A 144,179-nucleotide genomic window follows, 5' to 3' on the forward strand; every position below is an offset into this window, starting at 1 on the left:
ACTTTTCTCTTTCTTTTTTTTTGTTTTTTTAATTTTTTAATGTTTATTTTATTTTATTTTATTTTTTTTTTATTTTTTAATATATGAAATTTACTGTCAAATTGGTTTCCATACAACACCCAGTGCTCATCCCAAAAGGTGCCCTCCTCAATACCCATCACCCACCCTGCCCTCCCTCCCACCCCCCATCAACCCTCAGTTTGTTCTCAGTTTTAAACAGTCTCTTATGCTTTGGCTCTCTCCCACTCTAACCTCTTTTTTTTTTTTTTTTTTTTTCCTTCCCCTCCCCCATGGGTTTCTGTTATGTTTCTCAGGATCCACATAAGAGTGAAACCATATGGTATCTGTCTTTCTCTGTATGGCTTATTTCACTTAGCATCACACTCTCCAGTACCATCCATGTTGCTACAAAAGGCCATATTTCATTTTTTCTCATTGCCACGTAGTATTCCATTGTGTATATAAACCACAATTTCTTTATCCATTCATCAGTTGATGGACATTTAGGCTCTTTCCATAATTTGGCTATTGTTGAGAGTGCCGCTATAAACATTGGGGTACAGGTGCCCCTATGCATCAGTACTCCTGTATCCCTTGGATAAATTCCTAGCAGTGCTATTGCTGGGTCATAGGGTAGGTCTATTTTTAATTTTCTGAGGAACCTCCACACTGCTTTCCAGAGCGGCTGCACCAATTTGCATTCCCACCAACAGTGCAAGAGGGTTCCTGTTTCTCCACATCCTCTCCAGCATCTATAGTCTCCTGATTTCTTCATTTTGGCCACTCTGACTGGCGTGAGGTGGTATCTGAGTGTGGTTTTGATTTGTATTTCCCTGATAAGGAGCGACGTTGAACATCTTTTCATGTGCCTGTTGGCCATCCGGATGTCTTCTTTAGAGAAGTGTCTATTCATGTTTTCTGCCCATTTCTTCACTGGGTTATTTGTTTTTCGGGTGTGGAGTTTGGTGAGCTCTTTATAGATTTTGGATACTAGCCCTTTGTCCGATGTGTCATTTGCAAATATCTTTTCCCATTCCGTTGGTTGCCTTTTAGTTTTGTTGGTTGTTTCCTTTGCTGTGCAGAAGCTTTTTATCTTCATAAGGTCCCAGTAATTCACTTTTGCTTTTAATTCCCTTGCCTTTGGGGATGTGCCGAGTAAGAGATTGCTACGGCTGAGGTCAGAGAGGTCTTTTCCTGCTTTCTCCTCTAAGGTTTTGATGGTTTCCTGTCTCACATTCAGGTCCTTTATCCATTTTGAGTTTATTTTTGTGAATGGTGTGAGAAAGTGGTCTAGTTTCAACCTTCTGCATGTTGCTGTCCAGTTCTCCCAGCACCATTTGTTAAAGAGACTGTCTTTTTTCCATTGGATGTTCTTTCCTGCTTTGTCAAAGATGAGTTGGCCATACGTTTGTGGGTCTAGTTCTGGGGTTTCTATTCTATTCCATTGGTCTATGTGTCTGTTTTTATGCCAATACCATGCTGTCTTGATGATGACAGCTTTGTAGTAGAGGCTAAAGTCTGGGATTGTGATGCCTCCTGCTTTGGTCTTCTTCTTCAAAATTACTTTGGCTATTCGGGGCCTTGTGTGGTTCCATATGAATTTTAGGATTGCTTGTTCTAGTTTCGAGAAGAATGCTGGTGCAATTTTGATTGGGATTGCATTGAATGTGTAGATAGCTTTGGGTAGTATTGACATTTTGACAATATTTATTCTTCCAATCCATGAGCAGGGAATGTCTTTCCATTTCTTTATATCTTCTTCAATTACCTGCATAAGCTTTCTATAGTTTTCAGCATACAGATCTTTTACATCTTTGGTTAGATTTATTCCTAGGTATTTTATGCTTCTTGGTGCAATTGTGAATGGGATCAGTTTCTTCATTTGTCTTTCTGTTGCTTCATTGTTAGTGTATAAGAATGCAACTGATTTCTGTACATTGATTTTGTATCCTGCAACTTTGCTGAATTCATGTATCAGTTCTAGCAGACTTCTGGTGGAGTCTATCGGATTTTCCATGTATAATATCATGTCATCTGCAAAAAGCGAAAGCTTGACTTCATCTTTGCCAATTTTGATGCCTTTGATTTCCTTTTGTTGTCTGATTGCTGATGCTAGAACTTCCAGCACTATATTAAACAACAGCGGTGAGAGTGGGCATCCCTGTCGTGTTCCTGATCTCAGGGAAAAAGCTCTCAGTTTTTCCCCGTTGAGGATGATGTTAGCTGTGGGCTTTTCATAAATGGCCTTTATGATCTTTAAGTATGTTCCTTCTATCCCGACTTTCTCAAGGGTTTTTATTAAGAAAGGGTGCTGGATTTTGTCAAAGGCCTTTTCTGCATCGATTGACAGGATCATATGGTTCTTCTCTTTTTTTTTGTTAATGTGATGTATCACGTTGATCGATTTGCGAATGTTGAACCAGCCCTGCATCCCAGGAATGAATCCCACTTGATCATGGTGAATAATTCTTTTTATATGCTGTTGAATTCGATTTGCTAGTATCTTATTGAGAATTTTTGCATCCATATTCATCAGGGATATTGGCCTGTAGTTCTCTTTTTTTGCTGGGTCTCTGTCTGGTTTAGGAATCAAAGTAATACTGGCTTCATAGAATGAGTCTGGAAGTTTTCCTTCCCTTTCTATTTCTTGGAATAGCTTGAGAAGGATAGGTATTATCTCTGCTTTAAATGTCTGGTAGAACTCCCCTGGGAAGCCATCTGGTCCTGGACTCTTATTTGTTGGGAGATTTTTGATAACCGATGCAATTTCTTCGCTGGTTATGGGTCTGTTCAAGCTTTCTATTTCCTCCTGATTGAGTTTTGGAAGAGTGTGGGTGTTTAGAAATTTGTCCATTTCTTCCAGGTTGTCCAATTTGCTGGCATATAATTTTTCATAGTATTCCCTGATAATTGTTTGTATCTCTGAGGGATTGGTTGTAATCATTCCATTTTCATTCATGATTTTATCTATTTGGGTCATCTCCCTTTTCTTTTTGAGAAGCCTGGCTAGAGGTTTGTCAATTTTGTTTATTTTTTCAAAAAACCAACTCTTGGTTTCGTTGATCTGCTCTACAGTTTTTTTAGATTCTATATTGTTTATTTCTGCTCTGATCTTTATGATTTCTCTTCTTCTGCTGGGTTTAGGCTGCCTTTGCTGTTCTGCTTCTATTTCCTTTAGGTGTGCTGTTAGATTTTGTATTTGGGATTTTTCTTGTTTCTTGAGATAGGCCTGGATTGCAATGTATTTTCCTCTCAGGACTGCCTTCGCTGCGTCCCAAAGCGTTTGGATTGTTGTATTTTCATTTTCGTTTGTTTCCATATATTTTTTAATTTCTTCTCTAATTGCCTGGTTGACCCACTCATTCGTTAGTAGGGTGTTCTTTAACCTCCATGCTTTTGGAGGTTTTCCAGACTTTTTCCTGTGGTTGATTTCAAGCTTCATAGCCTTGTGGTCTGAAAGTATGCATGGTATAATTTCAATTCTTGTAAACTTATGAAGGGCTGTTTTGTGACCCAGTATATGATCTATCTTGGAGAATGCACTCGAGAAGAAAGTATATTCTGTTGCTTTGGGATGCAGAGTTCTAAATATATCTGTCAAGTCCATCTGATCCAATGTATCATTCAGGGCCCTTGTTTCTTTATTGACTGTGTGTCTAGATGATCTATCCATTTCTGTAAGTGGGGTGTTAAAGTCCCCTGCGATGACCACATTCTTATCAATAAGGTTGCTTATGTTTATGAGTAATTGTTTTATATATCTGGGGGCTCGGGTATTTGGCGCATAGACATTTATAATAGTTAGCTCTTCCTGGTGGATAGACCCTGTGATTATTATATAATGCCCTTCTTCATCTCTTGTTACAGCCTTTAATTTAAAGTCTAGTTTGTCTGATATAAGTATGGCTACTCCAGCTTTCTTTTGGCTTCCAGGAGCATGATAAATAGTTCTCCATCCCCTCACTCTCAATCTAAAGGTGTCCTCAGATCTAAAATGAGTCTCTTGTAGACAGCAAATAGATGGGTCTTGTTTTTTTATCCATTCTGATACCCTATGTCTTTTAGTTGGCGCATTTAATCCATTTACATTCAGTGTTATTATAGAAAGATATGGGTTTAGAGTCATTGTGATGTCTGTATGTTTTATGCTTGTAGCAATGTCTCTGGTACTTTGTCTCACAGGATCCCCCTTAGGATCTCTTGTAGGGCTGGTTTCGTGGTGACAAATTCCTTCAGTTTTTGTTTGTTTGGGAAGACCTTTATCTCTCCTTCTATTCTAAATGACAGACTTGCTGGATAAAGGATTCTCGGCTGCATATTTTTTCTGTTTAGCACACTGTAGATATCGTGCCAAGCCTTTCTGGCCTGCCAAGTTTCAAAGGAGAGATCAGTCACGAGTCTTATAGGTCTCCCTTTATATGTGAGGGCACGTTTATCCCTTGCTGCTTTCAGAATTTTCTCTTTATCCTTGTATTTTGCCAGTTTCACTATGATATGTCGTGCAGAAGATCGATTCAAGTTACGTCTGAAGGGAGTTCTCTGTGCCTCTTGGATTTCAATGCCTTTTTCCTTCCCCAGTTCAGGGAAGTTCTCAGCTATAATTTGTTCAAGTACCCCTTCAGCACCTTTCCCTCTCTCTTCCTCCTCTGGGATACCAATTATGCATATATTATTTTTTTTTAGTGTATCACTTAGTTCTCTAATTTTCCCCTCATACTCCTGGATTTTTTTATCTCTCTTTCTTTCAGCTTCCTCTTTCTCCATAACTTTATCTTCTAGTTCACCTATTCTCTCCTCTGCCTCTTCAAGCCGAGCCATCGTGGATTCCATTTTGTTTTGCATTTCGTTTAAAGCGTTTTTCAACTCCTCGTGACTGTTCCTTAGTCCCTCGATCTTTGTGGCAAGAGATTCTCTGCTGTCCTGTATACTGTTTTCAAGCCCAGCGATTAATTTTATGACTATTATTCTAAATTCACTTTCTGTTATATTATTTAAATCCTTTTTGATCAGTTCATTAGCTGTTGTTATTTCCTGGAGATTCTTCTGAGGGGAATTCTTCCGTTTGGTCATTTTGGAGAGTCCCTGGCGTGGTGAGGACCTGCAGGGCACTTCCCCTGTGCTGTGGTGTATAACTGGAGTTAGTGGGCAGGGCCGCAGTCCGACCCGATGTCTGCCCCCAGCCCACTGCTGGGGCCACAGTCAGACTGGTGTGTGCCTTCTCTTCCCCTCTCCTAGGGGCGGGATTCACTGTGGGGTGGCGTGTCCCGTCTGGGCTACTTGCACACTGCCAGGCTTGTGTTGCTGGGGATCTGGCGTATTAGCTGGGGTGGGTAGGCAAGGTGCACGGGGGCTGGAGGGGCAGGCTTAGCTCGCTTCTCCTTAGGTGATCCACTTCAGGAGGGGCCCTGTGGCAGCGGGAGGGAGTCAGATCCGCTGCCGGAGGTTTGGCTCCGCAGAAGCACAGAGTTGGGTGTTTGCGCGGAGCGAGCAAGTTCCCTGGCAGGAACTGGTTCCCTTTGGGATTTTGGCTGGGGGATGGGCGGGGGAGGTGGCGCTGGCGCCTTTTTTCCCCGCCAAGCTGAGCTCTGCCGTCCTCCCTTTGCCCTCCCTTTGTCCTCCAGCCTTCCCGCTTTCCGAGCAGAGCTGTTAACTTATGACCTCCCAGACGCTAAGTCGCGCTTGCTGTCGGAACACAGTCCGTCCGGCCCCTCCGCTTTTGCCAGCCAGACTCGGGGGCTCTGCTTGGCCGGCGAGCCGCCCCTCCGCCCCGGCTCCCTCCCGCCAGTCCGTGGAGCGCGCACCGCCTCGCCGCCCTTCCTACCCTCTTCCGTGGGCCTCTAGTCTGCGCTTGACTCCGGAGACTCCCTTCTGCTAATCCTCTGGCGGTTTTCTGGGTTCTTTACGCAGGTGTAGGTGGAATCTAAGTGATCGGCAGGACGCGCTGTGAGCCCCGCGTCCTCCTACGCCGCCATCTTCCGGAACCCTACTTTTCTCTTTCTTAACATCAGGCTATTTTGGGGAGGTTATTTGTTCTTTGTATCAGACCTTTTCTATTTCCTAAAACTCTTCATGTTCCCCTCCCCTGGAAATTTCAAATCCAAGACTGGAGTCATGTACTTAATCAGCTTGACTCTAGCTGTATTTGAAATTATGTGAACACCAGTGGTGTCACGAGCTGTCACATATATTTAGCTATGGTTCAGCTGCCTAGGGAGAAAATATTTTCATTCAGGGGCTTCTGGTACTAAGCAGCCATTCACTTATTTATTGATTTAACACAAGCATACCTTTTAGCATACCTTGAACCAGGTAGTGTTCTAGGTCCTGAAGATGTAACAGTGAATTTAAAAACCAAAGTCTTTCTTCTCATGGAGATTAAATTCTAATGGTAGCTCTGATTAGCTTGAAAATAAACTAGCTATCAAATTCTGCTCAAATGTCATTTTCTCAAGAGAGACTTCTCAGACATTTTTTAGATTCTGTTCCCATATTACTCTGTTAGCTCTACTGTTTTCTTTCTCCCTCATAGCGATGATTTGCTCTTCCCTTTGTCTGTCTATCCTTATTTCTCTTCTCCCTGGTCCCCTCACTAAGCTGTGAACTAGAAGGCAAAGACCAATATCTCACCATCTTTGTATTAAAAGAAAATATATTCAATAGATCTTTATAAGTGAATGAATGAATGCAGTTAATATTTGGTAATCACTGTTTGTGAAAACATTAGGGGCAACCTCACCAAAATGTCTCTCTCGATATGTCATGGCAATTCAGTGTGTATGGATTTCTAACCACATGAACCAAACGTGATATTCCATACACTCCATTCCATGGAGTTTGATGGTACATGTTTAATTAACAATCAGCAGTTTAAAAAAATGTCATATCTTGAACTTCTGGGCTATAAAACATGTGTCTTTTAAAATACCGTTGTAGAGAAATGTAGGGAATGGCTCCAAATGTTTTGGAAGATCAGCTCACTAAGCTGAGAATTTCCAGAACTTGATGTTAGTATGTATTAGCTAACTCTGGTCATGCAACATCATACTTTTCTTTTATTCTACTTTGATACCGTATTCTGCAGAAATGTATACAAGGAAGCTGCTTCCCAGAAATGACATTAAAATTGAGTTGTGGGGTGCCTGGGTGGCTTAGTCTGTTGAGCATCTGACTCTTGATTTTGGCTCAGATCGTGATCCCAGGGTTGTGGGATCAAGCCTCCTGTCAGAAGCGTGGAGACTGCTTAAGATTTTCTCTTTCTCTCTGCCCCTCTTCCCCATTCACATGTGCATGCTCTCTCAAATAAAACAAACCAAAAAAAAGTGAGTTGTAAAGAAAACTGGTAGTTGAACAATCTACTTCACTTTCACCATGTCTAATATACTGGGGGAAAATAACTATTAGAACTTTAGCAACAACCTACAAGACCAGTACTGGCCTCACTTAGAGTCAGCCGTACCCAAGTTCACTGTGTCAAGGCTATAGTCAGTCTAGGGAAAACTGATGTGACTGCTGAAGATACATGAAAAGTGAACACATTTTGTGCTTCCATGTTGTATATATAGGGCTTCCTTAGAAAGTGGAAAGTATTACCAAAGATGTCATTTGGTGACCTATACAATACTGGAGACTTTAGAAAATTCTCTTACATTTTACCTCATTTAATCTCTACGACTCTCTAAAAGGTATTTTATTGACATTTTGCAAGTTGGAAAATGAGGCATCAATAAGTTGTGTGATATACTTAAGTTCACATGCACCTAGTAATTGGCAATACCAGAGTGAAAGTCCAAAGTTCCAAGGTTGCCTCAGTGAGGTCATTTAATATAAAGGGAGGCATTTTAGAGGCCATAGTAAATACCAAATCAGTTCTGACAGTATACTGATAACATGCTGATAAACATGCTGGTTGAGACTGTAACTTTTTTGTGTGGAGGTGATTTTCTTCTATGAAACTACCAGCAAGTGGGTGTGAAGAAAGGTAGACTGCTTTAAGGAAATAGTTAAGGGGAGGGGATTAAAGAGAAAAGAGGAAGCAAGAAAGAATTTCCTATTCTTTGAGCAATGTAAGCTTCTCATTAACTTTATATACACTGTATTAGTGCTGGCATGGTGCAGAAAAATATTTCAGCAACAAATCTTAATACTATTTAATATTCATGGGGATATTGCAATCCACTCCATTTCTCATTACCATTTCAAGGGTTTTAAAATAAACATTTGTTGTAATTAAGATACAATTATTATATTGCTATTGTTCAGTTATAAGTCGAGAATCCAAATCAGGGTGAATTCTAAGATATTTCAAAGAAAATTTTTTTAAAGTAGGCTTCATGCCCTACACTTGAATTCACAACCCTCAGATCAAGACCTGAAATGAGAGCAAGAGTTGGATGCTTAACACACTGAGCCACCCAGGTGCCTCTACTTCAAACAAATTTGTATCCACAATTTACAATAATCATAATTTAATAACTTCTTTCTATTATCTCTAAAAATTATTAGAGCTAGACAAATGCTTACCATCAAAGTGCCTCAAGTTTTCTCATCTATAACATGAAGGAGTGAAAGAAATAATTCTGAAGTCTGGCTGACGATTAAAATAAAATTGGGAGCTTTTGGGGCACCTAGGTGGCTCAGTCGGTTAAGTGTCCGACTTCGGCTCAGGTCATGATCTCATGATCCATGAGTTCGAGCCCCGCGTCGGGCTCTGTGCTGACAGCTCAGAGCCTGGAGCCCGTTTCAGATTCTGTGTCTCCCTTTCTCTCTGCCCCTCCCCTGTTCATGCTCTGTCTCTCTCTGTCTCAAAAGTAAATAAACGTTAAAAAAAATTAATAAAAAAATAATAAAATTGGGAGCTTTTGTTTTCAATAATTAAAAAAAAAAAACCTTTTATATAGTTTTATATTTACAGCAAACTTGACGATACAAGTCGAGAGGCCCCATATCCCCATACCCGTTTCCCCTTATTAACATCATATATTCATATGGTGCATTTGTTATAATTAATGAACCAGTACTAACACATTATTATTAACTACACTCTGTACTTTATTCATGTTTTCTTACTTTATCTTATGTCCTTTTTCTGTTCCAGAGCCCCATCCAGGATACATCATGTTAAGTCATCATGTCTCTCCTTATGCTCCTCTCGGCTGTCATAGATTTTTAGACTTTATCTTTCATGACCTTCATAGTGTTGAGAAATACTGGCCAGGTATTTTGTACAATGTCCCTCTACTGGAGGTTAGCTGATGCTTTTCTTCATAATTAGACTTGAACTTTGAGTTTGGGGGAGGAAGACTGGAGATTTCCTAAAATACACATTTTTGTACTTGTTTCTAATTTGGTGCTTCTGGAGTGGGAATCAAGACTAAAATTTTTCAAAATCTCCTCAGGGTTCAATCATTAATTACATTGTCTCTTCTGGTGGGTGCTATTTGCTATGTCTAAAAACAATCTGACATGAGTTAAGGATTAAGGTTTGAGGATCTAATCTTCAATTCTCAAAAATCTTTAATTATTTATTTCCTTTTGATATTCTAGCCTTTTTTTTTCTTCTGAAACTCTGTATGTATCATTGAGTTAATATATTCTCTAGGTGTCTTAACTTTTGCATGCGCATGTATATGTGTGTTTCTCTCCTTCATCCTGAAGGAATTTCTCAGAACAATCAAGATTTACTAATTCCTCTTCACAAATGTGAAGAATTTATTCCATAGAGTGAAGCTTCCACTTTCTTCATGTTCCAACTTTTCTTGAGATAGGTTTTTGTTTCACTATTTCAAAAAGAATTTTTTTTTATTTTGACTTTTAATAGATTTATTCCTTCATTAAGTGTGTTTTAAAGCCTTTGTCAAATAGCTTCATAAGATTAATTTTATTTACAGGGGCACCTGGGTGGCTCAGTTGGTTAAGCATCTGACTTTGGCCCAGGTCATGATCTCATGGTTCCTGAGTTTGAGCCCCAGGTGGGGCTGTGTGCTGACAGCTCAGAGCCTGGAGCCTGCTTCAGATTCTGTGTCTCCCTCTCTCTCTGTCCCTTCCCTGCTCATGCTCTGTCTCTGTCTTAAAAATAAATAAACATTAAAAAAGATCATTTACAAAGAATTCAGGTTTCGGGCCTATGGTTTTAGTTTGCTTTTCTTAACATTAGAGTTTTTTGTGTGTCTTTGGATTTTAGGATACATTTTATTTTAACTGGAGAGGACTTTTTTCTTGCCTAATTGTTTTCTGTACCTCTAATTGCCTTCACCTGGCACTCCTGAGCCACCAATCCAGAACCAAGTTTAGTAACAGCATTTTAAGGCTCCTGCTGTAGGTAAATATTGGGGATATCAAAAGTCCAGCCACTAAAGTCAGCTAGCAACTTGATTTGATTCCTAGTTTTGAGTTTCCAGACATCCATACAGTGACTGTTTTCTATGTAGCCAGGTTTCCAGCCTTTTTATTCAGACTTTGTTCACATGTGTGGGAGTCCTGGCCCACTCCTGGTTTCAAGGAGTAAATCTGGCTGATTATCCTCTTCCTGTACAGAGCAATGAATTAGTTACCAATTGCTGTATAACACAGTACCCCAAACTTAGTAGGCTAAAACAACACACATTTACCATCTCACCATTTTGTGGATAACGAGCCTGAGTATGGGTTGCCTGGGTCCTGTGACCAGGGGTTTCTCAAGGCTACATTCTAGGTGTTGGCCAGGCTGCCTTCTGACTGGGCAAGTATATACTTTAAAGCTCATTCAGTTGTTGGCAGAATTCAATTTTCAGCAGCTATATGACTGAAGACCACAACTCCTTGAGGGCTTTTGGTTCAAAGCCACTCTCAGGTCCTAGAAGCTGCCCATAGTTCTTTGCCATGAGGACTTCCTCAACATGGCTGCTCATTTCATCATGCCTGTAAGGAGAGTCTCTCTTCGTAGGGAGGGCCCAGCTCCTCTTTTAAGGGCTTTCACCTGATATTCTTAAAGTCACACCTACCCAGGATAATCTCCCTTTTGATTAACTCAACATTCCTGAGATTTGGGGTCCTAACATATGAAAATTCTCTTTACCTTTGTCATATTCTAATGGCTAGAAGCAAGACAAAGTCCTACACACACACAAATGGGAGGATATTATAGGAAGCAGGATGCCAGGAGGTGAGAATGATGGGGTTACCCTGGGGTCTGTCTGTTACAAGCACCTTTAGTCCAAAGACCACTAACTGTGTCCAGTTCCAGAAGTCGCAACCCTTGGCCCCAGCTTGGATCTCTGCTTTGCATTTCTGTCCTATTTCTAGTTCAAGAGGATGTTTACCTTGTTTCTTAATTCCTCTATGTCTAATTGGTACGTTTTTCCCTTCTGTATTATATCAGTCATCAATTTTTGTATGAAATAGAGGTTATGTGAAAGTATAAATTTAGAAAGCTATTTTACTCTATCCATGTTTTGTAAAAATTTCTACTTGATCAGGGTTAGAACAGGTTTCTGAAGCTCTAGATGTGTTTTAATGGTAAGGAAGTATTTGACCAAATGTTTTTGGGAAGAAGGTCTGGTAGACAGGATTATTTATGGTATGAAAGGATAAGTAATTGGTAAATGAAACTAGGCACATCTAGCCATCACATTAAAAAAAATTAAAGTAGTTTGTGTCTGTTTTACAGTAAGAACCTCAACTTCTAATGATACCCTGGAAAGACCCATGCAATATTGATATCCTCACATTATAGAAATATGCTGTCACTGAAGTAGGTTTTTTTCTACCTGGACTGCCCTTTTTATGGGATGTTCCTTCAGACAGTTTATTTTACAACATAGTTCTTTGCTACACAAAAGTAAGGGATACAATGAATGAAAAACAAGGCAAGAGTAGAGATACTCGAAACAGGATTCCAAATATAAAGTAAAATACACACAGGTAACATGGTAAGTCTGAACACTAGGGCCAAAGTCCTTGGTTTTATTGTTTTTCATTGACATAGAAATCTACTTTCTCTGTAGACCTTGGGACGGTCAGGCTTAGCGTTGACACTTATAGACAAACATATGCCTAACAGTTTTATTTGGGAGCCAAAGTCTGAGAAAGTGACTATTGAAGCACTATAATCTCAAGAGAACCACATGAAATGAGTCACGAATAATTGCTTATACCAATCTGCCAAGGCAAGACCCTTATATCTTTTCTGAAAACAATACAGCTAGTTTTTTATGTTAAGAGGCAGAGGATATAATCCTAAAAAAATAATAATGGATTCTGGGGGTATTTAAGCTTCCTAATAAATGCAAGTTGATTCTGCAGGTTAATTCATGTTTACTTTGGGAAGCACACAGACCATGATACCAGGATGATGGAATATAGGTTAGGAAATTTTGATATTTTAGAATTATGTACGATGGATCTGAGAGCTGCTATAGACAAGTGATAATAAAAAGATATGGATGAAGATTAGCATCTATAAAAGTATAAAGTGGATATGGTAAACATGACCACATTCACCCAGTTCTGGAATATTAGAACTGGTTGGTATTGCATGGAGCTTGCAATGTATTTAGGTCAAATAAATTACGTGCTATAATTGCAATATATTATAAAACTCTTTAGTTCCGGGAGGCATTACAGGCTAAATATAGAAAGGCTGTCATAAGTAACACCTGCAAAATGGGTGGGAAAGGAAGCTGTTGTGGACACAGCCTTACCTTTGATGTCATGCAGCACCACCTTCCTCTCCTTTAAAATCTTGGCTGGGGGCGCCTGGGTGGCTTGGTCGGTTAATCGTCCGACTTCAGCTCAGGTCATGATCTCACGGTCCGTGAGTTCGAGCCCCGTGTGGGGCTCTGTGCTGACAGCTCAAAGCCTGGACCCTGTTTCAGATTCTGTGTCTCCCTCTCTCTCTGCTCCTCCCCTGTTCATGCTCTCTCTCTCTCTGTCTCAAAAATAAATAAACGTTAAAAAAAAAAAATCTTGGCTGGATCACTGAAACCCAATATAGGGCTATATAAGAATCCAGTATGGCAAAGTTTCCAGTTCTGAAAGGCCAAAGGCCAAAAAATTTGCTACATCCATAAGTTTTCTACAACTAACTCTGAACAGGGTTCATCATGAAGTTTTGGAAATTATTTTATAAGATTTAACTTACAGGGTACTAGATTAGATAGCAAAGTTTCATTGATGCCATTTTCTAAGCATGCAAATAAATATTGCTTTAGAAGGACATATAGAATAAGCTAATGATGTCTACTATCATGTAATCAAAATTATTAAAAGTATAAGCTTTTTTGGCTTGCCTTTTATATGAGATAGTCTTTTAGACAATTAAAAAAAATATTTTGATGAGAATCTGGAAGTTGTCAGGTGATCTAGACATCTCCGTGATTTCTACAGTTCCAGAAATCCCTCTTTCTTCCTCTGAGCCTTCTTCTGTTACAATTTGAGCCATAGGTTAAGATTTTCTAGCATAGTCTATAATGCATAATAAAATCAAATTATGATGAAAATGAAAAAAATATTTTGCACACATTAAAATTATGGAAAATGGAAGAAATTAATTTGCACATATAAAAACATGGAGTATGGCACATAACTATAGAGCGTTTAATTGAAACTGAAAGCCGGGTGTTTGGAAGGTAATAAGAGATGGACAAAAAGGAAAAAGTGAAGAAGTGATGGTGTGCCTGTTTTTATCTTACGGACTTTGTGCATGATCTTCATTCTCTGTGCTCTCAGGTTTAGTGTTCCTATAAATACAGCAAGTCAGAGTCCACAGGAAACAGGAATTAAAATAACGGCAATAATTTTAAATTGGATATATGGAAAATTACATCCCTCTTATCACAAAGCATCTTTGTACTGTGCTTGCTTATTGAGCAGTTGTTCTGGGGTAAAAGAGGAGACACAGCACAGGGACATAATCCACACACAATCTAGTAATGCATTTTCTTTCCGAAAGTCTGGCAAAAATCTCACCTGATGTTCAGCTTATATGCTTTTATTAAGCAAAGGAATGTGACACAAATTTTAGAAAGTTTTTCATAAATAAAAGTTATAGTTGTTGCTTAATTTCTAAAGAGTTTTTTTCCCAAGAGTTTACATGTGTAAGATCAAAACAAAGGCTTGCAATTGCTTGAACAATAGCTTGAAGCTTGACACTTGAGGGAACAGAGCTTTTAAAGTAATGCTTAAGTTCTCTTATGTCAGATCATTATCTGTTATGTCTAATGTTTATTATTTTTAGGTTTTTAAAATGCAAGTTAAATAAAAAGCAAATATAGAGGACGGTAATCTCCTTAGGCCAGGTACAAAGACTGAGAACATATTTCTAGTGTTTTTCACAAAATTTCAAATTTCTAGTCTGCAAAGAAAACCAGTGCATTTTTTTTTGTTTTTTGGTTTTTTTTTTTTTTGGAAATCGGCATTTGAAAAGTCTACATCAGTGAACATTCTTTAGAATATGGACTTTAAATCCTGGACTTATTAAATATAGGAACATTAATAAAATGAGAACAATTATGTTTATTAGCGTTTTTCCCCATTTATCATTAAGTAATAACATACAAAATAAAACAATTTCCGGTTTCTTATCTAAGTGCAGAGTGTCCCAACCTATTTCTGAAATTCGGTTCGGAGGAAGGAAAGAATGTCCTGACATGGCATTTTTTTAATTTTCAGTGTTTAAACGTGTAACGTTTGTGCGCAGTGGCAGCGTTTTAGCTTCTGGAGTTTATGCCCAACATGATTTTTGCTTTTCTGAAAGCTGTAACATAAACAACTCTGCTCACGTCGTATATGTATTTATTGAGTACAATGCCAATCAGGCTTAGAGAAAAATCGAACAACTCTGTTAGGTTTTCCTGATTCCCAGGAAGCTCACAATCTACCATCAGACTCTTAAAGGTGCTTGGCCTTTCGGGTCTGAGGCGCCGCAGGAAGGCTGCTCCAGTAGGCCTGGGTACGCAAAGTTGCTTCCTGGCCGGAACGCCAACTTGGCAAATATCTGCTCCTGGCAAACACAGATTAGTAAGGATAAAGTCTTCACAGACTCAACCAAGCAAAGCATAAATGGCCCTTTCAGCTCGAGCCTGCAAGGAGGGACGTTACTGAGCCCAGAACCCAAATTACTTTTTCCGGGCTCCCCAAACTCCAGTGTTTGTTTTAACGTTTTCGGATTCACGAGGCAGGTGCCTAACTCTCCTCCCTCGATTTCTTTCGCTTATCTCCTCTACCTCCTTGCCCAAGTTCAACTTTTTAATGGATGCAGGAAAAGCGCAGTGAGCTAGGAGGATGGGAAGGTGAGAGAAGTGGCGCTATCACCACGTAGATTCGTGCTGAGCTAGCGTGATGGGGGGAAGAAAAAGGCGGGCACCGAGAGCAGAGGGGTGGTGGCAGAAAGGGCACAAGGCACGCCTTGCAGGGGGAACAGGAGGCGGGGCCACGTGCCAGTCCCAGGGTTCCCAGCTCGAGCGCGAGCGGAGGGCTCCCGAGCATTCCAGCTTGCCAGCCGACCGCCACTCCGCAGGCGAGCATCCCTATCCCAGGACCTGCCCCTCGCCCAGCCCTCGAGCGCGTGGCAAGAAGGCGCGTCCGCATCCATGCCCCAGCCCGGGGAGCACAAGGCGTTCGCAGACCCAGGCGTGTGACGAGAGGCTGAGCGCGTGGCACCCGCGTCGTGCCCCGCTGAACCAGACGCGGGAGGAGAGGGGCGCGCTCCAGCTCTTCCAGCAGTGCGCTGGGCGGGGCGCGGCTGGGTGGGTTGGGGGGGGCGGCCACCCGCAGGGAGCAGCGGAGGAGCAGGCGCGCTGCGGCCCCGAGGGAGGGCACCGTTAAAGCTTTGCCATCAATTGTGAGCCCAGTGAGTCCGTCCTAAGCTAACACACTAACGCTACAGCCTCCCTCACGCCCCCAAACCACCGAAGGCGGCGACACCTGATCTAGCGCACAAACACGGGTCCCTTCTGTCCCCGGATACAATTACGCGGCAGACACACTCAAACTCACGCGCAGCAGCCAAGAGCCGAGGTAAGTAGAGTGAGCACGCCGTTCCAGCCGGCGGAAGGGGGGCGGGCTAGGAGGAGGAGATGGGCGTCGTTTGCTCCCAGAGGTGAGTGCTGAGCGAATGGCTACGATCCAGGGGCGGGGGGGGGAGGGGAGGGTAGGGATTGGAAAGTGCAGATGGGGTTGGGCTGAACAAGATAGGCAATGGGGGAGTGGGGTTGGGGGGTAGGGAGAAAGGTCAGGGTTGTGGGGCTGTGAAAGAGATTGTTCCCAGCTACACTCGATTGCTCCCCTACTCTTTTCCTCTCCCATATGGCACCGGTTTGAGGGTCTTTTCGAATTCGTGTGTGAACTCGGAGAGAGGAGGAAATAACTCGGCGCGGATCTGGTCGAGGACCTTGCACTTGACCCTGGAGGGATGGGCATCGGGGAGTCCCAAGGCCCGAGCCGCTGAGGGCAGCGATGGGGTCCAGGAGGTTTCGGACCTCTCCCAACAGTCTTCTACTTTGTCCTCTCCCTAAAGGGGAACTGGATGTGTTGGGGGTGGGGAGTGTCTCGGAGCTGCGCGCGCGCGCGCGGACACAAGCTCACACGCTCACTCACACTCTCTTTGGACCTTTGAGCTTCTGCTGGAGCCCGCGCGACCCCCTAGGAATGTACAGTGGTGTCAGGGTCGCGCGCGGTTTCCCGCGCGGTTGGGGAAACCGTGCGGCGTGCCCTCGCAGTAGAGAAGCCTATGCAAGCTGCTAAGGTTAGAGAGGAGTTGAGAGGAGGACGCGCTGCAGGAAGTAGGGCGCCTTCCTCGGGCTGGAGGAGCGGCGAGGGGGCCTGGGAAGCGTGATTTGGGTTTGTACGAGGCAAACCGCATCGGCAGGCGCAAATATGTGCAGTGCGACGGGGCAAAAGGACAGGCAGAGGTGGCGAAGGGCGTACCCAATCTGTATGTGTAAATTTGCTGGTTTAATTTTAGGTGTATAAAGTTGTGTACGGTGAATGTACTACTCTGCAGCACTTCCTTGGGGAAAGAGCCGCGTCTGTACATGTACCGCTGGTTCCCATCACCTTAAAGCATACCAGGGCACGGGGGAGGGAGATGGGGAGGAACTGGATGTCCCGAAGACTGACTCTTCCGAAGTCTAGGTCTTGTTAAGTAGCCTTTCTTAAGGAGAGGGAGAATCAGAAGAGGACGGTGGTGGGCGGCGTTCTCAGCCAGGAGTGACCCCGTGCCACCTCTGTATGAGTCAGTGTTAGTAATAGGGACAGCCTTTTATTTCAGGTGGGTTCCACCTAGAAAAGATCAAACAACAAACAAACAAACAACACTACACCAAAAAGCCTCAGCCCCCTCAGGCTGTCACCTTGTATGATGAATTTTTGCGTGAAGGTGTGGCTGTTTGGCTATATGCCAAACTTTACTTTTTCTGGTAATTTCATGTTCCAAAAAAGGTCTCCACTCAGAATTGCTGTGCTTTATATCTTTGGTGGAGGGGAGGGGGGGGGGGGGGGAAATGACTGCCATTAGTATGAAGGATAGAAAGTCCTTTTAAACTGGTTTTCTAATTATATTAGGATTAATCACACTTTGTTCTCTGGAGATTTTTAAATTAATTGAAGAGTCATGCACCTCAATGTTATATGATAAAGGAATCCAGAACTTTGTTCACTGAGTAAAATCATAAGTCAGCATTTTTTTTTTTCCAGTCCCAAAATGGATTTAGTTTTCTCCTATCTCCTGATGGATAGTTTAAGGTTTTGCTTTAGGAATGGAATTCTGTTCAGCAACTATTCTAGATAATTCCAGTGATAAATAAATACTCTAGTATTGTTTGATTTGCCTGCCACCCGCAAAATAAAATTGACATCTAGCATTGTGTGATTTATTGCTATAGGATTGTTTAAAAACTACAGTGAAGTGTATTGCCTTGACATTTGGTAAAAGCTTAATAGTGTATAAGTACCTGGGCATAACTTAGTAGAAACAATACTTCTGACTTGACCTGGCTAATACTACTGAAGACATTTAAACTCTTCTTAAATCTACACTTCCCAGAGCTTTATGCTTGTTATGTTAATACTTGGTGCATTTATTAGGATAAGTAAACCAGTGGAGTAAAGAAAGATATTTACAACAAAATTTATTTTTTGTAAAATCTATTGTTTGTGTAAAGAGTTTGACAGTTAACGTTTAATTTGAATTACTTAAAACATTTCAAGGTACCTTATCAGCTTAATTACCACTTAAATATTGATAACAAAGGAAGAAAACAACCATATTCCCAATTCTCAAACTCCTTTTCAAAGTTATTTATTTATCGAATAATATTGATTTGATGTTGCTTAATTCACACTAGATTTTCAGAATATACCAGGAGAATAAGAACTTTTTACTGCTTTTGTAATATATAATAATACTTAATTTATTGATATTGTTACCATCTGGGATGTTGCTTATTTAGATAAGCGCATTTTCTCCATAGCTGACCTCTCACGTGATTAATTACTGAAACTTAAAAATTAAACTATTAAAACAAAAAAATAATTTCTAAATCTTACACTCTTAGTTGCTTCCTTGGATTTAAGTTAATTTTTCTGTTGGGTTGTCTTTATGAGCATGAATTCATAAAGAATTGAATAGTGCTATTCGTTGAGGTGTATAGAGCTGTTTTTGTTTATAGTAAATGGTCTTAGTCTGCCCAGTTGAAAAACTAGATTGAAGACAGAAGTACTATTCTTCCTTTTATGGTTTTTCTGGGTCCTCTTTCTGTTATCAGCTATCAACTTTCTTCTGTCAGGCTGTGAGTGAGTCTTGCTGCTATATTATCTGTTGTCTTTTTTTCTGTGAAATGATGTGGGCTATTGCCTGAGTATAAAGCCTGTGGACTTTGGACAGATACTTGCTGTTCTCATGCTTTATTTCTGGGCTCAATCACAAGCTATATGGTGCGGTTCCTAAAAGGATGACCTCTACATAAATGGTTTTCATGTTGTTTTATAGAATATTTTGTGTGTGAGATCTTAAGAAGAAGAGTGACTTAGTTTCAGACAGTTCAGTCTTGTGAAAAATCTTCGCTTTTCTGAGAAATTGAAGCAGCCCTTAAAAAAGTCGGTTGAATATCTGACTCTTGGATTTGGCTCAGGTCATGATATCACGGTTTGTGGGATTGAGCCCCGCCTCAGGTTGTACACTGGCAATGCAGAGCCTACTTGGGATTCTCTCTCTCTGCCCTTCCCTCTTTCTCTGTCAAAATAAATAAATAAACTTTTAAAAAAAAGTTTACTTTACACTAGGCCCAGAGTGTCTTTGTTTGAGAATATGAATACAGTGATATTTTCCATACCACTTCCTGCCACTGAAACCAGCTAGCCATATATAATATCGTTAATATTTTCCTATTCTGGAAGCCACGAATAAGAAGTGTGGTTTGATAATCTTGTTAACCATACTTGAAGGTAGGTCAATCATTTCAATATTATTTTGCATGCCTACCTATGGAGGAACTCATCAAATTAGTTTGAATAAATTAGTTTAATTTAGTCTTGAAAACAGTAGCAATCAATATCTTCCCAATATAAAGCATTTCACAAACATTAATTCTTCTGTTCAACAAATATTTATTAAAACCACACTGTGCTCTTGTGCTCTGGGGATATACAAACACGTAAGAGCCTGGAAGGGCTCTGGGTGTAAGAGGGTTAGTTAGATAGAAAACAAACTAGTTTCAGTATGTGCAAAATAGTGCCATAAGGTCTATGAGTGCTGTGATGAGGATATGGAGAGTGCCCTGAACAGGTATTGGAAGTGATCGAAAGACTAGAGAGGCTTCATAGAGAAGGTGACATAAAAGGCAGGGGCAAGGTCATGAGGGGCTGTTTGCCATCATAAGGAATATGGACCATTTTCTGTTCAAGTCTGTTTCAAACAAAGGAGTGATTTGATAAAAGACAGCTCTCACAGCCATCTAGAAGGGTAGATCTGAGGAATATGAGATAAGAACAGCAGTTTAGAAGGTACTGGAGTGATCTTGTTAAGGACCTTATACCATAGTGGTAGCAGTGAGATGAAGAAAAGTGTTTGGTCACATAGATGTTAAGGTAGGAGAATCTAGGATTAGGTGAGCGATTAGGTGAGCAATTACATGATGGGTGACATAGGAGGATGGAATAGGGACTTTAAAAGGTTGGAGGGGCAAAGATGATAGAGTTCAGTTTTGGACATGAAGAATATGAACTACCTATAGAAAATCTAGTTCTGGGCAGAGAGGTCTTGGCTGGATAGATCAGGTAGATAAATGGATGGATAAGGATGGATGGATAGGTAGGTAGATAAATGCATGGATAGATGGATGGGTGAATGCACTGATTTAACAGTTTTCAGTAAATGGGTGGTTGTACGAAAAAAAAAAAAAAAAAAAAAGGAAGTCTATAGGTCTTCCAGGGCAGGTACAAAGACTAAGACGGAGATAGAGACCTAGGGAGATCTTAAAGTTTAACAGTTGGGTGAGAATCAAGGAGCCAGAAAAAAAGAGGGGTACAGAGTGGAAGGCAGGAGGACAATTAGGAGAGAACAGCTTTTTAGGAGCTGAAGAAAGAAATAAGTTCAAGAAGTAAGATCAGGTACTTAAATGGGGGTATCAGACAGTCCTGGTTCTGCCCCTAACTCTGTGACCTTAAACTTAGAATTTAGTTCTCACCTATAAAAAGAGAACCAAAGTGCCTACACCATATGTCTACTGTGAGGATCAAATGAGATGAAGTCTGGCAAGCTCCGTGCCTAGAAGCTTACTGGTTTGTGTTCAATAAATGGCTAGCTGTTTTTATGAAAAGCTGAACTTGGATTTGGTGATAGTTTATGGGGACTATTGCTTTCAGCAGTACTTGCTCTCAGGGTTTCAGGAGGGTGATTGAAGGTATATTTCAGATGAAAACTTGATCAGATTTACAGCCTTTGGGGAGGAAGCCAGTAGAATAGGGGTAATTGGAAATTTTGAAGGGAGCAGAAAGAGCAGTTTGAAAGCATTGCCTAAGGAGAGGGTGGGAATTGCATCAAGAGCTCTGGGAAAGCCCCTGGGATCCTCTGGACAAGCCATGCCTCTACCAGCCTGAGGGTCTTGTGCCACACAGGTTTGTTTGGTCTTTTTGTTCTTGTTGTTGTTGTTTTAAGTTTATTTATTTTGAGAGACCGAGCAGAGGAGGGGCAGAGAAAGAGAGGGAGGGAGAGAGAGAACCCCAGGCAGGCTCCATGCTGTCAGAGCAGAGCCCGATTTGGGGCTTGAACTCACAAACTGTGAGATCATGACCTAAGCTGAAACCAAGAGTCAGACACTTAACCATCTGAGCCACCCAGGCGCCCCGCACACAGGTTGTTTTTTAAAAGCCTCTAGTAATCAAATCATAGACATTTTAAATGTTTTGTTAAACTATTTTTGGTACCATAAGTGAGTTCTAGTTTCTTAGATAATCTAATAAGGATATGGATTATCCATTTTAAGAGAGTCTGAACAAAAACAACAAAAAAGACAAGTGATATTAAAACTGAACAAAATATTTAATATTTGATGATTCAGAAAGCACTTCTATATCTTATGGACTCTGAAAAGTCAACACTATGGGAAGCAGTTATTAACTTGTATAATGGACTGATTCATTATTTTTTTAAAAAATTAGATCTACTGTAATCATATTTAAAAATAACCTACTTTTTTTCTTTAGGATTTTCTCTATTTGGATGAAGTAATGCTTTGTATTAGTGATAAATATCTAAAATTAGATTTCTACTTTAATATGTGTGTACAGTTTCTACCCTGTAATTAGTGGACATTTTGAGGAAATGTTTGCATGTATAAACTGGTTTGGGAACCAATCAACAATTGAACATAATGCATATTATTTACTAATTGGTTGTAAGGTATATTGGTAATAATTGGTTATAAGTAATACTGGTTTTTCTTTTTTAGTTCAAATTAGTATATATGTTTCAATACTTACTGTTTCTCATTTGTCATTTGTTTATATACCATTTAGAGTACACATAGTTTTTCAAATTTCTAATAAGTGTTTTTGAGTGAAATGAAATTAGATGATCAGCATGTTTTAGTTTTTTATTCTTATCCTTATCCTTATCCTTATCCTTATCCTTATCCTTATCCTTATCCTTATCCTTATCCTTATCCTTATTCTTATTCTTATTCTTACTCTTATTCTTATTCTTATTTTTTTGAGAGGGGAAGAGGGCAGAGGGAGAGAGAGAATCCTAAGCAGGCTCCACACGTGGAGCCCCATGCAGGACTCCATCTCATCACTGTGAGATCATGACCTGAGCCGAAATCAAAAGTCTGACGCTCAATCCACTAAGCTCCCAAGGCGCCCATAAAGTCAATATTTTTAAGGTGACTCATTACGTGTGTAGTTTTCATGTGTTTTATGTGTGCAGTTTTTAATCTCTGATGATGTTCTTTACTTAAAATTCTCTAGTCACACTTGTTTTTTTTTTACCAGGATCTCTGTATTTTGGAGTTGAATTTTGGTGCTTTTTGTTCACTGCACTAACTTCCTCACAGTGTATGATCTTGTTCTTGCAAAGCATAGTAGTCTGTGTAGTCCCATGTTGTGTATTCACCAACTCAGTTTTAGACTATGTACTGCCCTGCTCAACACTGCCTTAAGATATGACAAATGCTAAGTTGAAATTGATTTGGACACACGTGCCATGCTTAGGTCAGCATTTCCGAGTGCAGAGCCAGAGAAAAATGGAACCTTTGGATTTATGAATGGCAGGTATCTAGGACAGCATAGGTCAGTTCGTACTCTTTGGCTAGAAATTTGTATAAGTATTAAAACATTTGGAAAGCATGTGTAATTAGGAACATTTCAGACATACTGTGTATTTTGCTCTTAGCCTTGTGCTATTTATTTGTATTGTTAATAATCAAAATAATCACTATATTTATTATATTTGCCTTGACTTGAGTTAGATAATAGAAATACATCTGTAGGTATTCCAATTTACTGACAAGTTTACATTATAACTGATTTGGTAAATATTTGCTTGATTTTGGAATATCATTCATACAAAATATGTGTAAAATTATTATGCACTTTTCAGTCTGTTTTTAAAAGAATTAATACTTGAAATATTTTCAAGATGCTGAGTCGTAATTTTTTAGCTATTTCATTGGCTATAACTAATTTTAATAAATAATAACTGTAATAACCGTAGGGCTGATTTTCCCCAAAGTGAGATGTTTTAGTTTAATAATATGTCCTCATGAATTTTTAAAAACTTTTTTAATGTCTATTTATTTTTGAGAGAGAGGCAGCGTGCAAGTGGGGGAGGGGCAGAGTGAGAGAGGGAGACACAGAACCTGAAGGCTCCAGGCTCTGAGCTGTCAGCACAGAGCCCTATGAGGGGCTCAATCTCATGAGCTGTGAGATCGTGACCTGAGCTGAAGTGGGACGCTTAACCGATTGAGCCACCCAGGTGCCCCCTCATGAATTTTTTTTAATGTTTTCCTGTTTGTTTGTTTGTTTGTTTTTCTTAAGTTTATTTATTTTGAGAGAGACAGAGAGCGAGTGTGAGTGGGGACAGAGATAGAGGGTAGAGAATCCCAGGCAGGCTCTGGGCTGTCAGCAATGTGGGGGCTCAATCCCATGAACCATGAGATCATGATCTGAGCCAAAACCAACAGTCGGCACTCGACTGATTAAGTCACCCAGGTGCCCTGTCCTTGTGTATTTTTAAATTATTTTTTAAAAAGGAAGTAGAATCCAGTGTATTTTTTGTATGTTCCTGAAAAGTTGTGTAAAAATTCAATTTTTATAAACTGACTCATATTTATAGAATTTAAAATAAAGGTGATGGGTATACAGATGTTTGTTAGTCTTTATACTTTTCTGTATGTTTGAAATATTTTACAGTAAAAAATGTGGACAAACGTGGACACTAAGCATATCAGTGTACCCAGAGACTTTGTTATTTAAAGCAAAATTTTATTTTCCATAAAAAGAATCCTATTTTGATTAATCTGTTTTGCAAATTCAAATTTTCCTAATCTACTTAAGGAAACACACACCACCACCACTCTGCCACTAACTTAGGCATTCTTCTATACCACATTTTTGAATGTAGTCATAGCCACCAGAATTTCTTAAATTTCTAAATTAAGATAAAGGCTTAATGTAATCCTCATCTCATAAAATCCCTTATTCTTTTTTTGTTTCTTTGAAGTTTATTTATTTATTTTGAGAGAGACAGAGACAGCAAAAGTCGGGGAGGGGCAGAGAGAGACCGAGAGTGTGAGAGAACCCCAAGCAGGCTCTGTGCTGCCAGCTCAGAGTCCGACATGGACTTGAACTCAGGAGACCTTGAGACCATGACTTGAGCTGAAACCAACAGTCTGATGCTTAGCTGACTGAGCCACCCAGGTGCCCCATTATATCTCTTATTCTAAAGGGGAGACATCAACAGAAGGATGTTTCCTTTTTTTTACACTAGCAGTGGAATGAATGATTCAGTAGTGTTGCCTTCCTGCTTTGAGAGAGTTGTTCTAAGACTGGGCAGTTAGTGCAGGCCCTGCAGGCCCTTCCCTGTGGGTTCGCATACAGAAAGGCCCTTGTGCTTTACATAGCTTTTGCATTTGTGCTGTTGTGCCTGTTGTTCATTTGTACTCTACCAGCCAATCAGGAGAGCAGGGCTTAGAGGAAAACTAGTCAAACAGGTTTTCCCCGTCTATTTAAATGGGGGGAAAGCAGTGAAATTTGTGGATAAGGTCAAGGGTGAAACTATTTTAAGGAGTATTAATGCTAATCACTGACTCTTATTTTCTCCTGGGTTTTGAAAATACTTTGGGGGCATATGTGAGAATATATCTTAATGGAGCTAGAGTGAGCGTAAGGGAAACAGAAAGAAGTAAATAAGAAATAGGGAATTAGAACAAGGTAGAGAGAGGGAAAGGGAAAACAATAGTGGAGGGGAAAAAAACCCAAGAGGAAGAGGACAAGTGTTTCCACGTCCTATCTAGCCTTTGTGTAAGCTTTGATCTGAGAATGAGTTTAATTAAAACAAGCAAACACCTGCAGTCTTCAATATCCAAAATAGGGAACATTCTACTGGGTCAGGGCTGAGGCTTGGTAGGAATATTCGTGGGAAAATGTTGTAGTTACTATCTCTTAACACTGACTTTATCTTGCAAGTAAGTACGCAGTTCCTTGAACAATAGTAAAATGTTATATTCATACAGCTTTTTTGTAGTTTGCAAATCCCTTACTCATACACTCTATTGTTTTATCTTCATTCCTCTCCTGAGCATCCAGTAGATAGTCATGTTTTACAAACCATGATCTGGGCTTGCAGAACTCTTAAGTAACTGCTGGTGGTCACTAGGAGAGGCTGTGAGGATTTGGTGTTGGAACACAGGCTTCTTTCCTAGAGCTGTGCCCTGGAACCACAGCTGACCGACCACCTGCTGAAACCTGGACCCTATTGAAATGACCTCTAAGTAAGTCTTTCTTTAGACCTCACCAGAGTCTTTTTACCCACCTACTGAGATTTTCTTCCCCTTAACCCTCTGGAATGGTGAGCTAGTCATGCTCATGGATTGGGGTTTTATTACGAATAAATGATTCACAGATTTGCAAGTCTAGTTCGGACTTCTTAGGTACTCTCTCTTTGTAGAGTCTCCAGGTCTGACACCCTCACTTGCCTGTCTTCAGGCATAGATTTTGGTGTTATTTTGGAGTCCAACCTCTCCTTTTCCCCTTATATCTAGCCTGGTCCCTAATTCCATCACTGTCTTCACAAAGATCTTTCACACATTGATACTTTCCATTCACTTTCTGCTGTCCCTGTCGCTTCCTGACCACATCAGTGCCTCCTTCTCACCATACCCTGGACCTTGTTTTCTCCACTCTCCATTCCTCACTGGGTTGCATTTGCCTTCCACGAGTGTTATTTGACTGTGCCATTCGTTTTCACATGAGAAATTCCAGCTTTCAGGGTTCTTACTGTCCAGCTGCATTCTGATCATCCTCCAACAGTTTTCCATTTATCAGGTTCCGTTTATTCCTGGAGGTATAAATGGATATTCCTCCACCTGATTCTTCTGCTTTTGTTTCTCTCTGTACTTAGCAAAGTTTCATTCTTCACTATGTTGACCCTCAAGTTCCATCTCAGATATTGCTTCCCAGTCTCTTGTGCTTTTCTTTGGATTTCTTTTTTACCTGTGCTGATGATCCTTTAACACTTAATTAGATTAATTCTCCAAGGAGAGTATGAGCTCTTAGAAGGTGGGCTCTCATTCATAGTTGCCTCGTAATGCCTTGCACAAACATACTGATGACAGGATATTCAAATATAATTGAATGGTATCTTTAGTGACTCATAAGGCAGCAAAGAAGGTCCATTCTCCAATTTTCTATATGTATATTGCTGCTTTTGCCCTTTTGTTCTTTCCCAACTGCATTATTCAAACTTGAAATGTTCCATTATTTTATTTTTAAATGAAATATTCTATTCTACAGAGACCACTGTATCACTTAGTCACAACAGACAAAATAAAGTCTGATCTGTTATTATCTGCTACCTCTATATTATAGGTCCTTTGAACTCTTTATTATAATATAATATTTATTATAGTTTAGTAGGTTTTTCTTTTTGAGTTTACCTGGGGCTTCTAATGGATGGAAGTACATTCACAGCCAGCTCTAGGTAAGGCTAATAAAAGGAAATAAGGACAGAGATAACTAAGTGTATTTAGTTTTTGTTTTGTGTTTATATTTGAATGTAAACACACCTGATATCATGAAACAGTAGGTGGAGAAAAAAAATGATTACACACATGAGAAAGATCTGACTTCAGAGTCATTTGAATGGCTCCCTTCCTCCCCACCTCCCCAGATAAGACATTAGATACTAATTAATTCAAAGCACCAGTTCAGGCCAAGTTCTTTTTTCCCTCTTCTGTGGTTATTTCCTCCTTTGGCAATCAGCAGAATTCTCTGGTTTGAAACGTCTCCTTCCCTATCTCTTTCTGGGTAGGGCAGTAGGAGTGGGAATAGGAATAAGAACATATTTTAAGGAATCTCTTCAATAAAAGAAAAAGAAAATAAGCAGGTTTGGTAAAACTATTAATAAGAAATGATGCCTGACTCTGTTATTTGCCGGTTTTAATTTTTTTTTTTTTTAATTCTCCAGAGCTATGTTATTTTGATCAATTAGACTTTATCTGAGCATATGCTTTGGAATACTGTTTTTCTTCAAATTTTACAACTATGCAAAAATATACGGATACAGCCTCCTCTGGCTGTCCTGCTCCCTCCTTTTGCTATCTCTCTCTCTTTCTTTCTTCACCAGCCTGCCCTTCTGGAGATAATGTCCCTGTCTTTGATGGGGAATTCAGAAGAGGGATCCTAGTGATTGGGTTACAAATTGGAGGGAGGGATATCGGAGCTGGGGCATAGGGTTCTGCCCATCACTAACATAGGAGGTGGTCATTTTGTTCAAATCACCCTGTATAGGGGTGCCTGGATGGTTCAGTTGGTTAAACATCCCACTTTGGCTCAGGTCATGATCTTGTGGCCCCGTGTCAGGCTCTGTGCTGACAGCTGAGGGCCTGGAGGCTGCTTCAAATTCTGTGTCTCCCTCTCTCTCTGGCTCTCCCCTGCTCTCTCCCCTGCTCGCTCTCTCTCTCTCTCTCTCTCTCTCTGCCTCCCTCAAAAATAAATACACAGTAAAAAATCTTAAATTTTTTTAATTAAAAAAAAATCACCCTGTATAGTAGTTATCTAGCCTCTGTATGGGTCCTAAGTGCTTTTTGCTTTCTCATCATTTTTTTTTACCAGTAAAAATACTTCAGCTTACAAATTTGATACTGCTTAAATGCATTTCTATTCCTCCTCATACACTTCTGCCCAAAGGGTATGACATAGGAGACGTTTTGAATCAGACACGCTGGAGGACTATATGGTGAGTATCTGTAACATACACAAATTCATTCACCCATTCATTCAACAATCAGTCTATTATATGATAGAACTCTTCCACCTTAGAGCCAAAATACATGGTGTTTTTTTTTTTAAATCTAGTATAAAATTTAAAAGTTTTATGTAGAAAGGTTTAAAAAGGTCTTTATTAAGGCTTCTCAGAAACTGCTTTTGATTTGTATATCTCAGAATTTAAGAAAAAGTTGATCGATTATCTGACATATGACAGTGGCAACTTTTGAGAGTCTTTGTATGGTACTGGTAAAGGGTCCTGGATTAGGACTAAAGAAACCTGAGTGCTAGTTCCAACTCAGCCAGTGAGTAACTACAAACTTAGCCAGGGGATGCTAGGCGACCGCCCCCTGGAGACCTTGTCCCTTTCTCTACAGATGAGAGGATTTGAACTTGGTTATCTTTAGTCTTTAAATTGGGACTTTGACATTTTTTAAAGTGAGAATGCATACTTTAAGAATATTTGGTATCATTTCATAACAAATATATAAAGTACCAGTGTTTAAGTATATTTATATTATGTTTGCAAGCCTAATAACAATAGCAATGCTATACAAAAGACTTCTCTGGACTTGATTCATCATGCTGAATATCAGTTACCATTCTGGATGCTAAGAAGGCACAAAATTATGTTTTCGCCTGTTAGTAAGAAAGCATCAGAGAAGTAAGTTTTGTCTTTTTACAGAACCTACCAAAATCTTCCTCTTCTGGGGAATAATGTAATTTTCTGTTTTATCTAATACCCTGCTCTTAGTGATTATGCTGGCATTTTATAGGACATCATTGGGAAAATTTGTTGTTAGTTCATTCTTCTGGACTTCCAAGGAATTGAACAGGGAAATATCCAGAAGTTGTTTTTGTTCTGATTTGGTTTTGGTTATATTTGTACAGGCATTTTTGGTTCTAAAATATGTTTAAGATATCACTTGGAAATTTATTCTGTGACTCTTAATCTTAATGTAGATAATGTTAAAATCTGCTTAAACTATTGATAGTAGCAAAAGGATATTATTAATAAAGAAGAGAAACAATCTTGTGATATTTTGTGATCCTGGTACATTTCTGCAGCCTTAAGAATGTCTGTATAATGATGTGTTGAAAACCTGTTTCCCTGGGGGGGTGCCTGGCTGCCTCAATGGTAGAATACGTGACTCTTGATCTCCGGGCTTTGAGTTTGAGCCCCATGTTGGGTATAGAGATTACTTAAAAAAATAATAAAATATTTTTTAAAAACCTGTTTCCCCACACGTGAATAAACCTTGAGGTGGGAGAGGATGAAAATTTAATCTAGATTTCCTCCACATTCACTGTGGTGTTCTAAGAATTAAAATCCCAATGAAAGAGAGTTATAAAAATTCCTAACAAAACATTTTAAAACATTAATCAGGCATCAGTTTTCTTTTAAGAAACCATATACCTATAAGAATTTAAAGTCTTATGCAGTCTTATTTATGAAACTTTTCTCATTTGCTTAAAGATGAGATCAGAATAAAAACAAAGAATTTCCTTTTTGTTCGCTGAATGTTGATCACATGATGCAGTTGCCTGGAGATAACTGGTACCGAGCTGGTCTTGAGGAGATGAAGAAAAAGAAACCCACACTTATTCCTGTATGATTTATATATATGTATATCATACATACATATTTTTTTAAAACTGGTTACGTGATAAAGATCGAAAGTGTCTTTTTTAAAAAATATTTATTCATTTAGAAAGAGAGAGAGCATGAGCGTGTGAGCTGTGGAGGGACAGAAAGAGAATCCCAAGCAGATTCTACGCTGTCAACATAGAGCTCAGCTCAACGTGGGGCTCAATCTCACAAACTGTGAGATCATGACTTGGGCGGAAATCAAGAGTCAGACACTTAACTGACTGAGCCACCCAGGTGCCCCAAGATCGAAAGTCTCTTAATGCCACTGTTTTCTTTATTAAAAAAGAATTACCTTTGTTAAAATTCCAGACTTTTATCTCTGTCAGTGATCCTTAAAATGGTGCCTAAACCAGCAGCATCAGCATCACCTGGGAATTTGTTGGAAATGCAAATTTGGGGCTCATCCCAGATCTATGGAATCAGAAACTGTGAGGACAGGGCCAATAGTCTTTGTTTTACTAGCTCTCCAGGTGGTTCTGATGCATGCCAAGGTTGGAGAACCACTGATCTCTGATACTAAATATAATCAATTCAGGTTTTCTGATCATTTTAGGGACAAAAGAAAAATTAGGTTTAAATTTCAAAATGCTTTCCTGTTACTAATTCCCTGGTTAGTTTTTATAACCTAAACTTAAGCTATTGTGTTTTATTTACAAATTGCTTATTTACGCATATTCAAGTATTCATAGTGCATTTAAAACACACACACACACACACACACACACACACTCTCTCTCTCTCTCTCTCTCTCTCTCTCCTCTGTTTATTAAAAACAACAAACAAAATGGGTTGGATTAGTTGTTTACTTTTGTGTATTTTGCTATGATTTTGTGTAAGGGCAGTCCAGTGGTTCTCAATATTATAATTACTTGGAGAGCATTAAATAAAAGCAAAAAAATAAATGCTAAGACCTATGAGGTCTTATCTCCAGAAATTCTGATTTAATTGATAAGTTTAGGGGTAGTAGCCTTTCAGGCATCTCTAGCTTTTCCAAACATCCCAGGTGATTATAACGTATGGTCAGGATTGGGAGACACTGGCATGTAGCCATATGTTCAAAGATTGGCTTACCTACCACATAACGGTCCCTTAAAAAATTATATAGGTAAATTAGTTCCTTTCCTTATTATAAGCAGATTGTCTTTTGTTTTCCAGTAGGTTACTGTATTGTTGACTGGTTGACCATGTTATTAATCAGGTTTTATTGCTCTTAATTCTAACTCTTGGCTTTACCCCAAATCCTTTCTTACCAAAGTACAGTCCATGTACCTGCATCACTGGATAGCACCAGAGAGCTTGTCAGAAGTAAATAATTTGGCACACTAGACATACTGAGTCAGAATTTGCATTCTAACAGTATCCCTGTAAAATTTGTCTTCACACTACAGATTCTTTGTAACATAAAGCTTAAGATTCATTTTCTCAATTTTTTTTTTCCTTAGCATCTATTTGGTCTTAACTACTTTTATGAACCAACTCATACCAGTGTCATTACACCTATTTTTAAAATTGTTTTTAAGTTTATTTATTTATTTTGAGAGAGACAGAGACAGCACGAGTTGAGGAAGGGCAGTGAGAGAGGGAGAGAGAGAGAATCTCAAGCAGGTTCCACACTGCTAGCACAGAGCCTGATTTGGGACTCAAACCCAGAAAGCCAAGAGTCAGACACTTAACCAACTGAACCACCCACGACCTTTTAAACCTATTTTTACATCTATTTTTTAGTAAGGTCTTTTAATTGTAAGAGATCTCCAGGACCGTCTAATTTCATAGTCTTAATTGGCAGATGAAGAAAATTAGGCACCAAGAAATTAAATGACTTGGCCCAAATTACAAAGGTTACTGATTTGGGGATCTATAGACACATGCCATACCTATTTTTATTTTTTCTTGCATCATAGAGACTTCACTGTAGGGTCACCTAAAATGATGTTATTTTCATAGTGTAAGCAACTGGAAATATGAGCTTCCCAAAAAGATAGTCTTAGGTTACACACAGCCAAAACCCAACATTTTAAATACACGTTGACATTTGTTTATATTATCTATCTAGTGTGACATTGATTAATACTTTACTAATACTTTAATATTTCAAGTTATCTTATTATAATTTGTGGGATTAAATGATCATGGGAAAGTTGAATATGTGGTATTAAACTGAATGAAAATGAAAAGCTACTGCCATGTTCTTATAAATTTCCAAAACTGTATTTGTGTGCCTGAGATATTATAGGTACTTTATAACAGTACATTAAAAACATACACTTTGGGGTTGCTTGTTTGTTTATTCTGAGTTCCTCAAGATCCTGGGCTGGGGATTGTGACTTTTCTGAATACCCAGAACAAGTGAAATTTAACTCGGGTCTTTATATTTCAGATCCACATGCCCTTTGAATCACTTATGTATCTCTTAATGCACATAAGGATTGAGTAGTAGATCCTTGTCTCTCAATCCGGTGGTTGAACTGCATCAAAATCTCCAAATGCTTATTAGAAATGCAGATTTTGGGGGTTCTTTCTCCCCAGACTTCCTAACAGCCTGTGTGATGAAGAAATCATGGAATCTGTATTTTTAATAAGCACCACAGGTGATTGTTTAGGACAGGAACGTTGGAGAACCATTTCATGAGATTAAATATGTGTGTTTAAAATAATTAAATTTAATCACTGTTATCAAGCATTAATTTGACCCATATTATATCCAAGGTACTAAGTTGCAATGTCTGTTGGTATCCATATTATCCTATTTTTCTTTCCCTTTTTTTTTCTTGTTTTTATCTTACTTCCCCCCACCTGATGATCAGAGAAGGGCCCCAGGAGGGCCTGGGCCAGCTATCACTGATAAGGGAAGAGCATTGGGTTTCTCCTGACAGCTTCACCATCTGTACTAGATGTCTGAATAGATACTGGTAGTGTAGGCAAGTGTTAAGTGCGGCTAACTCGGAGTGTGGGACGACAACAAAGGACAACAAAAACATTCTTCATGACCTCTCCTGCGCGAGGAGGTTTTCGTGTGCTCCTTGGCACTGGTCTAAGTCCCAGGTGCAGGATTAAAAATTTTGAGTGGTCTTACTACTGGCTTATTCCTTTCAGTAATTTGTGTGTATGAAGAAAGATCTGCCTGTGTGTTTCTTTTACAAATTCATATTCATCTTGTTTTCTTTAAGGTGACATGAGAGTGTTAGGAATGTGGTGTGAATAATAGACTATTTTCTGTTGTGCCTTTTGATATTATTAGACACAAATAGTATCCAAAAAAGCAAAAATGTGTTAGAAATTTTGACTAAAAGCTTTTGACAAGTAGCTTTGATTTGTTTTTTGTTTGTTTGTTTTGTATTTTTGAGAGAGAGAGAGAGTGCACAACAAGCAGGAGAGGAGCAGAGGGAGAGGGAGAGGGAGAGAGAGAGAGAGAGGGAGAATCCTAAGCAGGCTCCATGCTGTCAGCTCAGAGCCCTATGTGGAATTCAATCCCACAAAGTGAGATGATGACCTGAGCGGAAATCAAGAGTCAGGCGCTTAACAGACTGAGCCACCTAGGTGCCCCTGGATTTATTTGTTTTTTTTTAATTTGTGAAATGGAGCCCACTTTCTTTCTTTGCATTTAGCATATTCCAGTTGAATTTTTGTAGTTAAATCGTGCACTTCCATACATATATGTAAGTATCTGTGATTTTTCTCAATGAGTAAAAACCATTAATTTGGGAAAGTGGTAGTTTTGAAAATCTAAGTTATCTATCTTTATTAACGACTGACAGACAACCTTAGTGGTTCTGTTGCCAGTGTAGGGTTTTGGTTGTTGTTGTTGTTTTCTTTTCCTTTCCTTTCCTTTCCTTTCCTTTCCTTTCCTTTCCTTTTCTCTTTTCTTTTCTTCTCTTTTCTTCTCTTTTCCTTTCTTTTCTTATTTTCCTCTCTATTTTCTTTTCTTTTCTTTTTTCTTTCTTTCTTTTCTTTTTGTTTTTTAACCCAGATTGCACCCTTACTTAATTAAAAATGCCTATTGCCAGATCAACAGTTTTTGTGAGGTGGGAAGGAATATTAACCAACAATGGGTGGCCTTAATTTTCTAAATTATCTCTCCTCACCCTCCCACACCCAGTCAAGGTGTTCCCATTTCATAGTGTGATTTTAGGGGACTCCTTCCTTTTAGTAGTTTACTTGCAAGAAGACAGTCCTAATTAATTTCAGAACTCAAGATATTGCCTGCATATGAAAGATGAATGCTTAAACTTGGGCTGTTGAATAACTCTGTAGCAATAAAATGGAGCCATCCCCGAGTTAGCCCACAGTTACAGTTTTCTTCAGCTTTATTTTCTTCCTCCCTTCCTATGGTGGGATAAAAGTAGGTTAAAAATGGATATGAACCTCTGAAGTATGCTACATGTAGATCCTGCTCAAGTTCTTGTCCTACTCAATCTGACTATCCTTGTCCGTAAAATGGGAACAACACTTTTTCTTTGGTATGGTCTCTCAGTGTAAAATGAGATCATGCTCATAAAGCCTGTAATGCAGGGAAGGTACATAGTACAATGGAGCTCTTTATAAGATATGCTGTTTATTGATAGTTTTACGTTAGGATATAAGTCACAAACCATAGAGGGACCAGCTCGTTCCATTTTGTCCAGATAGAACACTGAAAGTTCCACATCCTGGAAATCCCCTCAGTTCTGGGCAAAGCAGGATGGTTAGTCATCCTAGTGTGGGAAACAGAGACTCAAAATAAAGTGCCTTTAAGACAGTAGTTTAGTTGTGTCACAGAGAATGGCCATAATGAGCACAAGCAAGGAAAAGAGCTGGTATTCTGCTTCCACAGTGTGGATTCAAGTATCTTTGTTGTTGCACTATTCCTGGTTTATACTTCTGCCTACGTGGTCAGTCCGGGATGTTAATCATTACCCTGTGCTCATTCCTGCTAGCAGGAAGGTGAAAATTGAAACCTCTCAAGGCATAAATCAGAAACTGCACATATCACTTTTGCTTCTGTCCCATGCACATGTACCAGAACTTAACTTATATGGCCAAAACTAGCTCCTAGAGAGGCTAGGAAATGTCTTAGGTCTTTCTGGCTGTGAGCCAAGTAGAAGTAGAGGATTCCATTACTAGAAAAGAAAACTATATGCCACAGCAGTCTCTTGTATGCCTATTATGGCATCCAACAAATTCCAGCTTCTTGTCACATTCTTTTGTTACTTAATATAATGGTCACTTGCAAATTGAATGTGTAAGAAGTTAACAAATAAGATGAAAAAAGACCCCTAGACTTAAGTAAAAACTGAAATGGAACCTATACTTTGATACTTTCTTCCTCCAACTGCAATATCCATTATCCTAGAAACTTTCTCCATTATTGGGATGTGTAACTAATGTCAGTACCTCAGGCTTTTGATAAATCAAAAAGCTTTTGATTTAGAATTTTGTTTAGAAATAAGACAATTGATAAAATTACATTTCATTCATTTAAGATTAAAGAAAAAAAATGGGACCATTAGTGGCTGTGCCTGTGGTCCAACTACATACCCTGGCTCAAAATCACAATTGCAGTCAATTCATTCAGTAACTATTTATTGAGCACTTACTACATGGTTAACAATGGAAATAAAATAGTTACCTACTTTTACTAAAATTCCAACCTTTTTGGAGCTTAAATTGTGCTAGAGGATACAGAAATTAGATTTTTTTTTTTTTGGCTTTTTTAAACTGGAGTAAAATTAGCATTCAGTGTTATATTAGTTTTAGGTGTACAATAATTAGTTTTAGGTATAAAATAGTGACTGGACAATCCTGTACATCACTCGGTGCTCACCACGATAAGTGTCACTATTTGTCACTGTACAATGTAATTACAATATTATTGACTGTATTCCCTGTGTTGTTCATTTCAATTCCATGACTTGTTTTATAACTTTTGTACCTCTTACTTTATAGATTGTACCTTTTAACCCCCTTTTATCTATTTCACCCACACCCTCCTCCCCCACTTCCTTCCCTTTGGCGACTGCCAGTTCTCTGTATTTAAGAGTCTGTTTTTTGTTTGTTCATGTTTATTTTTTAGATTCCATATATAAGGGAAATTAGTATTTGTCTTTCTCTGACTTGTTTCACTTAGGATAACACCCCCTAGGTCCATCCATGTTGTTGCAAATGGCAAGAACTCATTCCTTTTTATGGCTGAGTAATACATTGTGCATATATACTACCTCTTTATCCATTTATCTATCGATGGGCACTTTGGTTGCTTCCATGTCTTGGCTATTGTAAACAATGCTGCAATAAACATAAAGGTACAGGTATCTTTTCAAATTAAGTGTTTTCATTTTCTCTGGGTAAACACCCAATAGTGGAATTATTATTGGATCATATGATATTTCTGTTTTTAATTTTTGAAGAATCTCTATACTGTTTTCCACTTTGCCTTGCACTAATTTACCTTTCATTAACAGTGTACAAGGTTCCCTTTTCTCTACATCCTCCAGGACACTTATTATCTCTTGTCTTTTTGATACTAGCCATTCTGACTGGTGTGAGGTGATATCCCACTGTGGTTTTAATTTGCATTTCCTTGATGATTAGTGATGTTTGTGGTGCCTAAATGGGATGTCTCTGAATTGGATGGGAGCCCCTGAGGTGAGGATCTATGGAAGCCCAAGACAAAGGAGGTGAAAGAATTCACCTGAAGCAGAACAAAGGAGCTAAAAGTTTATTGAATAAACCACTAGGCAGTAGAGGGCAGGACCGCAGAGAGGCTATCTGCTAGGAGGCAGGAGGGGGCTTCTTTTACTGAGGGAAAGTGAGGAGTATGGGGACCTATGGAATTTTCCCTTTTTTGGTAACTGTGCCTAGTTGTAAGTAGCCCATTGTTTAGTTAGGGCCTGTGGATATTTTGAGATATGGGTGCCTGATGGGCCTGTGTGTATTCAGCCAGGTGGTCTCTGTGGGCCCTTTCTATATTCCGTTGCTCAAGCCTATTTGCCTGAAAGTGGCCTCCAAAATGTTGAACATCTTTCTGTGGGTCTGTTGATCATCTGTATGTCTTTTTTTGGAAAAAAATGTCTATTAAGGTCCTTTGCCTAATTTTTAAGAAGATTTTTTGCCAGCTTTTCTTTTGGTATTGAGTTGTATAAGGTCTTTGTATATTTTGCAAATAAACCCCATATTGGATATATCCTTTGCAAATATCTTCTTCCATTCACCGGGTTGCCCTTTTGTTTTGTTTATAGTTCCCTTTGCTGTGCAAAAACTTTGTATTTTTGTGTAGTCCCAGTAGTTTATTTTTTGCTTTTGTTTCCCTTGCCTAAGGAGACATATCTAAAAAAATGTTGATAAGGCTGATTTCCAAGAGATTACTGTCCATATTTTCTTTTAGGAGTTTTATGGTTTAAGGTCTCACATTTAGGTCTTTAATCCATTTTTACTTTATTTTTGTTGATGGTGTAAGAAAGTGGTCCAGTTTCTTTTGCATGTGGCTGTTCAGTTTTCCCAACACCATTTATTGAAAAGACCATCTTTTCCCCATTGTATGTTCTTGCCTCCTTTGTTGTAGGTTACTTGACCACTTGGGTGTGAGTTTATTTCTGGACTCTCTATCCTGTTCTCTTGGTCTATCTCTATGTTTTTGTGTCGGTACCATACTGTTTGATTACTATGACTTGTAGTATATCTTGAAATCTGGGATTGTGGTACCTTCAGCTTTGTTCTTCTTTCTCAAGATTGCTTTCACTATTTGGGTCTTTTATGGATCCATACAGATTTTAGGATTCTTTGTTCTATTTCTATGAAAAATGCTATTGGCATTTATTTATTTATTTATTTATTTATTTATTTATTTATTTTTTTTATTTTACACAGTGAAACTTTTATTTTTTATTTTTTTTTTATTTATTTTTTTTTATTTTTTAATATATGAAATTTACTGTCAAATTGGTTTCCATACAACACCCAGTGCTCATCCCAAAAGGTGCCCTCCTCAATACCCATCACCCACCCTGCCCTCCCTCCCACCCCCCATCAACCCTCAGTTTGTTCTCAGTTTTTAACAGTCTCTTATGCTTTGGCTCTCTCCCACTCTAACCTCTTTTTTTTTTTTTTTTTTTCCTTCCCCTCCCCCATGGGTTTCTGTTATGTTTCTCAGGATCCACATAAGAGTGAAACCATATGGTATCTGTCTTTCTCTGTATGGCTTATTTCACTTAGCATCACACTCTCCAGTTCCATCCATGTTGCTACAAAAGGCCATATTTCATTTTTTCTCATTGCCACGTAGTATTCCATTGTGTATATAAACCACAATTTCTTTATCCATTCATCAGTTGATGGACATTTAGGCTCTTTCCATAATTTGGCTATTGTTGAGAGTGCCGTTATAAACATTGGGGTACAGGTGCCCCTATGCATCAGTACTCCTGTATCCCTTGGATAAATTCCTAGCAGTGCTATTGCTGGGTCATAGGGTAGGTCTATTTTTAATTTTCTGAGGAACCTCCACACTGCTTTCCAGAGCGGCTGCACCAATTTGCATTCCCACCAACAGTGCAAGAGGGTTCCTGTTTCTCCACATCCTCTCCAGCATCTATAGTCTCCTGATTTCTTCATTTTGGCCACTCTGACTGGCGTGAGGTGGTATCTGAGTGTGGTTTTGATTTGTATTTCCCTGATAAGGAGCGACGTTGAACATCTTTTCATGTGTATTGGCATTTATTTAAAAGCACTAGTAATGATGTCTAATTAGTCTTTATTTTGATGGATTTGATTTTTGTTTATTTTTCTTTATTTTTTCTGGATGGCATTTTCCTAGGTTTACTTATAAAAGGTGCTTTGAAGACAGATGAAATTATTCTAATATTTCATGTAGTACCAAGGTCGACTTCTGGTGGCAGTTATGATTGACATGTTGTTTTCATGTTATTGCAGTCATTATAATTAAATGCCAGAGAAACTTAAAAAGTACTGAGAATTTTAGCTGTTCATTTACCAGACTACATAATTTATTTTTTCTAAATAGTTCAATTCGCCACATACAGACATGATTTTAAATGTCCCATTAGCCTTTTTTTTCCTTTAATGCGAAAACACTTTGATTCTTATTTAAAATGACAGTCTATTTTTTTTTAAGTTTTTATCGAAATACCACTTAGTTGGGATGCCTTGGGTGGCTCAGTCAGTTAGGCGTCCGGCTACGGCTCAGGTCATGATCTCGGGGTCAGTGAGTTCGAGCCCCAAGTCAGGCCCTGTGCTGACAGCTCAGAGCCTGGAGCCTGCTTCAGATTCTGTCTCCCTCTCTGTCTGCTCCTCCCCTGCTCACTCTCTGTCTCTGTCTCTCTCTCTCTCTCAAAAATAAAAATTAAAAAAAAATAGAAAGAAATACCACTTAGTTAACATACAGTGTAATATTAGTTTCAGGTGTACAAGATAGCGATTCAGCACTTCCATACATCACCTGGTTCTTATCACAAGTGCACTCCTTAATCCTCATCACCTATGTCACCCATACCTCCAACCTTCACCTCTGGTAACCATCAGTTTGTTCTCTAGAGATAAGAGTCTGTGTTTGGTTTGCCTCTCTCTCTCTCTCTCTCTCTCTCATTCTCTCACTCTCTTGTTTTCTCCCTTTGCTCCTGAACTGCTAAGCTGCTAGGCTGGTTGGCTGTCAAAATTTAACTTCTTTCCTGTAGTTTATGTGCTTGCCATTTTTTTTATATATATAGTTCATCCTCATGTATGCTTTCCAGCTCAGTATTATTCATGGTTTAATCTCAAATAGCAAAAACCAGAGAAATGATTCTTTCATGTGGTAGCCAAAGACCATTCCCCGTCTGTCTTTCTTCCTTCCTTCCTTTCTTTTTCTTTCTTTCTTTCTTTCTTTCTTTCTTTCTTTCCTTCTTTAATAAGTAGATGGAAATAACACTTTAAAGTAAGGTTGCTAGAGATCTAGTAAGGTATTAGACTCTGGTATTTTTAGACTCCTGTTTGAGAAAATAAGAAAAATCAGGGGTTAATGAAGCCTATTTTTTTTTATCTTTAAAAAAATCTCAGTAGAGTAATGGGGTGTTCTGGTGTCAGATTTCAGCTGAAGTGAACCATTGAGCTTTAGGAACAGGAAAAATACAGCTAATCTATTTTTTTCTGGTGTTCTAAGGGTTTGGTCTTAGAGGGATCACTTTTGCAAATGAGTGTTTTGGATTTGCAGCGTTCAAGTAAAGTGCCACTCTGATATCCTTGTTTTGCTGAATCCATTTACCCCTAAATGTTAAACGGCTTCCCTATGCCCTGAGGTGGGTCCTTTGATTAAAATTGGCATTGTTTCTTGTCTCAAATGCAAGTATATAGATAATTTTTAATTTAAGAAGAAAGGGAGAGCTGAAATGCAAAAGGAAATTTGTTTAGAGTCTTTGAATTCCGGATTTTCTTCAATATTGTGACAGTGGAGTACAAGTAGCAGTGGTATCTCAGAGCCAAGAGAGAATTTGGAGGGGAGAAGGGATTGATCATCAATGTATAGCATTAGAGAGAAGTCCAATCAGGGAAGTGTTGGGGGAACAAAAGGGCATTTGTGTGAATATTAAGAGGTATTTGGTGCCCTCAACAATGAGTGTTTGGGCAGAGTGGTGGTGGAGACCATGCCAAGCTGTAATCATTTGGGGAGTAAGTGGAGCCCAGCGAATAGACACGGATATTTTTAGACATTGGACTCCAAGAGGAGAGTGGGAGTAAGGCTGCAGCTAAAGAGGCATGGAAATGGAATGAGTATGTTATAAATATTATCTAGTTTTGGTAGAAAACTTCAAAAGCCTGGAAATATAAAATAGGAGGAGAAAACAAAATTCCTCAATTTGACAATCCAGATTTCTGATTTCTGTTTGTTTTCAGATTTCTGATAAGTTTGTTATCAGATAAGTTACTTTGTCATCTATATAATCATTTAGTGTATATACATAATACATATAATTTTATTTCTTTATGTTATGAGCATTTTCTCATGTTAAAAATGTTTAAAACTCAGTTTTGATGGTTCTATAATACTCCATCGTAAAATGTACTATGATGTGATTAATCCTCTATTGCTGGATTCCTGGTAGTTTCTGGCTGTTTGCTGTTAGAAGTGAATACAGGAACATCTTTGTACATACATGTTGATATACCTGATTTATAGTACTTACATAAATAACTATAAAATGATGGGCCAGTTGTTTTTCAGAACATTTGCACCGATTTATATTTTTACCAACTGCCTAAAACTGTGTTGTCATTCAAAATGATGTACTTGCTACTTTTCACGAAAGTAAAATCTAGTTTGTTTTGTTCAGTCATTCGGCAAATTTAAGCTCCTAGCCTCTAACTGGGAGGTTGAGTTCAAACTGTGTGTATGGATGCGGCATGTACAGTGACCAGTACTTTCTCTAGGGTGACAGGTAAGGGGCTAAAAGCCACCTCTTGTAAACCAGCATTAAGAGGTTTTACCCTGAGTTATCAGTTCTCATCACTCTTCGGGCCACCGATCTGTTCATCTAGGGAACCGATGTGCATTTTTACTTTGGGCAGTACATGCGGCTGCGGCTGCTTTGCGCCCATGGGAGTGAAGAGAAGACGTGATAGGTGGGGGAAACAACTTTATCTCCTCTTTAGAGAGCTCTTCCCCTTGGTTTCTTGCTGCTCCCACCACTCTTGCTCCCAGACTTGTCCACTGAAGCTCTCAGCCATTCTGGAAGCAGTTTTCACCTCTGCTACAGGCTTCTCTGTGTGTTCTGGGTCATGACTTCTTCCATTCACTTTTATTCCTCAATAAGCTATTCTTGGCATTTGTTTTCTAGAAATCCATTTCACTGATGACTGTAGCCCTGCCCACACCTCATTTCCTCATAACAATTTTCAGAGATATTAGGTTTCCCTATTATATTCTTGGCTTTCATTTCTAAAGAAGCTTTAGGAAGAAAGGAATAGAAACACTTATGTTCAGTTAGCCATCTTGGGCTGGAAACCTCTGCTCCAGATGTCTTTTTTTTTTTTTAAATTTTATTTATTTATTTATTTATTTATTTATTTATGTATGTATGTATTTATTTAACTTTTATTTATTTTTGAGACAGGGAGAGACAGAGCATGAACAGGGGAGGGGCAGAGAGAGAGGGAGACACAGAATCTGAAGCAGGCTCCAGGCTCTGAGCCATCAGCCCAGAGCCCGACGCGGGGCTCGAACTCATGGACCGCGAGATCATGACCTGAGCCGAAGTCGGACGCTCAACCGACTGAGCCACCCAGGCGCCCCAGCCAGATGTCTTAAACATTCCCAAAATATTTAATGATTATGTAGTCGAATCTAATAGTATCTGTAATGAGGATTTCTTTCTTTGCTTTATGCTCATTTTCCACCTCTTTCCAGTGATCATTTAAAGTGCAACACTTTTATTGGATGTATGAAAAAAAAATTAACACTAGTCTGTCTGATTTATCAATTTATAATATGGGAACGATTGACTTTTCTCAAATACCACCTTTCATTAAAGTAGTAGAGTATTTCTAAATACTTAGTATTATTTCCACGTGTATGCCTTTGGAGAAAGGCTTGCCATACTTAGGATAGCAAACAAATATCCTTTTTAGTTAATTTCAAGGCATTTTATGTACTTTATTATTATAAATGAGATTTTTTTATCACATATTATTTAAAAGCAATGCTTATTATTTTTATTAAGAGAAGAGTAACACCTACATGTCCATTGTAGAAAATGTTAAATTAAAATCCTTTGTTATTTACACTATTATATGCATATTATAAGTAATATACATTTCACTTAGTAATATGCATTTAAGTTTCTTTGCTTTTAATGGCTTGTAGTCCATATTCTTTTTAGCATTGAGTAATATTCCATTCTACTTTATTTATCCATTTACCTACTAGAAGACATCTTGGTTCCTTCCAAGTTTTGGCAATTATGAATCAGGCTGCCATACACATCCATGTGCAGGCTTTTGTGTGCACATACGCTTTTAGCTCCTTTGGATGAATACCAAGTAGCACAAATGCTGGATCATATGGTAAATGTATATTTAGTTTTGTAAGCGGCCACCAGCCTGTCATCCAAAGTGGCTGTACCATTTTACATTCCCACCAGCAACAAATGAGGGTTCCTGTTGCTCTGTATTCTCTTCAGCATTTAGTTGTCACTGTTCTGGATTTTGGCCATTCTGACAGGTGTGTAGTAGTATCTCATTGTGCTTTTAATTTGCATTTGCTTGATATATGACGTGGAGTGTCTTCTCATGTGCTCATTTGCCATCTGTAGATTTTCTTTGTGAGTTGTCTATTAAGGTCTTTGGCCCTTTTTGAAATCAGGTTGGTTGCTTTCTTCTTGTTGAATTTTAAGAGTTCTTTGTGTATTTTGGAGAACAGTCCTTTATCAGCTGTGTCTTTCCCAATTATTTCCTCCCAGTCTGTGGCTTATCTTCTTATTCTCTTGGCATTATCTTTCTCAGAGCAGAAGTTTTTACTATTAGTGAACTCCAGCTTATCAGTAGACACATCCTGATAAGTCTGGACTAGCAATAGCCTCACCATTTGTTGGTAGTCGTGTTGCTCATTCTGTTACCCGCCACAACGATGTTTATCAGAGTAAAGTGCTGTTGTAGTACTTCATAATTAATTTTGTATTTGAACAATTTTATATCTGTAGAAATGATGCTTCTTTGTTGGTCATTAATTTTTTTTTCACAAAGCATCAGTAGACATTGTTTTTAGAAGATATTTTTTCCCACAAATATTGGTATATTTACATAACTACTTTTAAAATCTATATGTACAGAATGTATGCACTTTTTCTAACCTTATATTAGTACTGTAGCCACTGGTACTAAATTAATTAAGCCACATGTTAAAATTTAAAATTCAGTTCCTCGATCACACTAACTACACTTCAGCTGCTCAATATTGGATAGTCGTGATAGAGAACATTTTCATCTTCACAGAAAACTCTTTTGAACAATGCTGTTCTTGAACATAAGCACTTGTGCGTTAAAAAAACAGCCACTTTCCTCAGTCGATTGGGCATCCGACTTGAGCTCAGGTCATGGTCTCCTGATTCCTGAGTTCGAGCCCGGTGTCGGGCTCTGTACTAACAGCTCAGAACCTGCAGCCTGCTTCGGATTCTGTGTCTCCCTCTCTTTCTGCCCCTTCCTCGCTTGCTATCTTTCCCTCTCTGTCTCTCTCTGTCTCAAAACTGAATTAACATTAAAAAAAAAAAATCGCAGAAAATGATGTCATTTTACTTTGTAGTAATTTCTGAAATAAAATATTAAAATAAAAAAGTAAGACTAGAGTAAAAAGCTCAGTGAAAGGATTTGTTTCCCTACTATTATTTTTTGTGTTTTGTTTTGTGTCTTATGTGTCTATGATAGATAAAGCAGTGGTTTTAACTGTAGCTGAATGAACTGTGTGTTCACTGCTCAGCTAGATGCAAAACACAGTAGACAAAGCCGTTCCTACCATTAGTCCATCCGTTGGTATGTCTTCTTGAACATGCAAACCATGGCAGGTAGTATTAATCACAGCAGTGGACACTAGCTGCTGAAATAACTGCTTTTGCATAAATCTCATCCCTGGAATTGAGAACGTGTCTACTGAAAATCCTTAATTTTTAATTCCTTGGAATTGGGAGCCTGCACCAGAGAGGTACATTAGAGAGATGGTACAGAGGAATGAAGGCCTGGAAAGTTTCCTCCAGAATTGGCTATTTAATTTTTTTTCTTCATTGACCTTGTAATTATAGAATAAACTTACTTCATTGCTATAGAAATAGTGTTTTCTCTAAATTTGTTTTTTTAAAGCCCTCATTAATTCAAGCAATAGTTAACACAGGCTCTTCTATGCTTATAATGGGCATTACTTCAATTTACTCTTAATGGTATAGTATCAACTCATCTAGAAATAGTTTGAAAATTTCCTTGGAGTGAGAGAAGGAAGAGGCACCTGGAATTATAATGTATTTTGTAGTTTAGTCTTTTTTTTAATTAAAAAAAAATTAGTTTTTATTTTTTCTTGAGAGGGAAAGAGAGAGAGAGAGTGAGCAGGGGCAGAGAGAGAGGGAGACACAGAATCTGAAGCAGGCTCCAGGCTCTGAGCTGTCAGCACATACCCCGATGCGGGGCTTGAACCCATGAACTGTGAGATCATGATCTGAGCTGAAATCAGACGCTCAACCGACTGGGCCACCCAGGCACCCCTATAGTTTAAATCTTGATATGAGAAGAATCTATCATTTGCCCGCTATTGATTTCTTTTTTGTTTTTTGCAGTGTGTTTGAATGTTGAGAAGGTATAGTTGCTAAAACTTCATTTAGATGGTGGGAATTTGTACAAGTAGGGTAGTTAATATATGATAATGAATGAAAATAGTTATTGATTTGGTGATGTGCATATAAATCTATTCTAAGTTGTTCCTTGAAGTAAAAATATCCAGTTTGCATGGGTAATTATTATTTACATGGGTTTTGTTCGTGTGTTTGTTTGTTTTCAGTTTGGAGGCTAATTTAGAGTCTAAGTAAAAATTATACTGGGTCGGGTAGGAGGAATTTGCACACTATATAGACCCCACAGGTAGAACACTTATTTCTAAAAACTGATTGAGGACAACTCTAACTATTGTACATAATCCACTAACATGAAAAGGTAGAAGTGATAGGTATCACCTGTACAACCATGATCTAACTTGCCATTTGCACCTGACTTACAAGTACAACACAGGAAGTGTGGTCTGGCACACACTTGTTAATCAATCACTTCTGTAAACATCTACATAGATCTGGTTAACTCCCTTGAACTTTTCTATTAAAAGTTTTTCTTTTAATGTCCGGAAATGAATTAGCAAATTGCTATAAATTACATAGAGACTGCCAGGATACATAAGTGTATTTAGATAGAGGGGAAATTCACATAAAAGGTAATCTTTCCTGTAGAAAAATGTCCTTTATATAGAACTGTTACTTGAAAGGATTATTTTTTAAAACAATCTTTCTTTGGTATGCTTTGGTCATAATTGGGAACGTAACTGCTGTGATAAAATGATTTAAAGAGACACATACATGCTGATGCACCCAGAAATCAAAAATCTTGGCCCTTCTTCCTGGGATTAACATTAATGTTCAATTAAAAGATAAACAGTGTTGGGGCACCTGGGTAGCTCAGTTGGTTAAGCACCAGCTTCGGCACAGGTCATGGTCTCGCCGTTTGTGGGTTCGAGCCCTGGTTGGGCTCTGTGCTGACAGCTCAAACAGAGCCTGGAGCCTGCATTGGATTCTGTGTCTCCATCTCTCTCTCTCCCCGTCCCCCACTCCTGCTCTGTCTCTCTCTCAAAAAATAAATAAACATCAAAAAAAATTTAAAGGAAGATAAACAATGTTTCATAGATATCTCATCGTGATTATTCGAAGAAGAGAGATCTTTCATTCAATCTTATAGAAGTTTTATTTCAGATTTCTGAAATCTAGTTCTCAGAAAGTATCTAGTTCTCTATTACTGATGGAGTTATGTGCTCTGCAATGGATATATTTTAAATGTATTTCAGTTTCTGTCAGCTTTGCTGTCAGTTCTGTACTTTAAAAAAATTATCTTTTAAAAATAGAGAGGTAATTAGAACAAATATCAGGATACTTTTAAACAGTGATCCTTAGACAAAATATTGGATCATCAAATACTTTGAAAGAAGTCTTTGTGATTGTTTGTTTTGAATGGTAAGGACTATACTTTGTTTTAAGTCTTTTTCTGGTTGTCATTTCAGCGATGAAGTCTTATACTCCGTATTTCGTGCTCCTGTGGAGTGCGGTTGGGATAGCGAAGGCTGCCAAAATCATCATCGTGCCGCCAATTATGTTTGAAAGCCATATGTACATTTTCAAGACACTAGCCTCAGCCTTGCACGAGAGAGGCCACCGTACAGTGTTTCTTCTCTCTGAAGGCAGAGACATCGCGCCATCTAATCATTACAGCCTCCAGCGCTACCCAGGGATTTTTAACAGTACCACCTCGGATGCTTTCCTGCAGTCCAAAATGCGGAATATTTTCTCTGGGAGATTGACAGCAATCGAACTGTTTGACATACTGGATCACTATACTAAGAACTGTGATATGATGGTTGGCAACCGTGCCCTGATTCAGGGTCTAAAAAAGGAAAAGTTTGACCTGCTGCTGGTGGACCCTAATGACATGTGTGGATTTGTGATAGCTCATCTTTTAGGGGTTAAATATGCTGTATTTTCAACTGGCCTTTGGTATCCTGCTGAAGTGGGTGCTCCTGCCCCATTAGCTTACGTCCCGGAGTTTAACTCACTCCTCACAGACCACATGAACTTGCTGCAAAGGATGAAAAATACCGGCGTTTACCTCATTTCCAGATTAGGGGTCAGCTTTCTGGTTCTTCCCAAGTATGAAAGGATAATGCAGAAGTACAACCTGCTGCCAGAGAAGTCCATGTATGACTTGGTCCATGGGTCCAGTCTGTGGATGCTGTGTACAGATGTAGCACTGGAGTTCCCGAGACCCACTCTGCCTAATGTTGTGTATGTAGGAGGAATCCTAACCAAACCGGCCAGCCCACTACCAGAAGTAAGGTTTGCTGAACTCTTTGGTAATCTTTTCTAAATACAGAGGTCAATTTAATCGGTTTTGAGTTTCGGAAGAGATAGGATTGGTTATTGTTGGCTAACCGATGCTACTCTAAAAAGTAGTTAAGACAGTAGATCCCTACCAGGGTCCCTTCTTTTGTGGATGCCATTCCCCTGGAACACGTTCCTGCTTTGATGGAGCATTTCTACACTGCTGAGGGGCCATTCTATATGGTCAATAGAGTGGCTGGGAAATCTATTTTTGATTAAGTAATAACGATAGTGTGTGAAGAGAATGTAGTTATTAGATAGTTAGCTTTAATGAATGTGAGTTTTTTTGCTTTTAATTAAACAGAGTTCTGTCTGTTCTTTGCCAGAAGCACAATTACAGGTCTCCACATCTAGATTAGGTTCAGTGAACTCAAATAAATAGGAGACCATGTAAATAGAGGTTCTTCTTTCAGCAATCACAACCACAAGAAAGTCCAACAATGAAAACGAGGTAGTAACTTCCATCAAACTAGGGAGCCAACTAATTTTTAGTAAGCAACTATAACTCTTTTAAAGAAATCCTATTCTGTTGCAATTTCATTTCAAAGATGGAACTGATTGAACTTGAACAAAGCCTGTCTCATATCTAAGTCAGACCTAAATTCTTTTTTCCTGGTTGAGCTGTCAATAAATCCCTTGTGTTCTCTTCTCCATCACAGTGTGTTTTCTTAGGTATCTCAAACTTGCAGGAGCCATGCTCATATATCTGTTGTTGTAGGGTTTCCTAACCCCAGATTGGTTCTCTGTATTTAATCTCAGCATCTGATGTCATTTACCAGGAAGCAATGAGTTGTTCTACAATTTTGTCCTCTACTGAAACTATTTCTACTCTTGAAAATCTGAAAAGAGCCACTCACAACAACTCTGCTAAATTACTCATTTCTAGCTCTCGTCACTACGTATCAAAAAAAATTTGTTAAGGACTTGATGAAGAGCAAATCCAGACATTTTTATATATGCATCAGATAAGGACAATCACTGGGCAGCATTTTCTCATGGAGAAAGAATGTGATTGGAATATACAGCCAGCCTGTAGGCTTTTCTAATCCATTTATTAGAAGTATATTTAATAAATAACACCTTGATATATTTCGTGTAACATGAAAAAAATAGAACTTGCCAGATCTGTGGCCCATACCACCCTAGCATTTCAATCAGATGTCGCCAATGGAGGCTGTGAGGGCACAATTGTTCTCTCTGCATCAAATATAAAGGATAGGAATTAACCTCAGCTTTTCTCAGCCATTCACAAATTTATCCAAGCCCATTTCGAATCCTTAAGTATTCTCTGCCAGAGTCACTGTGTTATATATTAACTCCTCTTCCTAAAGGTAGCTAAAATCAGATTTAGAAGTAGCTTCTACAAGACTTGATAAGGAAGTCTGTTTTTACTCTGAGTCATTCATAATATTACACAGATGAGCCCTGTTCCCTCCCGGTGTTCATTTTTTTTTCTCAGCCAGAGCACTGTCCTTCTGCCTGCTCCATTTGGTTTCTGTTTTGGTGCTGTCTCCCTTCGGACTGAAAAAGAAATGCATGATGAAAAGGAATGTTCTGATGAGTCTTCAGTCCCTGTACATCTGTCTTGAGTTGCAGCAACTTGAGCTACATAAGCACAGAATAATATTTTATGTTTTGTTTTCTATCCACTGCCCTTCATTAAGATACATACATAGCATGTGAGAATGTTTCTTTTTTTCCTATAACCCAAGCTTATCTTTTCCCCCATGGGTCCCTCTGCCCGTTAGTTTCACTATTTTATTTTACTTTTAAAGTATCTTTTGAGTGGGTTTGGAGCCTTATATACGATTATTACTCCAAATGTTTTCTGATTTGCATAATTTCTAGGGTGATGCTGGTTTGACCTACTTTGTGGGCTTCCCTGTTCTTTTTTTCTCTTTGGGTGTTTTGTAATGATTCTTTTAAGGATGTGCTTTTTATTTGCAATGGACACTTTGGCTGTGCCAGTTATGGTATGTGCATGTGTTATGTAGATCTAGGTAAATGTATTATTCCCATTGAAAGTGTCTTACTTAGTTCGTAAGTGTGAAGGGCCGTTTTCAGTTCAGTATGCCACTTACAAAGTTTTTCACCAGGGAACATTTTGAAGAATGATGTGTCTTACACTTTCAGATATTTCTTACTCTGGTGAGGTTTTATATGCTTAGGAACACATGTGTTCCTACTGGGATTTCTCTAGTAGACTTCTCTGATATGATAAACTGTACCTCAGGGTTCTACAAGTTAATGAGTTTCTCAAATGCCTGTATTATTTTCAGGTCATAGTTGTGACACTAAAATAATAGGGCCCAGCAAGTGGCCGTTTAGAACACATGATTCACTAATAACAGCTTAATTGTTAACTGCCTTGGTATCTTACATTGGGGATGGATTAGGTGTTCCAGATGTCTGGAAATGATTTGACAGTGGGATTTCATTTCAAAACCTGGGATGAAAGGCTACAGAAAATTTCTAAAAGACACTTTTTAGAAGCTTTCATAATGTTTGAGCCTAGAGAAACTCTAGAGAGCATCTAGTTCAGTTCCATTAATTTAGTTTATTTTTCTCCCCTCAAAATACAGAGAATAGTCCATTCATTTGTCACATAGGAGATTCAGTGAATTTGAGTGTCCCATCCAAGGCCATACAGCTGGTTTGTGGCACAGCCAAGTAAAATGTGGATTATTTTGCTGTGATTAGATATTTTGTCAAGATGCCTACATCTCTTGGTACTCATTTTACTCATTTACACATTTGTAGTGTATACAAAACTGTGCAGAGACGAATATTTCTCAACTATTTGATATCTCAAAGATTGTGAGGACTTAATACGAGAGTCAAATTTTAAGTCATGAATACTCTTACTTATGCTTTAGAGATTTAATAGTAGCAATCAGCCCAGTCCAAATGCTTTTGATTACAAGGTGCTTTATTAGCATAGAGTGAAGCAATTGAGTTCCTTGATAATACAATTATTTAACAATGCATGTTAGCTATGTGCCTAACTTGCAGTATTATTTACTACCTGACTCCCTAGAGTATGGGTCCTTAAAATGTGTCAATGAAGGAGAAGAGGTCCAGATTGGATTATATCTTACTCTATCATTGCAGGGTGGTAGAGAACATGAATACAAATTTAAAAAAAAAAAAGATTTGCCTTGGGCAGGAAAGGGGTGTGGAAATAGATCCCTACTTGATTAGGTCCTTTAAGTATTAAATGTGAATGAAATAATATCTAACAGAGAGTGATTAAAGCTTTTAGCAGTTTTATTAGTGGGAAATAATAATGCCACTAAGGAATCATACATTTACTTAGAGAGTCTATTAATTTTTAATTTTTTTCAACATTTATTCATTTTTTGAGAGAGACAGAGCATGAGTGGGGGAGGGGCAGAGAGAGAGGGAGACACAGAAGCACAGGCTTCAGGCTCTGAACTGTCAGCACAGAGTCCAACACAGGGCTCGAACCCACGAACCATGAGATCATGACCTGAGCCGAAGTCAGATGCTTAACCCACTGAGCCACCTAGGTGCACCCTAGTTTTTAAAATTAACATATTTCAGGTGATAATTTTTAAATGATTTCTCATTGATGAAATGGTCTGACCCTGCCAGGCAGCTAATCTCTGCCACTGTTCTGCTTCTACAGTCCCAAACTGTTTTTGCACTTAATAGATTGTACTTTAAACATTGGTTTTTCACATGGCTTTCTTCGTAACTAGAGTGTGGATGCCTCAAAGGGGGTGGATCCTCTACTTAATTCATCTTTCTCCCCTGAGTACCCAGAAAATGGTAGGCATTCGGTGAATGTTTAAGATTAAATGAACTGCATCAAATAGAAATAGTTGCCAAAAGAAATAGGTTTCAGCTAGTCCAACAATGTTGTTAATAGTATAGGCATTATCTGTTTCTTTCTAATTTATGTCCACATACCATCCCAGCCATTAAGCAACCAAACATTCCAAGCTAAGTTATTTTAATGAATTAGAATTGCTACATAATGTTATTGATATTGACAAAAGATCATTATACATTACTCAGTTGGTGAACTAAATGGCCTCTACTGTGTTCCAAATATGCACGGGAACAGGGTTAGTAGAGCGAATCAGCCCAGCTCTTGCTGTCTTGAAAGATGTTTTGGGGTGGATAAGGTACTCATTTGGTATGCCTCAGAGGTGCTTTATTGACAGGCGAGGAGTATTAAGGGCATCTTCAATTCACCAGTTGTAGAAACATTTTTAATTTAGGGAAACATAGTTCTGGGGAGAGATACAGATAAGAGATAAGCAGAGATAAGAAAGAGCATGAGACCAAGGACAGGGTCGTGAAATACTCACTGCTTGTCATTTTGTTATTTGCCAGAACTCTCTCACAGAGAAACGTTTTGGGGAAAATGAGATATTGAACAACAGATTCATTAGATTAACCACTTGTGAGCAGATCAGGTTATAAGAAGAAGAATAAAACTGAGAAGCAAAACATTGGCTTTCCATTTTCAGTTTCCATTGATTCACCTGTAAGCCATTCCTTAGTATTACATATAGTAGTGGAAAGCTGACTTCCCGAATAATGAATGAAGTGTTTAGGCTGAGAAATGGGACCACAGTTGCTGGTGCTAACAAACTTGATCCAAGATTACAGCAGTTGTGGAAAACTCCGGCCATTTTAATACTGTGTTATATATAAATTATATTATTGTGAAATATAAAGCTACAGATGGGATTATAACCATTGTACCACATTGATTAAAATGCCCACTTAAAAAATTTTTTTTAATGTTTATTTTATTTTTGAGAGAGAGAGAGCATGCAAGGGAGAGGCAGAGAGAGAGGGAGACAGAATCTGAAGCAGGCTTCAGGCTCTGAGCTGTCAGCACAGAGCCCAATGAGGGGCTTGAACTCATGAACCGTGAGATCATGACCTCAGCTGAAGTTGGATGCTTAACCGACTGAGCCACCCAGGCGCCCCTAAAATGCCCACTTTTAAATAAGTATCATTTAATCAAATTATATATCCTTTGTTACAGGTTCCTCATTTTGAATGCCATCACTCACAAATGACTTAGTAAAATGTCTTCATCTATATAGTACTATTGTGCTGTTAGCAGCTGTGCGGGGATCAGAAATTGACAACTGTAATGTTGGAAAGAGACTGAGGTAGTTCCAATGACTAATTCTGAGCTTAAATATTCACTACCACAGGATAGTTGGGCAGAAGTGATAGATTCGCTTTGGGAACTTAATGTAAAATGTTGTTGGAGATATTTATTGCAAAAGTTTTATAGGTTGATCATATATTTTGTCTTTATTTTGTGGTAAGAAACCAGATTACCTTGCTCAATGAATCTATCCAGGAAGTATATCAGGCACTGTTAGAACCATCAGTAACTTATTGTTCAGTTTACTGATATGTTAATTTTCTAAGCTGCACTGTAGTTTTAAATAGCTTATCAGTTGCTTCTGTAAGCATTATGGGTTTACAAAGATTTCCTGATATGATACAAGATCCAAATATAATTGAAGGTACAGAGTCTGATAGGATTTTTAAACACCTTCCTTCTTGTGCTATTACGTATTTAAGCTGTAGGATGCCCAATAGAATTGTTTATGTAGATATTAATTCAAACACTGGCCGTGTTAAGGGAAATCTTTATAACTGATCATCTTTACAAATGCCAGTTTTCATAATTAAATTGCTGTTGGTACCAAGTTTTTGGTATGATATTCATCTCATTGTAAGCCAAACAGTTCTATTTTTGAAATTAAAATCTCTACTGTCAGTTGAGTTTGCCAGACCTATTCCTGAGTGCAGATTTTGACGGAGAGGATGGAGTGAGCATAAGCTTCTGAAGATTCAGTGTCACTGGAGACAAACTACCTAATTCATACTTTTGTTTATGGAATTTTTTGTACCAACTTTACTGGAGCTTGTGGCAGAAGTAGCAAAGTGGAAAAACATGGGCTTTTTCAGCCAAATGGCCCTGACTTTTAATCTTGGCCTTCACAGGACTCTTGGATGAGCGATTCAGCCTCATTAAAGTGAGGACGGCAGTGCTTACCTCGGAGGGATTGGTGTGCGAGAGCCATGGCAAAGCTGGTGGTGGCGGTTGTTGCATCTATTATTGTTTTAGTAGCTCCTATTAAGTAGCTCCTATTAAGATGAGCTATAGTTGCTGAATCGCTATCACTTACTATTTTCCACATGGCAAATAGAATGGCTTCAGGGGCGAAGGGGGGACGTGGAGGAAGTCTCCACATCTTCCCCTCTACTTATTTTAGGGGTTGGTACGTGGTCCTTCTGCTCCTGTCCTGGGGATGTTTATTTCTCTTTCTTTCGTCCTCTTTTCTCATCCTCATTCTCACAGAAATAGAAGGAAAATGACAAGTGAGATAATGTGACATTAGCCCATTTGAGTGTTGTGAGAAATTAGTAGAAGCAGATGGGTACATTTCTCAAGGGTGAGAGAATTAAGGGTGTAGCTTCATGGTACTTGGGAATGCCGGCTTCCTTCCTTAGGCTCAATGATACTGTCTGTGGCTTTTCAGACCTTTACATGGAGCAGTTGGGACCCTAACCCCTGTCCTGCTGGCTCTACCCCTGTTCATTTTCCTATGTCTGTGCTTCCCATTCCTAAAAGAGCTTAGGGCGAATAATGACTGCCTGCCTTCTAACCAGAGACTCTCCCCAGATTCTCCTCCACACTCAGACCCTGTAAACTAGATTATTAGATTGGATAGCCTAGAAACCTAAAAACATAAATAAATTCTAGGTTTTCGTCTAAGATCTAGAATGCAGACTCAGCAACAAACCCCAGTCTTTATCCTGATTTCTTGCAATATCTCTGTATCCTGCCCCAGTTCCTCAGTATTGTTTGGATCAGAATGCCATGACATTCTTGTCAAAACATAGATTGACTGGCCAATTAGTAGGTCTGGGACGGGCATACTAATTTCTGACAAATTCCTAGCTGATGCTGATGCTTGCTGGTCTGAGGACTAACCATACTTTGCAGACAAGCTGTGTGATCTATAAATTTTAATTGTATTATGTAATATATTTGGCATGAGAATGGAATTTTTTTTTGTCATCATTATAGGTTTTCTCCCTTCTAGACACTTGTTTTCAGCATAAATTGTGTAATGTGTATGTGTGTATTTCAATATCTAGAAGAGCCCTGGTTTCCTTTATACACATGGGGAGCTTATTATCTTACACCTCTGCATTGTGAAATTAAGATGATGCTATTGAATTATCAACCATTGCTTTAAGACACAGTCCTAAACAGAATGTCCGTGTGCAGCCATGTTAATAATAGTTAGTTACGCTTTTCAGAATGAATACCCTCAACTATTTTCCCTATTTCTTCATTCATCTCCACTATATTCTTTTTCTGTTTTTACAACATTCTGAAAATATTTTATCCCAGGTTAACATATAGTATTTGATCAAAGCAGGCTATGATTTTATTTTTCTAAGTTTTTCTTTATTTATTTTGAGAGAGAGAGAGAGGGAGTGCACAGGCAGGGTAGGGGCAGAGAGAGAGAATCCCCATCAGGTTATGCACTGACAGCACAGAGCCTGATGTGGGGCTTGAACTCATGAAGCATGAGATCATGAGCTGAGCCAAACCAAGAGTTGGACGCTTAACTGACTGAGTTCCCCAGGGGCCCCAAAGCAGGCTATGATTTTAAAGTCACATTATGTAAATGCCTGTTTTCTAAAATTCTAAGAAGTTATATGCTGAAATCACGTTTTTTCTTATCTACAGTCTTATATCCAAAATTTAGTAGTGAGCAGAATGCCATATATTTTATGTAGCATTCTATAAATGCCAGCTACCCATTATTGACATACTATAAATAAAAAATATGAGAAAGGATTTATTTTTTAGTGTGCAGTCTTTATGTCAGCTTGCTTGCTCAGGAAATATTTTTATGCTATGAGAACCACTTTATTTTTTTAACTTTGAAGGCATCTCTCATAAGTTTGCAAATCCTGAACATGTACTTAAGGAAAATACTGGTTCCTGTCTGATATGCCCAGAGTCAACTTGGGGCAGAGGGTTACTTTGTAATGGGTACTTATAGCAAGAAAATTGGATAAACAGCCAAAGAGAAATAGGCACTGAAGTAATGGGACAGAGTTTTTCAGGCACTTCTTAATCCTGAATGTGTTCTAATTCCATTTAGAATCAGAGAGGTATAGAAACTCCTCCTAGCACAGTGCCAAAGAAAGATCATTTCACAAAGCACAGGGGAGAGGCAGCAAGGTGCTCGCAGTGCCTGCGATTTGCCTGTACTCAGCAACAGGAACTGGGTGCCAAAATAAAAATGACAAAGCTATGCAGACCAGAACCCTGGGCATTTGTGGAAGAAGGCGTATTCTTTAAACGTTGGGCACAAAGCAGTCACAGCCCAAGAGACCCTCCATACAGTCAGAAGCAATGGTGCTACCAAATGAGGCACAGAATGGGCCAGAATGGGAAACACGTACCTCCACCATTTTCCTTTGGCTTTCTGTCAAGATATTTTTTGCAAAGCAGCACTTATTGCTGTTACAGGGGACCACTTTTAGTAGAAGACTCAAAAGTTGTGATTCTACCAATATAATTAGACTGTTAACAGGCATTCGTTATAGAAAGTGCTGTAAGATAAAAGTGCTATGGGATATGAAAGAGAGAGAAGAAAAGAAAGAGGGTCATAGGGAGGCATGTGTTCCTTTTTCCTGAGAAGTTTGCTTCAGAGAAGAGTGCTTATTAAAATGGGCATTTACATATAATTAAGATTATTTCATATGGTAGCTTTTTGACAGGATAGCTTCTCGGGACTATTGTCTTCTGATACAAGAGAGGAAACCTTTATGCTATGTTGAGGATGTTATTTCCCTTGATTTGCTTCTGCTTTTTAGATCAAAAATTTTCAAATATATGATATAGTAAAAATAAACGTACCAAAGTAAGCCGACCGGATTTTACACTTCTTTGACTATCACAACCACTTAATAAATGTCTGTTAAATTGTTCTATCCCTAATTCGAGTTAGAGAAAAGTTCTTTTAATCTCAGTTGAAAATATTTAATTTGTGTATCGCTTTAAGAAGAGCACTAGGTTCTGGGTTGGTCGGGTGACTCAGTCAGTTGAGCTCGGAGTCTTGATTTCAGCTCAGGTCATGATTCCAGAGTTGTGGTATCGAGGCCTACATCAGGCTCCACACTGAGTTTGGTTCCTACTTAGGATTCTCTCTTTCCCTCTCCCTCAGCCCTCTCCCCTGCTCACATGCATGCTCTCTCTCCAAAATAAAATAAAAATAGAAATAAGAACACTAGGTTCTAAAAAACTGAACATTTTCAGAAAGAGTAATGGAGGAAGCAAAACTCTTTGAGAGCAGAGGTCCTGGCTCATCTTTTATATCCCACCCACTTCCATACCTCGTGCCACAGTACTCTGCATGTATAGACCTTAATATATATTTGTGAATTAATGTAATTTCCAGTTGTAAAAGCCTATGTATTTGCCCAATTTATTTTGCAAAAATGAGATGAAATTATTTTTAAGCTATAGATTTCCAGAGCTTTTATCAGTGCAAAGCAGCTCAAGTGGCGGGACAAATTATTACTAAAACTTTGAAGCTAAATAAATGCCCTGACTACCAGTTCCAGGCCACCATGAGGAGCAGTGAAACCAGCTTGACATTTTCTTTTTCACTGCAAGGTCCTTTGAGAACTTTTTTTGTGTTGGGGGCAGTGAGAAGCTTTTGCATACCACAAAGGGATGGCCGTTCAGAAAAGGAATAGACAGCCATTTTGTTATGCATTCGGTATGTACTTACTGAGAGCCTAAAATGTACCAGGCACTGAACTAGCAATATTAAGTGCAAGTCCCGGTTTCTTTGTTTGTGCCACTTAGAGTCTGATGGGAGAAATGATTAATAAAGATGTAAATAAATTAATAATATCCATAATTTCAGCACTAAAGTGTTGTGGAGGAAAGCCATCAGGATGCATTGATGGAGACGAAGAAGTCTTCTTAGGAGATAAAGTAGGGCTTCATGAGAGGTTGGAGCCAGCCACGGGAGGGGAACATTCCTGTCAGTGAACACATCATCCCAAGGTGCATTTTGAAGACCTGAGAAAGTTCAGTGAGGCTGAAGAGCAGGAGGCAAGGGGCTAGGGCAAGGTGGCTCAGGTAAACATGGACAGCTGAGCAGAGATCATCTCACAGAAGCCCTTATACACTGTAAGGGGTTCGGATTTTATTCAGTGAGTTAAAAGTGATTGGATTTTAGAAAGAATTGCTCTGGTTACTCTGTGGGGAAATCTTGTTAGAAGGAGAGAGAGAAGACATGAGGTCCAACTGAGTGAATGTTGCCATAACTCAGGGAAGTGGTGGGCTGGTGAGAAGAGGGATGTTTCCAAGTGTATTTGGGAGGTAGAATTAACTGGTGGAGTTGGGTGAAGGGGATTCTAAGAAAACAGCAGGTTTCCTGCAAGAGTAACCAGTCAAAGGCATTTCGTTAAAGGGAAAGACTGAAGGATGAGCGGGTTTTTGAGAGAAAAGACATCGTTCAGTTTGGACATATTAAATCTGAGAAACCAGGGATCTATGAGCACAAATGTCAGACTGACCTTTGAAGATACGAGCATAGAGCTGAGAGGAAAAGTCAGGGCTGGGTATTCAAATGTGGGGGTCATCTTCCAAGAGACTGGACTAAAGCATTAGGAATAAATGAAATTACTTACAGAGAAGTGTGGAAAGAAAGGAGGACTTTGGTCTGAGCCAACAATACTCAACCATGTACAAGCTTTGTAAAGGAAGACGAGACTTCAAGAACTCCGGGAGGTGAGGAATATCCAGGAAAGAATGGTGTTTTAGAATCCAAGAAATGAGTGTTTCAAGAAGGGAAAGTCCACCAGTTATCACTACTGCTGAATTGGGTGTTTCCACATGTTAGTTGGGGACATATGCAGGGGTCCTATGTCACTGGACAATTTTGGTTGTTTACTGAGTAGATAAGTAGCAACAAAAAACTAAATTTATGCTCTCCTTTAACATTTTCTTATATCTGCTACATCGGTCCAATGGTAAAGTTGAAAGAGTGCTCACTGGGAATCAGGAAATTATATATATTCAAGGTCTCAAGGAGGTTCTCGGGAAGATCACTTTACCTTTCTGGGTCCCCATTTCTTTATCATTAAATTGCGGGCAGGTCAGTGGGCGGGATTGGATTAGTTTTTAAGTTTCCTCCACTTCAGTGATGATATGGAATAAAATATTTTAGGCACCATACATAATTAAAATGTAGATTTATATCCTTAAAACATTTTAATCTCTGGTGTAGTTATGTTGACAGAACTGAAGTCAAGCAGACTTTCTGTGTAGGTATGGTGTAAGTAATAGTTCATGAAGGTGGGGGCTCACAGAGGATGGGCAAGGGATAGCTATAGGAAAGGAATTTTACAATTTATATGTAGCAAAGCTTTGATTTTTCTAGTAAATCATAAGCAATCATTAGAAATAGTATTAAGGTGAGTAGTTTTGGTCTTATAAGAATTTATGATTAAAAATTCAGGGGCGCCTGGGTGGCTTAGTTGGTTAAGCGTCTAACTTGGGCTCAGGTCACAATCTTGTGGTCCCTGAGTTCGAGCCCCACATCGGGCTCTGTGCTGACAGCACAGAGCCTGGAGCCTGTTTCAGATTCTGTGTCTCCCTCTCTCTCTGCCTCTCCCCCGTTCATGCTCTGTCTCTCTCTGTCTCAAAAATAAATAAACGTTAATTTTTTTTTTAATTCACGCCATCATTTGGTTTTATTTTGCACAATACAGAAAATTCATTTTCTTCCAGAGAATATAATTGAATTACTACTTCTATTGAACAAGTTTTATTTTTCTTCTTGAACTGTAATCTCAAAGAGAATTTTAGGACACAAGCCATATATATATACATTGGTTTCTTCTCACTTGAAAAATTCTGGTCTTTCAGCTTTTTATGGTAGATAATTTGTGAATAGATTTTGCAAAATGTGTTCCTTCTGAAAGGCAAAAATTGAAATAAGAAAATGCTTAAGGCCTTTGCAGATTTAATTTCATTTTGGTAAAGTACATACTTAGTTGAATATTATATACAGAGGTTAAAAGGAGGGATTTTGTCCTCTATGCTGCCAAAGCTTAGGGAGGGCCATAAAAACTTGGCTTAGTCAGAAATACCTATGATTCAGAATAAGCAATCATCTGAGGGACTTAGTACTAACCTGTTTTATATTACTGTGCCTACCAAACAGTGAATTTGGTTTTCTTTTTGCAACTTACAGTTCTTTCATTTAAGCCTTAGGTAATTTCCTTCATAAATAAAGCTTCAAATGAGATCTGTTTACAGGATCTTTACCATTTAAAGGGTAGAAGTTTATACTGATGCATGTAATTTGGGTCACTTCTGTTATGGAGATAGAAAAATCTCCACTGGTTTTTAGCTATTTATAGATGTTGGATGTTACCAGAAGAAAGTTAGGAAAGAGTGAGGTTATTTATGTGCTAGATTATGTACAACTTTTTTTCAGGTGCATACGGAAAAGTTCCTTTTTTTCAAAAAGTATATGGGTTTTCTTTAATAATGTTTCAAAGTAGATAGCTTATCTCTCTAGACTTACTTAGTAATAAGGTCTTTTTTAAAAATTACGATGAGTTAATGGAGATCCATATGTAATGTGTCATATCGTGAGCTCAACCAAGTAAGTTCCTTCAGCTTGGCTTATTTTCTTTTAGTCCAAACAGCTTTTCTACAGAGTTGACAAATACTACATCTCTTAGCTTTATCAACATGTTATATATAACTCCTGTTTATATTTATAACTTTGCTTCTTTCAGCTGAATAAGGCCTCGAAAGTTTTGTATCCAGTATTTGAGTACTTTTGTTTTTCTCTTTTAAAAAGTCAGTATTAGGCACTACTGGTTACTACCAGCTGAAGCCTCACACAGCTGTGTATTTAGCATTTAATCATGCTAAGAATTGCTAATTAGAACATCAAACTGGACAAAGCGTACCCAGTGGAGTTGATACAATACCATTTTTGTTTGAAAACCATAAATAAATAATCTTTGCACATTACTGGTTTCATTAATAAGCATTTGTGTTGAGTACGTAAAGCAGGCAATCTTTAACAAAATGTTTTAACCTGCTAGGAATAATTTAGCAATATCATCCCTTCACCAAATTTCATAATTTCTCTAAAATATGGCCAGCCTTAGTAAAAAATTGCCATAGTTAACATGTGACCTTTTGATTTCTCTTTCTATTCTTCACTTTCTTTATTCGCTCCATTTCAGCAGTGGCCCCCACCGGCCTGACTGGCCCCAAGCCCCCACCACCCAGAATCTTTCTAAGGCTCTCTTCCCCTCTGCTTTGCTTTCCCCCTAATCGGAACCCTGGGGCCAGCAACACCTCTGTAGCACCTCAGTCAGCCTTAACTGTGGCTCAGACTGCCTTATGTTCCCAAATCCCCATCTCCTATCCTTTTACTAAAACCACCTTGTTTCAGATGCAGTTAGCAGTAGCAAAGATCAAGTTTAAGAAATTTGTTTAGTGCTGTGTTAATGGCTGATAGCAATTTAACGTATTACCTTTCTAGAAGTAGTGAATATTTTATACTGAAATTGGAGGTCTAGTGACAGTAAGACATAAGTCAGAAGAATCAATAGCAGTAGCGTTATTAGTCTGGTTAGTAACAGGCAGAGGTAATGGTTCCCGGGGATGAAGGGCACACTGTGTATCCTTAATATCAGTTCTTAGTGCTCACTCATATGGGTGGTTATACTCTTAATTTATTTATTTATTTTTTTATTTTTTAAGTTTAATTTTTATTTATTTTGAAAGAGAGAGAGAAGGAGAGAACCAGTGTGGGAGGGTCCGAGAGAGAGAAGAGGACAGAGGATCTGAAGCAGGCTCTGTGCTGACAGCAGAGAGCTGGATACAGAGCTCGAACACATGAACTGTGAGATCATGGCCTGAGCAGAAGTCAGAGACTTAACCAACTGAGCCAACCAGGTGCCCCTGGGTGATTATACTCCTAAGGGTTCAAACTTTTTCTAGGGAGGAGGAAATGCAGCATTTTTAGCTTTCTCAGCACTGGATCTCACAGTCATTGTGAGTTCAGAGAGAACAGGAATGTTCCCAGGCCTGACATGGTGGTCATAAAATGTGTGCCTACCGCTCTTGTAGACTGGACTTTGCCTTTTTGCTTTGAGGATTAAATGGGCCAGACAAGTAACAATACTACATTGAGAAGCTGAGGTGTGCAGAAAATATTTAAATACACTTTGAGTGTTTAAATGGCACAGATTTTGTTGAAGATGTTTTTTCCTTCAGGAATATGCATTTGGAGAAGTAATAAGGTAATGATCCTCTGAAATTCAGCAGGCGCACACTTCTTAGTAGTGTGGTGTTGCTATTAGTAACCTTTGTAGACCACCTGTGCTCCACTAATTCATATAGTCAAACCTGTGTCACTGCAGTGGCAGAAGTGTCCTGGGAGTCAGGAGACTGGAGTGTGAGTCCCCTCTCTGCCACTTACTAGCTTCGTCTTCGTGAGGGCTATCCATAAGAATTTCTCAAGTGTAGTTTTCTTAGTCATAAAAGGAGAAGATTTTTGTCTGTATCAAAAATGTTCACTGAAGATCAGTTTAAATAACATTTATAGGTATCAATTATAGAGGATTATATAAAAGCAAAGGATTGTTGAGGCATTATGTAGGAACTATAGGTGATGAATTTTGAGAGATGTATCATTTACCTAAGACGGGCTGCATTTTTAAGAGAACATTTAGTGGAGATCTGAGTTCGGATGCCATTTCTTCTTCTAACTCCAATTACCGACAGGCTCTTTCTGGCAGTCTTACTCATCTGGATGACAACCAAGAGCTAAAAAAACAAGTCAAAAGGACATTTGAGAAGCCAAAATCAATGCCAAAATGTCCAGGAACTAAAGTTCATTTACTTGACTCCCAATGGATACCTTTAGTCTTCTTGACTCAGAGTTCATTCACTCTTAATTATGTACCTTCCAAACAGCTTGGTTATTTTCTTCTCAAGTCCACTAAAAGAAGATTAAGAGAGAAATAATATTAAAAGAGCAAATAAGTTTTTGAGATAAGCATGCTGAAAACGGTGAAATGTGACAATATGGTAACTTGAGACCCTTCCAGAATAACTGTAGGAAGACTTTAAGTCATTCATACAGCATAGCCCCCTTGGGCCATTTAGTGTTGTAGACCCTCAGGATCTCTCTCTGTTATAGTGACACAAAAATAGAATTGGGTTCGTGTGTTATATATTCTTTGTGTAATCAGGGACAGAAATGCGTAGCGTGCTTTATAAGTATGATACAGTTCACAACAGGCTTCAGGTAGTTGTATCTGTACTGAGGCCAAGGTATCTAGAAATCCTTCATCAAGGTAGGCCAAGTTTATTCATTCACAAAACAAAGAGTTTGGGCCATACTAACCTTTAGAACCATAAACCAAAATATGTAACCTCACATATGCCTTCTACCAGATTAATATTATGTTTTAAAACCCTGCCAGATTTCTTGCAACCAATTTTCCAATAGAATATAAATGATGTAGGTTTAGAATGACATGTGGTACTTGCTTTATTCACGTGAAAACACCAAAATGCTTTTATCATTATGATCTGACCATAAAATAACACTTAGAAATATTTAGGTCATTTTTCATTTTCTTAACAAATATGCATGGAGCCCTTTCCTAAATCCAGAGACTACATTAGCTCCTGGGACCACAGGGTTTAGCAAAAGCAGTCTTGTGTCCTCAAGGAATTTAAGTCTGGTGGAAAGGATAGATATGAAACTTGTAATCACACTAAATGACATTTGGAAGTACTCCGGAAATGCCAGGCATCTGGAGAGTTTGGCATTAGAACCTAGGGATAAGGAACAGGGTCCAGTAATTGCTTTTTCCCTTAGAGTCCTAAGGGTGTTCCACTATAGTCTTTCTGGATCTGGGTTATGGAAATGCTTTTTGAGTAAGACCACTGCCTTAGAGCAAGACCCTTTGGAGCATGCCCAGAACCAAAGCTCCATGAGAGGAATTGGAAGGAGACACCCCAGATTAGGCACATTTTGAGGGACAGTCATCTGTTTTTCTCTCCCCACTTTGCTCCCCTCCATCTCTCTTTTCTTTTCCTTTGTCATCATTTCCATAATTTGTTGATAGTCACCATGCATGAGGCACTGTGCGTTCTCCCATTTTGAAACTCATCTCTTTGACAGGGAGCGAGGTCCACCTTCTGCTACCACTGAGGCTCACATTTCAGGTCGTTCTGATCTCTGGTTCGTGCTGAATGTTCTCTACTTATTGGAAAGTACTATTCCCTCCCACTTATTTGAGCAATGAATTCTCTTTTGCATTTCACGATTTCACTAAACTTTATAGATTATTTGAGCTGGTCTTTGAGCAATGAATTTGAGCAATGAATTTGCTTATTTGAGCAATGAATTCTCTTTTGCCATTTCACAATTTCACTAAACTTTATAGATCGTCTGTCACCAGCACCTCGGTACTCAGGTTCAGCTGTCATTCTTAGATATTGCTTAAACTGCAGAGGATTTTTTTAGCTTCCTTCCCATGCTCACTGAGGATTTCTAGGTCTCTCAGACTTTTCTAGTCTTATGAGGATCTTGACTGAGAACAGTACTTCATACTTATAAAAGAAAATGCCCAGTCTGCTTCATACCTATATCTTTGGTTTATTTATTCATTCATTCACTTATTGAGCAATCTGTTGAGTGCCTGCCATGTGCAAGGTACTCCATTATGTGCTGGGAATGCAGAATAAAACATCATAGTCCATAAAACTGTAAAGGATCTTAAATGCAATCTGTTAGGTTCTATAGCCTGGTGGGATCTAGTGCTAGTTCCAGCTGTGAAAGAAAACTCCCAAGTGGAAATAAAGACCAGCAGTCTCCGGAGCTCTGTCACCCTCTTTATCAGACTCCGTTCACTCATTTCATCCATTCATCAATTCTGTCACCGAATAGTTATTGAGGGTTAGGTATTGTTCTTAATGCCATGACCAAATGGAATATTACCCATACCCTCCATTCAAAGAACTGGAAGGGCTTGCCATCCCCAAACCTGGTCTTGTGGACATTCTGGTGTCCCTGGATCTTCTGTTTAACTTTCGTTTTCCCGTTATGCCTAGACACACAGTTAAGGCAGAGTCTGAGTGCTCCGAAAGTGGTGCCAGGAAAGGCAGTCTTGCTGGGCTCTAAGTAATTTGGAATAAAGAATCTAAACCCTGTAATCTTCTCCACTTCTTTGCTTTACCTTTTCTTCGTTTATCATTCCTTGACTTTTCCTTTTGGAAACCATCTTTGTTGGAACTGACCTAACTAAGGAAGCCTCCTGGAACAGGAATGGGCACAGACTTTAACACAAGGCAAACCTGTGTTTTAATTACTAGTTTTAGGTTATAGGAGAAGTTATTTAATTTCTCTGAATCTCAACTTCTTTATCCATGAAATAAGAAAAACAATTTTGTTGTAAAACTAAATGAGGTAGGGACACCGGGGTGGCCTAGTTGATTGAGCATCTGACTTTGGCTCAGGTCATGATTTCATGGTTCGTGAGTTTGAGCCCCGTGTTGGGTTCTGTGCTGCCAGCACAGCGCCTGCTTCAGATCCCCCCACTTTTTCTAACCCCCCACTTACGCTCTCTCTCAAAACTAATAAAAATAAAACTTTAAAATATAAAATAGGAGCACCTGGGTGGTTCAGTCAGTTGAGCACCTGACTTTGGCTCAGGTCATGATCTCATGGTTCATGAGTTCGAGCCCCACATCAGGCTCACTGCTGTTAGCACAGAGCCCACTTCAGATCCTCTGACCCTCTCTCTCTGCCTCTCCCCCACTCATGCTCTTTCTCTCTCTCTTAAAAAATAAATAATAAGTAAATAAATAATAAAATTAAATTAAAAAATGAAAATAAAAACTAAATAAAGTAAATTGTAAGTGCATGGCACATGTAGACTTAGTTTCCCTTGGTTGCCTAGTGTTATCTCCCAGAAACAGCTATTGAGAGGAAAAGTGGCTCACAGGTAAACGTTGAACTGGAACGGAGATAATGGATGCTTTATTGGACGCATAAAACACAAATTGTTGACTTTCCTTTTGTGTGACCTTTAGTACGTTTTCCCTTTCACTGTGATGATCTCATAGATGGATAATTTTCATGTAGAGAGATACTAGAAGAGAAAAGTTCCTAAGAATTTTTCTTAGAAGAGAACATTTACTCAGGTTCCCACTTCTGTAATATTTTTCAAGAAGAATAAAGTTATAGTTGTTGACTCCAGTAAATATTAGCAGCCATCCAAAATAAAAGAGTATTTTAAAAAATAGTATTAGAGTAAAACAAGTATACATGGGTCACGTATTTAAGTAATCTCTAACCCCAACATGGGGCTCGAACTCACAATCCCAAGACTAAGAGTTACATGTTCGACCAACTGAGCCAGGCAGGCACTCCTGTATTGCTGGAGTTTATTCATTTTAAAGATCTGTCCTAGAAAATATCACCAAAAGGACAGGATAGCCTCGTCTTAAAACTGTGAAGCCTTGGTTTTCATGACATTTTAATTATTGTTGTCAATCTTAGAGGGATTTCTGTGGAGAAATTCTGGTAAGCTTTTGATGTTGCTGTGTTCAAAAACTGACAGGCAAAATCTAAATTCAATACCTAAAATTAATAGCCTTTAGAAAGGCTAAGGATGAAGTTTTAATTAATAATTTGTAATTAATCTTTGTCAGCTAATAATCAATTGCTGAAAAAGAACCACACAAGGCCTACTGTTGGTAGAATTGCTATCTTCATAGATAATAATGTTATCTTAAAATACAGTATCATTATTAATTTGTTCCTTCCCTTTCCTCCATCCTTCTAAGAGATATGTCCCTCTTTGCTCAATCTCACTTTGTTTTTATTTCCACAAACAAAGCAATGCTTGAATTGGATTATATTAAATTTTGGTCTGGCAACTGTCCTATGACATAATCATAGGTTGCAATTCATACAAGTGGTGAGAAAGTTATCTTAATCATTTATAAAATATTAGGTCTATAAATTTGTCAAAATATAATGTTAGAAAGAAAAGGGGTACCTACATGGCTCAGTCGGTTAAGCATCCAACTCTTGATTTCATCTCAGGTCATGATCCCATGGTCCTGAGACAGAGCCCTGCGTCAGACTCTGTGCTGAGTGTGGAGCCTGCCACAGATTCTCTCTCTCTCTCTGCCCCTCCCCTGCTCATGTGTGTGCTCTCTCTCTCAATCTCTTGGGAGGGAGGGAGGGAGGGAGGGAGGGAGGGAGGGAGGGAGGAAGGAAGGAAGGAAGGAAGGGAGGGAGGGAAGGAAGGAAGGAAGGAAATAAGGAGGGAAGGAGGGAGGGAGAGACAGAGAAAAGAAAAGAAAAGAAAAGAAAAGAAAAGAAAAGAAAAAGAAAAAAAAGAAAAAAGAAAAGAAAAGAGAAAAGAAAAGTTAGTTTGATGTCTACAGATTTTGATGGTTGTTAGACATAGGTTTGTTCATACACATTAACTGGGGTTACAATGAAATAAGACGCAAGTATATTGATAGTATTTACTGATTCATAAAAGGAGGGACTAACCATTGAAGTAAATTGATAGAAAAATGAGAGAAGGGTGGAGAAAACGATTGTAAAAAAATTTTTTAAAAGACTTATTTTTTTAGAGCTGTTGTATATTCCACTGCAAAATTGAGTCAAAGTTACAGAGAATGCCCATAGATGCCCTGCCCCTACACACGCATAGCCTCCCCGACTATCAGCATCCCCCACCAGAGTAGTATGTTTGTTACAATTAATGAACTTACATTGATACATTATAATTACACAAAGTCCATAATTTACAGCAGGGTTCATTCTTGGTGTTGCACTTGCTTTGGTTTGGACAAATGTATAATGATACGCATCCATCATTATAGTATCATGCAGAATAGTTTCACTGCCCTAAAAACTCTCTGTGCTCTGCCTGTTCATCCCTGCCCCCCAACCCCTGGCATTCACTGATCTATCTATAGTTTTGCCTTTTCCACAATGTCAAATAGTTGGAATTATATTGTGTGTAGCTTGTTCAGATTAATGTCTCTGCCTTAGTAATATGCTTTTAAAGTTCTGTGTCTTTTCATAGCTCAGGAGCTCATTTCATTTTAGTGTTGAAAAAATATTTAATTGACTGTATGTACCACAGTTCATTTATTCACTTACCTACTCAAGGACATGCTAGTTGCTTCCAAGTTTAGCAATTACGAATAAAGCTGCTGTAAACATCCATATGTGTGTTTTTGTGTGGACATAAGTTTTCATTCTCTTGTATCAATGCTAAGCAGTGTGATTGTTGGGTCATATTTTACAAATATGTTTAGTTTTGTAAGAAACCATGAGGTTGTTTGTCTTCCAGAGTGCCTGTGCTACTTTGCTCTCCCACCAGCATTAAATAAGTGTTCCTGCTGCTCCAAATCCTTGCTAACATTTGGTGTTGTCATTGTTCCAGATTTTGGCCATTATGATAGGTTGTAGTAGTACCTTCTTGTTATTTAAATTTGTTTTTTTCCCTGATGAAATATGATGTGGAACATTTTTTCATATGCTTATTTGTCACCTGTATATCTTCTTTGGTGAGGTGTTGGGTCAGGTCTTTGGCCCATTTTTAAATCAGGATATTTGTTTTCTTGTTGTTGAGTTTTCAAGAGGTCTTTGTATATTTTGGACAACAGTTCTTTTCAGATGTGTCTTTTGCAAATATTTTCTCCTATACTGTGGCTTGTCTTTTCATTCTCTTGAAATTGTCTTTCACAGAATCTTCAATTTTAATGAAGTCTAGTTTATCCATTCTTTCTTTCATGGATTGTGCTGTTGTCATTGTATCTAAAAAGGCATCACCATCCCCAAGATCATCTAGGTTTTTCCCTCTGTTATCTTCTAGGAGCTTACTGGGTTTGTGTTTTACATTTAGATCTGATCCATTTTGAGTTCATTTTTGTGAATGGTCTAATTCTCTATCTAGATTCATTTTTTTGCCTGTGGATGTCCAACTGGTCCAGCACCATTTGTTGAAAAGGCCATCTTTTTTTTTTTTTTCAATATATGAAATTTATTGTCAAGTTGGGTTCCATACAACACCCAGTGCTCATCCCAAAAGGTGCCCTCCTCAATACCCATTACCCACCCTCCCCTCCCTCCCACCCCCCATCAACCTTCAGTTTGTTCTCAGTTTTTAACAGTCTCTTATGCTTTGGCTCTCTCCCACTCTAACCTCTTTTTTTTTTTTTTTTTTTTTCCTTCCCCTCCCCCATGGGTTTCTGTTAAGTTTCTCAGGATCCACATAAGAGTGAAAACATATGGTATCTGCCTTTCTCTGTATGGCTTATTTCACTTAGCATCACACTCTCCAGTTCCATCCAGGTTGCTACAAAGGGCCATATTTCATTCTTTCTCATTGCCATGTAGTACTCCATTGTGTATATAAACCACAATTTCTTTATCCATTCATCAGTTGATGGACATTTAGGCTCTTTCCATAATTTGGCTATTGTTGAGAGTGCTGCTATAAACACTGGGGTACAAGTGCCCCTATGCATCAGTACTCCTGTATCCCTTGGGTAAATTCCTAGCAGTGCTATTGCTGGGTCATAGGGTAGGTCTATTTTTAATTTTCTGAGGAACCTCCACACTGTTTTCCAGAGTGGCTGCACCAATTTGCATTCCCACCAACAGTGCAAGAGGGTTCCCGTTTCTCCACATCCTCTCCAGCATCTATAGTCTCCTGATTTGTTCATTTTGGCCACTCTGACTGGCATGAGGTGATACCTGAGTGTGGTTTTGATTTGTATTTCCCTGATAAGGAGCGACGTTGAGCATCTTTTCATGTGCCTGTTGGCCATCCGGATGTCTTCTTTAGAGAAGTGTCTATTCATGTTTTCTGCCCATTTCTTCACTGGGTTATTTGTTTTTCGGGTGTGGAGTTTGGTGAGCTCTTTATAGATTTTGGATACTAGCCCTTTGTTCGATATGTCATTTGCGAATATCTTTTCCCATTCCGTTGGTTGCCTTTTAGTTTTGTTGGTTGTTTCCTTTGCTGTGCAGAAGCTTTTTATCTTCATAAGGTCCCAGTAATTCATTTTTGCTTTTAATTCCCTTGCCTTTGGGGATGTGTCGAGTAAGAGATTGCTACGGCTGAGGTCAGAGAGGTCTTTTCCTGCTTTCTCCTCTAAGGTTTTGATGGTTTCCTATCTCACATTCAGGTCCTTTATCCATTTTGAGTTTATTTTTGTGAATGGTGTGAGAAAGTGGTCTAGTTTCAACCTTCTGCATGTTGCTGTCCAGTTCTCCCAGCACCATTTGTTAAAGAGACTGTCTTTTTTCCATTGGATGTTCTTTCCTGCTTTGTCAAAGATGAGTTGGCCATACGTTTGTGGGTCTAGTTCTGGGGTTTCTATTCTATTCCATTGGTCTATGTGTTTGTTTTTGTGTCAATACCATGCTGTCTTGATGATTACAGCTTTGTAGTAGAGGCTAAAGTCTGGGATTGTGATGCCTCCTGCTTTGGTCTTCTTCTTCAAAATTACTTTGGCTATTCGGGGCTGAAAAGGCCATCTTTGCTCCATTGTACTGCCTTTGCTCCTTTGTTCTTCAACAAATTGACTATATGGAGATCTACTTCTGGGCTCTCTTTTCTGTTCTATTGACCTATTTGTTCTTTTGTCAGTACCACACTGACTTGATTACTACAGCTTTACAGTAAGTTTTGAAGTCAGATAGGATTTTCCAGCTTTGTTCCCCTCCTTCAAGATTATGCTGACTATTCTGGGTCTTTTGACTCTCCATATAAATTTTAAAATCATTTGTTGATATCCACAAAATAACTTTCTGGGAATTTGATAAAGTTGGAGAAAAACTGGTATCTTGACAATCTTGGTTCTTTTTGCCCATGAACATGGAATATCTCTTTATTTAGCATTTCTTTGATTTCATTCATCCAGAGCTGTGTAGTTGTTCTCATATAGATCCTATACATATTTTGTTAGATTTATACCTATGCATTTCATTTTTGAAGATACAAATTTAAGTGGTACTTTAATTACACTTTTTTTTTTTTGAGAGAGTGTCTGCATGTGGGTGGGTGGTGGGGGGAAGAGGGAGAGGGACAGAGAGAATCTTAAGCTGGTTTCACACAAAGCATGCAGCCTGATGCTGGGCTCAATCTCACAACTGTGAGATCATGACCAGACCTGAAATCTAGAGTTGGATGTTTAACTGACCGAGCCACTCAGGTGCTCCTAGTACTCTCTTTTTAATTTCAAATTCCACTTGTTCATTGCTAGTGTATAGGAAAGTGATTGACTTTGTATATTAACCTTGTATCTTGAAACCTTGATATCACTTAGTTCTAGGAGTTAGTTTGTTGATTATTTTGGATTTTCAGCAGAGAAGATTATGTCATCTATGAATAAAGACAGTTTCTTCCTTCCAAATCTATATATTTTAATTTCCTTTTCTTGCCTTGTTGCATTAACTAGGACTTGCAGTGCAGTATTGAAAAAGAGTAGTGAGAGGGACATCCTTGACTTGTACCTGATTTAAGTCAGAAAGCTTCTAGTTTCTCACCATTATGTATGATTTTAGTTGTAGGTTTTTTGTAAAAATTGTTTATCAAGTTGAGGTTATACCTCTCAAGTCCTAGTTTACTAAGAGTTTTTATCATGAATGTGTGTTAGATTTTGTCAAGTATTTTCTCTGCATCTGTGATATGATCGTGTGATTTTTCTATTTTAGCTTATTAATGTAATAGATTATAATAATGTATTTTTGCATGCTAAACCAGCACTGCATGCCTGGGATTTTATTAGATATTTAGAACCTAAAACAGATGCAGTTAAACTTGAAGGAATTATAGATTCATAATTTCTCCATTGCCTGAATTAGTCATCTCATCTTCACTTACAATTTGACAGAAAAACAAAAATTTATAATCATTATATTTTTTTCATTTACCTGTGTACTGAAAGATATTACAACATAACTGATAATTTAAAAAGTGAATTTGAAATGTTATAACAAAAGGAAACTTCATAGTTTAAAAAAAATTTGTAATGTTTACTTATTTTTGAGAGAGACAGAAAGCCAGTGGGGGAGGGGCAGAGAGAGAGGGAGACACAATCCAAAGCAGTTTCCAGGCTCCAAGATGTCAGCACAGAGCCCTTTGCGGGGCTCAACTCAACAATCAGCGAGATCATGACCTGAGCCGAAGTCGGACACTTAACTGACTGAGCCACCCAGGTGCCCCGCCCCTATAGTTTTTAAGTATATAGAAATTCCTATTAAGGAAAAATAAATAAACATCAATAAGAGGAGGAAGTGGGCTCATTATGGTTTGTAAGATAGTAGATATGGGAGTTAGTGCTATCTATATTCTGGGTAATAGTCTCCTCTTGAAGTTGTTAACATGGGCTTCATATATTTAATACAATCGTAATGTCTGATGCAGCAATGACTGGCAGGAAGATGATGGGGGTTTTTCAACTTACATTAACCTTGGTGAAGTTTTTTTGTTTTTCTTTTGTTATTGCATTTTGTTTGTTTGTTTGTCATTTCTGTCTTTGAAATATTAGGACTCTGAGCCTGCAGTTTTCTCATCTATGTATGGGAAAACTGTCTTATGGTGATGTTTTGCCTTCTAAATAGGATGGTAGAGTGATTAAAGCACATTATTTAATGCCATGACCATATTCTAGATGCTCAGTAATCAGTGGTTATTAGCTTTATCAAGAGAACATGATGTTACAATTTTTTTTAGTTAGAATTTTATTGATATGTTCTTTGAAGTAGGAGATTCTTTAGCTGTTCTTTTTTACCAACTCGTTAGGCTCTGACTGTTTTGCTTCCTGAATTCTATTCCTATATTTTCACTTGAATGAGCAGCTGTATAATAAATCACCCAGCCTAGACAGCTGAATAAACTAGCACTCAACAATTCAGTAAATAAAACTTCATTTATGTCACCTTTCTCTTTCATAGCTATTTTAGTTTGTAAGCAATGGGATTTAAGTTTGCTGTTTGACATTTGGTTAGTTTATGAGAAAAATGTATTTATTTCAAAAAACATGTAGTTTTAAAGGCCCATAGATAAGTCATAGAAAAATAAGTAGGGGTGTGGAATTACCTGATTAAAGACACTCTTCTCTTGCATTTTAGGTAATTTTTTTAATGCCAAATATGGTGCTTTTCTTTTGGGAAATATTATCTGTAGGTCTCTGAGATATGTGATCTCTGATAAGTATCATACTTCAATCAAAACAAAATTAGAAATAGCTGCTCCTTTAAAGGATTCTTTTTTTCTAAAATGGGAAATCACCATTGGGAGTTTTGAAAGAAAAACAAAAAAACCTTTTAGGTTCTTATTATTTTAATAGTATTTTAGTTTGTATAATTTTGGTTGAAGGGCCCAGGAACTAAGATGCATGGTCACACTTTCTCTGATAGTTTTATATATATTAAGTTGTAAAAACAATGTCTGGATGCAAGGTAATGGCAGTGACATCAAATGCAGTTCTTAGGTGATTGAGCACTTGTGTTCAGGAGGACAGAAAGAAATACGGTCAACCTAAGTTTAAATTTTAATAGTTACAGAGTATTGGTGAATGATAAAGCACCTAAGCAAGCCACTTGAATTATATTTGGGGCAATTAGTCAGAAAAATCCTTGGGAAAAAAAATCGTGCTAAGTCATATGATATCAGGGAGTAGTAGTTTGTGGTATTCCACTTGGCGCTGATAAAAAGAAGCTTGTGGGGTTTAGAAGAGATGTTACCATGTTTTCCTGAGTGAATTACTAATACTTGGCCTTTAAATAGCTTCTTCAGGGCATTATTTTAGAGTAAGGTACTATTTCACAAACAAAATAAATCACTCAAGCTTAATTTCCTTCCGGTGGTACTGAGCTCATTATTTGGCATGTATGTAGTAGGTAGTCTGTGAATCTCTGTTGGATGCATGTTAGTTTTTATGTTAGCTTTTTTTATGTTAGTTTCTCAGATGGAAACTAACTCTGCATAATATATAGCAGACCTATAGAAAGAGAATCTGTTTGGCAAACTTAGACATTCTTTTTTAATGTTGTATTGAAAACTCTTGGAAGCCATGGCACATTAAAAATTAAATACATATTTCTTCAACGTTTATTTTTTTTTTTTTTTTTTTTTTTTTTTTGGGACAGAGAGAGACAGAGCATGAACGGGGGAGGGACAGAGAGAGAGGGAGACACAGAATCGGAAACAGGCTCCAGGCTCCGAGCCATCAGCCCAGAGCCCGACGCGGGGCTCGAACTCACGGACCGTGAGATCGTGACCTGGCTGAAGTCGGACGCTTAACCGACTGCGCCACCCAGGCGCCCCAAATACATATTTCTTAAACTGTTTGAATGTATCTGTCTTTCTGGCTTCAGCAAATACTGATGGTTCTTCTTTGGAAATGATATTTATCCCTTTCTGTTCCATTTTATTTCCACTCCCACTTTTTGCAATTCATAATGACGTCATGTGTGAACATTGACGGAGCCTGTTGACTTGTTTCCCAGGCTTCACCCTTCAGTCATAGTGCCCTTTTCCTGACTCTAATCTACCCTAAAAGCAATGATGGATTAATTTTCAAGTATTATAGCACCGTGAAATTGTTTCTCTTATGACAAATTCTCTGATCCCCTTACATAAATGATCAAGTTCAAAAACCTGAAACTTGTAGTCAGGCCTACCTACTTGCTTATATCTAATATTATTTCTTACAGTTTACTCACACTGCATCTGCTACCCATTTTTTTAAATAATTTTTTAAGTTTATTTATTTATTTTAAGGGAGAGAGAGAGAGAGGGAGGAAGGGTGCGAGGGTGGGGCAGAGAGAGAGAGGGGACAGAGAATCGCAAGCAGGCTCTGTGCTGTCAACGCAGAACCCAACGTAGGGCTTTCACCTTAGGAGCACAGCGCAAACCATGAGACCGTGACCTGAGCTGAAGTCAGAAGCTTAACCAGATGAGCCACTCAGGCACCTCTCTGCTCTCTATTGTTAACATCACTTCATCTGAGAGGCTTCCCAGACCCTCTTTTTGAATTCCGTAATCGATTTCGGCACATTATGTTGCATTGTAATTATTCGCCTGTCTTCCCCTATGAGCCTCTTGAGGTAGGCTCCTTATTTCATCTCCGTTGTATCCCTGGAGGTGTAATATTGTAGGTCTTCTATACATATGCACCGAATTAATAAGTGCATGCAACTTATAATTTGTGGTCTATACATTTTTAAGTCTTTACCTGCCTAAAATGTCTTATCCTACTTTATTAAAATCCTTGATCTACCTCTTTGTTTTGTTCAGTTAAAGCTTATTGAGTGCTGAGTATCTGCAGGACATTGTACTGGGTGATTAATAGGTCGTGGTGAGTATACTTCTGTGCGTGGTCCTTCTATAGCTAACAGTGGTGTGTTTGCCTCTTATGTTATCATTCTGATGTACTGCTTTGCTGGGACTCATCACATTGCTAGTAATTCATTTAGGTCTGTTTATTTATTTATTTATTTAGAGAAAGAGAGAGAGTGAGAGGGAAGGGGCAGAGAGAAAGAAGAGAGAGCCTGACATGGGGCTGGATCCCATGACCCTGAGATCATGACCTGAACTGAAATCAAGAGTCTGATATTACTGACTGAGCCACCCAGGTGCCCCTCATTTAGGTCTTTATGTGTTAATATTCCTGACCTGGATTATTAGCTCATTAAAGTCATGTTCAGTTTCTATTATAATTAAACATGTGTAAAATACCCAGTACATACTACACCAGAGACAACAGGCATCCTCATCATCTTCAAGACTGAAAATAAGGAAACTTTGTGAGAAGGATTAAAGCTGTATTTACAGAGGAGAAAATTTATTGAGCAAATAAATGAACCAGTCTAAAAACTGGTCAAACATTGTTAGGAATGTCATTGTAGATTTTCTTGAATAGGAATAAGGGTTCAAGGGTCCTTGAAAATTGTATCAGTGGGTGTCATTTGGTGCAGACTTATCATGGAGAGGCATGGCGTTGAGTGCTTTACAGGCAGGATTTCATTTTATATAAACTCCTGCTTGTTAATTAACAGAACTGTGGAAGACCTGTTGTGAACACAGGCAGATGTTCCAGCTTATGCATAATGTAGTGTTCTTGCTTACAGTTAAGGTATGTCAATTCAGTGTCTTTTATTTACTAATTGAAGGGGTTGGTTTCTGCCCTGAAGAAACTAAAATTTAATGAATTTGGCCTTTCTTCTAAAGACCTTTGCCTCGGGTGCCTGAGTGGCTCAGTTGGTTAACTCTTGATTTCAGCTCTGGTCATGATCTTGTAGTTTGTGAGTTTGAGCCCCTGTGGGCTCTGCACGGAGCCTGCTTGGGATTCTGTCTCTACTCTCTCTCTCTGCCCCTCCCCTGTTCTCTCTGTCTCTCTGTCTCTCTCTCTCAAAATAAATAAACATTAAAAACAACAACAACAACAACTTTGCCTAGTCAGTACCTGGATGTATATAAGGAAAGATTCCTTGTTTCGACTCATCTTCATTGTATAAGGCAGAATGCCGTTCCAGCATTTTGAGTGTAGTCTGAGTTGGTCAGTAAGTGATACCATTTATGTGCTTTATTAATACTCAAAATACATGAGGAATGAAGAGTATGCACTTCTTGCCTATGGTAGGGAAGGAGGATTGTGTCATGAACATGCCACATAATATCATTTATATGTAACCTCAGACACAGCCTATTTTTTATTCGTTTTGTTTGTTTGTTTGTTTTAAGTCAAATCCAGGGTATTTAAGGGCTGCTATTTAGGCTGTCCGTAGAGAGTTGGGGGAAAGCCATTTTTTTTAAATCTGGCCCTATGATACAAGAATGAGATTTGAGATATATGTACTTTTCATTCAATTTTATCACAAATCGTAATTAAATGAGAATATATTTATGAGGGAGGAGCAGTTGGCACATTGTTTAAAACTCCATTAGCACTGATTCAGGTGGATTAATACCTATGCACTTAAGAAAGAAAAAAAAATTAAAGGAAATAAAATAACTAAATGAGAAAATAGGAAACACAAAATATTTAACAGTTGCAAAATTGGTTAATGTTTCTTTATGCATGTCATTGTTTTTCTTTTCCCTCCAAAGCACAGCAAAGAGGAAAGTAAAATGTAGTCTTTGAGAATATAATACAACATCGTATCTTTTCACTGAGCAAGTAAAAAAAAAAAAGCATTTTGTGAACTACTTGGATTAATACCCTCAATTTACGTAACATTATCCTTCTGAGGCACTTCACGTAGTTTTTGCATTATCTCCTGTCCATAAATGGCTGGCTTTAGTTCCTTCAGCTGTAGAATAAAGTAGTAGGACAACATGAACTTTAGCTCTTCTTCAAACTTGATGACACTGGGATAATGTTTGATTTTCAGGTGCAACTCCTGGTTACCGGGATTGATCATATAGTACGGGTAGAGTATTCTAGTTTCAGAGCAACCCAAGTGACCCGGAAATTAGTATTATATTAATAATTTGCATTGTTGTACCTGCATGCCACAAAATAATGAATGTGCTCACCTGTGTGATACTGGGATAGCAGTGCACAGTCAACCGTGAGTAATGGACATTTATTGGAAGCCTCCTGTTTTGCATTCTTCATGATTTCTCATCACTTAGGATTACATTTTAATGTGAATCACATAAAACAAATAAGAAGCTATACACAATGGCAGTGTAGGCAGTGTATTTTGCATCACATAAAGGAAGTACTAAGATGGGTAGTCAGGACAAGTCAGCAGGGATCCAGCCCCCTGTTCCACTGTCCTGGAATGCTGCTCTCATCCTCACGGTCAAGACGACTGCTGCATTTCAGCCACTGGCAAGTCCACTTCTGCTCACTCATTGTCCAGAGCATTGGCTAGTCACATATTTGTGCTCAGCTTCCCCTAAGGCTGGCACACGTTGTCTTTACTGGAGCTGCAGTGTGCCCGGCTAAAAGTTGGGGATTGTTCTTCAGGAAGTGGAGGAACCGGGTATTGCTAGGTAACGAACAAGTTGCTCCTACAATGATATACCTTCGTTTGTTTTATTTTTTTTTTTAATTTTTTTTAACGTTTATTTATTTTTGAGACAGAGAGAGACAGAGCATGAATGGGGGAGGGGCAGAGAGAGAGGGAGACACAGAATCCGAAGCAGGCTCCAGGCTCTGAGCCATCAGCCCAGAGCCCGATGCGGGGCTCGAACTCACAGACCGCGAGATCGTGACCTGAGCTGAAGTCGGACGTTTAACTGACTGAGCCACCCAGGCGCCCCCATTTGTTTTTTTATAAAAAAATCATATAAACGTTATTCACGAATTGAAATGGGTTAAAGTTAACATTCCAGGATGATATATTTTATGGCTTTATGGTGTCGTTCCTGGCACACTTGCGTGTTTTCCCACTGAGATACACAGATTTACACGTGATGAGTTTAAATCCAGTAAACACTGACCTAAATGGTATGTGAACTGTTAATTAAAAGCAGTGTTTTGGACCAGTGGGTTTTCTTTGTTTCATTTGTCTGTTTGTTTTGTTTTGTTTTTTAACTACATTGGATTGGTATGCAGAGATTTTTTCCTAATTGAGCTCTGGAGGAGATTCTGCATTTGCCCTGAGGATCTGATGTCAGGATCACTGAGTCCCCTCTTCCCAGGTGTTAAATTCTTTGCAGAGATTCCAGCCTGGTAGTCACACGGTTGCCTTTAGGGTTGTGTTATTTCAAAATGACTGGCAATTGGCCAGCCCTGGAACCCTTTTTCTTACAATCTTACCTGTGTATTCTCTTCCTGGAGTATATCACAGTATTACAAATAGTACTTGTTGGATAATTTTCCCACATTCACATACCTCTTGTGTATGAACTGTTTTTTAAAGGTTCATATGCTTTGAAGCAGGGTGTGCACTACTACTCCATACAAATATATTAAAATTAATTCGTCTATTTTTACTTTAAAATGATCTACATACGTTCTTACATTTTTATGAAATACTTAGTCCAATATTGTTACTATGACATTTTTATGAAATACTTAGTCCAATATTGTGACTATGATTGCTGGTTCCATTAAAAGAATTTATTTCTTGGTGATGTCTTTGATGGTTGCTTGTTGGTTTTTAATCTATTTTAAGTATTATTCAGTTTGTCAGAATCAACTGCCAGGTAAGAGGGATCCAGGACGATCTCATACACTCAGGAGATTTTTACTCCTTTTTTGTAGTCTTTGAGCTCTCTGCCATCTACTCTTTAATTGACCATGTTCACTTCTTACTTTTCCGTAGAGAAGATTTTTTTCTTGTGTAAATGTGTGAGTTCTCATTCTATTCTGCAACATCTTTCTTATTGCTTTTTTTCCATTGAACATGCCCTTCTCTTTGCCCAAAAAGTCCTTTTTTACTCTTCCATTTCCTGCCTCTAATATAAACTTTTCTACCTGAAACTCATCTCTTCCTTACTTTATTGATCCTGAAATATCTGATCTCTGCTTTACTCAGTGTTTCTTCTGTACTTTTGTTCACACTCTGCCCTGTCTTAGACTCAGATCTTCTGAGCTAAATGAGATATTTGAGATACTTGCTGCAAACATTTTCCTTACAATTGTTAAGGGGGTTGACGGTGGGGAGTGTTATGTATCTAGTTTTCTAGTTTTTCATACTAGTGGATGATTGTCATGCAAACTTTCCTTTGGAGTCCTAGAGTAAAATAAATCACACATATCCAGAAAACATGTCAAAGAAAAAAGGAATATATGTCAACAGTTTGACTTAAAAGATTTGGCAAGTCTTGATTCTTTCCTTTTCTCCTCAGTTGGGAATAGCTGAAGAATCCTCTTCTTAGAAGTAATACTTAAACCTTTTTCTTCAGCCATGTTTCTTTTTACAATATAAAATTCTCACATATTTTAATTTTGTGTGAAATTTAAGACAGTTTTAAGATTTAAAACAAATACTGGTTGGTTTTCCATATATGCATCATTTTTGTTCTCATTCTTACATGCTCTGATAAGGGTTTCCTTCATGCCCCCTCTGCTACCAACTGTGTTATGAAACACAGTTTCATAAACTCTTCAGGGTATTTACTGTTAAACCTATACAGAGAGGTGATTTTTTCGAACAGGTGCAGAAAGTCTGTCAGTCACTGCCCAGAAATGGGAATAGAGAATGTGAATTTGTTGTCTCAAAGTTCCCATCAGAACAGTGTTATTATGCATCACAGCTAGGTTCTTAAGGCCTCTTCCAAATGTCTCTTAATTAATAATTGATCCAAATATACTGAAGTCCCAAAGTGCAACTTCAATTATCCCAAATACTGTGTATAACAACATTTTGTGAAAATGCACATAGATTTCAGAAAAAGATTTACAAATGAACCTTTGGAATAAATCCATTTATAAGTTGATGGATGTTTGCATGTGTTTTAGCAAAACAATAATGAAAAATTTTTTTTTAAAGTATTTTTTTTTTTTTTTTTTTTTTTTTTTATTTATTTTTGGGACAGAGAGAGACAGAGCATGAACGGGGGAGGGGCAGAGAGAGAGGGAGACACAGAATCGGAAACAGGCTCCAGGCTCCGAGCCATCAGCCCAGAGCCTGACGCGGGGCTCGAACTCACGGACCGTGAGATCGTGACCTGGCTGAAGTCAGACGCTTAACCGACTGCGCCACCCAGGCGCCCCAAAACAATAATGAAAATTTAATGTAAGTTATTAGATAGACACATACTCAGTGAATGTTTGAGTGTATGTGAATTATGGGCAATACAATGTTTTGGGTGCTTTAATATTCAAGGAATTTGTAGTCTGCTAAAGAAGATAACATATGTATGCAAATCATTTTATAGTAAGTTCAAATATGAACACTACCATAAAAGAGATATAAAGTACTATCAAAAGAGAAATAAGTAATAATTCCTTAAAATTGGCAAGATCAAAGATTGGTGTAGAAGGTGGCATTTGACCTGACCTTGAAGGTGCTGTTTGATTTGGATAGATGGAAGTACCATGATGCAAAGGAAGCCAGAGTGAACAAAGTCACCAGTGTGGGAAGGGATGGGACAGGCTATGAGAATGTATAATGATATAGTGTGGTTCAGTGTAGAAAGTGAGAAACAGATTGGCCTTGGATTATTAATTAAAATCATAAGGTTTTTTTATGGATGAAGTTAAATAAATGGAATTAAGAACTTGAGCATTGGGGCGCCTGGGTGGCTCAGTCGGTTAAGCATCCAACTTCTGCTTAGGTCATGATCTCACGGTTGGTGAGTTCGAGCTCCGTATCAGGCTCTATGCTGAAAGCTCAGAGCCTGGAACCTGCTTCGGATTCTGTGTGTGTCTCTCTCTCTGCCTCTCCCTGCTCATACACTGAGCAAAAATAAAAAATAAACATTAAAAAAATTTTTAAGGAGTTGAGCATTGAGTGGAGAGTACTTGAATAAGTCATTTTTAATATACTGATTTGGATTGGGCAATAAACTTTTTTGAGAGACACTAGGAATTAGAATAAAAAGAAATTAGTGAGAAAGTAAATTTTAGGTGGCTTATTCAAAGATAGACTTCTATTACAGACTTCTTTAGGAGCATAGTGGTTAATTGTATTAATGGAAGAAAGTCATGGTATTGGCGAATTAGAAAGAGCAAATAAATCCAAATTTTAATTCCACAGGGTTGACTTGAGAGTGAATAGTTTGATGGAGTGCTCCTGTAAGAACAGTACCAGGAGGGTGACTGAGAGACAGGACAACCCCAAACAGCTTTATGATGTTTATCCTTCATTTATGTAGCCTTTACTGGGACCAGCTAGGATTTTTACCTTTTTCTGTCTTCCTGTTCTCTGTCCAAGCTGTGGGTGAGATTTGTTTTGTAAATTGTCTTTATATAGGTTAGTACATGAAAGATTACACCATCTGGCAGCACTGTTACCATGGCTCCGCATGTTTCTGCCCCAGGTAGAAACGCTTTCCCTGAGATGACACAGCTCCTCATGCCAGGATCAATGCACCATTGCCCAGACCCTTCTGGGTCATTGGCTTTGTTGCATAGGAGGCATTGTACTTCCTGAATGGTTGTGGAAAGAGATTATATAAAGGGAGAGTGAGGTTGAGGGGAAAGGGTAGACCAGTTCCTAGTTTTTTAGTCTATATTGTCACTCACCCCAAGAAGCAGCAGATGTAAACCAAACACGTCTCCTGCCTTCCGTCCATGTACAGTATTCATGCTCAGCATGGAAAGACACTAGAGTTAATGGAAATATCTGTGAGGTCATAGGATCTGATCTTATTGCATATTTGACTTTGTCTAACTTCATACACATTTCTTTAGACATTTGGGAGAAACTGACTTAGGTGCACTCTTATGCTATTATTGACCTGGAAGAATCTAATTGAGGGATTTACCCTGTAATTGACTGATCTTAACCAATTTCTGCATTTATTAGTCTTCTCTTTATAGGTTTATAATCTAGAAACACCAAATACCAGTATTACAATATCAGAAAAGAGATTTTCTTTACTTTATGAAGGGATTCTTCAGCTGCCAAAGAATTTTTGACATTGTATTTAATTGAACTATTAATGTGTTTCTAACTGATTTTGGAACCATTTGCAGACAACTTTTAATTGCTAGTTGCCATACTATGGCACTGGGAATTCAACTCTGAAATCAAGAGAAAACTGAACTATAATTTACATTAATGTAAATGTGTTTTTTGAAATTATATTATTTATTTCCAGGTCTCCATTTCCCCAGCACAGAGGGAAGAAGTAGGACAAAGGTAGTATTAATGTGCTGCCAGTAGTGAAGCGTGAACTGGACTATGAACCATTATCTTACTCTTTTGTATTCTTGGCACCTAGTGCCTGGCACATAGATATTGACCAATAAAAGTTTAACTGTTATTGAATTATTGAAGAAATGAATATGTCTGCAGATTAATTAAGGAAAGTGTATTCAGTCCTTGGTAGTATCACTATACTTCAGAAGGGAACAGGGCTATAAGAATTATTTTGGAAAAATACCAGGTAAATATTACATTTTCTCTATTGAAATATTGAGGAGGACCAAAGGTCCATTGCTAAGAATTAGATTCTTTAGGCCTCAAGTTTATTCATTACCTTATTTTCTTAGAAGAAGCAATTTAGAATAGTTTAAAGTCACAAAGTGAGTATTCAGTGCCTGTAGTTACTTCCTATTCTCTCAGTCTTTTCTGAAAACAAAACAAAACAAAACAAAAAAATCTAGGACTTCATGTGGGTCTCTTAGCCTTGTTTTTAAAACCTGTCTGTGACTCTTAAGAAAGGTACCAAATAAAGGTCCATTGGGATGTTTCAGTTACCGGAGCTGTAAAAACAATCTCAGTGGCATTTAAACAATTTCTTATGTCTATAGAATCTGTAGCTGTAGCTGAGGGATTGAGGTAGCATCCAGCAGGAATGACTTGCCTCTGCTTCTCACATGGTCTGAGGCCTCAGCTGAAGACTTGAGAAGTAAAAGAATAATCTTCAGGCTCATTCAGTCAGATGTTTGACTGTTGATATAAACTATCAGCTGAGACCTTAGCTGTTGTTAGCTAGAACTCTGTGTGTGTGTGTGTGTGTGTGTGTGTGTGTGTGTGTTTGAGAGAGAGAGTGAGCATATGTGCACTTGTGCAAGTGAGGGAGGGGCAGAGGAGGAGAGAGAGAGAGAGGGAGAGAGAATCTTAAGCAGGCTCCTTGCTCAGCACAGAGCCCGACACAGGGTTCCATCTCATGACCATGAGATCATGACCTGAGCCAAAATCAAGAATCAGACAATCAACTGAGCCTCCCAAGCGCCTCAGGTTAGCTAGAACTATTATTTGTGGCTTCTCCATGTGGCATGGATTTGCTCAGAGCTCATAACATGGTGATTGGGCATGAAGGGTGCATGTTCCAAGAGAGAGAGAAACAAGTGGCATCTCTATCCTTTCTGATGACCTAGCTTTTAATGTCACGTAGCATTACTTCTACTATATTGATCAAAGAAGACACAAGCCTGCCCAGATTCAAGGGGTGTGGATACAAACAACCTCATTGGTGAGAAGTAGCAAGGTTCTGAAAACACATGTGGGACTGCAGTCATTGCTTTATTGCACACAGTTTCCATGTCTTTTGCTAAAATTTTCACATATGATTAATAATTTATAGCTATCTTGAGTACTTTTACCAAAGAGACTATCTACCAGTTCCTTGTATCTACTTAAAAAAACATCTACAGTTGGGGCTCCTGGGTGGCTCAGTCAGTTAAGTGTCCGATTTTGGCTCAGTTCATGATCTCACCGTTCCTGAGTTCTAGCCCTGTGTCAGGCTCTGTGCTGGCAGCTCAGGGCCTGGAGCCCGCTTTAGATTCTGTGTCTCCCTCTCTCTCAGCCCCTCCCCTGCTCACACTGTCTCTCTCTCTCTCAAAAATAAACATTAAAAAAAATCTATAGTTAAATGTGTCAAACAGATGCTGAAATTGATGGAAGGAAGTTTAAATTTAAAAGTGAAAATTCATAGTTTTATTTGTGTTTCTCAGTGAGGCGTTACACATTTGTTAATATTTTGGAGAGTGAATACTGAGGATTTATAATAAAATGAGATGGTAAGAGGAGTAAGAAGACTACATTCTTCTCTTACACAAGTAAATAATGAATACTCGGCTTCTAGGTAACTTTTTCCAGTTTCTTTTTGCTCTATGCTATTTAATTTTTCTATTGCATTTAATTTTAATCTAAGGCATCTTAGTTAATGCAAATAGCAATGGCATACTTTATAGTTCTAAACTATAATATGTGATTGAACAGGAAATTACAGGAGATATTTTACACAGGAATTGTTGAATTCTAAGAAATACCAAAATTGATATGACTTCCCTTCCCCAAAATTCCTTTTTTGTTGTTTTTTATTCTCTTCTTTTGGGCTAGATGCTGGTTTTCCTTGTCAGGAAGTTCATTTCTGTCTGAACAGTGCTGAATTTTCAGGGCTATGCTCAGCCACTTCTGCTCAGCTCAAAGGTGGTCTGGAGAATCCTAGCATGGGACTTCCATGCAGATTAAGTTGGACTAGTTCTGGAATTAGGGCAATGGTCATTTTGATACTTTGATTTTGTTTGGGATCCTCCCTAAAGGAACCAGATTGAATAGGGGATGCAATAGATCTTCTGGACCAGAGCTGTATGCATGTACCATCAATTCTTACATTCCAACTAACTGAACTAGTGGATCATGTTTTCAATGGTGCTGGAACAGAAATATAACTAATTTATCTTGCTAATTATTCTAGACCCCGAGTCTCCTTTTTCTCACTCCTCTTTAACAATTAAGGTAATTTCTTTGTCATATTCTCTTTGGAAGAAAGATAATAAAGAGACCACTAATTGCCTGTTGTCCAAAACACTCATGTGTTTCCTCTTGATGTAGTTGAGGCACAAAGCTATATCTGTCGCTCACTTTTCCCTCCCAAGTTTCATATTTCCCACTGCTTTCTAGATAGTTCCACTTAGAACAGAAGTGGAAATCTCAAGTTTGTTATACTTAGCTATAAACTCTTCTTATCCCCCTCAGATCCACTTCTTGGTTAATTCTATAATTATTCCAAGCCAGAAGTCTGACTATCATGCTAACCACCCCCTCTTCTCAAGTTCTCACTAAGTCTTTGGTTCTAATAAACACTTAAAACATACTCATTCCTTACTCTTCTGACCAGCACATCCTGGTTCAGACCCTCATCTTGTCCTCTATCTCCTCATCTCTTCTAAACATCCCATGATAATTTCTCCTTGTATGAATTTCACTTTAGTACAGCCTCAATCTGCCTCACTCATCTGCCTCAATCCCAGACATGGATTGTGCCTTGTTCATTGTGTCTCTGTGGCATAACAATGTGATTGTCACAACGAAAGTTTGGGTTTTTCCTGGAAGGGAAGAAGACAGACAGATAAACTGGCTGGCACACCTACCTTTATTTTTTTCCAAGCAAGTTACGTAAGTTAGTAGAAATATTTGAATTTAAAAAATGAGACTTTTTTTTAAGTTTATTTATTTATTTTGAGAGAGAGCATAAACTGGGTAGAGGCAGAGGGAGGGGGCAGGGGGAGAAAGAGAATCTGCACTAACAGTACAGAGCTAACATGGGGCTCAAACTCACAAACTGAGATCATGACCTGAGCTGAAACCAGATCCTGAACTGACTGAGCCACCCAGGTGCCCCAAAAATGAGACATTTCTTTAAATACTCACCGTTCTCTTTGTTGGCTCAAATTCTAGGGAAAACACAATCTTATTTACTTAATTACCTGAAAGAAAAAAATAAAGCAATGTATTTATCTTTTTTAGATGTAGATTACTGTTAGCTTTCTTGATTTCTTAAAATAAGTAGTGAGCACCAAAAAGAAAGGAAGTCTTGTATGTAAATTCTCAAGTGAGGTGGATTAGTGTCCTGGGAGAGAGCATGTCTCACAGACGAGATCAACAGAGATCAAAGATATTTACCAAATATGTATTTGGTGTTTATATATATGCCATCGTAGATATTTACCAAAGTCCTGACAAAGGATCACCTTTATCAGGTAAATATCTGTGATGTAAGGAGGAAATCTCAAGCCCCACAAGGTAGGCTGTATGTGGAAAAATGAAGAGCAGAGAAGGCAACAACACCTGAAGAGAGGTACGGATAGAAATATGGCCATATTGTTAAGAATGTAAACTCTCTGAAGACAGAAATTTCTGTCCATATATTCTTTGAAATGTCTCGAGTACCAAAAGAATATCAGGTATGGTGCACAGCAGGTGTTCAGTAGCATTCGCTGAATTAATGAATGGACTTTGAAACCCAGCTAACTTATTGGGATACTGTCCGATAGCCGTGACTTTTTTTTTCCCTAACAAAACTTAGAACAGGTAGCTGACAACAGCTTGTTGAGGAAAGAATGTTCCGGGATCACATCTCTATGCTCATATGCGTAGTGTACTCAGAAAACATATGCCTCCTCTTTCTGGATCTTCATTCCTCCCCTCCAATCTTATTCTCTGTTGCAAATAAGCATACTTAAATCTCTCTCATTCTCTCTAAATCTCTGGATTTTTAACTTCCTTTTGTAACAAAGAAAGATATCGATGTCATTTTTTTTTTTTTTGGACGGATTTTTTTTTTCTAGTGAGATTTTCATTGTTTTATACCCAGTGGTTACTTTTCAAGGTCTTAAGAACCTTGAAAGCTTAACTTTCTTCAACGTCAAATCAGGGTTTCAAATTTTGCCTACTTTTCATTATAACTGTCATGGCAAAAATTAAAAGCCTTATGAGAAAGAAAAAAAGATACTGTAGAATCTCCGTGGAAATGAATATGCCTTTCTGTAGGTAGTGCATTCTCCTGAATATTGTGTGTTAATAAAAAAATCATCTGCCGAGGTTTTTAAAAAGTCGAACCATCACCTTGACACTTCTCTCCTCACTGTATTGCTTTAGGTTAGCTGTGGCTTAAGCCTCTTGGATAATCTTGGAAATCATTTGAATATTCTGAAAAACTGACAGCTGGATTTGATACTGCATGTAAAACATTTTTTGCGTATGTTACTTCTCATTTGTTTGTACCAGCTTTATCCTGAAGAATCAAAAACATGGTGAATAGAGTATAATGGAGAGGAAATTTCTTGGTGCAGAATGACTTTTTTCTTTCCTGTTCTCAACGCGGCCATTATTTCAGTCCCTATTCAGTCTACTGCTTATCAGACACCCTGTCTGGGGGAAAATAGCGGTAATTTTTATTTAACAAAGCACTTTTATATATTTGATCTCATTTAATCTTTGCAATGTCCTTATGAACATTATCAGCACTTTTAAAGATGAGAAATCTGGGCTTGAGAGAGAATAGGCAACTTGATTGAGAGCACACAGATAACTGAACAACTGAGGTTTGAACCAAATCCCTGGCTGGTCAAATCAGTGAAGACAATGGTTGGGACGTGGCATTGTGAATGGTAGGTAACTTCTGTATTTTCAGTGGTATTTTTTGTTGTCATTTAATAAGTTTTGGCTAACTATTTTAGCAGAAGCCAGCAATCAAGTATGATGCCCCACAATGTTTTTTAAGCATTTTATATCAAACTGTTCATTATTATCTTAACTACCGAGTTTTGCAAAATGAGTATTGCAATTCTCTGCAGCCCACCTGACCAAAGCGGAACATTCTTTATGTCAGATACTTTAAAATGGGAAAAGAGGCCTATTGATGTTGGTGTTGGAAACAAGAAAAAAGGTCTCTCTTCTCCCATCGTCATCTCTGTGTAGGATTCTCTCACAGCCCAGGCATTCTTCATCTCAGAATGGACGAGGCTGACAAAGGATACAGTGTTACTGCTTTCTCAACAGTGCTGGGCCCCACTCAAGGCTCTTATTTTGTGGGGAGAGAAGAGAGTAGGTTTGGGTCACAGGCTGCCATCAGGACAGATGTAATGTTAATTAACCACAGCAGCACAGTCTGTCCCCAGGTCTCTGAGAGCAGTGGAAGGTCTCCCTCCGGGTCTCCAGATTCTGGTGCCTCAGAATGAAGCCTAGACAGGACAGAGGTGGGCCTGCACTAGCCAGCTTTTAATTAGTTATTCTTCCATTGATTCTGAAGTGATTATCTTTTTCAAATCTGCTTTTAGGGGTGCCTGGGTGGCTCAATTGGCTAAGCATCTGACTTCGGCTCAGATCAGGATCTCATGTTTCCTGAGTTCGAGTGCCGCGCAGGTTCTGTGCTGACAGCTCAGAGCCCTGGAGCCTGCTTCTGATTCTGTGTCTCCCTCTCTCTCTGACCCTCCCCTGCTCACTCTCTGTCTCTCTCTCTGATATAAAATTAAAACATGAAAAAAATCTGCTTTTACATATCTGGAATTGGGATGTGTTTTACATTGGCCACAACTAATAGGAAGTTTGCTGTTTGTTTTTGGATAGGGGGCTAAGTATATAAAAAAATGATTGTTTTCTCCAAATGTCTCAAGATCTTTCTTTTTTTTCTTACTCCTTCTTTTAATTTTTTTCTTCTTACTCCTTCTTTTAATTTTTTTCACATCCTTCATTTCTTGGTATTCATCATGTCAAAGTATTATGTACAATTATTGAAAATGTCACACTGTGGGAGTACTTTCTCCCCCAGCCAAACTCTGGGACTTCTCTTGGTTCCAGTTCCAGCCCATGTCCAGTGTCACAGAGCCAGGCTCCTTCACCCTGGCTTGTCCTGAACAGCTCTCCAGGGAGGGAACAGGGGACGGTGCCTTATTCTCCCTACCACCAAGTCAAGGCACCTGGGGAAACGAAATCAGGCAGTACTAGAAAACAAATCTTTGTGTGTCCAGGTCAGGATTATAAAAGATAAAGAAAGGAAATACATTAACATGCAGTATTTGGTTTTGATAAATATATTATCCATATTTCCTTATTCCACCTTTTCCCATAAAGGACTTAAGACCATTTAACCCTGAAAAAAGATAAAGTGGTTATATTTATTGTGACGTTCTCTTCTCAAAAGCTATATGTGTGTGTGTGTATATATATATATATGTATATATATATATATATATATATATATGATTATTTTATAGCAAAATCATAAGTATGTAAATGATTATTTTAATTGTATAGGGATAGAAATATTCATAGTAATATAGTGAGGGAAGCACCTGTGTGTACTACTGATTCCCTGCTTAATGTTTGATCCATTATTGTGATAATTTTGATTTCATTTGCATTTGGAAAATGATAAGAGTTCTACCCCTAGACAAGGAGCAGGAAATACCATAGTGATAGACTGTGGGTTTGACCTGTCATGATGGTTGGAAGCCTGGGGAATACTCTGCAGAGACCAGACATCCATGCTCCGTTCTCGCTATGCCATCTAGTGGAGCAGTGTGCTACCTGTGTGCCGGCAGAGGACTGAATGCGATTTTTTAACTTACATGGTATGTTTATTCTGTAACATGTATGCACAAATACTGGTAACATACATAAGAAGTGGTACTGCTAGTAAGTGGCAGGTAATGTGTTCAAAGAGTCCTTAAAAAAGCTGCTACATACAAGAATAACTAGTAACATCCCAGGATGAAAATTAACAAGAGAAATCTAACACTGCAGATACGAACAGGTATTATAAAATAATAATAAATAAATCTCGTTGGCACTGGCACAGGATCAATAGGACAGGATAGAATTCAGAAATCCACTGAGCAGGTGGCATTTTATGTAAATGAGGACAAGAATAGCTATCCATTGGGTTATAAATAAAGATGGATCCCAGCCTCATTCTTTCCTCCAAAAAGAGAGTCTAGATGATGAAGGGTTGAAAATTCAAGAAATGAAGCTATCAAACTAAAAGAAACTATGGGTATTTAAAAGATAATCTTAATGTGGGAAAACTTTTCTAAATATGTCAATAGGCCCAGAAGCCATTTAGGAAAAGATGTTTTATCCTTAGAGCAAAACAAAAAACTTGACAGAAAATTATAAAATAATAACACTTAAAGGTAAATACTGTATTCAATTCTTTAAGTCAAAATAAATTAATATGTTGACATCATCTAACAGAGTGCTGTGTAAAGAGGAGAGAGAATAAGAGGTAAAAACAATTTGAATTTGTGTTTCTCTGGCTAGCATGTGAGGCTAAGCCTCTTTCCATGTGAATGCCATTTGTTTTCCTTCTGTGAAATGGGTGTTTCCTGATGTTGTTCCTGGAAGTTCTTTTTCTCATTATTTTGTTTTGGATATCAATCTTTTATTATGTATATTGAAACTATTTCTGCATATTATCATTATTATTATTATTATGCTTTTTTAAAGTGTCCTTTACTCTCTGGAAGTTTTATTGTTCTGTATTCAGATCTGTCAGTATTTTCTTTATGACTTCTGGGATTTGTGACTGGACCAGGAAGGCCTTCCTTGTCCAGAATAAAATTATCTTTGGGGGAGTTTTTTCAAGTGCTTCATATATTTTCATTCAAATTGGCTTTTTAATTCTTCTCTAATTTATATTAGTGGAAAGATCTAAACTCATTTTGTCTAAGTCAGCGGTAGATCTTTTCTGAGGAAAACTGCTCAGTTTCCTCTTTCTGAGGAAACTGCTCAGTCTCTGAGCGCACAGCAGTCTGGCACTGCCTGCCACCCTCATTCCTCGCTCTTCTTCTTAAACCTGACATTTCATCGAGATGACTCTAAATTCTAGAGTGCATTTTAATATCTAGAAGGAAAATTTTCTTTTCCTGTTCTTTTTCAAAATCTTCTTGGCCTTTCTTACACATTTTCTTTTTCAGAATAACTTTGGACTCAGCTCTAGTTTCATAGCAGTCCTCTTGAAGTGTAGGCTGGGAATGCAGTGAACTTAAAAAATATCATTTCCCTAATACTGATGTTTCCTTCTTGGCGCATGTCCCATCTCTCCACCTATTCAGTTTTTCTTTTTTGTCCTTCAGTAAACTGTTCTTCATGCATGTCTTGTGCATTTTGTTAGGTTTACTCTACTCTTATGTATGATTTTTGTTGATACAGTAAATGAAGTGGTTTTTATTTTTATTTTTTTACTCTAAGTTTTTAACTTCAGGGGAACATTCTAAAGTACCTTTATTTTAACTGTTAAATTTCTGAAATTGTTTTTTTTTTTTTTTTACATTGAACACATTTATTGTAAAGGTTATTATTTTTTAAAAGAGTTGTTATAAAATCGATTTGCACTTTATAATTGATGGGGTCTTAAATTCCAGAAAATACTGTACATGTGTATAGAGGCAAGATGCCACCTGGGAACTCTCATCCCTTGGAGAGCCAGGCATACCTTTCATGAAGTTCCAGTTCCAAAGTCTTCACCATGAGCTCAGCAAATTCGGGATCTCTGCAGACTCTGGCTCCTTCGGCTCTTCATGCAGCCTGAATATCACCCTCATTAGCCAAACCCAAAACTCAATTGGTGTTTTGTGGGAACATTTTATGTTTTAGCTTCCCATAAAATATCAGTCACACCAAACGTTCTGTGAATTTAGGCTGAGGATGGGAGATCAAGGGAGGAGCTGGTTATGTCCAGGAGACCAGTGTCAGGCTCACTGTTTCTTGACCTCTGACCTTTCGCTTCCCCTCTTCCTTCAGTCCCCAAGAATAGCAGTTTGGAAGTCACCTTGAGGCCTCAATTCTAAGCCAAGTGGAGTATTATCTTCCAAAAATACTGAGTGCTTTTCCTGCAGGGAACTCGAATAAGTAAAATTTTCTCTGCTCCCTTTCATATCAATGAAAGCTATATACTTGAATTGTAAATGTATTGTAAATGGTTAATGCATATGGTTAGAACAAATCTGGAAAATACATTAATGGATTTTATTTTATATCACATAGAACAAAGAACAAATAACTTAAGTATTTATTGCATAGAGTCCATTGAAACTCAAAGACCTTTTAAGTCCTTGGGAAACAAATTTTAAATAACATTATTACTGTAAGGCTTAGTATATCTGAATGTAAGCTTTTTTTTTTTTTTTTTTTAGTGGCATTGACCCTGAAATTTTAATCTTTAGAGAATTGGGTAGTAGGTGATAAAATGCTTGAAGACGAACCATAGGGATAAAACATAGTATTCAAGTCATTCTACCGTGCAGCATTTATATTTGTTTTAAGTACATCCGGCTTAGGACTGAATCTAAAATGAAAATTTTAAATCAGTTTGCTCTTGTTTCTTACTTTGAATCCACAGATAACACTGTTATATTTTCAGCACATGTGCTGTTCTTGGTAAATGGAGTAGAATACAAATTGAAAACTTTAATAATTACAGCTTGTTTTAATCAGGAGCTAGAAGGGTGTGCCCTCTTCTGTCTTCATCCCAGTTATCTGGTGACACTATTCACTAACTCATTTTGGGCATAAAATGTGGTCCCCTCTTCCCTGTTAAGAATGAGTACTATAGAGCTGTTAATACAGATATCATTAAGTGATTTTACAAAAAGGGGGGGAAAAGAAAACAAAGAAAAGGAAGACATGTTGGGGCCTGATGTGCCATATAAATATTTTGTTTTGAGCTATGCGGTGATGTCATTGTGATGATACTTCTTCCCTTGCAGTTAACTCCCAGCCGCAAATCAGGGTATACCAGAAAGTGATGTGAAATGCAAAAGGCATGGGCTACACTATCGTAATTCATTCATCCTGAATGAGAGACCCGCAGGGTCTGGAGATGGAACTGTGATGGCTCACTCTGCACATTATGAATACAGAGTGGGTCTGGCCTGTTTGTCATGCCTGTATTATGGCAAAGGTGTTGTGTATGGACAACACATTTGTTTTCCTTGTAGTGGAATTATGTGTTCCTCTCAGTGCTGTGGCTCTATTAGTTTCCATATGGGAAAGTGATGCTCGATGTCTTTGACAAAGACTTATTCAAAGGGATAACTTACCATAAAAACAAGTTTGTGCCTACAGAGCAAAACAAAGCAAGGATAGTATCCCTTAAAACTGACTGCTTTCATTTTCAGTGTAAATCAACCATACTGGCAAAACTTTGTTAATGTGTCCTCCTCCAAAATGAGTGAGTCCTACAATGTTAGAATTGTCCCTTGTTAACATTGGATCTGCTATGGCCCAGCATGTGTTGGGTGTTGAAGGACAGGTTTGAGAATTTAGCATTTTCCCACACAACGAGGGAGAATAGCAACCACTGGACATCTCCAGAACCCCTGGATGCCTCAGGATAGCACATATATGATCTGTGTTCTGTATGAGTTAGAGAGATATTTAGAGAAATGATAAAATTCATTAGGTCTATGGATCTTTGCAACTATTAGTAGATTCCTTCTCTTTCTTATCATAATACAGTATGAGTCCACAGATGAAAATTACCAAGTGTAGACCAAATGGAGTAGAATATAAACTGAAAGCTTTAATAATTCTTTTACAGTTATTTTACAGCCCACTCCTTTTATTTTTAATGTTAATTTATTTTTGAGAGAGAGAGAAAGCATGAGCAGGGGAGGGGCAGAGAGAGAGGGGGCAGGGGATCCTCAGTGGGCTCTGTGCTGACAGCAGAGAGCACGATGTGGGGCTCGAAATCACAAACCGTGAGATGATGACCTGAGCCGAAGTCAACTGACCGAGCCACCCAGGTGCCCCGAAGTCAGCCCATTCCTAAAATAAAATCTTCCTGGGTGGGGGTGGTCATTAATGTTTTTGTTGTATGTCCAGACCACATCTTTCACTTGTATCCTTGTGCAGATTTATCCCTGACCATGTTTTAAACATTAGTTTTAATTTTTTGACTGAGATCTGAGGCCATTAGCTGCTGATTTGTTGTTGTTATTTGTCTGTCTTATCAAAGTAACTGTCTGCCCTCTTTATTTCTGTTAGCGTTGTCAGATGAAATATCTTAAACAAAAACAGTTATTTAAAGGAAAGCGTTATATCCTCTACTTACTAATCGTTTAAGATTACCTGAAGGCTTTTTAAAAACTGGGCTGTTGATGATGCTAATTACAAAATATATTGGCCTTTCATAAAATTAACTGCTGCATTTTGATTTATAGGATCTGCAAATGTGGGTAAATGGTGCTAATGAACATGGCTTTGTCCTGGTGTCTTTCGGAGCTGGTGTCAAGTATCTTTCAGAAGACATTGCTAACAAACTGGCTGGAGCTCTGGGGAGATTGCCCCAAAAAGTGATTTGGAGGTAAGGTAATAGCATCAATTGTTTCTTCACTGTGTATTTTTGTTATCCCCTTGCTTAACTTGCAGGGCCCTGTAAAGCTAGCACATTGGTTCCCCAGCAAGATTAGCGGGAGCTTCTCCTAACTTTTCATTTTTGTTTCTTAGTGTATTGAAATCTAGCGACTAATTTATAAGACTCTGTGATGGATAAAGAAAGAGACATCAAGCCTTGGAGCATAGAAAGAAAATATGATGCCAGGGCGCCTGGGTGGCTCAGGGGGTTAAGTGTCCGACTCCATTTTGGCTCAGGTCACCATCTCACAGTTTGTGAGAGTGAGCCCCCCACTGGGCTCTGTGCTGACAGCATGGAGCCTGCTTGGAAATCTCTCTCCTCCCCATCTCTCTGCCCCTCATTCTCTCTCTCTCTCTCTCTCTCTCTCTCTCAAAATAAATTTTAAAAACATTAAAAAATCTTTAAGAAAAAAAGAAAATATGATGCAGAATGATTTATCCTTGTGTCAGATGCATTTTTTTATGTTACCCTAAGCTTTATATCCTTATTTACCCTTCTATTAGTGTCATTTAAAAAGTTGTTTTAATTACATGCATTTCTATATACTTTCTACATACCTGCAAATCAGTGTTGGAATGAGGTAGAAAATGATCGATGAATGCATAAATAGGCAAAATATTTCATGGAACCTTTTGTCCTCTATAAATGCTTTTTATTTCTTTTACCCCCCCCCCCCAAAAAAAAAATATAGGCCTTAAAACCGCAATAACCTGCCAGTTAATGCTGGTTAAAACAGATCCTTAGATTACCCCACTTCCCGACAAGTGTCTGTGTCAGTCCACCATGTAAAAATCCGACGTGAACACTATTTACCATGTATTTATTTAGTACCTGCCAGTGCCGCTGGGCTCTGGGGATACAGCAGTGAACATCACCCCCCCAGGTCTCAAGCTGTTACAAGTAGGGTCTGAGTAATATGTCTTTTTCCTTTATAACAATGGTGTAAGGATTAGCTCCCACTTTTCCTGCCTGAGCTATGAAATGGATACATATTTTATTCCAACTGTTTAGGACTTCTTCCTTTGGATGCCAGATCTATTGCGTTTCCTCTAAGGGCTTAATCCAGAAAGCACCCTTCTGCTTCATTTAGGACAGTTTGTGTCTGCTCAGTTCAGACTCGTGTCGTTCTCTCAGTTGTGAAGTATGTTCATGGTTTATCTTTCATAGATCAAGGCACTAAATGACTTAATTATAAACTCTGCCCCACGGAGTGCCTGTCACTGGGGCCAAGCTGGAGAAGAGTGCTTTCTGGTTTCTTTCAATTCTCACACCTTCCCGTAGGCTCCACGTGTCAAAGATCGGAACTATAGACTGCTTAGTGGTGGCCCTCCCAGCTTTTTCATGTTTCTCTTTCTGGGTTCTGCTGGAGAGTGACTTTCTAGCCCAGGTTTATTTATGTGCTTCTCACCTCCAGCCCCCATCTCTGTGATGGGGTGAGAAGAGCTGAAAGATAATAGATCTCAGGATGAGAGTGTTTTTTATTTCTCTCACAATCAATGAAAATGTGAAAAAGAAACATAATTAAAATTTTGTTGTTAGTAAAGCCTGGTTTCCTTCTTAAGATAGCAATAAAAGATCATTTAACATTTATTTTAAATCTAATAATTTAAGCACAGTGTCCATACCAAGAGTAAAGTTCGGTTTTTGAAAGATTCATTGTCTGATGTACATTTTAGGTTTTCTGGAACCAAACCAAAGAATCTAGGAAACAACACTAAGCTCATAGAATGGTTGCCACAAAATGACTTGCTTGGTAAGTCAGTGACACGTGGGTACTTACTTGGCATTTAGATTTTAACTGAGTAAATGTGATTTTTGTATTTGAGCAGTTTATACAATATGTGTGTAGTTTATGGTAGAGTCACTAGAATGCCTAGTATCTCATGTTAGATTTCAAACCACCAAGTCAGATCTTTCTTTGTTGGAAAATGATTTGTAAAATATAGTCATTTTATGTCTGTAAATTAAGGTTTTTAGACCAGTCACCAATTTTAATTTTCTGGAAAATATGCTTAATAAGGTATATAAACCAGCAGTGGATAAAGTTGTACCTGATTAGACTGATCAGCTAAAGGTAGTAAAATTAAAACAGTGAAAATGTAGATTTGTGTTATAATTGTATTACAGATGTATCTGACTAACCTGAGAAATTCAAAGTTACTCATATGTTTGAAACTAAAAAGAAGGTCAAGAAAACATTTAATTCATCTTATCTTTATTTGTTTCATCTGTTCATTTCCCCTTAAGTCATCAGACATTTTTGAAACACACATTTATTTATTTAATTATTTATTTATTTGAATTCTGATCCTTAACTAAAAATTAAAATAACAGTTATATGAATTTATTTTAAGATATTTGATCGAAGAAATTTAACTCATTTTGTTGTCTTCACTAAGCATTGATAGTAAAACCGTAATTTCATTAATTTCTAGCAAAACATGATGCTGTCTTAACCTTTAAGATATTAAGGAAATTATAAAAATATTATTGATTTGGCAATATTGACATCATTTGTTCAACAATACTAAATTCTAACAGCTATATATGCTGCTTTAAATTTTAAATTACATTATTAAAAATAGGCTTTGAAAAGTGTTTTTTAGAAGCTAAAATGGCCATCCTAAAAACCAGCAAATTGAATTTTGCAACTAAAAAACAGTGAGGAATTTTCTTTATATAATTCCTTTTCATCTAGTTCTTCATATATGTTATTCTATAAATGACAAAATTGAATAAGAAACAGGGCAATTTACCTTCTTAATATTTGTATTTTTTTTATGTCTTTATTATTATGACTTCAGACTCCATAGAAGGTAGGAAGAAGCAGAGAATTTACATAAGATAACCTGGACTATCAGCTGTTTCAGTGCAACAGTGTGATGCTGCTCTCTGGGAACATTGAAACTGTTAGCATGGTTTTCTTCTGAGAGCCTCTACGGCAAGGTGTCGCTACTCAGTGGTGCACACCCAATGGCCCTCCTAAAGTTCAGAGCTCTTCTGTGTTCCTCAGAACCTCAGTTCTCTGCCTTTGCCAAGATCAGTGTCCTTTTTTATCATTAGGCATGACTTTATGAGTCCACTGTTGGCTTCTAACAATGATCAGAAGATTCCTCCAGGATGAGAAGTAGGAACCCAACCATTATCTTTCCCCTTTCTTCCTTCCATACTATCCCTTGCCCTCCACACACCAGCACTGTCTTATTTTTCACTGCTGGGCTTGGTGGTAAGGTTTTGTTCAGAGAAAAGGTTTTGCTGCAAAAAAAAAAAAGTTTGACATGCACTGAGAGAGCAGATCCATTAGGTGGGCTGAGTTGAAAGCCACTTGTAGGCAAAGGTGACACTGAGTAATTCTAATAGACATGGAGTGGGAGAGTCCCTGCACCCTACTGAGACCAAGGTTCTACATACCATTTTATACCTGGTGTGTGTATATTTAAAAGACTTATATTTCTGCAAGCTGTAATTCCTTTCTGGCCATAGCATACATTTCCTAAGTGCAATGTTTCCTTGTCCTACACTTATACAGGGTTTTCAGTTTCAGTACCTTTTATGAAATATTGGCTGCTCACGAGGGGATCTGTGTTTTGAAATACCTCATTAATTTTGATAAATTGTCTTCTTTTATCCCCTTGACAACTCGATGTTACATGATGTTCCATCTCTTACAACTAATTTTTATGTGTCAGTCCCTACTTGTTTATATACCTAAACTGTGAAATTGGACCCTAAAATTGTGAAGCCAGAAGCTGACATGACTTGAATGTTGTAAATACTTTGTACCATACAGTGTTCCTCCTTGGATAAGCACATAAACTCTTCCTGAACTTTAGGAATCTAGCCCCACATTTTAACATATTTTTTTTTGTTTTCTTACAAAATGTGTTTTACTTTAAGATAAATGCCTGGGGATCCAGAAGTGGATGTCTGTTTGTAGCAGAATGTGGTTGCACCCTGGTATTTTTGGCATTTCTTGCTTTTGTTGACTTCCTATTTTGTATTGTACTTTTAAATAGATGTTGCTAGCCAGTTGATATTTATGTTTGAGGGAAAGCTGTAATATGCTCTAAAAAGCTATAGATTTTAAATTTATAATTTTAAAAATGACTCTTAATTGATATATACAAATCAATTCACTATTTATATAACAAGTGTTTTAATTGATATAGGGCAGGAATCAGTGAAATTATGCCTTTAAAAATTCTGTATCTAAAATATATATTTAGTATAGTGTTGACTTTTAAGAGATTTCTGGAAAATCTCTTTTTTAGAGTAACATACAATACCCTAAGTTGTTTTCTTTTCTAATCCTTCTTTAGGGCATTCCAATATTAAAGCCTTCCTGAGCCATGGTGGTTTGAATAGTATTTTTGAAACTATGTATCATGGTGTACCTGTAGTGGGAATCCCACTCTTTGGAGACCACTATGATACTATGACCCGGGTCCAGGCAAAAGGCATGGGGATATTGCTAGAATGGAAGACAGTTACTGAAGGAGAGCTATATGAAGCACTGGTGAAAGTTATCAATAATCCCAGGTGAGTTTACAATGAACATGAAAGCAGATGAAATATATATATCATAGCATATTGTCAATAACCAATTATTGCCAAGAAGTTGTCAATAAGCCAATTATAAGAATATCCTTTACATTCCTGTGTCTAAATCCTTGTGCATGTTTTCTATAATTTTAAAAATAAAAATGGCAAGTGTATATATATATATATATATATATAGCCAGCCATGTATGACCTTGAATAATATTCTACCAGGATTTGCCAAATTGAGGGAGAAATTACAGTGGGAACAATCATCAGGTCCCTAAAATGTGTCAAATTTTATTTGTTCTTTGTCTCATTTTAATACTCGTAATATCTGCATATCACTGTTTTCACTATTCACATTGTAAAGATGAGGCACTTGAAACTCAGAGGGCTTAAGTAATTTGCCCATAGTTGCACTAAGCTATTAGAGTAGATATTTGAACCAGGAATGTCTGATTCCAAAGCTAGTGCTCTTTGTATTGACTGGTGCTAGGTTTCCCTAGGACTGAGTATCACTGAAACACAGAGATTTATTTACATAGTTGCAGAACTAGTCTGAATCTTTAGCTTTTTTAATTTTTATTTCTTGAATGTCCCCAGTTAACCACTGAGTTTCAAATAGTCTAGAGAGCTGGCCTGTGTAGTTTTAAAACAAAACAGTAGTTTTCCCTATTTTTTCATGACATTTAATTGATCTTGCATTTCAAATGGCAGTAATATTTGGAGGACAATAAGCTTTTTCTATTTTTACCTGGGGCATATGGCTTAACACTTGGATTGGGAAACATTGAGATGTTCTAAGAAACAACCAATAATAGGAAAAATTCTCTTATTTAAAATGATGCAGCTTTCATATAAAAGGCTGGGTTCAAGTGCACCGAGGTTCATTGTGCTGCCTTACATGGGCTCAGAGGCAGCCATCATGCTCTGACCTCCTAAAGGATCCAGTGTCTTGGTCGCAACTCTGGCATTTGGAGCAGTATGTTCTCTAAGATGTGGGGTGCTTGAGTATGGGGATCCCTTTGTGTTTTATAGCTCTTCTTTTAAAGTTGAGTGTTTTTCAAGTCATGATGTTTTTATGGAAAATGATATATGTCTTTCAGGACTTTTTAGAAAGGTTTGTAGAATGCAGCCCTAAAGCAGAGTTTATGGGGGGATAGTTACAGAGCTACTGAGACTGGATTTGTTCCACAGAAAAAAGCAAAAGGCTGGATTATCCACATACCGTCATTCTGTCAGTGCTCTTTGAGATATAAACAGGGTGACACTATAGTCGTAGGTCACATTGCAATGAAATCCCAGTTATGCAATCTTCATGTATCCATAAGTACTCTGATTTCAGAATATTGACTATTTTAGAGGGTATTTTCATTATACATATATACATACGTGCATATATATGTACTGCATGTAATGTTATATATGGCTTCATGGTGTTGTTTTTCAACTCCTTGTCCTCTGTTTAATAAGTATAATATTCTCACACCATCCCTTAAACTTATTTTAAATCAGAGGCAGAATTAAATTTTATTGCTAAAAAAAAAGGTATTGAGACAAAGTGCTGCATTTTTCTTCATCTCTCCCTTTTAGAATCTAATAAATGTACTCCTCTTCCTGGTTGAGATTCATTGGTTAATAGAATTTAAAAGCATATGGAGAGAAGAAGTATATGTGGGCAAGAGGTGTGGCATAGTATAAAAAAGAGCTGGGGTTCAGAGACAGAAAAACTGGAATCTGAATCTCAACTTTATAATCATAATCAGGTTGCCTAGTCTGTCTAATTTTCATTTCCCTCTTTCAAATTTATTTTATTGCCTTAGCATAAGACAATGTGTTTAAAGCATTTACCACAGTGCTTGGCACATAGTAGGTACTTAATAAAGAAAAGTTGCTTTTATTATTTTCCTCATTTTAGAGTGAGAAGGTCTAAAATATATTGAACCTTGTATCTCCATGATCATTCTGTGTTCTCCCTCCACTCCATAGCTACCGTCAGAGGGCCCAGAAGCTTTCAGAAATCCACAAGGATCAACCTGGTCACCCTGTCAATCGGACTGTCTATTGGATAGATTACATTCTTCGTCACAATGGAGCCCATCACCTACGTGCCGCTGTCCATCAAATCTCTTTCTGTCAGTATTTTTTACTGGATATTGCCTTTGTGCTTTTGCTTGGTGCTGCCTTGTTCTATTTCTTCTTGTCCTGCGTGACAAAATTTATCTACAGAAAAATCAAAAGTTTGTGGTCTAGAAATAAGCATAGCACAGTTAATGGACATTACCATAATGGAATCCTCAATGGCAAGTACAAAAGAAATGGCCATATTAAACATGAAAAGAAGGTGAAATGAGCCAACAGCCCACATGATAGTAACCAACCTGTTCAGTCACTGGATTTTTACTGCTATAATTTAGTCTAACAACTACTAAAAGTAAAATGTCAGTAAACAATTCTAACACTCCCTTATTGGATCTTACTAACAGAATTCTGTGGAATTAAGATGGCTGTAAAAAGCACAAACCTAAAATGCAAAAATGTATTTTATTTGAATACTGATATAGAGAGTTTGGGCACTGAACCTTTTAGAAGCCTTAATTATTTAAATCAATTAAGTGACCATGTCAGACCTTAGTTTTGAATCTTGATATGTGTGTGTCCCAGAAGAGGAATGGTTTCTTTTCTCTTAAAAAGATTTGTTTGTGTGCATGTGTGTATGGGTGTATGTTTCCTAATTAAGGGAATTTTTAGCTGGCTGCTTGATATATTTGTTGAAGGTACAACACATTCAAGAATGAAATAGAAAGACAGGATCCAAATGTTTCTTTTCTAGAATTTAATATATGTGAACTCAGAACACTACCATGAAAGAACACTTTTCCCTCAAAACTGAATGCAGTAGGAGAAAATGAAAAGATAAATGGCACCTTTTTTGTACTTCTTGGTTCGTTTGTTTGTGATAGTTTTTTGTTTTGTTTTGCTTTTTATTTTTGTTTTCCTTTTCTTACAGACCGTGGGCACTTCTGGGGGAAAAATACATGCAATTAAGTACATGTATAAGTTGGTTGTCCCATTTTACTTTTATTTTCCCCTTACCAATAATTTGTCTCTAGAAGAATTTTATAGTCCTTTCTATTTCATTTTAGTGAATAACATTATGTTAAATGCATAATTCAGACAAAGCAACAAAGCTCTGACCTTTGTTCAAAGTACTGAAGATTATTGCTTTTATGGCATCTTTAAACAGGGCTGTTTGAATGTTTTTGTAACCGATGGCTTTTTTTATAATGTACCTTTTGAATGTTCAGGTGTTAAGATTTCCAAAGTTTTAACTTTAAAAAACGATCTTCTTCATCCCTTTTGTTGTCTGGGCCACACAATCTATATTTAACATAGGTGCCAACAGTTAATTAAGTGGAGCATTTACAGTTCTCTATACTGGTACCTACTTTGAGAAGTTTGAGATCTCGTTAACAAATCAAACTTTACATATTACGCAGAAGTGACGGAGAAATTGTATCACTTGTTTATGAAAATGAGTTTCTGTTTCCCTCTTCACTTCTTCACCACCCCACCTCACCCCACCTCAGTAGTGTTTTCCAGTCATTGTGGCTGATATGGAACAGTGACAGTATTCATTTGAGGATAGGGATGCAAGTCACACACATAAAATCAGGACCTCCTGGCTGACCATTCACTAGTTGGCAACTATGAGTTTATTCCATGTCATTCTGTTTACCTAGCATTTGCACTACACATGTTGAGTGTATGCTTTATTTATTCGTAGCTTGAAATCCCATGGCTGACAGCTGAGAGTAGAAATATACATTTACCTAATGACATTCACTAACATGGGAAGAGTTGTGAAAATTCTAGAATGCTGTAAATCCTTGTCATACACTATGACATACAAATTCATTGCACTCCCACCAGGAGCCACTCTCCTGTACTTAGAAATAATGTCACAAGTAGTTTTCTAATGTACAATGCAGACAAACGTACTGCTCTCTGAATACTTGAAGAAATGGTATTATACATATAAGCCTATTAGTTATACCTTTTCACAATCTTATCATTATGTTGCCGTTAAAAGGGAAAAAAGGCACAGGCGATGAATGGTGGGATGGCAACAGGCTTAGAGTGTATGAATGAGTTGATTTTACTTTTTTGGAATTGGATGAAGTTGACAGTAGGCACTCACTGGATGATTAAGCATAAATTAATCTCCACTGTGATAAAAACTTAATAAACATGATTTAAAAATAGAGAAATGTTGTTGGAATAAAATTTTTATTCAGATTTTATTTCACAATATTATGTATATCCATTATAAACATGTTTCTAAGGCATGTCTCCCAACTTTTATATGTGTATATGCGTGTAAAAAACAGTATGTTACCTGTGGGAATATTTTTATTATTATTAAACAGAGGGATTTACCTTATAAATACATCAACATGGATCTTAAAATGATCCCAGAATTAAAAGTGTTAAGTGTAGGTATTTACTGATCACTGTTGTTGGTTTTTTGTTTTTTGTTTTTTTTCTAGAAAGCTTATTGTTAGCCAGTTTTTGGTAAATAGAGTGATTTTAAATTTTCCACATTTGGGCTAGATTCTCTAATAAAGTAAAGTTTTCAAGAAGGTATTTATTCATTTGTTATTTAAAAAGAGCCTCTGCAAATATTTTCATAGCTTGTCATCATCATATCAAATGCAAATGAGACATTGATCCATTTTTCCTCCAGAGCCATAACTTTTAATATCCCTCCACATAGACATAGGGGCAGAATTTGGACGCCCAGGATTGGAGGGAGCTAATGTTTGGGTGAAAGCAATGGTTTATGATTGAAGGTGAAGCAAGCTAGAGATTCTTTCCCGGGAATATAGAAACCTTGTGTTACAATATGAAGACCTAGTCTCAGACTCCCAAGTACTGCATAGATATTTTCTGGTAAGGTTTTGTCTGGTGTTTATCAGCTTAGGCTTGTTGGTACTGTCCTCAAAGAATCACCTCTGAATGTTATACAACCGCACATTCACCCCCAACCCCTAGATTTTGATATACAGCACCCCTCTCCAACTGAGCTGGAATCCACCACACTGGGTCCTCAGATGACTGTCCTTCAAAAAAAACCTACTCTGTGATCTGAGATCTATCCCTGCCCTCCTCCTTCCCTGCTAAGTAGTGGTGAGACACTACAGAGTCAAGATGTAGCATTCTGGGTTTTTTTCCCCCCACACATTTCCTGCTTCTGCCAAGACTACAAGAATGTTTGTGCTTGAATGGTCTGACAGATTCTGATAACCTGCCTCAGAGTCTTGTTTCCAGCTTTGCACTATAATTGGGTATATTAGACATTGTAATTAGATACTATGGAGCATAAAACATGCACTGAAATTAAAAGGAAAGAAGTTCACTTTATTGTGAAAACATTTTATGGGCTATTAATACTTATAAATGGTAAGTATCTCCTCTGAAATACACAACTGTAGTGAATTAAAGAATATATATTTATTCACTAGAAATTAGGAACTGCCATGGCAGAATGGCATTCATTCAACATTCAATGGATGCCCATCACACCCCAGACAATATACCAGATACCAGGGGAATTTACAGATGAGAAGGTCAATCTCTCAAGATGCTCATGATCTAGTGGGAGAGATGGACACATAAGTAATTATAATGTAAAGTGCTTAGAGCTATAGCAAGTGTATATGCAGGGTGCTGTGGCAGCACTGAGTTCAAGGTGACATTGAACTGCACGCTCACTACTTGTTTTGGGGTTGTTTGTAATCAACTCCCATGGCATTAATTGCTTAATCCAGAACACCCTCATAATTTTTTTTGGCAGATAGTTGTATATTGAACTCACGTTCTGATTGTCTGAGGGTCCTAACTTTGAAGGCTAACTCCATCATTTACTAATCTTTAACTTTGGCATTTCTTATTTGTGTAACGATAATTACCTCATGGGCTTATCATGAATACACACTCACACACACACTCACTCTGTAATGGCCACTATACTAAATCTTTTAAACACATTGTGTGTAGGTATGTGTATGTGTTTAAAACATTTAGCATAGGGGCTCCTAGGTGGCTCAGTCAGTTAAACGTCCCACTCTTGGTTTTGGCTCAGGTCTTAATCTTGGGGTTTCTGGGTTCAGGCCCCGCATCAGATTCTGCGCCAACAGTGCGGAGCCTGCTTGGGATTCTCTCCTCTTTCTCTCTCTCTCTGCTCCTTCCCCAGCTTGCTTTCTCTCTCAAAAATAAATAAATAAACTTAAAAATAAAATAGAACATTTAGCATAATGGCCGGTGTAAAATGAGCGCTCGAATCGGTGGTTGTTTGTCCTGGACACGTTGAATAGACTAACCTCTGTCACAGTAGTGCGCTTTCAGTTTTTGAGAGTTGTTTGAAAAAACATGTTTCATTCATTCATTCACCAACCATTTACTGTCTTCATTCATCTGGTGGTGCCCTAGATGGTCACAGTTGTCCTGTCTTCTCCCTGCATAGCCCAACTCCTCACCAAATCCCAAAATCCTGCTAAGATTGAAGGGACGCACCGTGAAAAAAAAATTTTTTTTTTTTTAGTTTAAAAATGAGAGAAACAAAACAAGGTGACAAAAGTATTTCAAATACAATTCACTCATCTGTTTTATTGAAAGTATAATCCATTCATTTTCACTTTTGCTTCTAAGTAATTCAGCTGGTTTGTAAATATAAAATCACATTAGAAAATGCTTATTTATAACTGGTTTAATCCAAAACTTTGCAATAGAAAAATTTCAAATTTATATAACAAAGTTTAAGAATTATATGAATTCTATCAGTGAAAATTCCCAAAATATGCATTAAGGAGCTTTTATCCTCCTTATTTCTGAAAGGATAAGATTTTTAGCCAGCGTTTAAAAAATACTTTCATGCAAAAATGTCAGTGAAATTTGTAGATGTCAGCAAAACCATTTTTCTAATGAATTTCAGTTATAAATGCCTCAGAAATCCATGCAATTAAAATACTCAGATTGTCATTTTTCTACAAATTCTGCAAAATGTTTCAAGCTCCCTAACACTTGGGTGTTTGAGTTGTTAAGGTGGGGCCAGGGGAAGGATGGCGTGGATGCTCTTATTTTTCAAAATATAGAAACTAAAAGGCATACAATATATTATGGAAATTTTTTACTTTTGGGTAAATAAGATATAATTTAAGAGTGAATTCATATAGTCCACAGGATTACTGATAATATGCTTAGTTTATGTAATAAAACCAGCAGAGTTTTTTCAACAGAGCAATATGTAATCCAAGTTGACTGAAAAATAAGAACTACATGTAAAATTATGTTATTCAAATAAAACAATTATAATTGTGTAAATCTACTCCAAGAAGTCTAACACCAACATTAACTATCTCAGGTATTCCAAAGCATTTTCATTTATTAAATAATAAAACCTGAAGTCCTCACTGAACTTTATACAACTACACATATTTTATTGCTCTGTTGGTTTCTATCTATAATTAGTTTTTACTCATTTAGTAACCTATTTTGTGAAGTAAGTGATTATTCCTTATTACAGAGGCAGAATTAGCTTGGCTTTAATACAGTATTCACACTTTTAAAAGGTAATTTCTACTAAGCCATGGGTTCTTAGTCCTAATACTAAGATCAATTTTCCATTTAGGTCAGAAATAAGTAAAAGATGATGTAACCATGAATAACTTGCTATTGAGATTTTAGATAGATAATTTTGCTATTGAAGGATCTGTTACTCTTTTACTTACCACGGTGCTGCATTAAAATGTCAAATATCTAATGTTTGAAAGGAAGAATTTTTTAAATTTATGCTAATTTTAATTTAGTTACCCTTATGAAATTTTGGCTGAAGTCCATGAGTATAACTTTTAGCAGAAAATCAGAAGTTTTGAGTATAAATACATGAAGTAAATTGCAGGTAATGTTAAATTTCGTTAATGATGATGTGTGGTGTTCTATAGCTTGTTGAGTGCATTTTGTTTACAAATCAAAGGGACTGGCAGTTAGAGACCAGGTGTCTAGAAAAGCCCAAGGCTATGATAGTCATGAAAATCATCAGTTCTGCTTCTGATCTTGATTCTGCCCTTTGGATATAACAAGAAGTTCAACTTTTGAGTAAGTAGACAGTTCTAGAGTGCTTAAAAATGCCAGTGTATGGGGCACCTGAGTGGGTCAGTCAGTTAAGCATCTGACTCTTGATTTCACCTCAGGTCATAATCTCAAGGTTCATGAAATCAAGCCCTGTACTGGGCTCTGTGCTGACATCATGGAACCTCCTGCTTGAAATTCTCTCTCTCCCTCTGTCTCTGCCCCTCCCCAACTTGTGCACGAGCTCTCTCTCTCAAAATAAATAAACATTTTTTTTAAATGCCAGTGTGAAAAAAATTAGTTAAGTTTGGCCAATAGAAAAAAAAGCAAATGTATATACCAAAGTTTTAAAAACATATAAATATATAATGTTAATAGTCTCTTTCGCATGTGTGTGCATGTATATAGTTAGCATTTAAATTATACTAAACAATGAACTCAAACCAAATATTCCTTCTCTATTTTTTTAAGAAGGGTAGTATTATGGGGGCGCCTAGGTGGCTCAGCCAGTTAAGCATCTGGCTTTGGCTCAGGTCATGGTCTCACAGTTGGTGAGTTTGAGCCCCGTGTTGGGCTCTGTGCTGTTAGCTCAGAGCCTGGGGCCTGCTATGGATTCTGTGTCTCCCTCTGCCCCTTCCCCTCTCACACTCTGTCTCTCAAAAATAAATAAACATTAAAAAAAAACTTTTTTAAAAAAGGAGGGCAGTATTATAGAGTTAAAGTCTATTTCAAGAAACAAAAATTTCTTTGAAACTGAATAGAGTTCAAAAGAACTAGCAAGTTTTAACAACTAGTTTAAAACATTTCTTGCTAAAATATTGTGAAAGTAAGGTGAAATTGTCATAAAATCAAGCCATTCCTCTGAATATCTTCTTCTTTCTGGAACTTTCATCTTATTTACTCTGGAAGAAAAATATTTTGAGATTTAGAAGTTTAAGTTACATTTAGATTCTAGTTATGAATTACATTTTCTCTTATGATTTCAGCTGACACATGACAGTTTCCCATTGAGGGGGTCTCAAAAAGATAAAAGCAAGAAACATTTATTCAGGTACCTCTGATAAATATAGATCCAAGAGAATGGATAAGTCGATTTTACCGTTTGTGAAAACACAATTAACTTTGAGTATGTCAGCCTCTAGTTCCAGATTTCATACTACATACCGTACAAGCTGCTTTCCTCCCTGACCTGGTCTCTCCCACCTACTCACCTCCAAGCTTTCGGTTTCCTCTCCTGGATTTTCCACTGTTCAGTGTTTTTTGAGCTGCCTTACCATTTCCAGGTGCATGGTGCATAGAGTGTGCTAACGTATCTACTGATGCTTTTGCTTTTTAACAGACTATGGAAACACAATTGGAAGTTCAAGGATCCCAAATTACAGAAGGCTAAATTGAGAAAATGTCCAGCTGTGTTAAAATCTCTTTTGTCTACTCTAATTGAATGCCTTTTAGGATGTAAGGCCCATCAAAAACAATGAATATACAGATGGTGCCTCCTTAAGGGTGTGGGGAGGAAGGCTGTGGCTGGATGAGCACTGCACCCCCTCAGGGCACTGCCGGGCCCTTTGGCTTTGGAACCCCATGAACTGGTGTGTTCACATAGTGATCTCTAAACTGTCAAGTCATGCATACCCCTGCTTAACCCCCACTTGATTAGTCAAAATTCTTAAACAACTGGTGTGTACAAAGAGAGACCTTATCTTCTCCAGTGGAAGCCTGCCTCTTACATTCACTATTGGTGCTCCTAAAAGGATCTGCACCAGGATGTATTTCATCTCTGATTCTCTTGATGCTCACTTATTTAGTAATGTTCCTATCTCTGATATTAACAGAAGATGCTGGAACTGCATCCAGCCGTCTGGTAGGACCAGAGAAAGGCCCAGGACTGCTACATGGTGGGCATTCAAAAATTTATCTCAACCTGGGATTGCAGCAGGTTCATCTTCCATGTAGCAATAAACAAAAAAGTGTGGGTAGCAAAGCAAGGATGACCTGGAAAGGAGGCCGTGGTTTCAGACAGAAAACTACCTCAGACTGCCTCTTCTGCTTTCCACAATGTATTTTTTATGCAGTTGGTCTATTTCACTGATATTCCAGAGAGGTTTATCTGAATTGGATGGATGGTTTCTCCAACCATGCAATTTGTATTTTGGAATAGTAATCCATCTTCTTAAAAGTTTTATCTATCTATCTGTCTACTATGTATCCATCCATCCCACCAGAGAGAAGGTAGGAAGGAGCAAAATCAAGCAAAGACCTTCAAAGGTCAAATATAGAACCCAGAGAGGTCTATGGGATTTGAAAAATGCAAGACTTTGGCAATATCCAGGTATCTATAGGTATGTGGGCCCTATTATGTCATAGATGTTCTAGCAATGCAGCTTTCAACAGAAAAAGATACGATCCCTGAGAATGTAGCTTTACCACTGGGGGAGTAGGTAGAGTCACCTCATGAGTTTACACACATGAAGATGGAAAGGTACAAAACATCTCTGCTGGCTATTGTTTATTTTCTCAAATAAGAGGGAAATGAGAGCAATTTAATAATTTTTAGTCTTCAGTTTTAAAAGTAAATAGATTAGGGGCACCAGGGTGGCTCAGTCAGTTAAGCGTCTGACTCTTAGTTTCGGCTCGGGTCATGATCTCACGGTTCATGAGTTCAAGCCCCTCATTGGGCTCTGCACTGACAGTGCAGAGCCTACTTGAGTTTCTGTTTCTCTCTCTCTCTCTCGCTCTCTCCCCTTCTCTCTCCCTCTCTCTCGAATAAATAAACATTAAATTAATTAATTAATGTAAATAGATTAAATTTAGCATTGATTACATGGAATTTCAATTTTATGGCCAAGTGTGTTCTATTTTTTATTTTAATTTTTTTTTTTAACGTTTATTTATTTTTGAGACGGAGAGACAGAGCATGAACAGGGGAGGGTCAGAGAGAGGGAGACACAGTATCTGAAACAGGCTCCAGGCTCCGAGCTGTCAGCACAGAGCCTGACGCGGGGCTCGAACTCACGGACTGTGAGATCATGACCTGAGCCGAAGTCGGCCGCTTAACCGACTGAGCCACCCAGGCGCCCCCCAAGTGTGTTCTATTGATCTACCAGTTTCAGATATCAGCTCTAGTATTTCTTCAAAAGAATTAAGAGCTAAAAAAAGCCCCCTTATTTTCTATATCAGAATTCAGTTTCCCAAACACCTCTTCTCCATAGCCATCTATATTTCCGTCTCCTATTCCTCACATCACTGGTTAAGAAACTACCCTTAGATATTTATGGTAAATGTTTACAAATTCTTTACATGACAGATTCTTTGAAAATTAAAAAGAAAATAAGCAGATAGGGGAACTAGTACAATTTTAAAAGAGGTTTTAGATTATGATTTAATGCCATCTATATTGCTTAAACTTTTTATTCTATTAAATGAATAGTAGCTTTCTAGTTTCCTTCTACATCATCACTTTATACTATATAGGCTTTAAAGTTTCAGTCTTGGGCACCTGGGTGGCTCATTTGTTAAGCATCCAACTCTTGGTTTCCGCTCTGGTCGTGATCTCATGGTTTTGTGGGTTTGAGCCCCTCAGAGCTGTCTTGGGATTCTCTGTCACCCTCTCTTTGCCCCTCCCACACTTGCCTTTGTCTCTCTCAAAAATAAATAAATAAACTTAAAAAGTAAAGTTTTAGTCTTAAGAGTGCCATCCTAAAATCCTTTAAGCAAGTACAGAGAAAGATCATCATGCTTTTTTTTAACCTCCAGAGGACATAAACTCTATTCACTCAGTTAAACTGAATGATTTATTACTCTATTGTTGTGGATGGCAGGGATGCCTTGTTTTTTTTCTTTACTTTTGAGTTTTTCTTATATTCTTTGCTTTCAGATCCCAGCTGTAAAGTAAAAATTGTAAGCTGTGGGCTGTTTGTTAGTTTTTGGCTGTAAGAATGAACATTATTCAAGGCTACCTATTTCCTGACCTTCACCGATGTTTCAGTCTGAAGGCCTTACCAGTCAGTCCACATGCTCTTGTAAGTTCAAGGTAGGAGAACATCTTGTTGTTGTCAGCATCGAACAGCTCCAGTTGCTCTCGTTCTGGTGTATCTTCTCCTAGAAGACTCTCTATTTCATTATAAGTTAAATATCCATTTGCATTGTTATCAGCACCATAGAAAAAGACTTGAAGATCTATGAAAATGAAAGGCTTCGCTTATTTCAACTCAGATTTTGAATATCAACCCAAACACTTACTATCCTTCTGTTCTCACCTAGGTCATCATTACCTTCCACTTCACCTTTGCTGTGTATCTCTTCAATAAACCAATTTTTCCTTTCCTTTCTTTTAACAGTGTATCCTCTCCATTCTACTCTGAATTATCCAATTATTCATGTTAGTAATTATCCTTCTGTTATCTGTGTCCTCATGGTGTTTTTGTAGTTAACCTTAAATCAGTGTTTTAATTGTTTGATATTTGCTTCATTTATTAATTTAAGCATTTTAATGGAACATTCTAGGTCATGTATACTACAGTCTTTGATACTTCTATTGGATCTTATTTCTCCCCTAAAATGTTACCAGAAACATCCATCTGACTAATTGTAATGGTCTTTTCATTCTAAGTACTTGACTTACCTTGCTTACATTCACTTTTTACCTCCCTTTGTCTAACATTTCTTAATTTTACATAAAAAAAATGCCTACTCTTTTTGTTATCAATTCTGAACATACTGACATTTCTTATGCCAAGTTGGATGTCATCTGTAAAATTTATTTTACTTTACATATAGTCAAATGTTGTTTCTTCACTTATAACACCACTAAATAACATTCCTTTGTCAGAATTCTTATTATCTTCTCCGTCTCACTGCTATAAATACTGCCTTTATTAAAACACAGTCAAACATTGTTTTCTGTGTTTCTAAAGTGCCAGGCACTGTATGTGATGCTGAGTATACCAGGATGAAGAAGCCATAGTCCCTGATTTCAAGGAGGCAAAACCAACAAGTAAGCAGTTTCAATAAGCAGTGAAACCTATATTGTAATGTAGGTATGGACAATGTGCCATTGAAGCATAGAGAAAGGTGAGGGAATATTCCACCTGGGGGTTGTTTTAATTGAATTATAAGAAATAAGAGAGGGGCGCCTGGGTGGCGCAGTCGGTTAAGCGTCCGACTTCAGCCAGGTCACGATCTCGCGGTCCGTGAGTTCGAGCCCCGCGTCAGGCTCTGGGCTGATGGCTCGGAGCCTGGTGCCTGTTTCCGATTCTGTGTCTCCCTCTCTCTCTGCCCCTCCCCCGTTCATGCTCTGTCTCTCTCTGTCCCAAAAATAAATAAAAAAAAAAAAAAAAAAAAAAAAAAAAAAGAAATAAGAGAAGTTCACCAAGCAGAGAAGTGGGTGGAAGTAATTTTTGGAAGGTATGACCTGTGGTCAAAGGCGTTGAGTTATAGAAAAGTGTAGCATGTTTGGAAACTGCAGGTAGTTTGGTTTGACAGGAGTGTATGTGGTGAAGAACACATGACCACCATACTGAGGAAAAATATTTCTGACATGAGTCTTCCCCTTGGATCTTCATTTTATCTTTGTCAGACACAAGGTGCATTGCCTTAGCTATTCAATAACTTCTCCCAGGTTACTGGTATTTGTAGCTGAGCGCTGAACACCCGGTCATTCAACACAGCTTTCGAAACTGTTGGTGTCAGTCTTCTTGCATTGCAGATTATGTGACATAGTGTAAAGGCCCTTCTATCAAGCTAAATTGTAGAGAAAGACCAATGCATAGCCCTTTTAAATTTACCTGTGCTTGGCTTAGGAAATCTGCAAAATGCCTGTAATATGTCCATCTTCTTCTACTTAGCTGGTTTGAAGTAAAAGAAATGAGTTTTTTTTTTTTCATTTTAAAATGTGAAGGAGTATGTTCTGATAATGAAAGGATTCAGCAGAAGCAACAATTTATACACTTTTTTTTTAACTTAACATGGTAAAGAATATTAAATGCCTAGGAATACTGACTGACAGAGTGCTCAAGAATAACAGTGACAAAGTAAAGATTGCAATTATCTTGGTGGTCATGGGTTAAATGGGAGTACAGATTTTACAATGTAATGTTGTCTATGGCAGGAAAAGAGAAATTATTATAGTAACAAGAGTAATATAACAGCAATGTAATAATCGAATGCCATATAACTTTTAGAGATTTTAAATCTAGCCATGTATACTATCCAGTTGACATTTATTCTTCCTACAGTTTTTGGCTTTGGTTTTGCATTAGCAGTTATTTATTTAATTAATTAATTAATTTATAAATCCTCATTTCACAAAAGCATTATTTCAAACACCAACCCAGGGTCCCAAAATCAGATCACCTGGCTTCTAAGCTTCCCAAAAGTGTGAAAGGAAAGGATAGGCCTACCGAACTTCAGGATGGCTTAAGGAACCAAGCGTGGTAAATAAAAGTAATCATGTCATCCAACTAGTAATTCAACCCAGATTCAATGATTTCTCCCTGCCCATGAGTGAAGGGCAGTTAGTCCCAACAGAGCAAGAGGAGAAGCTCCAGGTTTGTGTGTGGAGCCTCTGCATCTTATCTTTTAACCTCTTTCACTCAGGTTTAGATTGTTGTAGCTCTATGGGTCCATTGGAGCTAGCAATAAGCAACACCCTTCTTCCTTGGGGATGATGGGAAGTAAAATGCTTTTCCTTGATCTTGATTTGTTTTTAGAGAGAAAGAAGGGAAAAGAGGCTGGGAAAGTCAGTAGCCTTGAATTTCCTCCCACTAGAGGCTGATAACAGTGTAATCTTCTAACAGATTTAAAACTCATAAGCCTAGATATTGATATTTGCAATTATGTTTGGTTCCATATTAAGTCCAAGGCTACATTCATATGAGGGTTAAAAAACTAAGATTCAGCTGTTTGATAAACTGCCAAACCTGGAAGTTTAAGATAACAGAGCTGGCAGCAGTAGCTGGGCCAGGAAAATTGAGATTGGTTTCCTGCTTCTTCAATGAAAAGCAATTTAAATGTCAACTCTAAGAGAACTTTAGTTACAATCCCGATTACTCCTCCCTCTAGGAGTTTCGCTCAAGTGATTTGACTGAGAGAGAATCTTAAATTCCTTCTTTCCAAATCCTGTCAACCATTTTCTGAAAAGGAAGAAAAAAAAAAGATAAAGAAAGAAAAAAAAGTAAAAAAATTCAAACAACACAAAAAAGTCATTAAACAAAAAACAGAAAGTATCACTGACTCATTTTACACTCATTAAATTCCTAGAGGAGGTTCTATAAAATCGAATAGATTTTATCCTTAGGATGACAGCTACCTGGACAAATTTATTGAAGTTTACACCTTAAGTCTGTTTAAGGAAGTTGGATTAGTGGCCTTTAAAGTCCTTCCAAATACTGGGTGGACCATCTGGCAAATTAGTAGATTTCCTTGGTGTTGTCAAAGCCATTGACCTCTTCTCTTCCTCTTTGGTCATCATATCCAAGCAAATTTTGTTGTTGTTGTTGTTGTTGTTTTGTTCTGTTTCGTTTTTTATCATCCAGACTCCACTTCTGAAATATTCTACTCTGGTATCCCTGCCAAACTCCTCCCCCCCCCCCCCCCCCCCCCCAGCTAGTCTCCTGTCATTCCAGTACCTTTTCCACTACACTTTATTTGTATTTAGGTCCATAACTGTTCCATTTTTTCATCTCAACCCAAAAGGTTCCTTCTGAAACATTATTTTTGGTGATAAGCTTGGGCCTCTGAACTCTAACTTAAAAATCTATGGTCTATATTCACAAAACTCTTGCTTCTGCTTTCCTGTGTCACCCATGTAGCAAAAGTCCAATCGTGGAACAACGTGACCACCTGTGTTCTTTATCTGCAGCTGGATCGGTAAGTTATACTGGCAAAAATCAAACAGCCACATGGATTGATGCCACTAAAAAGTCAAGAGCTTCATCTTAGGGACTGTCAGTGATGCCTACTCAGCATTTTATTTATATCACTTCAGCTTTCGTGCTCTCCATAGCTATTTCAAACCTTCACCATTTTCCCCTCAGGTCTTTTGACTTGCCAATTTACCCCTACTGGTTTCAGCAAATGATCTTGCTTTCATTGAAAATTACCATATCCATAAGCAAGTGTTCCTTCATCATTTTGCCACTTCCGCAACTTATCTGTATCCACACCACACCTACCTTTTCTTCTTTTCTGTAGTTTCAGTGAAAAAAATAACAAAATGAACAATAACATTCACATACTTTTCCTCTTAGATGTAATTTCATTATCTACGTTCCACTTTGGAATTCTTAATTTTTGTGATGCCATAAAAATATACAAATAAAAATATCTAGGAGGGATTCAAATATACAGATCTGGAACTCAGGAAAGAACACCTGGCTGGAGATATCTATTTGGGTTTCAGCTGCAGATAAAGATTAAATTGTGGCAAAAGAAAAGTTTCTGGCACATAGAACACACTCAAAAATATTGGTTGTTTCTTGTTCCCATTTCCCTAAGCTCTTTCTCCTTCTCATGTCCTCTCCTAATTAATGACACTAGCATTAATACAATCACATAAGCCATCAACTCTGGGATCATCTTAGGTTTCTTCCTTACTCACCACTCCCTAGTGTCCCTTGGGTCTCTAGTCCTTTGCCATTGCCTTAGTTTATATGGCTCTTTTACCTAACCTATGGACACACTTCTCTAATTGTTCTTCCTGCTTCCAGATTTCCTTCTCCACAAACTAGTTCCCTTTGACTTAAAGAATGATCTGTCAAAACATGAAAATTTGTTCATATTCTTATCACTCAAAGACTTTAAGTAGCTTCCTGTTTACAGTAAGATAAAAGGCTGATTTATAAGGCCTTCCAATATTTGGTGCTTGGCAACATCCCCAAACTCATTTGTTGCCACTTACTACACTGTGTCACCAGTCAAATCAAACAACTTGCAGTTTCTCATATGTGTTATGCTCTTTAATAAATATATGCCCTTCCTTCCTTTCTTTCCTTTTCTTTCTTTCCTTCTTTCCTGCCCCCCCCTTCCCACTAACTTTCTTTTTCCTCATTTTCCCCCAGTCTGTCCTTACCCTTTTCTTGACTAACACTTTCCTTTTCAAATTTCACGTCCAAGGTTACCTGTTTCTTTTAAGTTTATTTATTTATTTTGAAGAGAGCAGGGGAGGGGCAGAGAAAGAGGGAGAGAGAGAGAGAGAGAGAATCTCAAACAGGCTCTGCTCTGTCAGTGCAGAGCCTGATGTGGGGCTCTATCTCACAAACCATAAGATCATGACCTGAGCCAATATCAAGAGCCAGCTGCTTAACTGACTGAGTCACCCAGGTGCCCCTCACCTCTGATTGTTACCTCTTAAATGAAGTCTTATCAGTCTGAGTTTTGACCCCCTGCCCCCAATTTCTGTGTGTGTGTGTGTGTGTGTGTGTGTATTTGTGGCCATGTTATTTTCTCAACTAATGACACTGCAATAATTGCATTTTACATCCATATTCCTAGCACAGATCTGAGACATAGAAAGCACACGCAAAATATATGTTTAATGAATGAAATATGCTAGTTATTTTTTGGACTTTCTGCTTCCATATCAGCATATTTGGATCTGGAATGAGAATTTGGAAATAGGAATAAGGCTAAACTTAGGAAAACCAGACAAATATATTTAATATATTTAATTGTTACATATTGACCATTCTGTCTCAAGCAAGATGCCCTCTCTAGCTTTCTCCTAGCACTAAGTACGTATTTATTGTTCTTTCTTTGCTGCTAGGCTTTTAGTTCCTCTAGCACAGGAATCACATCTGTTGTGTTCATTGATGTATAGTCAGTGTCTGGCCCAGGGTGAGTTCTCAATAAAGGCTGTGGAATTAACTGATTAATTTCTTTCAGGGGGCAAGTGTAGGGGAAGAGTGGGAGGGGCAATGTTTCTTTGTTAAGTTCACATTGTTCTTGATCCTCTGAAGATCACCTTAGTGCTAACTCTTTATGTTTCTGTGTAGTTCCCTTTCTTCCTTGTTGCCATGATTAAGTTACAGATGTCACAAATTAAGGCATAAACACACTGGTTTTCCATGTTTACTGGCAAACCTAAGTGCAATATACCATGTTTACCATGATATTATACATTGTCTATATAATTATGCCTCATAATACATGGTATCAAATTATATCTCAGTGAGGGTATTATTTAAAAAAATACAAGCACATGCAAATATATTATTTTAGTCCAAGTAGAGAGCTGAAAGTAATAACTTAGAGCCATTTCAAAGGCAGGCAACTCATGGTCATTTTCTTAAGTTCTTTAATCACCATTTTCCCAACTTTTGAAGGCTTTATCTTTTCACAAGTTATGAATTACTATTAACATGTTATTCACGAATATCCAGGTAATAGAGGATTCATCAAAAATGTTTATAATTGGAAAAAAACGTTTTTATAATTGGACAAGTTTCACTCACAGCATTAGCGTGGCTTGGTTTGATGCCTCTAAAACTTGAATGTGAATCATTTAAGTTTATATGACTTAAATCATATAAGTTTATAGGATAAACTATATGTAGTAGAACTGTGGGATAAAAAGTAGAAATTGTACTTTTCAGTCATCCCTAGCCCCAGAGTTATTTTAGATAAATGTATTTAGTTAAATATATAAAAATATATTGAATGGTTTAGCAAAATAAAAAGTATATGTACATATAATTTAAATCTGACATTTAAAATTTATAAGATAGGGGCTCCTGGGTGGCTCAGTCGGTTAAGTGGCCGACTTCGGCTCAGGTCATGATCTCGGGTCCGTGAGGGCTGTGAGTTCGAGCCCCACGTCGGGCTCTGTGCTGACAGCTCAGAGCCTGGAGCCTGTTTCAGATTCTGTGTCTCCCTCTCTCTGACCCTCCCCTGTTCATGCTCTGTCTCTCTCTGTCTCAAAAATAAATAAATGTTAAAAAAAAAATTTAAAAAAAATTTATAGGATATATACTGCTAGAAATAAGGCCGGTGGTATGGAGACAGACAACTTTTTATTGTATATTTTCCAGAGGATATGCGTGGGCACTTAGCTTTATATCAAATTGTGAAACTTACCTGTAAGATTCTTTATGAAAGAAGTAATTATCTTGGGTTTCTTTTCCAACATTTCAGAATCTACTACATCCTTGGGGACTTGTGTTGCTGGTTCTGGAACAGTTTTTTTCAAAGAGAACAAAGCAGTCAGTGACTTTGGTCTAAGAGATATGAGAAAATGAATAGTCACATACTTGGTGTAGTACATCTAGGCAAACGAAATGTCGTTCTCTAACTCATCCCTCTAACCTCTAATCATCTGGATTATGGTTACCTGGAACAGAACGTTAAATCCATGCTCTTCTCAGTTGTAAACACAATGAAAGTCCTACCTCTTCTCACAGGTTGATGTTTCATTTCCTTCTGCCCTCCTGACTCAGTGTTTGTTTATGTGACTTAGACTCCTCAGCAGAATCATTCACTTCTTTGTTCATTCAAAGACACATTTATTGAGTGCCCACTTTGTGCTAGGCTCAGGACTATGTGATGTGGATACCAGGTTGAATAAGACATTGTCTTTGGCACAAAGACTACTGTCTAATGATACATTTGGCAGCAAGAGGTTTTTGGAGGTATGATGTTGTAGAAAGTGTCCAGGGTGAGATTTCTGGTATAATTAATATCCTGAAATGTAGTTTCAATGGGGTCTCTGTGAAAACAGCCATGGTGATAATGATAAATATAAAAGAATGACTCCAAATAGCCCCAGAACCCAAGCAAGAGCTAACCACTTGAGAACTCTAAGAGAAATTTTGGCTAAATATAAAGTATCAGATGCATGAATTAAAAGAGTCCATTTGACTGAAAAAATGAAAGATCCCCAGGAATTTTGGAAATCCTGAAGAGTAGGAAAAGGCAACTTGCTGTCATTCACTTCACTGGACCCATATAAATCTTATGAGTTAAAAGTGAGATCCCAAACTTTTAATTTTTTAAATGTTTTTCTTATTTGAGAGAGAGAGAGAGAGAGAGAGAGAGTAGGGGAGGGGCAGAGAGAGGGAGACAGAATGTGAAGCAGGCTCCAGGCTCTGAGCTGTCAGCACAGAACCCAACACGGGGCTTGAACCCACAAACTGTGAGATCATGACATGAGCCGAAGTCAGATGCTCAACTGGCTGAGCTACCCAGGATCCCTGAGATCCTAAACTTTTTAAATGCAAGACCACTCAAGCACTGGACTTTGTGAAAGTCACGGCTCTGTAAACATCACACTTAAGTGGAAATCTTCTCAGAGGCAGGTAGTGAAGACAGACAAGAGTCTCACGTTAGTCCAGAAAAGACACACTTCTGAATATTATGCATTGGACTAACCACTGTACCAACTTCCAGGGGTGGAGCCTCATCAAACTCCGCAGAGAAAACCCAACCTTATCTCCTTACTCACCTGGGATAATCCAACTTTCTAGCCATTCTACACCCGCAGCAGGACAAAGGAATATTGCTGGCAAACACCTCAGTGTTGATCAGTCTTGCATTATACACACAGCCCCAATCTTAAATGGGCTCATGACACTGCTCACCCTTCCCTCTACCCTTTATTAGATTTACTGTCTTTACATTTTCTTTTATTAATCTTTCCACAGTCCCTCTTCTCCCTCAGGTTCAGATGAATTTGTATCCTACTCCTTTCATAAAGTAGAAATAGATTTGACTTCCTTATGTACGCACCAGCCAACCTATCAACCTTCCCTGCTTCTGTAGCCACATCCTGTTTGCATTGATAATTGTAAAAATGCCCAATATCTCAGCTCCCATCAGATGTAAGTTCTTCTCTACTTGCAGTTTGGATCCCATCCTGATTTTTCAAAGTTTCACTACAGCAATTACTTACCATCTTTCCCACATATTAATTTCTCTCCATATGTATCTCCAGCAGAATTAAAATACTTTTTGGTCTCTCCCCTCTAAAAAAATTTCTTAATACAGTGTCTACCTCTATTTACTGTTTTCTCTTTTTCTTTAATTGCAAAGCTTCTCACCAGGTTTCCCCATTCTTTATACAACCCACTTCTGTTGGGTTCCCACCCTTCGTATTCTTCTGAAACTTTTTTCCAAGGTCACCGGTGACCTTCAGCTTATCAAATTCAAGGATCACTTTTGTCCTTATCTTCTTCAACCTCAGCCTCTCAACACATTTGACATAATTCCCTCTTTATTGAGATACTTTATGTTCTTAATTTTTCTCATTCTCCTTTCTATAAGGAGAAAAATTTAAAGTAACTATGCATGCCTAGGTCATGTGGTTGTTGTGAAGATCAAATGAACTGGTACCTGAACAGAGTTTAGACTGGTGCCTGGCAAAGAATACATCTCAGTAATTGAAAGCTAACATTGTCCTCTAAGATGTACTGTCTTGTCCCCCCTCCTATTTCAATGACCCTTCAGTTTTGTTTTTTGGCTATACCTCTGCTATCAGACCTCTAAAGGTTGGACCTTCCCAAAACTGAAGTCCTGGGCCCTGTACTCTTTCCTATCATATCTCTCTCCCCCTGTGATCCTCTGTGTGCCTTTGGTTATTACATACATGTTGATGTCCCAGATTTATACCCTCAGCCCTTACCTGCTTGTAGAGTTCCCAACTTAACTGCTTATGTGCTATCTTTGCTTTGAAGCCTAAGAGCACTTCAAATTTAAAATGTGACCGAATTTTTAGATTCCCCCAAGATGTTCCCATGTTGTATGTAATATTCGTACATTCCCTGTTACTAAAACACCTTGACTGCAGTATTTTTCTTATTCTCCAATCAAACAGTTAAGTCCTATTGGCTCTACCCCCAGGAGTTCTCCTGAAACCTTTCATTTTTCCCCATCTTAGCCATTAAGACCTCTCACCTAGCCTAATGCATAAAGCTTTCCCTGAAAGACCTCTCACCTATTCTTGGCTTTCTAATATCTAGTTTCTACTCAAGATCCAGAGGCTTCTTCAAAAACATATATCCTCATCATTCACTCCCCTGTCAAAACCCTCTGGCTTCCCACAAGTCTCACTGTGGCCCACCTGGTCCTACATGTTCTCATCATTATCTGAGCTTTCACACAGCCGTACCACACTTTCCACTTCACTCACTGAGCTTCAGCCTTCAGGGCTTTTTATGTTCCTCAAACATGCTAAGCTCATTTGTCCCCTAAGTTCTTTGCACTGCTATTCCCTGTGTTGGAATTCCCCTGCTTCAGATTTTCACGTGGATGCCCTTTTTTCTCACTCAGACTTCTGTCCAAGTGCCGTCTGCTCAGAGAGATTTTCCTGATCACTCAATTTAAGCCACTCTTCTCCAATGGTTTACTATCTAAGCAGTCTTTCTTAATTTCTTCATGAGACTTAATATTATCTAAAATTATACCTTAGTTATGCAGGTATTTCTTCCTTATTTATGTTAATTTCTCACAATAAGAATGCATCTTCATGAGAGCTGATATCTTCAGTGCTGAGTCCCCTCGTACATACTTGTTAAATAAATATTGTTGAATAGGTAAAGGATTAAGAGGTGATATTTCTAATAAAGGGTGAGAACAACCAAAGGCAATCCAAATGTCCTCTCTGTTGGTAATGTTGTATCTTATAAATATATTTTCCTTAAATATAAGTAAACAATGCATTCCTTAAAGCATAAACAATTCCCTCTAAACCCTACCCCTACATGAACTGGAACATCAGAACTGTTGGGTTGCAAGGAATATGGAATATCTATACTAAAGTTTCAAAGAAAGATTTGTGAAATTTAGTGACTCAATTATCAATTAACTTATCTCAGGCTGCTCATTTTCTACATTCATGAATTGTTGATAATAATCTCTGCTTACAAAGGTAACTTGTGGAAATAAAATATTGTCCGTGTTAAAATGCTTTGCCAATATGTTACTGTCATTAATATTACCTGTGGCATTTAGATTATTTACAGAAGCAGGGATTTATATGGAAAAATCCATTGTCTCTCTTCTCAGGATTACTCTCAGGATTATACATTTATTCATTCTTTCAACAAATACATACCGAGTACCTAATATATGCCAGGAAATGCGCTGGAAGATAGGCAATGAATTAAATACATACCAAACCCACCCTTTTCTGAATATCATACTACAGCAAAATTATATATCAGTATAACCAATGGTCAACATACCAGAAATATCATAATTTTGACTAGATACTACATATGGCAGTCTTGGAGTATAAAACTTCTTTTCCTCTTGGAAGGACTGAGTTGGTGATGAATATGAACTTAAACCTTCCATCCTGGTTATATTCAATGTATTCTCCAAAATGTAGAGATTATCTTTAAGCTGGGAAAGCCGCAAAAAAACATCATCTAGGTCCTAGAAAGCAAATTATAATTACTGAGTGGTTAAAGAAAGATAAAAAAATGTTCAACCAAAATATCAATTATCTCACATTATATCTTGAGAAAAAGATGCTCCAAAGCACAGCCAGGGAAAATATTTAATATCCAAAGTGATTTCTGATAACACATTATAAAGAAAAAAGCCTGTATTTAAGATAACTTATTTATTATTTAAATTGTTTATCAATTTTTCCTTCTTGATGTCTTTAGGTTTAAAATCTGCCAATCAGGTAAACCTCACCTTATGAACCTAAAACAAAGAAAAGAGATGATTGGATTGGATTTTCAAAATAAAATTATACATGTGGCATTGAAGTTTGCTCTTTAAAGGAATTCTACCATAAAACCTTTTGAAGCAAGTAATTTCATTATCATTTCTTGTAGGAATAAATTCAATAAATGAAAAGTATATGTTCAAATTTTTTAAGGCAATAACACATTATAAGATTGTCAATTTTCTCCTTGGTCATCATAATGTTCACAGTGATATGAAGAGTTTGAATTGTGAAATAAAGTTGTAATTTCTCACAATCAGTTTGGTATCTCATTGGTGAAAGAGGACAACTTACGCTCATTTTCTAATGAAAACTGGAGGGAAATAATATTCATATATATTATTATGTTATATTATATATATTCCACATATACATTATTATTACATATACACATATAATACAATATTATATACATCATATATTTATCTATAGTGTGTGAGAAATAAAACAAGTCATTTTTCTGACAGGAGCCATAGAGGTCTGATCACTAATGTGGAGTCACTGATATGATGAACAAATCTTTGGTGACATCTAGTGGTAAAATACAGATTTATTTATTCACTTTTTTTCAAAGCTTTAAGATGCCAGTATTGTATATAATCTTGAGATATGCTGAGATAAATTGGAGACTAAAACAAAATGGACAAATTTAGTAAACTTCTTTTCTTCAGGAAAAAACACCTTAAAATTGGTTAAGAATAAAGGAAGGCAGAAAGAGAATCTGCTTTTACTAAAAATTTTCATACTTGTGAGAAATTTGTGTAGAGAATAAAATTAAAAACAATTTTTTCACCAGCTTACATGATAAATATGTTTCTTTCTGCAATTATATTTAGCTTATGTGTACATGCTCCAATTCTGAGAAGTACCACATTTACTTGTTTTGATGAAGTGAATCCCAGTAATGTGAACTTGTAACAGAATTTAGATGGGAGATAACAGAGGACCTGTGTATATATTTTCTATGTTCTGTAATCTACCATTATGCATTGTATTTTATTACCATTGTATTTGGGGGATTATGGAGTAAAGACGTACTTATGATTAGTGGCTGCAGATTATGTTGACCCAGTTTCCATTTTATATGTTATTTAAGCAAGCTAACTTTCCAAGCTATGAAGTCTTTTATTTTTACTAAGCTGTGAGGGACAACATTATCTATATATTTAAAGATCTGTTAAGTCTTTATTTTTGAGAGAAAGAGGCAAAGAACAAGTGGGGGAGGGGCAGAGAGAGAGAGGAAGACACAGAATTGGAAGCAGGCTCAAGGCTCTGGGCTGTCAGCTAAGAGCCCAATGTGGGGCTCAAACTCACCGACCATGAGATCATGACCTGAGCTGAAGTTGGACGCTTAATTGAGCCACCCAGGTGCCCCTACGTTATCTATATTTTTAACAAATGAACTCAGAGCTGGAGTCTGCATGTTTCAATAGCAGAAACGCTGTGCTGGAGAAAAAGCCTATATTCAGGTGCATATCTACTAACAAAAATTGGGTTAAATTATTTAATATCTTTAAGCTTCAACCTTATTTTTAGAATGGAAATATTGATAAACTAATGAAATACATTAGATGAACTCCAAGCTTCTCCAATCTCCACTTCTTTGATTTTTGTGACTATCTATATACATTATTTACTCTTTGGAATAAAATTCTACCAATAAGTAGGGAAAAAAAAGTCCTAATTACACTTTAAAGGCTGTGTCCACATATTGCAAGTGGAATTGGAATTTTGTTAATTATCCCGTTAATTTAATTACTTTAGGCACTTAAATCCAAACTCAATTTTTCATAGCCTCATTTACCTACATTAATGTGCCTGTATTGATTAAATTAAATGTTTAGTCTGCACTAAACCATGTTGATTTAACCCTGTGAACTGACAGGAAAGTAATAAGAGAGTATATAATAATGTAAACTACCATAGTTTCTCAGGGAAAATATACATTTTCTTTATATGAGATCAGCTTTGTTGCATTAATCATAAACAATGAAATATTTGAAATACATGATCAAAATTTTTAAACACTTATTATTTTTATTAATTCATTTAAAAATCTGTACTGAGTGCCTACTAAGTGCCAAGTACACTTCATCGAGGAAGAGAATGGAGAACAGCGGATTCAAACCTTTATGGAGCATACAGTCAGCCTAGCTGGGAAAATTGGCATTGACAGAATTAGAACTGAATGGAGTCATATAAGATCCTGTGGGAATTTACAATGACAAGAAACCCTAATGTCAAAACATTTAGAATGCATATTAAAAAGATATATTTTATCCACTATTTCTAGATGCCTTTCAAAGATTTTCAAGCTATTTTAGTCTGTGTTCTTGCAGGAACTAAAAGTGAGAGCTTTACTCAAAGACAGAATTAAAAGACATCGAAGGTATGATCAGTTGTAACGTGCGTCACAAGTAATAACTTACTTTTTAAAAAATGGAGCAAACTCAAAGTCATTCTCTAATAATGCTATTCTCACATTTGTCTTGATGTTATGGTGAATGGGAAGAAGTGTCTTAGTGGGGGCATCAGGAATTTTATAGGCTTGCATGGAGGCATTCTTAATGCCATCTGTTATGAACATCAAGGTTGAAGAAACCAAAGCCTTTACCTCTGCTTTTGAGTGTCTTCTGTAGTATTTAATTTTTCTCTGATTTGGTGTCATATATAATTCTTGGTCTTTGCTGTTTTCCAAGAGTGGGCAAGTTTTGTCTTTTTGCCCAAAAAATACAGATGTTAAAGCTGCAACTTGGCATCTTCACTCATGGGATTCAGATTCGACAGCTCTAGCTGAGGCCCTGATAGGCAGCCAGCCCTGCCTTGGTTATGCTATTCTGCAACACAATTTTACAAGTAAATAAATGGAAACTGAGAAAGGCTGAGAACTAACACAGTAGGAAAAATAAAGACAGAGCAAAACAAAGTAAAATAATACATAATTCTACAAATGCAAACATCCTTGTTTAAGGAAGTTTTTGTCTTTGTTACAGTACTAATGCTTTTATTAGTATAGTCATGGTTGTGTATGTATATTATTTTTCTGTTTCTTTTCACTTGGCTTGTGGATTATACATTTTTCCCACGCTGCTAAGGATTTTATTTATCAGTTGTAGTCTTATGAGATAGTCTATCAGTATGTATGTCATAGCTTACTGAATTTAATCATTGTTTTATATATATATATATATATATATATATATATACTTATGTAAATATATAAATTCATTTTGTTGTATATTTCCCATTGAAAATACTTTTAGGATTATCTTTGTGTTTGCTACTTCTGAATATTTTTATTATTTTACTAGGATAGAGCCCTTGAACTGAAATTCAACTGATCAATGGGTACGAATATTTTATAGCTTTTGATAGGCATTAAGCCACTTTCCAAAAACCTTCAATTGTTTACAATATCACTGGTTCTTTTTTTTAGGATCCTATGTATCATTATCAGGGATTAAGCTTATTTTTTCTTCTTTTGCTAGTTAGATAAGTAAAAAGTGAATTTAATTTTCATTTCTTAACTAAAAAAGATATTTTTATGTATTTTCTTATTTATTGTTAGTGTCTTAATTTTTTCTTCAAGATTTCCATAAATCTTGCATATTTTTGGCAAATATATTTCATACTGTATTATTTGTCTTTAATGTTCGTGGATAATACTTAAATTTTTTCTTAATCTGTCACTTTATGAGTTCTCCCCTTGTTTTTAGCCTTAACAAGTCAATTCTCTCCCCTGCAGAGTGTTGATAAATCTTTAGCTCAAATTTCTTTTCATTGTGTATTGTTTTACTATTGGTATTTTAAGTTTCAGCCAATATAAATTAACTTGAGTGTTTGAAATGAGATGATTGCCTGAACTAGTTTTCTTGTCAGTTAATAAATACTTATTCCGGTTTTCTTCACTGTATGTTTTTTTTGCTCTGATTTGGTTGTGCTTTCTTCATGAGGTGAAGTTTTTAAGTTTATCAGGACCAGTATTTGTGTTTTGTAAAGGGCTTCTTCCTCTTCTTGCTCAGTACTCTTAAATCACTGACCTTGATGAATGTTTGTTGAATATTTGGCTATAATTTTTAATATGTTTTTGTCTTCTAATCAAGTAATATGCTTAGATCTTCTGATTCAGGATGAGGTGTTTTTTCACATTTTGTTCCTTTGCTCATTTCAATGCAATTGTGTTTAAACGTCTCCTAAATATGTCTGATCTCAGATGCATCATATGGTAACTTCTGAAAACCTAGCTTCATTCTTTCTATGTAGCACTTTTTCCAAAAAAGGCTACATAGCTTCCTGTTTGTGAGTCACTTCACATTTGATCAATTAGCAACAAGATACTGACTGAGAAACAAGAAAGAGTTTCAACAAAACGGCAGGAACAGATGACAAATCTGGAAAAGAAAGCCTTCTTTTTTTTTTTTTTTTTTTTTTTTTTTTTTTTAATGTAGCCCACTGACCCTTTTTTTCTGGAATGAAATAGGGATGCTTTCAAAGATGCACTGATGCTATTGCACGGAATTATTCCGTACTGTTTGTGGATGGATACAAGCTAGCCATTCAGTGGAGCAATTCTGCTGTTGTCTTAAACACAAAGGAACAATTCAAGGATAACTGACCTTGATACCCTAGTATCATGTCCTGAACATAAATTTGGTATTTGCAGGCCTAGTCTGAAGCATGCATTTGAAAAGTAAAGCAGAAAAGCCATGTAAATATAAACTCAGTTATTAATACTCCTCGTATCATTAAACATAGTCTATTTGAAAACATTCCCAGGATATAAGTAGTGATTTATTTGTTTGGGGTGTAGGTATGGAAAGTCCTCCTCCTTCTCTCTAAACAACCTCATTTGAGTTCTTCATGTTCAGTAAATTCTAAGCACTGGGGAATACATTTTCCTTCCTATAACTCAATGTGGTTTGCATTAGCCCTTAATAAATATATTATGATATGCTATATACCTCCGTTTGCAGTTTCAGAAATCATTGTGTAGCTTCCTGCCAACCACCTCCAAAATGAACAAATAGGCTATTGCACTCAAGGTGAGTAACTGTGTATCTTTTAAAATTGAATTATTATCCTTTTAAAAAATTAATCATCCTCACTTGTGCACCAACCTAGACAGAGTACTGACCTCCTCTAAGCTGTTGTGAAGGTTATTCAAAGCGATGGTGACATTTTCAAGTCGTTTTTTGAATGCATTCATTTTTGAACCAACAGGATTCTGTAGCTGCTGAAAAAGAAGCATCACACAGGGATTACACCAGGCAAAAACAATGAGATCATTAGTTGGATTGCAGGTAAATGTACTCAGTTTGATGTTTGAGTCTCTTGGTAAAGTATCAAGTTCTTTTTTTTTTTTTTTTTTTTTTTTTTTAGCAAGTGATATTTTAGCAGTACAATACTGACATCCAATGGAGAGACAAATAAATTTTACTGTATTTTTTTGGAGAGGTCAAAAAGAGTCATTTTTGCTATTTCTAAGGAATTGATTGTCCACATTGAAGAATTCATTTGATTTTAACTCATGTAAATTCATATCTCTGTATCATCCTTCTAAAAACAGTGTTACGATTAACAACATAGTTGTATGCACATGTTAAAAATTTCCTGGTGTAATCTCTTTTTGTTGTGGCTGATTACTGGAAGCTTACTACAGGCAAATACTTGTTTCTTAGTTCATCAGGCTATCATTACTAAGTAAATATATATCACTTGTCATGCATAATTATATTTATGACATTAAAAGGAAACTATATATGATATGTTGTTCATCGTAAAGAGAACTTGTTATTTCCCCCATAATTTGGTAAGGCTGGGCTGAATCAATGTTTGGTTGCTTTTCTAATATTACATGATCAGATGTGTTTTAGCAATTTAAAAAATATAAAAGAGCCATTAGTGCTGGTGTGTTAAATCATGCCCTGTGTAAGTGAATGTTTCTAGAAAGCCACTGATGTCAATGGAAATTGTAGTTTTCCTGTCAGCAGATAGCAGTGTGGATGTTGCCCAACAGGAATGGGTGGATTCTGACTCAAATTCACATAAGGTTGACAGTTTAGGCTGAGAGCTCAGGAATGACATTGAAAAAAAAAAAAAATTGAAGAGAGCCATGATGAACATCTTTATGTGTGTGCATGTGTTTTCTTTTTCAGCATACCTCCTCACTCTTTTGATAATGGACCTTCCCTTTATTGTGGCGTTCCATTATAGTTTGGTGGGAAAATCCTTCCCCCGAGTGACAGAGATGTATGTGCCTGTGAGCCAGGCTTGGCAGTCTGAGTAAACCATCTCCTGCCAGCAGTGATTAGCTCAGGGATGAGCACAAGAAGGAGCTATTTTTCCAGACTTCCGGGATTGCCAACCCTGTAGGATAGGAGATTTAAAGACCTTGACTCTGTATCACTGGGTCTTGTTGTACCTGAAACCAGTTACTGTTTTTTTTTTCTTTTAGTTACATGAGTTAATCCATCCATTTGCATACCTAAGTTAGTTTAATATAGGCTTATTTATCTTTGCTTCTAACAAAAGAATGCAGTGAACCATATATATTGATGAGAATTTTGAAATAAATCTAAATTCTTCTTTATAATTGTGGATTAACTCTACCAGAACATATCTCTATCATCTCACGGAGACTTCCCTTTGAAGAAAACATGAAATTCGCTCTCTGTTATCCATGCAGAAGAAAAATGGTATTAGTAAAAAGTCAAAAAGTGCTGAATTGTGAGGACATTTGGGTGGAATTTACTAATTTTCTTACTAATCAATTCAGTCATCTTAAGCAAATCACTTCTTATATTTTTGTTTTACTTATATGCTTTATGAAGGAGCTGACTGCCATAACATACATCTAACTCATACTGGATACCTATCTTGGCTGCTATTCAGACAATATCCATTGATGTCTGATAGTAGAATTGGCTTCTACACAAAGCCAATTGAGAAAAACACAAGAAGAAAACAAAAAAGAAAACACAAAATCAAACACAAAATATATATATGAGATTGTAATGCCCTGGGTAATCTGTTTGAGTATTCTTTTTTTATAAAATCTCGACCAAAGAGTTTATTTCTTTTTTCTTATTTTTACCTTTTACCTTTCATACAATATTGTGGGTGCTGTGGAGTTTAGTGATGTGAATTTTCCCCCTTTTCCTTATAAATTCTATTGCGGAAAGTTTAATGAAAAATAGAGCAAGACAGAGGAGGGGCACCTGGGTGGCTCAGGCCAGCTGAGCCATCCAGGCCAGGCTGGATGCAAAAGCATCCAGCTTTTGATTTTGGCTCAGGTCATGATCTCATGGTTCCTGAGATGGAGCCCTGTGATGGGCTAAGATCATGTGCTAAGAGCACAGAGCCTGCTTGGGATTCTCTTTCCCTCTGCTTCTCCCCTGCTCTTTCTCTCTCTCTCAAAATAAATAAATAAATTAAAAAACAAACAAACAAAACAAAAACAAGACAGTGGAAAGGTGTAAGGGGAGCATGTATTTTTTTTTAATGTTTATTTATTTTTGAGAGAGAGACAGATGGAGTGCGAGCTGGGGAGGGGCAGAGAGACAGGGAGACACAGAATCCAAAGCAGGCTCCAGGCTCTGAGCTGTCAGCACAGAGCCCGATGTGGGGGTCAAACCACGAACCATGAGATCATGACCTGAGCCCAAATCAAGAGCTTGGACGCTTAACCTACTCAGCCACCCAGGCGCCCCAGGGAGCATGTATTCATTAGTGTGGAAAGTAAGATTAATGGTATTTTCCCATTTGTGTATTCAACTAAATTCAACACAGACTTCTTGAATCCCTATTGTGCTAGACATTTTGCAAAAGTATTTTTCCACTGTTTTGAAAGAAAAAAAAAGATACTGATGCTGGGTTATTTGAGACAGGAACTGATGAAAGGCATTGAGTGGTTTTAAGCATAATTTTAGTAAGCACATCCTCCTGTCCCCATATTGGGCCTCTGTACACACATTTGAGTTGAGCAAGACATGGCTAGAACAGAGAAAATGCTAAGAGGAACAAGATGCTTTCAGGTTGCCTTTGAGATTCACGCTACTTGAAAACCCCTGAAAACTCTCAGCATTTGAGGGAGAGCTTCTCCTTTCTCCACCACACTTACTTTATCTCTTCAACATCTCAGGAAACTAGACATTTCTGGCTAGTATCTGCCCTCAACAAAGATTTAGGAAGTGGAAAAACTTCTAACCAGATTAGTGAGTTAATGAGAAAAAAATGAAAATTGGAAGTGTTCACTCAGAATCTGATTAAATGTAAAAATGTGTATGTTTACTTTCCCAGTTAGTCACACATAATTCTATAGGAGAGCCTTACATGGTGGATATATCCAGGAAGGAGATAGAGAGATAAGGAGCCATGCTATCCATACTTGAACTTGGTAAGTAACATGTTGAAGCTCAGATACAAATCCACGCAAGAGTGACTTAATTTTCTCAGCATTAACATACCAATACCAGTCACCAGATACTTAGCTAGTCTCTGACTGGGCCCTACATGGTAATTGAGCTGAAATAATAAAATAGGGCTAAATAGTGTATTGGAGGGTGGGAAAGGCAATTCTTTTATGACTGTTGACATGTTTTTCATATTGTTTTGCTTTTGTCACTATGTGATAAAACTCTGAACATTAGTCCATCCTATTTTTTTTAATTATTTTTTTAATGTTTATTCTTGAGAGAAAGAGCGAGAGCAAGTGGAGTAGGGGCAGAGATAGAGGATCTGAAGTGGGCTCTGCACTGATAGCGGACAGCCTGACATGGGGCTTGAACCCGTGAACTGTGGGATCGTGACTTGGGCTGAAGTCAGACAACTGAGCCACCCAGGCACCCCATCCTAGTTTTCAAAAGGGAGCTCTTTATTTCACTCGAATGTTGAATCCATTAAGATTTGGCTCTGCAATGTGTGCTATTTTCTTTCTTAATACGAATACAAATATCTCAGGCCAATATTCTGTAGGAACTGCAAGCTGTATTCGTGCACTATTCTAGGACTAACCGTTATTACACTTGGTACTTCTTTGTCACCAAACATTTCCATAGTAACCTAGGACTATGCCTTTAAGTAATGTTTTCTCACTCTTAAATTTGTAGACAGAGATTATTAAAGATTACACTGCACTGATTAACATCAAATGGTTAACAATGTAGAAAGATTTACGTTGTAATGCTGCTAAGAGAATCAAGAGATGCTTAATTCTAAGAGAGTCAGTAGGAATGGGTTATTGATGCACCAGATAATGCCTTCTAGAGGAAGGAAATAGAGACATGTTCTGGTCACTCTTTCTTCCCCCACTTTAATATACCCCATAAATATTTTATATCTCTAAATGAATATTCCTCTGCCACAGACATTTGAGCGATAAGCTTCCTTAACAATGATAAGTATATCTTATATATGAAAATTAATTAATGTTATTACCAGGATATAATAGTAGTTTTAATAGAAACTATCTTGAACAACTATCTATTTCCTGGCAGAAAAAAAGGAGCTGCAAATAAATATTCTAAAATGGATTAAAATAAGTAAAACATTTGGCTTATTTACTACATATAGAAACTCGTCTTATGCTCTGTGTGGTTTACTGGAATTTTTATATGGTTTAAGGGACAGTGGGTAGTACCAGATAAACATATTCCAAACTAAAAGCTTTCAGTCATGCCCTATGAATTGTGAATGCTTGCTTGTCCAGTCGTTGCTGTATAAGGGTACATCTGAATTGCTGTCTGATGATACTCTTAGTCTTACCCAGGGTATTACCCGGCTCACCTTGGAGAAAAGGAGAACAGTCTCTCTAGTGAAGCACACGCCCTTTTCAGGATTCTTAATTTTTACAAGAGGATGTCTGCTTCCTCCCAGCACAATTGCCTACTGAAGCATACAGCACTGCACTTAACTCCCACGGTAAAGCAAATGTACTCAAGGTCTTTTCCAAGAGTATAATTGACCTGACTGTCTTTCAATAGGATTCAAAAGCTTGGCTGAGATAAATAATAGTCATAAAGGACTGCATAAAGATTATATTATCCATCCACTCATCTAGATATGTATTTTTCAAACACTTTTTTTTAGTAGCAGACTACTTTTACGAAATGGGATTTTACATGCAGCCTGACAAATAAAATGGATTAAAAGAAGAGTCTACCCCATGGGAGTCTCCTTTGACCAAGGTGAAACTGTGATATCTTCCAAGGAACTCATAGCTCTGCAATGGAAAAATTTGAAAGCCATTGCTGTAATCAGGCTTGCAAGCTGGAATGTCCTTAGAGACCCTCTTAGGTAAATGTAAATGACTCTGTGTCTAAGATACTTAGCAAGTAGTGACGAATATGTTCTTAATGTGTGTGTGTGTGTGTGTGTGTGTGTGTGTGTGTGTGTAACTGACAAGACTATAATCTAGGACTGTTATTCAATCTCTCTGGGGTAATGCTCCCATTTTAAAAACAGGAATATTATTACCTAACAAATAAGTCTGTTGGATAATTAAATGAGATCATGCATATGAAATACTTATCAGAGTGCCTGGCACATAATGAGCACTCAATAGCTGTTACATAGTAGTACTTATTTTATAGCTAGAAGAATATATGCCAAGAGGAGAGCTAATGAAAATCATCAATTATGTGTTGGGAATTGATAGCTTTATTTTTCACTTTATAACTCCATTCTTTATTTGCTGAGCTATTGTGAAGTAAATTACATACATCATTACATTTCATCTCTAAGTACTTCTAATGTACATCCCTACAAAAATAACACACCCACATACCCAGGATAACATTACCATATCTGAAAATAAAAATTTCCCAATGCCATCCGATACTCAGTCCACTGTCAAATTTTGCTCTTTGTCCCCTAATAGTCTTTTACAGTATGTTTGTTCAATAAACAATTTTAAATGGGAAAGAATTTACCAGGTTGCTTACTATACAATCTAAACATTGTTTGGCTATTTTTAAGCAATTAATTTTACACAAGTTGGCTAGTGGAACAGGACAAATGTTAGGCAAATGGGAAGGGCAAGGACAAGACCTGGCTTGAACAGTCTGTTACATCTGAGCGGACAGCCAGTGCATGCTGTTTATGGCAATTGGTATTTTTGCAGTTGGAATCCAATGTCACAGGATAGAGTCACGCTATTCACGCTATTCATTTCAGCAAGCAATATGGCAATGACCAATAATACAAACCTGAGAATTGGTAGTATAGAACAGAGAATTCACTACTGTTTCCATAGAAAGAAACTGGTCTGATAAATTATGCAAATAATTATGCAGTTGGATGATTTTGCCTTTTATTTCATGAAGTTCCAGTGTAGTGGATACGTTCAGTTTGTGAACACATTCAAACAAACAGGATACTTCCTATGAGGTTAAAAACAGAGGAGCACAGAAGGCAAAGAAATTACTTTAAAACAAAATTACTTTTTAAAAAGTTAGTTTACTAATATTTTCTGTGTAAGTGATTGAATTACAATTAAACTGAAAAAATTAAGTGTCAGGAAGATACATCGATGCAAAGGAATGAAACTTGAATCAAGTCAACAGAGTTCAAAATTTAGATGCTCTGTGAGAAAACTGGTACAGCAAAGGGTTAGTTTTTGCTTTTCAAATGTGAGTGCCAGTTACATTGATTTTTTAGCTGTTGACATATATTTCCACAATTATGTACTTTGTGACATAATTGTGTGACATAATTCTTTGTCAATCAAGAATGAAACTGAGCATTTGTTTTTATTCCAGCCTGAAGTTTTCCAAACATACATGCTAAGTCAATCATTTGGAATGAATTCCCGCCAAATTTCTGATCTTTGAAGTCAAGGGTAAATGTATTAGTTACCTCTTTCCCTCTCCTATCTCCCGGTCTCACACACACACACACACACACACACACACACACACAGGCACATACACGCAGTCATACTCACACGGTCCTTGCATAATATTTTTTAGAAGTAACTTGGCAACTTCAAGAATCATCAGTATGATTTACGTTATCACATGAAGCAATCAATTGTAAAGAGTTTGGGAAGCTGAAATTAAGTCAGAAATTTTAACCATTGCTTTCTAGTGTCCTTCTTTGTCTTCACTGCTCCATGTTTTCTCATTCTAAACATTCTTTCTGAGTAATTGTATTCATTATGTCTCAACTACGTTAGGTTTTCTTACTCAAAGCATATTAGTTCAAGAAATATAATGGAGTGCTTACTATATATTAGGTGCTTTTCTAGGCACTAGGGATACAATAGTAAAAAAGACACACAAATATTTCTTTTTTTCAGTTTATTTATTTATTTTGAAAGAGAGAGAGAGCATGAGCAGAGGAGGGGAAGGGAGAGAGGGAGAGAGAGAATCCCAAGCAGGTTCCATGCTGACAGCAAGGACCCTGACACAGGCTCGATCATATGAACTGTGAGATCATGACCTGAGCCAAAATCAAGAGTTGGACACATAAGCAACTGAGTCACCCAGGCGCCCCAACACGCAAACATTTCTATCCTTTTGGAGCTAGTATTACAGAGGGAGAAGAGAGAAAATAATCAAAATAAACAAGGGAAATATATAATATGCAATGGAGAAAAATAAAGTCAAGAAGGAAGAAAGGGAGAGTGGAGAGAAGTCACAATTATAAATAGGGTAGATGGTAAGAGGCTCTTATCATGCCAGGTGTCCTGTTATGGGGCTATATTTACTAGAGGAAGGGAGAGGTGTTTAGTTTTTCAAGATTTTATATTTTTAGAACAGTTTTAGGTTTACACAAAATTAAGAGGAAGGTATAGAAATTTCCCATGTACCACCTACTGCACACAGCTTCTAGAGACTGCTCTAATCTCTTGGCTCATGGCCCTCTTTTATCTTTAAAGCCAGCAATGTCTCTTTTTCAAGACACTATCTCTCTGGTTCTGACTTTTCTATCTCCCTCTTCACCTTGTAAGTACCCTTGTGATTACATTGGGCCCATCTAGATAATCCAGAATAATTTCCATATGTAAGCTTGGTTCTTTAGTAGGCTTAGTTCCAACTGGAACCTTAATTCCCCCTCGCATGTAGCATAGCAGAGATTAAGGCACTGATTTCTTTGGGGACCATTATTCTGCCTATCGCAGTGTATTAAAATAGTGAGCAGGAATAATAGAGGGAGATGAGAGGAAACATATATAAAGAAAGAGGTCGTTGGAAAGTGGGCAGCTTGAAATTGTTATTTGGTAATTAGAAGTTCTAGAGGGTGACCATGGGAATGAGCGACCGTTAGAGGAAAAGAGTAGTTTAAAGATCTGAGAGACTACAATATTGAAATGATCACTTCTCAAAGGTAATTCAAATGCCCCTGACATTATGACATAACCAACTTGAGAGAGAGCTTTAGGGATGAATGAGATTAGTTAATCAGTGAGGAGGAGTGACCCACTATGGTAGATTTTATTATTGTTTAGCAAATATTAGGCTTGGCTTGGCTTTGGCCAACGGAATGTGGAGATAAGAGAAAGTGGGCTAGTTCTGAGCAAAGACTTTAAGAGGCATTACAAGTCTGAGGAAAATCAAACTCAGTTTAGACCTTTCACGGGAATCAAGATTTATAGAGAAGACCAGTATTTTTATTAGAGCAAGGAGGTGAAAGGAAAATTTAGAGAAGAAGGTGAAGATATAGGGGAATTTGCTAATGATTGTCCATAGCACAGTTCCACAGCATGGTGGTAAGATTTCTTCTTTGACTTATTTATTATTTTCAGGTCTTTATTTCCCACTGTCTAGTGTGCACCTCAGTATGATGAGCCTAGGCATCTCAAGCTCAAATTAGCTGAGACCGAATTAGTTATTTCCCTCATAAATCTGCTTCTCTTCCTAGAACGTCTTTCGTTTCTCCCAACCTGGAGACCTGAGACATCTTTGATTCCCCTCTCTTTTGCTTCTCAGTCAGTGGATGCCAGGTTCTGTCCATTATACTTTCAAGGTATTTCCCAAATGTGTTCCCCTTTTCTGTCCTCATAACTGCTGACTTGTACATACCCTCTTTTTATTACTTACATGAGATATTAAAAGAATTTTTGAAAAAGTCTTTATGTCTTTAGTCTCATCTCCAATTAGCTAACTTATCTAGTGAGAGAATATGAATTCTGGACTCAAATATTTCTCAGTTTGCATACTGGCTTTGAGACTTACGGTGGGACAAGAGGAAAGATAATGAAAGTTTTATGATTTTAAACTTTCCTCATGTGTCAAAATGGGACACAATAAAATTACCTACTTTACAAGGTTGTTCCTAGAGTTAAATGAAATAACACCTAGGTAATTGATAGTGCTAAATGAAGCCCAATTAATGTAAGTTTCCTTCTTCATCTTATATTTCTAGAATAATCTTTCTATAATGCAAATGTGATTGTATTATTCTACTGTGAAAAAAAAAATCTCAAATAGATTCTTCCTGAGTACAGAATGGAAAAGAAATTTCTAGCATGGCATAAAAGGGGTTCAATTATCTGGCCCTCTGACATATTTTTCTTTTTCATCCTTGGCCACAGCTGGTGGCCCTAGATTATAAAAATTCCACTGGCATTAAACCAACATGGTTCAATTTCTAAGTAGTGGAGCATCCTGGAAATGGGCTAAGGCGGGAACTGCTAGTTGCTCACCAAAAATCCATTTTCTTTCTCATTGTAGCAGAAACTTACAGCTGTAATCACCATCTGTGTTATCTCGCTCCTTATATTCTTTATGTTTCAATGTTTTGCACTGTGATGAGGTCAGCTCTGAGTGCTGGGTAGCATAATTTGTATAGAAATGATATATACCATTTCCATGCCTGGCCCGTAAAGTCTTACATAATCCTCCGGGCTCACAGTCTCTCCCTTCCCCTGTAGGCCAGATGTAGAGAGTACAGTGGGAGACTTCGAGCCTCTAAGGTATGGCAGAGACTTGAGATGGTCAAAGTTTGGATCCAGGAATGATTACATGAAGCAGTGTTCCCCCTCAGCCTACACTGGATGTTGTATAAACAAAAAAAGAAGCTTTTGGGGATGTGATCATCCATTGATGTTTTATTGTTGATTTTAATAACTGTTAGTCTACCAGACCAACACAAATTTTGAATGGGTGGGGGAGGGCATGCTGCTATAATAAAACCTAAAGTATGGGTCAGTGGTTCAGCGGTTGGGAAATGAGCCACAGAGGAGCAGATGTAACAGGACGACAGTTGACATTCATCCTTTATTATGGCAAAACTTTTGGTAAGAATGTGACTTATGATAACTAGAAAGGCGGACTTCAAATCTACCAATACTATCTCTATGAAAAGAGGTTGATAAACAAAGCATTACATATGAGTATTGGTTGCTGTTGGATGAGGTTGGTTAGGCATTTCAAGAAAAAGAACTCAGAAAATTGTAGGCCTGTTTGTTAGCAAAAAAGCAAGAGGAGGAATTTGGAGGCCTAAGGTGGAAAGGCCAATTGATTCTGAACTCCAAATGGTAATAGACATAAAAGATGAGATTGAAAAAAGGCTTTGAGTGCTGAAAACCCAGTGAGACTTTTCAGTTGAAGTGAGTACTCAGTCCTATAGACAAATAAATTAAAGGTATCTTCCCACTCAGGCCTATTTTTCCACCTGGTATCAAGTTACCTCCTTAAGTTGAGAGGTAGGATTTAAGAGTGAGCAAACACAGAAATAAAACGAGGTGTAGAAAAGTGCTCTGAGTGTGGTTACTGGCATAGGAAAGTAACTAGATGCAAATCAATCAGAAGTCTACCATTAAGTTCTTGAAGGACTGGCATTGTTAATAAAAAAAACCTCTTTGAATGTTCAAACTATTAAACACATTTCAAGCCACCAAGCCAACTACAACAGGAAATGAACTGTGAAAGCTGGGCACCCCCAAATGATGGCCTTTTTTTCCAGTGGAAAATGATGGAAAATGAAGAACCTTTTAATTGTGTGAGCCAGACCACATGAAGAACAATGGAAAATGAAGGGTTCCTTCAAGAAGGTAGAAATAGAGCTGGATTTAGGAACCTCTACCAAATACCAGGCAAAGAACCTTTATTCACCATGTTGGTCCAACAGGGTTTCAGGATTTCTGCAGGCAAATGACTGTTCTTATTCTTGCTCTCTTCAAATGGGCATAATTATTGTAATTATTCTGTCCCTGATCTATACTGTATATATAGAAATATGTATATTTTTTTAAAATTTTTTTTTAACGTTTATTTATTTTTGAGACAGAGAGAGACAGAGCATGAACGGGGGAGGGTCACAGAGAGAGGGAGACACAGAATCTGAAACAGGCTCCAGGATCTGAGCTGTCAGCACAGAGCCCGATGCAGGGCTTGAACCCACGGACCGTGAGATCATGACCTGAGCCAAAGTCGGACGCTTAACCGACCGAGCCACCCAGGCGCCCCTATAGAAATATGTATATTAAATGACATCCAAACAAATGTATCTTCTTAGTACGTGCAGCATCACCAGCATCAGCATTTGCACTTGTAGACTGCACATCTCTTGGAAATTCTAGACTCTGAGCTTGAGACAGTGACTGGATGTAGTTTTGGCTGTGTCCTTTTGGGGAGGTGACGAGGGCATTATATGTATGGAGATCAAAATATATTCAGAACACAAGAGTGTCAAAGACTGGATGCTTGTTCACAAATACTTATTTTATTTGGCAGACAGCTGGACATTATTTCCCAGGCTTTTCACAAGCGGGGCTGTATGATTAATTTCTGCTCACAGGATTGTGGGTGGAAGGGGTGTCCACCATTTGCAGGTCTGGTCCCTCACATGATTCTCTCTCCCTTTGTCTTCTGGTCACTGCTGATGATCAGGCAGAAACCTTAAGGTCTGCCTGTATGTGGTCTGAGTATGATGCAGAAGAAAGCTGATCCTTGAATGAAGGCATGCAGCAAAGCATCCTTGACAATCCTCATTGTACGGTGACATAAGCAAGAAGCAGACATTTACTGTGAAAGCCATTGAGGTTTTTTGTTTTGTTTTATTTTTCCCCCATAAAAGTTAGCCTCTGCTACCTAGCAGACTTCAATTCCAGAAGATAGAACCAGAGTGTAGTTCCCAGCTTCCCATAGAGTTAATTGTGGTCATATGGCTGAATGAGTTCTAGCAAATGGAATATGAATAGCTGTGTGGTGTGCCGTTTCTGGACTGACAGAGATGACCCTCTGAGATCTGTCATCTTTGCGGGGAGGCAGAGCAATCACACCTTGGGAAGCAACAGAGACCTTGGAGGATGGAGCCTGGGTTTCTGAATCACCACATGGAGAAAAGCCACACGTCAGCCAGGAACATCTGTTTTGTGTGAATGAGAGGCAACTTTTGTGTTTACTTATATACATCTGGTATCTTCTTATAATAGCATTTAGGATTTAAATGCTAAGTAATAAATGGGCCATATTTCTTTATATCTTCATTGCTTGTACTTTAGTCAGTTTGGGATGACTTTCCCTGACTTCACTTGAAAACTTCTATCCAGCCTTCAAAACTCATTTCAAATCTCAACTCTTCTCTAAACTTTTCTTAATTTTCTGGGCAGTTATTCATTCTCTTTGATAAGAAAATCAAGAATTTTATATAAATATCTGTTATTGTACTTATAGTATTCAATTATGATTATTGATTTGCACATCAATCTTCCCTTCCTGGAAATTAAGTCATAAAGGGGAAGAGCTCATATTTTTCTGTTTCTACTATGCCTCACATAGAGTACAGGTTGCATGGTTTCCAAATGAACAAATTATCATTTCTATTTGAGATATTTTGTCATCTTGGTAGTGAAAGTTACTGACATGCTTTATGAATACTGAATACATATTGAAATAGTATCAAACTAAGAAATACAGTTTATTTTAAATTTTTTTTAATGTTTATTCATTTTTTGATAGAGACAGAGTGCAAGCGGGGGAAGGGCAGAGAAAGAGGGAGACACAGAATCTGAAGCAGGCTCCAGGCTCTGAGCTCAGCACAGAGCCCAATGCATGGCTTGAACCCACAAACTGTGAGATCATGACCTGAGCCAAAGTTGGACACTAAACCAACTGAGCCACCCAGGTGCCCCCAAGGAATACAGTTTAAAAGTAAATCTCACTGAAACAGAGTAGGCTTTGGAACAAATAGAGCAAATTATCTATGTCAGTTTCAGTATATTAAAACCCTAATAATGCCATGACCCTGATGGAAGAGAATAGAGAATGCTTTAAGAGATTTGTCTTCCCCTTCACTTCAGGTTAAGAAAGGATTTTAATTATTCCTACACTATTTATTAATTATTCACAAAGCTGATGGTCGTTCTGCACTCAGGGAGAGTAAAGTTTTGGAAAGTCCTGAGGCATAGGCCGTGCATGGGTTGTTCAAGTTCTGTCAATCTAAACTTTTGCAGTTTATCATCTCTTTCTTCAATGTGTTTTATGACTGAATAGAAATCTTTTTTTCAGCAAATAAATTCCAAATGTGAGGGAAAGCCATTTTGGAAAAAGGTAATCATATTTCATTTCAGGTTCGATATGAACAAAGGAAAACAACTTATATGCAAAGCTCAATTTCCATTTGATTGGTTCATGTATGACCACTTTTATGATTTCTAAGAGTTTCCTCCTTGGAAATTTACCTTAATAGTTAAAAAAAAAATTGACTCTCAAGGATATGAATCAGATGTACTTGCAGTGACAGAATTCTTAAAATGTTTTGTTTTCATTATAGCACATTGTATAAATGTAGTGACAGGGTCATAGATTTAAAAGAAATAGCACATTTGCTCCACATAGAAAATAACCTGAGAGAAAATGTTGTCATCAGATCAATTCTGTTTATATATAAGAATTTATTTCTGGATATGATAAAGATTGATCACCAAAAAGCAATCAAGATGGACTAAAATTCCACAAGCCTAATAATTAGTGCTCTTATTTTACTGTGCTCATCTTTTTCTGTATATACATACTTCCTTAAAACATGGAATAAAGCTCTTAATTAAGTATTCTCTTCTAGACTACCTTTACGTGACAGCCCCAGATTTTTTATGCATTTGTGAAAATGAAGAAGATATCTAACACTATTTACATTAAGTTGCCTCTATTCTTTGTACCTGTGATTAACTTCTTATGAGATATAACTATTGGGTTTCACATGGTATTTTGAAATGTCACCATTTTAAGCAAAAATAAGCTTAAAGAGAGATTAGCTGAGTCATATACTTATTAGAATAAAACAATAAGACAAACGTTTAGAATTACAATTTCCCAGCATATACTACTTCCTACTGTAAGTGATTGAATATGTAGAGAATTTAAGAACTGAAGTGAAAAAGAACATAATACTTGGCATTAAAGCCATCTGATGTTCATGAGTGAGAAGGCTTTTCTTTGTATTTTCCCTTTTTCCTTTAAAAAATTACCAAACAGTGAGAAAGAACTGACCACCCTTGATTGTTTCATGTTTGTTCCCACACAAAATCTTATTGCTGTGGACAATCTATACCATGATGCACAAATGTAGAGGACAAAAGAGAGCAATGGAAGAGGCATAAGGTTGTTATTATTATTATTATTTGCAACGGTAAGTGGCTTTAAAACCTAATAGGACAGAAATCACAGTAATGCTTTCATTGAACATAAGAGCACACTATTTCTGGCGTAAAGGGGTCAATACACTATCTAGGTTTTGAGTAATATCCTCTATACTTATACCAGATAAAATAGAAGAGAGTTGGTTTGTTTTTCTACTTACAAGAGGAAAGGCAAAGAATCTTTATGAGTTTTCTGACACAAGATAGGAATTTGGATAGGTAAAGTTTGGCATGAAATTTCTTAGTGTATAATTCACGTTTTTTTACCTTAATAATTGTTGTACTCAAGTTTTCAAAATATTTTTACTCATGATCTTTTCTATCACAATAATACTAGGTTTCCCCTTCTCCACTCTGTCTGTTGTCATTATGAAATGGACATTAGGAACTAGAAACTTAACAATTCTTAAACTCAACTCTATTTCCACCTACCCCCCTGCAAAGACGTTCACCTGCAACTTTCCCATGTTCCCTGTATACCATCACCGTTTGCTCAGGAACTGGAGCCATAGCTGAGTCCTCTCTCTCTTCTTATTTATCCTTCTTTAGCTCAGCCAATACTCATAAAACCTTCTCTATCTCCTAAATATCTCTCACACAGACTCCTTCCATCCTATTCTCACTGTCAAAAATCATGTCAGGATCTTGTTATCTCTCTTCTAGAAGTAGCTTCCAAACGGGGCTTCCCATGCTTAGTCTCTCTCCTTTCTAATTTTTACCTTTTTTTTCCCCTCAAATGTGTGTTTTTGAAACAAATTTAATTTTGTCTCTATTCTGACCGTAAAACTCTATCCATCCTTATTATATGTGTGATAACTAAACATTTCTTAACTTGGGTTATGAGATCCTTTATAAGGTAGCCTCACATTACCTTTCTTATGCCACTCCCTACTATCACCTTATGATCCAGCCTGGAACAGGATCACCACTGTCCCCAGGACATACCATCCTCATCCATTATGAGCACCACCTTGGTGCTGTCCTTCCTAGAATGAGAGATTAGAGAGGCTGTGTAGTTCAGTGTTGAGAGCCATGGATTTTGGAATCAGTTTAAATAGGTCTTGAGTCTCTGCTCTGCAATTTACTATCCACGAGGCCTAGCAAGTTACCTAAAATTACTAAACCCAAGCCCCAGTTTCTCAGCTATAAAATAGGAATAATAATACCTACTTCTCATGGTTGACATGAAGATTATATCCACTTACTTATATAAAGTGCTTAGCACAATGACTAGAAAATAGCAAATGCCCAATAAATAGTAGTTATTTTACCATTGCTGCATCTATTGCTATTACTACTATTCCTACCAGGGCGGGGTTGTGGGTTTTGTTTTGTTTTGTTTTTTTTCCTTTAGTTGCTAACACACCTTTTGAAATTCTCAGTGACACTTTTTTTCTCTGAAAATGTGCTTGATTATTAGAAATAACTGAAAGATTTTTAAATTTAATTCTTATAAAATGAGTGATCAAGTTTTTAATACTATTCTGGTCAAAAGATGTGATTTGATTATAAAGTTAGTTTCTATTATTCCAGTTTGGGTGACTGACCTTGAAAATGATTTCAACAGATGAATTAAAAAGTGCTTGGAGAAATACCAACATCATAAAGCAGTTGTATGGTTAGGATGACCATGTAATTAATTATCTAATTACTTTTCAGAATGAAAGAGGCATTATTGATAATCATGCTGAGACTAGAGGAATAAACAAGGATAGTCTCCTCCCAAAGTGACCTCCCCACAAAGTTAATTCAATGGATCTTTCCCTGAGGGAAAAGCAGTTTTGGATTGTAGAAAATTTAACACCAAGCATCAAATATATAAATGCCATATAAGCATCAAATCATCTATTACTTAACATAAAAACCCCACCAAAATCAGCCATTGTCCTTTGGATAAAGCTATATTTTCCTTTGCTAGGTTTTGTGATATATGTGATATATGTAAACAAAACCTATTAAAATGGTAATTGGCAGTTTATTAATTCCTTGAGAATTTAATTTTGATGAGGGAGAAGAGTAGCTTGGATAATTTCTTAAATGTGTTGATGACAAAGTAGCCCATATGTAAGTTACAATAGGCTCAGCTGCCAATAAGCTTCTCTGGGCAATTGAAACAATAGAGAAATGTGGGGATTTTCTTTAATATGTGCATGATGACAGGAA

At 37.7% G+C, this 144,179-nt stretch overlaps 1 protein-coding gene across 2 annotated transcripts; it reads left to right on the forward strand.

Moving 5' to 3' along the window:
* The first annotated feature begins 15,748 nt into the window (after window positions 1-15,748).
* On the forward strand, window positions 15,749-104,772 carry UGT8 (UDP glycosyltransferase 8). 2 transcript variants are annotated; one of them, XM_060654314.3, is made up of 6 exons: window positions 15,749-15,993; window positions 46,368-47,191; window positions 93,905-94,047; window positions 95,775-95,851; window positions 98,418-98,637; window positions 100,630-104,101. In XM_060654314.3, the coding sequence occupies exons 2-6, from the start codon at window positions 46,370-46,372 to the stop codon at window positions 100,991-100,993; spliced, it is 1,626 nt and encodes a 541-aa protein (XP_060510297.1). In that variant the 5' UTR covers window positions 15,749-15,993; window positions 46,368-46,369; the 3' UTR covers window positions 100,994-104,101. The 2 variants fall into 2 exon arrangements, with proteins under 2 accessions (XP_060510297.1, XP_060510298.1); XM_060654315.3 differs by lacking the exon at window positions 15,749-15,993 and adding an exon at window positions 16,010-16,075 and having other exon boundaries at window positions 100,630-104,772.
* The last annotated feature ends 39,407 nt before the right edge of the window (window positions 104,773-144,179 follow it).

Source organism: Panthera onca, chromosome B1 (genome assembly GCF_046562875.1).
Source record: "Panthera onca isolate mPanOnc1 chromosome B1, mPanOnc1 haplotype 2, whole genome shotgun sequence".
Lineage (NCBI taxonomy): Eukaryota > Metazoa > Chordata > Mammalia > Carnivora > Felidae > Panthera > Panthera onca.

Bases quoted from the DNA above. Each gene is read 5' to 3' on its own strand.
- UGT8 (XM_060654314.3), top strand. From the start codon at position 46,370: ATGAAGTCTTATACTCCGTATTTCGTGCTCCTGTGGAGTGCGGTTGGG. The intron at 95,852-98,417 runs GTAAGTCAGTGA...ATCCTTCTTTAG, and splicing joins GCCACAAAATGACTTGCTTG to GGCATTCCAATATTAAAGCC. The intron at 98,638-100,629 runs GTGAGTTTACAA...TCCACTCCATAG, and splicing joins AAAGTTATCAATAATCCCAG to CTACCGTCAGAGGGCCCAGA.